Source organism: Excalfactoria chinensis, chromosome 4 (genome assembly GCF_039878825.1).
Source record: "Excalfactoria chinensis isolate bCotChi1 chromosome 4, bCotChi1.hap2, whole genome shotgun sequence".
NCBI classification, from domain to species: domain Eukaryota; kingdom Metazoa; phylum Chordata; class Aves; order Galliformes; family Phasianidae; genus Excalfactoria; species Excalfactoria chinensis.
Genome location: NC_092828.1, coordinates 83388710 through 83526597, shown reverse-complemented (window position 1 = coordinate 83526597; position 137888 = coordinate 83388710). Strand labels below are relative to the sequence as shown.

The 137888-nt window shown below is 43.9% G+C and overlaps 1 protein-coding gene and 1 long non-coding RNA gene across 11 annotated transcripts in view; both read left to right on the top strand.

Annotated features, from left to right (window-relative positions):
* Positions 1–16681: 16681 nt before the first annotated feature.
* Positions 16682–82157, top strand: KLHL13 (kelch like family member 13). Of its 10 annotated transcripts, none has more exons than XM_072334383.1 (9): positions 16718–16790; positions 25064–25128; positions 31706–31764; positions 65385–65526; positions 66644–66776; positions 66857–67053; positions 72383–73178; positions 78832–78945; positions 80596–82157. In XM_072334383.1, the coding sequence occupies exons 3-9, from the start codon at positions 31745–31747 to the stop codon at positions 81081–81083; spliced, it is 1890 nt and encodes a 629-aa protein (XP_072190484.1). In that variant the 5' UTR covers positions 16718–16790; positions 25064–25128; positions 31706–31744; the 3' UTR covers positions 81084–82157. The 10 variants fall into 10 exon arrangements, with proteins under 10 accessions (XP_072190482.1, XP_072190487.1, XP_072190484.1 ...); XM_072334385.1 differs by lacking the exon at positions 16718–16790 and adding an exon at positions 18685–18796; XM_072334384.1 differs by lacking the exon at positions 16718–16790 and adding an exon at positions 23770–23982.
* A 50061-nt stretch (positions 82158–132218) lies between these two features.
* The window catches only part of LOC140251694 (uncharacterized), an 8059-nt gene continuing 2389 nt past the window's right edge, over positions 132219–137888 (top strand). Inside the window, exons 1-2 of the long non-coding RNA XR_011903455.1 lie at positions 132219–132363; positions 135915–136084. This is a non-coding gene — a long non-coding RNA (uncharacterized lncRNA). The remainder of the gene's footprint in view (positions 132364–135914; positions 136085–137888) is intronic.

The window sequence follows — 137888 nt, the reverse complement described above, 5'->3', positions numbered from 1 at the left end:
TCAAGAACTTGGGGTACCACAGCACATCAATGCTACACTCTGGACGTGTTCCTTCACTGGGCCAGCAGCCCACCAGTGTGAGGCATGGAATCATAGAATCATTAAGGTTGGAAAAGCCCACTAAGATCATCCAGTCTCACCCCAACCCATCTCCACCATGCCCTTCAGTGCCACATCCAAACATGGACAAACACCCTGCCCAGGAGAGCTCACAGCTCAGCTGCAAAGCAACAAGGGGCCCCCTATGGACACCAGGAGACAAAGCCAAAGCTGGGAACAATGAGCCCGTGTTCTCCGTGTGAGAGGCAGAAGTAGCAGCGTGTTGCTTATCCCATTATTTTACAGACTGCTAGGCTGAAAACCAGCACACCTGGCTCTTGGCAGCGATGCAAACAATCCCCCTTGGTTTCCTGTATTGCTGCACCAAGCCCTGGAGATGAAGAACATCTGTGAGCTCCAGGCTGGGCCCAGCGTGCCTCAGGAATGGTTTTCCCATCCACGGGAAACTTTCAATATCCTTCATCAGCAAGAAATTCCAAAGCAAGTAGAAATGGAAGTCTCAGCTATTTCAGTTTGAGAGGAGCTCCATAAATCACGCAACCTAACAGGCCGAAGAGTTTACTTTGAATGCCTTTGTTTAGAACTTGGTTCTAATTTTACAGCTTTTACCAGCTTTAAATTAAATCCTTACAGTTGCTTATGTCCAACATTTTTCCTCCTCTGTGTTTAATTTTAGACGTGTACAGCTAAATGTTAAAGATATATTACCAAGTAATTGAAATGTCATAGTCCTAGATTAAACTCCTCTAGTGGAACTAAATTAAAGGTTTCTGCTCCTGGTTGAGAAGAGCACAGTGTGAATGTTTTATAGCAGCAGCAAAGCCAGAATTACAGGTTGGGCTCCCGATGGTGTGCGTGACTAACACCAGGAATAACAAAAACACTTTGGACTTTTCAAGGCTGGAGCCAAGAAACAATGAAGTTGATGTCACTTGTCTTACAGCCAGCTTTCTGCTGGAAGGAAGCAGCTGTGGCCATAGGCTCGTGCTGCTTGGAGTTTGGGGTGTGACCCAGGGAGGGTGCCTGGACCTGATGGCTGTTATTGTGTCCCTTGCTCAGAGCCAGCCTGGAGGCAGTTTGCACCCTCAGGTATGGGGGGATATTTAAAATCCCCAAGCAGTGGGGTGCTGAGCCCCCATCACTGCCCTGCCAGCAAGGAGAGGGAAGTGGCTGGCAGGAGAGATGAAGGAAAAGCCTCTTCCAAGCCTTCCTGTACCCTTGGGAAGAACAAGACAGCCACTTTTTCTACTCCTATATTTAGTGTGAGAGGGAAATACCTTCTTCTGCATGTCACATGCTTGGCCCTCTTCTCAGTGTGACCCAGTGGAACAGCAGTGACACAACACTGCTGGCTTCTGGGGACAGAGTGGCACAGCTGAGCCATGGCTGGACAGTGGTTGGCAGCTATGGAAGGAAGCACAGCAGTGCTCCCTGCTGCTCTGGTTTGGCTTTCAACTCTCTCCCCAGGAGCGACAGGGATTTTTATGGCCTCTTCTCCTAGCACTGACCTTCCCCACCAGCAGCCAGGTGAAAGGTGCTGCCCTGGTGCAGGGACATTTGCATAGGGATGCATGTCTTGGGCCCTTCCAATGCAATGCAAATTGAAACACCCCATGGAGCTTGCTGGAAAGCACGGTTCTACACCAGCCCCTGTTTCTTCCTCAGCATCTTAGCCACACTCAAAACATGCCAGAGAGTGACATTTCCTATTTCCTTCCTCAGAGACCTGGAAGGGGCAATAAATAACAAGAGGAATCTTTTATAAGCAGTCATAAAGTATGCATATCCGTGCCGTGTTACTAAAGTTACACAGTGGTTTGTTTTGCAGTGATTTGTGCTGTTTGTACGAGCAGTGTTTGGATAAATGACAGCCATACGGCACGATGCTCTTCTGGCCCTGCGTGCTCCGTGCATGCTGTGCTTTGGCATTAAGAGCTGAGGGCTGCCAGATGCTGAGCACCAGGTCTCTGCACTGCTGCACAGCCAGCAGCTGTGTTTGGTGATGGCAGGGCTAGGTTGCAGCGTGCCGGTGCCCTGCCGGCCTGACCTGCGTCATTGTCCTCAATAGCCCTGCAGAGGGCTTGGAACAGCCCCAGCCCAGCAGAGCAAACGGGTCAGCGCCTCCCAGCAGCCCCGTAGGCACAACGATGAGCTGCTTTGTACAGGGCTGCCTCGGCGCAGAAACGAGAGGGGCCGGAGGAAGGAAGCTAAGGGCAGAGGGCGGAGAATGGGGGACGGCCGCGTCCCCAGACGGTGGCGCTGGGACCCCGCGGTGCGCTGCGGGCAGAGCTGGGGCTGCGTCCCGGCTGCACGTGTGGTGTAAGGCAGCAGGAAGGCAGGCGTCGCTGCGTCCTGCCCCTGCTTTCCCTTCTCTTTTCCCTTTCCTTTCCCTTTCCCCTTTTTTCCCTTCCCTTCCCTTCCCTTCCCTTCCCTTCCCTTCCCTTCCCTTCCCTTCCCTTCCCTTCCCTTCCCTTCCCTTCCCTTCCCTTCCCTTCCCTTCCCTTCCCTTCCCTTCCCTTCCCTTCCCTTCCCTTCCCTTCCCACAGCTCTCACTGCACAGAGATCTGTGGGGGATTCCCCAGAGCATGGAACTATCAGAGAAGCAAAAAATGAACTGGCTTGTAGTGTAAAAAAAACAACAACAAACCCCAAACCAAACCCACAACAACAGAGGATCACAGTCACAGAATAAAGAAAATAAATACAGGGAGTGTTTTGCCTGGCAGAACCAACGTTGGGTTTACTTTTAAGCAGCACAACACACGCTGATGCTGTTGACAGCAGCTGGATGTGGTGGGGCTCAGAGGCAGCTCCCAGTGGGGCTGGAATGATTCCTGAGCAAATGGGCACACATCCATACTGATGGGACTCCAGTTTTAAGCTCTGCTGGTAGCTTTGAGGCCACTGGTCCCCATAGGGATATCAAACTAGTATTGAATAATATCAGATAGCTCAGCCCCTCCTTAAGGGAAAAGCATACCTCCCTCAGGGGCTGGAAAAAGCAACCAACTTGGAGCCTCTGCATGAGAACTGAGCTTGGATGCACTCTCTTCTTTGGGACCCATCCACTTGCTCACTGCTGTGGCAGCTCTCAAGGGTTAATTTGATCCTCTTTTTACTGCAGAATGTAGAACCCTGGTGGCTCTTTTTTTTTCCCCAGCCCATTTTGAGCAGTTTGATGCTTGGGTACCAAGTGAAATAACACATTCAAGTGTGCTTGTGGTAAGGCAAGCTCCGATCCCCACTACCCCATGCACAGCTTGCCTTGGCTGTGCTTTCCTAACTCAGAAATGCAGGCTCTTCTGCACAGGAGTTTCAGAAAGGCTGAAAGACAAAATCAAGTTAACTCTTATGAGGTTAGCCCTGTAAATCTGGTTTCCTGAGGTCTCTGGGAAGGACACTGCATCATGGCACCAAGGGCTTAGCACAGGGCAGGGTGTGTTGGAAGCAGCTCACTGCAGCCTGCTGGCTGTGCTGATCTCCTCTTAGGATTTCCCATTTTACACACCTGCGCTGAGTTTCAGTCTGAGAAGCCAGTCTGGATGGCAGCTTGCAGAGCCCTGGAGAGCTGCTCCTGCCTGGTGCAGCACGCTGAGGACAGTGCTGGGTCTGGAGAATGGGCACTGTTACAGTGCAGTAAATCCTGGGAGGACTTCCAGGGATAAGGGAAGTGGGCTGAGCTGCGGGAATGCTCTGTGACATCCTCCAGATGCCTTCATTTAACAACTGCATTTTTAGCAACTGTTGTCATTAATGGCAGTGAGAGCACAGTTAAATCCCCAGCAAACAGCCCTGCAATCATCCCAGCCTCCAGATCCCCAGATAACACTGTAGCAGTAGGAGGTGTCCTTCATCGTGCTTCTCCCTTTGCCCATCGTGCCTGCGTTGCCTCCAGTCCTGTGCAGGATGTGCGTGGCTCATGTGGTGCTTGGAAACACAGGGTAGGATCCTGATGCCCTGCTGATTTTACCTCCCCGTTTGTTTTTACAACAGCAAAATGAGCGTCTCACTCTGTTGAGCCCATAGATAGAGACCTGCCCTTTCTGGGACAGCATACACATCCCCAGGCAGATGTGCTCTGTGTATGCAGCACAAAGAAACACATCACAGAGCAGAAGAAAACGCTTTAAGAGATGGCATCTGTGTGTGAGAAGCCCAGTGAGTGACTATGGATGTGAACCTTGAAATAAGGGAGCCAGACCCTGCAGCTGATGTGGGGCAGCCTCCTCGCAGTGAAAGCAAATACCGACACTTGGGTGAGAAGGGAGAAAAAACTTGCAAATAGCACCAGGGATACAACTTTCTTTTAGCAGATAGAACCTTTATGCTCACAAGCAAGGCTAAATCCAGCCAAAAACAAATGTCAGAATGCAGCCTTTAAAGGACAAGACAAATGGCCACAGCAAAGGACACATTACAATAAATAAAGCTGAAAGCAGCAGCAGCCTGAGGAGTACTTGGAGGAACGCACAGTCCCTGAGTGCTGGTGGAAGGAAGAGAAGCATGGCTGAGTGCAGCTGCATGGCAGCACTGAGGCTTGTGGCACCCTTTGCAGTGCAGATCCCAGCTAGATGCACTGGCAAGGCAGGGAAACGTGCTGAGTGTCGTGCCAGCCATTTGCTTGTGCCTCCAGCTAGCACTAAAAATAGTCCACTTTCATCAGCCTCAAGCTCACCACCAAAAGGGAGCAAGCAGATTTAATTCATTTGGGCTCAGCTTCAGCTAGAAGGAAGGAAATCAGGCCTGAGTTGTTCTTGTGTTTTTTATTTTTACAGGGTGGGTAGCACTGATGGTGGAAGCCGTAGTGTGCAGCAGTTGGTGAGCACTGAGTGTGGACCCCTCTGTGCCAGCTCAGGTGTGGCGGAGCAGCAGCAGAAAGGAGCTGCACACCTCCCTGCCCCTTGGCACTGAATTCAGGTCCCACTTCAATGAAGCTGTTTGAGTAAGTGTTCAGTTAACAGCCTGGCAGGCTGCGGTATGGGTGATGGCCATGAAAGAGTTTCATGGGGGCTGGATATCAACAGTTCTAATCAAAGGGAACATTGGGCTCTGGTTTCAGGGACTCAGTGCTGCTCTGACGCAGATAACACCACAGCCCTGGCTCTCAAGGAGACTATTGTGGGAAAATGCTAATGAGACTTTTGCTGCTTATTCGCTGTGGGCCAATACCAGCAATAAGGAACCACAGAATGTACCTGGCTGGGGAAAAGACAAAGTCAACTCTGCAGAGTGACTTCAGGAATCCAGGCAGAAAGAAGAAGAGGAGCATGATCCATTGACTTCCTGTAACTCTGTAGTGTAGGAAAGTACCCATGTCCTGTTCCTGAAGTCTTGGGGAGCTGTTACCATTCAGTCCCTGCTGCAGCCACACCTTGGGCTGCTCTGCCCAGCAGCAGAACTGCAAGCCCTGTTTGCACCTTCTGCCTTGTGCCAGCCAGCCACTGTCAGGGACGTGGTGTTCAGGCAACACTGTTCAGCAAATGTCACCAGGGTAGGGAGAAGGCTGGGGAGCAGCCAGCAGCTTGTGTTCTGCTGCAGAATGGATCAAGATGCTGTGTGCATGTACCAAGTCTTTGTTATATGAAAAGGAAGGGAGGGAGGAAGCGAAGGAAGGAGGGAGGGAGGGAGGGAGGGAGGGAGGAAGGAAGGAAGGAAGGAAGGAAGGAAGGAAGGAAGGAAGGAAGGAAGGAAGGAAGGAAGGAAGGAAGGAAGGAAGGAAGGAAGGAAGGAAGGAAGGAAGGAAGGAAGGAAGGAAGGAAGGAAGGAAGGAAGGAAGGAAGGAAGGAAGGAAGGAAGGAAGGAAGGAAGGAAGGAAGGAAGGAAGGAAGGAAGGAAGGAAGGAAGGAAGGAAGGAAGGAAGGAAGGAAGGAAGGAGAAGAAAAGGAGAGAGAGAGAAAGAGAGAAGACTGATGACTCAGCTCCAAACTTGTCCCAGGCTGACAGGCACCTCTCCAGCCATCAGGCACCCTGCTCCATGGATAGGGCTGGGTGTTTGCACTGTGTATAGTGTGGCAGCCTGGAGGTTCCTACCTGCATCCTCTACACAGGACACAGCCCCTGGCAGCTCTGGGGACACTGCTCTGGACACAATGGCTCAGCCAGAAAGGCTGGGAAAGGTTTCAATTGGATTCTGCAGAAATGAAGATGTCCAGCCTCAAACAACTGGCACAAAACAAAGCATTTTGTTTCTTGGTGAGAAAGAAGAGCTTCAGCAAAGCCACAGTGTTCCAATTCCAATAGAAAATACAGTCTGTGAATGCTACATTATGTCCTAAAAAAGTTCAGTTAGAAGTTGGTGAGCAGAGTCCTGCAGGCAATGTGCAGATGCAGCGGCTGCTCAGGGATGGCTAAGGATGGAGCTGCACCATCTGGTCACACACGTGTAGTTTTGTTTTGTGCTCTCTCAATTTTCCAGATCAAGCAAAATAAAATATCAACATTATTGAAGAAAAATCTGCCTTCCTGGTAGCGTGGAGCTGCTGCTGGGAGGGGAATGACTCACCCTTATCTCCATGCTGCCCTGGGGACTGCGGATGTCCCAGCGATGCTGGATGTGAGTTACCTGCCCTTGAGGGTGGCCATCTTCCAGAGCCAGCTGTGAGGCTCCAGGAGACTTTCAGGCAACACTAACACCCTTTACACCTTTTTTTCCACCCCCCTGTTCTCCAACCCCTCCCACGGTGGGCAGCAGGGCTGCAAGGAAGATCTGGCACACTGCTGGAGCCCTCCCATTCCCAGGGGTAACACTGATGCTGATATGAGATGATTTCCTGTACATCCCACAGTTTACCTAACGATTAGCATCTATGTTAATCCCTGTGGGGGGAGGGAGAGGGGGGGAGATGAATTATAACTGTGTCTATGACATATAAAGGGTGTAACAACTCCTCAGAAGCCTTTTCTTTTTGCTGCAGCAGCAGCAGATGGGTATCTGAATTATGCCATCTATGTATCTAGGCAAATGTTTGCTGAAGAAGTGATGTTTGTTATCTAAGTGCACGCTTTTCCCACTGCTGGTGCTGACAAAGCAGCTCTGAGGTGACAGGAGAAACCAAATCCTGTAGCAACTCTGGGAGTGGATCACCTGCCCTGGGCACGCTCCTTGCAGACACAGGGCAATGCACAGCAATTCTGCACTCATTGCTTCTCGGCCACAAAGGCTGGGGTTTGGAATATTGCTTTTATTTGAAAGTGCTTTTCTAAAAGCCTTACACAATAAAAAACTGATGTTGTTGTGTTTGTTTGTTTTTTTTTCTGATACTCTTAGCAAATCATTGAAGTTTTTTCAGAAGCCGTGTAAGAAATTCCATCAATAAGAATGTGGGGAAAGGAGAAGGGCTCGATCCGTGGCCCACAGCTCTGCAGCCAATGGGTCCCCAGTGCTGTTCTCAAGGGATGGCATGCACTGACAGTAAGGCAACACTGGGGCCACACCAAAATGAGAGTGGGCTGGAAATGTCCCATAGCTCCCCTGGCCTCAGCTGGCTTCCTTTAGGCCTGAGGAAACCTGGAAAGATGTATCTGTCTTTTCGGAGAGTTGGAGAGCACCATAAGGTCCCCCCTGTGTGTCCTCTTCAATCTGAACCATCCCATCTCCCCCACTTGCTCCAGATGCTCCAGACCCTTCCCAACTTCATTGCTCTTTGCTGGATACACTCCAACACCACAAAGTCTTTCTTGTAGTGATGGAACACTGTGCTGTGGTGCAGGGCTCAGCAGCAGTTACGTGATAACAGCTTTACTCAATGAGGAAAGCAGTGAGGGATAAACATATCCCCGGGTGCAAGCAGCATGCTACGCTACATCTGGTTCCATGAGTCACTTTAAAGAATTTCTTTGAAGGAGTTGGAGCCTCTGATGTTATGTCTGTGACAATACAGCAGATGGGTTAAGGGAGAGAGGGAACCTACTGGAAAATCATTAGATACAATTAGGCGCAAAGTATATGCAATGAAATAGGATGAGAGGCAATGGCGTTAGGTTGCACCACAGGAGGTTGAGGGAGGATAGTAGGAAAAATTTATTCTCAGGAAGAGTAGTGGAAGCCCATTGCTGGATGTGGGACTGCTCTCCCCAAAGACATGGGCTCCTTTTGGTTTGAATTAAGCTTAAAGAGGCAGAAATAAAGAGCTTCTACCATAGGAATTGGAAGGAGCAACCCAGCAGAGAAAGCAAAAGCGAGGTGGTAGTGTTTGTGACAGCTTTGGAGCAGAACGGCCCTGGGTTTTTTTTCTTTGTCCTAATTTTACAATATTGGTTTCATATCTTTCCTTGTTTCCCGAGGAGCTTTCTTACAAGATATAAATAGCTGTGACTGAGAGCAGAGCAATAGCTTTGTCTCTTCTGCAGCAGATACAATAACTACAGAGCATTAAGAAAGCAAAACCCCCTGGAAATAACAAGCCAAACTGCGGAGGTGCATTCATGCTTGTAAATACAATTCCATTCTGTGGCAGTCTGTGTACATTCAGATGGACCTCAGCAGGAGGCTGATGGGAGAAGGCAAAGGGCTGGCTTCTCTCAGTGCTGCCTGGGAGTGTTTTCTGAAAAGCTGAAGCTCTGGTGTAGAAAGTCAGATGCTTTCTGTCCCTGCATGTGTATGGTCAGCCTGCATTTCCCCCCTGCATTGAAATGTCTCTTCCTGGGCCATCACTGCTATGTCTTGCAGGCTCAGCTGCCTCCAGGAGCTGTGACAGGACAGCTGCTGTCCTCTGCCTTCCGCATTCTGTGCATCTCTCCCTGCATATTTCCTTTTCACAGGTGGTCGTGTTCTCTCCCATCAGGACACCCGGTCTCTCTTCATTTCTTACTTTCCCAGTAGATACTGCATTGCAAGAGAGCAGCTTTCTGCAGCTTCTTCACCCGTATGCAAGCAATACCCCCTCTGTTGTGTGGCTGCTTGTCTTGGCTGCATTTCAGTGTCAGCTGTCCCTGCTGTGGTTTGCCAATTCATACAACATGCAGGATGTTGCCGGGTGTCCCCAGGAGCACATGGTGCTGCTGCAGTGACTGGCACGTGCCCAGGCCAGGAACACATGAGCAGCATGCAGGCAGCAAGCACAGCTCATTGCTGGGGCAGAAAGCAGAGCAGAAAAGGGAGCAGGTGGCCTCATCCTCACAGACAGCACCCAAACACCCCATTGGTGGCAGAGTAGCTGGAACACCCCTGTTGGGCACCCCAATGCTGGCAGTGGCAGAAGGGTTTCATGCCCCCTCTCATTGCCCCAGCCCACTGCTCCCTGGGTGCCTTCCATCTCTTTGGAATATCACTTCTTCCTTTTCCATAAATAATATTGAAGTTCCAAAGCACAACATCTCAGAGCATTGGCATGCGTCCTCCTGGTTGTGCCACTTGTGGCAAGTACGTTAACTGAGTGATAAAGTATGCAAAACTGAATGATGTCGTGTATTAATGGAGGTTACTGGATGGGATCCGCAGAGCTGGGCAGGGAGAACAGTTGCTCTGCCATAGGTGGAGTGGGAATTACCATGGGAGTTTTGTTCTTTAATACCATTTCTTATCACCCCTAACTTCAAACCTCCCATTCTATGGACCAGAAAAGATTTCCACCCCTCTCCTTTCTTCTCCCAAATGCTGGAGGACTCTTCTGGCAGCACAACACTTTCCTATTGAAAACAAAAGCTATGGGTTCTTTTGATCCCTTTGATCCCAGAGGCATGGGCAGGAGCACTCATAGTGTTCCTAATACTTTTCTTCTTATTTCTGTTGCCCACTTTTGGGTTTTTATCACCCAGCTGCAAAACCCAGGTGTGGTAAATGAACTGGGCCAACATGCATCCAAACCAAATCGCAACTGCAGCCACCACTGAATCATGTTCAAAGAGTGATTGATTTGGGATAACTACAACACAACATGGTGACTCACGCATTTTTGAAGTGGTCTGTGCTATGTATTTATTATGCTATTTAATATATATATATATATATATATATATATATATATCTGCTTGGTTTCCTTAGAAGCTTTCTGCAACCGCAGTGTGTGTGCTCTGTGCTCCGTGTTTCATGCAGATTCAAGTTCCACAGCCACAAACCCTGTTCATAGCCAGATCATCTATAATACTCTGTCCTTACAGCAGCCTCCACTAAAGCATGATCTACATGGGAAATACGTGCAGCCCAGCCCTGTTGGCATCAGATGGAGGTTTGGCACAGTGCACGTTATATGGTTTACCTGGGAGGACACAGTGAGCTGCTGGAAGGGGTTTGCAGAGCCTCAGTGAAGAAAGAGAGTGTGCTGGCATCAATACGGTGCCCAGATGTGCAGTCCTCTCCCTGCCTGTCTTCACAGGTGATTATAAAAGGAAGTGTAATTGTACCTGAGTTGACGAGGTAACAAATAGAGGGGATGCTTGTGCTCCCACCACTGTGCAGTGAGAGAGAAAGCAAAGAGACAGAGCAGTCCTGGTGTACAGAAAGTCAACTGTGTCAGAGGTGCAGTGGAACACTGGCGATGCAGTGGAATCCCGAGGTTTGATCTTAATGTCTTTCTGCTCAGATGTAGGATACGATGCAGCTAACATCCAGATGTGCTGTATTGAAGTATGATTCCTTATAGCTCCTCAGGAGCTCCAGAACAAAAAGCATGAAAGCATCCAGGGCATCACCTGCCTTTGTGAGCACCACATAGGGATGCAGTGAGGCAGGGGCAGTGATTTCGCCTTTCAGGCCTTCTTGACAGGAGAAGTTTCCACTGTCAGAAATGTGTCCTTTGGAATCTGAACCTGTTTATGAAAACAAAGGACCCGAAGTGGCTCAAAGACTCAGTGTCTCCCTTCTTTTAATCCTGAAAAGGATCTCAGAGTACAGGCTCAGCCCGGTGCTTTTGGGAGCTGCCTCTGGGGAACTGCATCCAAACTGCACAAAGGAGACCCAGAATCAGCAGCTCTGATGATGGATGCAGTCATTCTCATTTGGAGGAAATTCTCATTTCATTTTCCAAATTGCCCACCGGGATGCATGGGCTGGACAGGCAACAAAGATGGGAAAGAATAACTGTTAAAAATGATGAATCTCTTTACTATGAGAGCAGTGAGCTGCTGCAACAGGCTGCCCAGAGAGGTTGTGGATGCCCCATCCCTGGAGGTATTCAAGGCCACGTTGGATGGGGCCCTGGGCAGACTGGTGTGGTATTAAATGTGAAGGTTGGTGGCTCTACAGCATGATCCTGAGCATTCAAGCAGGATGCAAACCATGCACAACAGAAGCTGATGTCCCCTGGGTGCACATCTGGCCATAGGTGGAGAGGAGCGGTGACTTCTGCAGCAAGAGCCCTGGTCTGAATGAGGTGATGTTATACCCCCAAGCAGGACAGGGCGTAATGAGAGGGACTGCATGTTGCAACCTGTGCTCCGGAGGGGAAATGTGAAGAACAATTTCCTTTCCCCCCCTCTCCCCCTGACCACCTGCATTAGGACTTCCTGTGGGGATTGCTGGAGAGCAGCCGTGCGGGATGCCTGGAAGGAAAGGGGAATCTGTCACATCATTGCCAGCTGCAGGCTCCAATCACACAAAATACACTGTCAGAGCCCAGACAACTGAACTCTGCACAAAGACAATCAGGGCTTGCTTCTGCCCTCTGATTGCAGCAGCATGAAGATGGGTGCTGGCTGTGCACTTGCAGCTGTCTTCGGGAGCTTTCCAGAGATGTTTTTTTTTGCTCTATAATTTAATGGAAATGTTTTTCAGCAAAATGCTGAACCGAATGAAGAACAGCTTCAACTGAGCCACTCATCCATTGCTTTTGTTTCACTTCTGATGATAATTTCACGGGGCTTGCCCCTGTGCACTGTAAGCAGACTTTATGGATAGACTTCTGTGAGATACACATCCCAACAGTAAGAAGCACTATTTACAGCCCTGCAGCTGTGACCGGTGTTGTAAATAATGAGTTTCTAAAGCAATTGACTGCATTCACCTCTGGTATTTATTGTGCTGCTGAGGACCTATGATTTCCCTGCCAATACTGATGACCTGTAATTTACAGCCCCCATTTCACGCTAATTCATTTTGTCTCACTGAAGGGAAAATTATGTGCTGCTGAGAACTTCAGCCAAAACACAGAGAATCAAATCCTTTAAACTATAAGAATTTCCCCCTGGCAGTAAAGCAAATAAGTGATCTGTGCCCCAGGACACAGAGAATAGGGCCAGAGCGTCGGGATTCCTCCAAGTGTTGGCAGCCTTTGCTGTTCTTTCTCTTTCCCATAGATAAAACTTAGCTTTGACATAGCTTTGAGGAGGGCAGGAGTTGAACACGTGTGTAAATAAGGGGCACATTCAGTGGGCAAGAGGTGTACCTGCCAAGCAGCTTTCCAGGGATCCTCTGCCCTGTTTTGTCTAGGAAGATGACCCAACATTGGGTACTGGGCTTGTATACATTGGAGTTTTGCTCTTGCTTTCTCTACATCCCGCACACACTATGGGATATTGAACTCAGTGTATCTGTGATGCTATGGGCTGAGTGCTGTTCTTTATTGTCAAATGCACCCCACGGGTGAAACTTTCCCCTGTTGCTAACACATCAAGCTGAACAGCTGCTTTGTTTTCCCTCCACAGTCAACACCCTTTTTGCGGGCCAGCAAGGCAAAGGCGCAGACTTTGAGTGCAATGAAGGATTTTTATCTGCACAACTTCTGCAGTAAAGCACCTTGCGATGAGCTGTGCCCATTCCATGAGGTTCTGCTCATCCTGCGTACACTCCGTGATGTCCCAGTGGAGTCAGCACATTTTGTGATGATTCCTTCATCTCTAAAGAAATAATTCTGCAAATGCACCCTTTGCTGCAGCTCCTGCAGCCCAGCTTTGTGCTGGGAGCTGCACCCAAATCCATCACTCCTTTGTGCCTCGGGGTGGGAGAGCAGGTAAGTTTAACATGTGCTGTGTTTATTGTTATTGGGAAAATCACTGTGAGATGCTTCATTTTGCCCTGTGGCAGCCTGAAGCTTCTTTCTAAAGCAGTCCCTTTGGAAACAGGCACTGTACCATCCCATTTTGTCCCCCTGACCTGGTTCAGGGGCAGCTCACTGCGCGCTAAGTTCCTTTCCTACTGGGTCAGCTCAGCTGATTACTGAGGACTTCCCCATCATTGAAAGTTAATAAATGTGCTCCACTCGGAACCAACGAGCTTGAGACAGATTTGTTAATGCATTTCCTGGCAGCAATCAATAATTTCTTTAATATCCATTGTGATCTTTGTTGGAAATTAGCCGGAAGATGGATTGCTTGGGTCTAAGAGCTATCGATTGCTGCAGAAAGTCTGAGCTTCCATTCTGGAGAGCAGGGACACACAGTGGTAAACTTGTGCTGTTTCTGTGAAAGGTAACAGGAGGTCCTCTGCCTGAACACGTGTCATAACCAGCTTTGATCAGATGCTGTGCAAAGGAGCAAGGCTTCAGAAATCAGCACGAGCGTTTCCAACAGACAGGCAAAAACTTGCTTTTAATCCTTTCCTTGTGATACAACAAATGGTATATGACAGAAGTCTGTATCTTTGCTTTGATAGCAGAATTACGTATACAGATACTTGGCTCAGGTCACTCCTCCTCCATTGTGTTGAGCTGTGTTGGGTGGAGCAGAGCTTCTTCTCCGTCCATCCCCACCTGTGGGTGCAGGAAGGGTTCATCCCTTCCTGCAAGAGGAGACGTGGATGGAAATGGTATTAAAAGACAAAATGCATGCTTTAGAGATGCGTATTTGAAGTTGAGTTTTGTATTTTGCTCTTTCATGGATGCTTTTTTTTTGGAGCATTTCCTCACTTCTATGGCTTCAATTCTGATGTAGCAACAGAAAACAAAATATTGTGTTTGGCTATTTTTTTTCTTTATCAAGGGCACTAAAATCCAGACAGAGAGCAAAGTGTTGGAAAAGAGAGGATGAAGGTCCAAATTGGCCTTAAAAAAATCAGACAACTGAGACTTCAGACTTGCTGAAAATCTGTGATCCAAACTTCACGTTGCCACCCCTTTCCCTACGGCCTCAAAAATGAAGAAAAAGAGCCATGCAGAGAAATAATACAACTAATTCAGGAGCCCCACTACTCTTCATTAACAATACATCTCAAAGACAGACAGCACAGAAAGACAAAAACCAGCAGGAGGGGGGAATTAGGATTGATATTCATGTCTGGATGTCTTCTGTGAATGAAATCCTGGGAGGTGAAGGGCATGGGCTGGGACTGCAGGCTGGAGCTGGAAAGGGCTGGCTGTGCATCAGTGCCTAAAGATGAGGAGGTCCTCATTGCAAATGTAGATATCACAGTCCTGCAAGAATTTGCAAGATGAAGTCTAAAACGTGTTGTGTGTTCACCATGGCAATTTATTCTCTGGGCAATGGGCCTCTGCTGATGAAAGGAAATGGTAGACCCCGTTAATATAAGGATGTAAGTGGTGTATTTAGGTCAGATATTGCCTCTGTAGCTGCTATGTTAAATTTTGCAAGCACTCCAAATGCCCGAGGCACTTAAACCTCTAACTACACAGGATGTCTTCCTCTGCTGCATGTCACCGACTCTGCTTCCTGCAGCACGCTTCTCTGCTTCTCCCTTCCTTCTTTCATTCCTTTCACATCTCATTTATCCTCCTAAACTCCTCAGGTCTGTAATGCTTTCCTTTTCCTTTTCCTTTTCCTTTTCCTTTTCCTTTTCCTTTTCCTTTTCCTTTTCCTTTTCCTTTTCCTTTTCCTTTTCCTTTTCCTTTTCCTTTTCCTTTCCCTTTCCCTTTCCCTTTCCCTTTCCCTTTCCCTTTCCCTTTCCCTTTTCCTTTTCCTTTCCCTTTCCCTTTCCCTTTCCCTTTTCCTTTCCCTTTTCCTTTTCCTTTCCCTTTTCCTTTCCCTTTCCCTTTCCTTTCCCTTTCCCTTTCCTTTCCCTTTCCCTTCCCTTTTCTTTCCCTTCCCTTTCCCTTTCCCTTCCCTTTCCCTTTCCCTTTCCCTTTCCCTTTCCCTTTCCCTTTCCCTTTCCCTTTCCCTTTCCCTTTCCTTTCCCTTTCCCTTTCCCTTCCCTTTCCCTTTCCCTTCCCTTTCCCTTTCCCTTCCCTTCCCTTCCCTTCCCTTCCCTTCCCTTCCCTTCCCTTCCCTTCCCTTCCCTTCCCTTCCCTTCCCTTCCCTTCCCTTCCCTTCCCTTCCCTTCCCTTCCCTTCCCTTCCCTTCCCTTCCCTTCCCTTCCCTTCCCTTCCCTTCCCTTCCCTTCCCTTCCCTTCCCTTCCCTTCCCTTCCCTTCCCTTCCCTTCCCTTCCCTCCCCTCCCCTCCCCTCCCCTCCCCTCCCCTCCCCTCCCCTCCCCTCCCCTCCCCTCCCCTCCCCTCCCCTCCCCTCCCCTCCCCTTCTCCTTCCCCTTCCCCTTCCCCTTCCCCTTCCCCTTCCCCTTCCCCTTCCCCTTCCCCTTCCCCTTCCCCTTCCCCTTCCCCTTCCCCTTCCCCTTCCCCTTCCCCTTCCCCTTCCCCTTCCCCTTCCCCTTCCCCTTCCCCTTCCCCTTCCTGCTGATGGAAGTGGGGATGGAGCACAGGACACTATGTGTCTGCTCTGACAGCTCCTTGGAACAGGAGCAGGTCATAGAATCATAGGACTGTGAAGGTTGGAAAAGTCCACTAAGATCTCCAAGCCCAACCCCAGCTCACCCCACCGTGCCCATCCCCCAGTATCACATCCCCGTGGCTCTGGAACACGGATCCTGAAAGCGATTGCTTTCCATACTACAGCACACAGAAAAGCCAAGAGGAACAGGGAGGCAGAAGCAATGCTTGCACCGTCCCTGAGCTCACTCCAAGAGCCAGCAGCAAGTGGATGCCTCTTGCATTGCTCTGGGAGCACTCATAGAAGGAGTCCTAGGTTGCAGGGTTCCCTTTGCAGGCAAAGCAAGTCGGAGCAGCTGGGGAATGCTGCTGGGAGCACACATCTGTGGGTGCTGCAGTTGGAGCTACTGAGATGCTTAAGGGAAATTCAGCAGAGAATATCTGCAGAACTGCTAGTACTGGATGCACTTGGTCACGGGGCCTAGTTCCTCTTCTGCCCAAGTTCTGCATTCGGTTTTGTAATAGGTCCTGTTATAACCTATGGAAAACGTTCAGAATGAGTTGGTGAGAGCTCACATGGCACGTAGAAACCACTTTTTTTTTTCACTTTTAGATAAAATCAGGTACAGCTTTTGAATGGGAAATTCTCTTAGCGGGCGTTGTGCTCTTTGCATGACCTGGCGATGCAGACAAAACAGCATTTTGCAGCTGAGAACCTGCTCTGTCAACTAGGGTCGTCGTGCTCTTTGTGTCCGCGCCACCTCCCATGGAAACAAATAGGAGGCATTACTTTCAGAGCATGCTGCATGGAGTCTGACACACCTGCGCCACTGCCTTTCATGGGGAAGTCCGGAAACTTTTTAATGAGCAAGCAGCCCCATGGGATGGCCTCAATTAACCTTTCCTATCAACGCCGCTCCCTAATTACCAGCCCTGCTCCCTTCCTTTAGCCCCGCCCCCAGCCCGTAGGCCCCGCCCCCAACAGCAAGACCACGCCCACTCCGGCTATTAGACCACGCCCCTTTCCGTCTTACGCCCCACCCTCCACGCTTTCCCCTGGGCGCCGCCACGTGCGCATGCGCGAGCCCGCCATGTTGGCGCGGTGACGCGCGCTGCCGGGGAGGCGTGGCCAGGCGGCGGGCGCGGGGCCGCGCTCGGTACTTAGGGAGCGCTCCGGAGCGGGGCCCGCGGCCGGGGCTTGCAGGTGAGTGAGGGGCCGGGGGGGGATGCTGCGCGTTTCGGCTCCGTTCGGAGTGGGGGACCGGGGGTCACGGGGCCTGCGCGCCTCGGACGGGGCTGGGGGGCTGCGTGTGCCCCCGGCTCCCTTCTTCCTGGCGTTGTTGTACGGCCTCGGGGTCCTCGGTGCCTCCCCTCGGCCCTTAGAGCCCATCGCTGTTGGTTGTGCTGTGGTCTGTACGCGGGGCAGCGGAGTCCTGGGGTTGTTTGTGAGGTGCGTTAGCAGTAGGGCTGTAGCTGTGGGTCGTGGGTACCTCGCTCATCTCCCTCTTAGCTAAAATTCAGGCCGAGCTCTGCTGTTGTTAAACCTCACTAAGGACTTTTCGCCTCCGTGTAAGAAGTGCGGTGTGAACTTGGGCTGCTTGGCACCCTGCGTTCCGTGTGTAATTCTGCACATCGGCTCTGCCTGGCGAGGGTCTCGTTAGCCTGAATGCTCCGAGCGTTAATGAGGCTGATGCTGACTTGGACCTGCCAAGAAGTCTGCGCCAGGAATGCCTCCTAGCTCATGTAAATGCAGCCCGGGGACTGAGGTAGTGTGGCACCGAGCAGCTTTCCTTCTTCTCTTGCCAATGAGCTGCACGCACAGGGAACGCTGGTGGGAACTTTCAGGGCTTTGCTGGTTGCACGGTGCAGCCTGTTCTGCAGTGCCACTTAGCACTGACATACTCTGCCGTGCTGGTAGTAAAAGTTTGGGCAGCAACTCGGGCTAAATGAGAGGCTGGGTGCGCTGCTTCTCATCTCTTTGATTTGCTGTATTTCAAAATCGTGCTTCTAAACATTTCCCTTTGCTTCTGATGTTCAAAGCTGCCGGCACAGATCAGCGTGCTGCTGGGCTTCAAAGGAGCAGCTCCGTTTCTGGGGAGCATTGGCTTGACACCACGTGTCAAATGTGAATTGGAGTGGCTTTTCACCAGGCAGTGTTTGGTTTTATTCTGCTTGTTCTGTTAAAGGTTCTCCGATAGTGAATTGTGTGAGGCTGTGGTTCTGTTGTATCCAGCAGGACTCTGGTGCTGGCATGTGGACTGGCTATAGGGAACCATCCCTGTGGGCACAGAGTACAGCATTGCTTTCCCTGCCCCTGGATTCTGGTAACCTTAAGGATGTTTTCTGTTTTGCATCGAGCTTAGTGCCTCGAGAAAATAGAAACAAACCTGCAGCAAACTGTCTCACGTTCAGTGCATCTCAGTTTAATGTATTGGTAGCTGTTCCTTTGATAGTGGAGATCAAGCTGCCTTGATCTAAGGCATAACCTCTGCATTTGGAATTGGCAGTTCCAGCACCATTACACTGAGGGCTCTTAGCATGGTCCAGCTATTAGAAATTAATCAGTGCTACAAATGCCACTTGCTGCTGGGGACTCTGAATGAATCTGCCACGTGTTCTGCCAGAAGTGCTTCTACTAGAGTTACTGTACCACCTACACAGACACTGCAAGCAAAAAGTACCAGAAATGCTCTTTTTTCATTGTCGTGCTGGAGTTGCTGTGGTTCTTAGCATCTGGCTTTTCTTCTTTAACTCTCTCACATCAGAGCTGGCAAAACTTAGAGGTACTGCAGCACGGAGTGATTGAACAAATGGAGCCATTTGTTTTAGGAGCCAGCTGCTTCTGAGAGAGGCTTCAGTGTGTGCCTGGTGCCCTGTATCGATAGCACAGAACTTTTCTAATGACTTCTAATAGCTTAGGAAAGCTGACTTCGATGGCCTCGGGCTAAGTTCACATGGGTAGATGCCTTTATCACAACTTTGGCACAGTGTATATAGTTGTCAGTGCGAGTGGGAGGTAGGTAAGAGCTGAAATAGATGGGGCAACGTGTTCTGCTTTCCTTTCAGAGTTATACGCTTTGTGCTTTAAATTCCCACAGCTCTATTTCCATCAGTTCTATCCAGCAGCTTGTGAGCTGGGACAGAGCTTGGCAGATCCCCTTGACTTATTTCAGAAGACACGTTAAAAGAAAACCCAAGAGATATCCCATGGTCAGTATCTTCCAATTTGATATCTCCATGCCTATTTTGAGAAGCACTTTTAAAACAGCATGTGTTGTTGTTATTATTATTATTATTACTATTACTATTATTATTATGGGGAGTGCAGCAGTGATGGATTTGTGTTGTTAATCAACCGTTTTGCTTTAAACTCCCTGCAGGGAATGTCTTTTTTTTGTTTCCCTTTGTGGAAAACAGTGCTTTGTTGTAAATACTAATGATGCTGGTCATATGATTTCTTGGGGCTTTTGTTTTTAAGATGTTTGTAATTGATGCAGCTGCTTGGTGGTGTATTCCATCATTGTGAAATACATGAGATCTACTTGGCAATGCCAACGTGCTTACCATTTTAGAGCTATTCTGCTCGGTTTTAGTAGGAGATATTTACAGTGTAAGGGTATTTATGTATAGGTGAATGTAGACGTGGCAACAGATGTAAGCAGGAGTTCAGCTGTCAAAGTCCTCAGCTTTTGCCCTGTCTTGTAGTTGCTTAAATTTTGCAAACCCTAGAGTTTTTTCCACTTCCATGCTTAAGACTATCAGCCCTACCAGGTGCTCTACACCTACTTTGTATGGATCATATTCTCTGCTTATGATCCATACATACGCTTATGATCCGTTGCTCTTTGAGGGACCCCACTGCCTGGGTTTGATGCACACTGGAGGCTCTTGGCAGGACACACATGCTGAGGTTTTTCTGCACTGTGGATGGGCCAGAAGCAGAACTAGCTCCCAGTCATCAAAGTAGCGAGGCTATTTACCCATAGGATCGGACTCCTTTGTTTGGCTCCTTCTTCCCACTGGTGCGTGTGCCTGTTTGTCCTGCCTGTCTGAAGTCTCTTTACTTGGATGAAGGTAGAAGTTCAGAAACCGCTTTAGGGTAGAGACCTTCTCCATGTCCAAGACATCCCACCTTGCTTATAGACCAGCTGTATTGCACGTATCTCATGGTTGAACATAGGGATGAGGTGATTTAAATACCTCCAGCTCTGAGGCTTTAGAGGTGTTTTAAGTTACTGTGTTGCTCAGTGTCTCAATCTGCTGATCCCTTTGAATGTACGTTTCTGTCTTTGCAGCGAAGGAATTCTGTTCCGTTGTTCCTGGTGAGAAAAACAAACAGAAGGCCAATTTTATCGGTCTGTACCATTGGGAAACTGCAGACCTTGCTTTAGCAAGATGACAAATGAAAGCTGTGGTTATGCTGTAAACAAGCTTGACTTCACCTCCATCTGGTCAAGAGCAAGCTGTTGTTACAAGGAGGGTCGGTTTCACATCACAATAACCAAAAAACAGAATTTTTAAGGTATACAATGACTAGGTCTTAAAGAGAACCCTGAGAAAGCAAGGATAAGCAAGTGGATTTCAATCTAATTCCCTTATCCTGATTGCTTGCTAAGGTCTGGTATGAGTGGTCTGTTCTCTCTTCAAGCTGAGTGTATTCCACATGCTCTTCATTTAGCATCGTGGGAACTTTGGTTCTTTAGAGAAAGTGACCTTATCTGATAATGCTGATCTGAGATACCCAACACTATGGCAAGGTGAAGATCTGAGCTGACCAGCAGGCTTCTGCTCTGCTGGCACAACATCCAATGCTCTGAAGTCAAAGCCCTGTTTCTGTTGAATTCCATATGTTGACATAATTCCATGAAGAACCACCAAATCTTATTTCAGTTCTTTAAAATGTTAAACTTGATCCACGAATCCGTCCAAAGCCAATCAGTGGAGTTACCTTTTTGTGCTGCTTATCTCCTGGGAAGTGAACCCACTCAGTGGTGCTTTGCTCAGGTTCTCACCCTGTGGCTACACCTTGCTGCTGCTCCCACAAGTTGAGGCAGGAATGATGTGAGGGGAGGCAGCCCGCTCCTCCTGGCTCACACAGAGGGACGTGATCCTTATGCTTCAAATGTCTCATGCTTTCAGCTGCCTTTTAGATCTTTTCCAGCTACTTGTTTGCCTGCACAGGAGCTGGGTGAGCCACGCAAATATCTTACCGGGGGCTTGAGTTGGTATGAGAGTGTGAATTCCACACTAAAATAAAGCGGAGGGAAAGCTTTTGTCTTGGAACACAAGTGCTGGGCTGTGTCCTGCTCACTGACACTGGCTGTCTCCTGGAGGAAGCCATGGGGAGGTGGGTTGCTCTGTGCCTTCTCGACTCGAGCATCTCAGTGCCCAGCTTTCAAGTAGCTGCTGTTATGAAACTGGCACGGTTCTGGGCAAGCTTATGGCTGCCTGCAGATTTTGAATAGAGCAGAGGAAGTAAGTGGCACATCTGTTATTTAAAGAAAGCCACGAGTGGCACTGGAGTCCTACACTCTTTGGCACATGGTCTGTGTATTTTTATAGCCAGTTATCTACTGAGGGGGCCAGAGTTGTAGAAGTCATTAATAGTTCATTCCTCCCATGTTCCCTCCCCTGTCATCTTTCTGTTCGTTGCTTGTGAATAACTTCTGTAGTAGCAAGTGGAAGTTACAAAACACCATCACATGTTAATAATGCTATTTCATGCTTATATTGGAAGGTTTTTTGTTCAGAAAACAACGTAACCAGCTTTGCTTTCCTCAGTATTGAATTTGTAATTTACCAGTGATATAAAAATCTGAAATGACAATTGAGCTGGGCTGTTGTGCCCAACGTTCTAAGTTTATTTGCACACAGTATTAAGTAGAGCTCATTTCCATCTGGGCCCATGTGGGATGTTTTGCATAAACTGAAGACTTGGAGAGCTTCTACCTTCAAATGGGAAACTTTGGGTTAAGCAGTTGAGCTATAAGAGGACTGAAGGCTAAATGTAGACAAGTCAACAATATTTGGTTTGTTGGACTGCCCCAGCTGCCTTGCCTTTGCTCCCTCAGTGGCTATGCAAATCACAGCAGTCTCTGGTGGGTACTTGCTTTGTTGTGGGGGAGTAATGGTAAGTGTGTAGGTGTTTATTGACTCTGTGTTGTGTGGGCAGTGTAAACCATGGGCATCTCTAATGATAGGAGGGCTACTTTGGGGTGTTTGGTAATCCAAGTGGGTCTTTCCTCCATATCTTGCCTAGAGATTGTCCTTCATAGCCAAACCAGGAGTTTCATCGTTTTAAGAAGAGCTGTAATGAGATAAAGGTGGTGTCTGCTATCTTAGAGTTGAAGTGATGTCAACTCAACCAGTTATTGTAGTGATATCATAGTGTTGGTGAGTGATTCTGTCCTGAATCTTTGCAGTTAGGCTAATGTTGGCCAGGAGTGGTTTAATAACATAAAATAAGGCTCAATTCATGGAGGAGTTTGCAGTGAGGTTCTAACTGGACCTTGGTACAACTCCCCAGCCTCTCCTTTTGCAAATGACAGCAACCCCAAGGTGTTCAGGCTTCCCACTGTAACACCTTGCTCGTTATTAATTAATGGCTCTTGCTGACCTGTGTATCTCTGATAGCTGACTTTCTAGAAGTTGATACTGTTTTTGGTTGGTGTTGAATTCCAGGCTTTAACACGCTTTCCTAAGATAATATTTTAACTACTAATGAAAGGCTATGCTTTGTGGCTTTTGAGGAGTACCTCTATCTTAGGATGCTACTCTCCTTCCCCCCAACCCCTGTAAAATCAGTGGTACTGTTTAAGAGACAAATGGACCAACGCCTTGAAATCTCTGCTTTGCATACACAGAACAAAGGCAGTTTCTGTTCTTAAATCTTACTGTGCTTACTATAGTCTTTCACCTGTTATTTTTGTAAGCCTTGTGTGTGGGGTGGACATGGGGAAATAACGAAGCAGTCAGCATCACGGGCAATATCTTACTAAGCATGTAGTCTAACTTTAGCATAGGGTGGTATCGTTTTTGTACCTGTAGCCCGAAGGCAACCTGATGGCTGTCTGTCTTCAAGGACAGAGGCTTGCGTGCAGTGTTAATACGCAGTGCACGTGGCTGTCCCTGCAGGCAGGGCTCTGGGAGTTGGGTGAGTTCCTTGTTAAGAGCTGAGCTGATAGAAGCAAGACTTGCCTTCCTTTTAAAATGAAATCCTTGGATAGTGATGAGTGTGCCGAGAACTGTAGTTTCTTTTGGGGTGCCATTAGGGATATTGTGTCTTGGTTTGCTTTTGGATGTCATTCCCAGGTTTGGAAGAGGTGAATGTTTGGTTAAGGGGACTGTTAACCTTACCTCTAGCAGCTGAGACGATTGTGTGAGCTCTTCTGTGGCATGACAGCCAAAATAAGCTGGGGTGGTTTGAATAGCACAAATAATCAGCCTTTGTATCAGTTGATCCTGAGTAAATAGGTTAGAAAGTACTTAAGGGCAGCTCAGCTGGTGGCCTTCTGGCAGAGCAGTGACAAGCAGCTGAGGGTGATGAGCTCCTCCAGGGCACAGCTGTGTCCAGGAGGAGATCCAAATCCAGGGCAGAGGTTCATGAGACTGCTGGACAGGCAGAAACATGGATAGCAAGTGAGATGTGGGCATGGCTTATTGGGGTGCAGGGTGATAACTAAGGTGCTGTTATTGTGCTGCCAGGCTGGGGATGCTGCTAGCTATGTTGCTGAGTTCTGTGCTGCTCTGTGCTGTCTTTCCTGCACGCCCCCAAAAGAATCAACGCTATGGTTCTAATCAGCTCTCTTTAGTAGTTTAGATTGTCTATTCATTAGTAAAATTAATAGTAGGAGGGAGTTAGCCCAGCAAATGACTGCAAGAGAAGAGTTTGCATGGCAGCACTTCATGTTCCTGAGTCAAGAATGAATAATGGTGGAGAAAGGAACGGGGAGGAGGAAAAAAAGGAGTGGGCTGGAGGAAAAAATGCTATCTTTGTATTGACTTCATTGTCTCAGTGCCATCCCAGATGTGTCTAACAAGTCTGATGTTGTTCTAGTTTTTTTTTCATCGCTGAAGGCCTTTCATAAAGACCTCCACTGTAATGCTTGTGTGTGTGTCATTGGGGCAGCCTGACACTGCTTTGCATAGATGGAGATTTATATGGCATACTCAGGCGGGGTGGTGGGAAGCCTGGGTTGCATGCCCAGTTCCTAGAGGGCTTCTTGCCAGCAGAAACCTTCTTGCATATGAATATTTATTCAGTTCTGGAACATGAGTCTTTCCGACTGCTGTACATAAAGGGGTATCTATAAAAGTAGCGATGCATTTAAAGGAGGAATATCAATGGAGAAGGGCACTTGGTGAAATAAGACTGCAATAATGCATCTGATCTTCAGGTAACACCTCTGTTTTGGTTATGTTTGGTTAAACTGCTGTCTAACGAAGCATTCGCTATCATTTTTTGTTAGTTTTATTGTTTAGGTAGATGTATAACTTCATCTCATATTGGGAAGGGCTTGTAGTTGGAGAAAATGTCTCTAACCTTTCACTGAACTGTGGAAGTGCCAGTAATGTATTGGTGCTTGCTGAATATGAGCGTGCAGGTTGCCTTGTGCAATGCTTTAATTTTGTTTTCTGAGAGGAAACCCCGTGGAAGCAGAAGCAGGCGGCCCTTTTGCCAGCGTTTCCACACTTTGCATTGGAAAGAATGAAAGAAAAGACTGCCATTGCAAATGACAGTGCTACGGAGTGCTCCTTGCATGTAGAGGTGGCTGGCTGCTTTCCCTTGGCAGTTGCCGCACTGGCTTTACAAAGAAAAGCAGTGTCTCCTCTCCTCTTCTGCTCTCCAGTTGTTCCTTCCGCACAGAAAGATGGCTTTCAAACGGCTGTGAAACCTTTCACTGTAACTTTATCCTATTTCAGCTCAGTTGTAACTTGTAGTGTTGTTGTAAGCCCAGCCAGATAGCTTCCTGCTGCGACAGCAGCTGTGAGCTGAATTCATAAAAGCAGGCTTGGTTTAGTGGTGTGATGCAAGGCATTACTTCTGCTAGGGCTTCCGTACCTCCTGGGGCTTCTTTGCATTCAGCGGTTTATATAAAATGGTGGCTCTGCTTCTGATCTGGAGATTGACGAGCTTAAGTGAAAATTGGCTCTGATGTTTGTCTTCAACAATGCTATTGGAATTGATTTTTACTAGGAGCTGTTGTCTTGCAGAATTGCATATGAGAGTTTCTGTGTATACATGGAAGAAGAGCAGGGCACGACAGTAACAAGTTAGATCAGCTTTCCCTGCAGGCAAGAACAGGGGCTGTCCAATTTTCCACTCACAGTGGAGACAGCTCAAAACGCTGCAGAAACCAATAGTTAGCTCTGCTGGAGATGCTGTACCCTGCAGTTCTTTAAAATAACATCTACAGTGAATAATAGTGTGCAAACGTGTGTGACAATTCTTTTTTCTCTTCCTGAACCTTGTTCTAGATGTCAAAATTAACCTGGACTACTTGGGAATGGCGAAACATAGCCCTGGGATCCTGCCATGAACAGTAAGAAAGTTGAGATGCTTTGTCTATGCAACTAATTTGATTTGTATGGCTAAACCCTGGCATAAGCATTCCTGTTCCATTAATATAACCAGGCAATGTATTGTGTAGCCTAGGGAAAAGGTGTGCTTCCAGCTTCTTGTGCAGTGAAAGAGCACTACAGTGAATCAAGGATGGGGTTGGAAAAGGGAGGGTCCTGGAGCTGGGAGGGCTGCTATGGGTGCTGCTCCATGAGGTGGGAGGTGCTGGCTGTAATGCTTTACTGTCACGCAATATCATAAAGACAAACAAGTTTGAAATGTGATTAGACTTATTAACAGAGGGGAAAGGTGAATTATGGAGTGGTGAAAACTGCATTCTGGATGCAGTTGGGGTGAGAGAGACCCTAAAATACCAGCTCATGAATGGGGTCAGCAGTGCAGCGCTGTGTTAGTTGTTACCTGCACTGCTTGGGAGCTGCCCGCTATTGAGCGAGTAGAAGGTTCAGCAGGTTTTTGGTCTGGCCCTTCATATCTAACTTCTGCAAGGTGTTTTCCTTGCGTGAAGCATATAATAGGAGTTGGTTACCAAGCTTCTGTATCTGAGAAAGCAAGTGCCTTTAAAGATCATCTTGAGTGCTGATCAAAATATTCAGATATTTTTGTGACGTTGGCAGTCTGAAACTTTCCATTTTGAAGGAAGCGTAAGTAAATATTTGTGTGTACACGCTCCATATTCTTTAAGTAGTCGTCCTCCTCTGTTGCGAAAGGCATCCTTAAATTGATGCATAGGAAATATATTGTGCTGGATTTTTCCCAGTGCAAAACAGATGATTTACGAGGGACTGTGTGGGTGAGAATCATGCTTGTGAAGTGTAAATTTCAGCTGAGTTTGGTGCTGTTGACACTATCAGCCAGCCTTGACGGGGACAGAAATTAGAAAGCTTTTGATATTGTTGAATGTCATGAATTGGTTGTAATCAGTTGGAAATGAGCAGCCCCTTGTATCTTAACTCTTCACAGCAGTTTAAATGCCAAACATGCTAATGTTCAAATGAGAGATATTTCACTTGTTCTTATGGAGCTCTGCAACCGCATCGCTTCTAATTCTTTCCTGAGAGCAGTCCTTATGTAAAGCTTTCAAAAGCTGGTTAATATACTAGAAATGCTAGCCAGTTTCAATATCTTGAAAAGACCAGAAATGTCCTGCAGTAAAATTCTGCAATTGCTAAATTGTAATTCTGGATCAAATTATGTAGATTAGATCATCTGTCAGAACAATTGATAGATGGAAAGCTGTTTGGCTCTTTGTATGTGCAAAGCTGCATCTGCGGCACAAGGAAGCATTGTTAGAGCTGACTGCCCTCAGCCTTTGCAGAAGCTTGTCCTGTGTAGCTGAAAAGGGGCAAATAGTGGTCTGTGTATTGGGGCTGAGAGGAGTTCTAAGGATGGAAGTGATTCTCGTACCTCTGGCTCTTCCCTTGGGATGGTCACAGGGGCTTCAAGAGCTGGATTGGTGTTGTGCTGGTGTTCAAGGTCCTTGTATTTGGGAGGTGATGAACGTTCTGTTTCTAGGACAAGTAGTATTAGGAATCCACATCTCCTCTCCAGTGTTAATCCTGCAGTGTTAGAAGGTATCTGTATGGTACTTAATAAGTAACATTTTAATCTCAATTCTCATGTCATTGGTTTATGATAAGCCAGTGAGTGTGCTGTGGGTATCCTCATGTCATGGTGTTGCCTGAGTTATGTCACTTCAGTGGTTCTCTTCTTGAGGCAGGCTCAAAATACTGTTAATAGGCATCAGTTTCCCTTGGCTTCTGAGTTGATCTGCAACTTGATGTTCTGTCCTGGAATGGCTTGGGTTGGAAGGGACTTCAAAGGCCATCTCATTCCAGTGCCAATTAGTCCTTACTTTCTGCTTCACCCATTAACAGCACTCCAGAATTAATAAGCTTCCAGGCAGCGATTGAAATCGTACTGACTAATGTCATCCCAAAACATTCTTCCCAGGCCTTTATTTGCATATGTAGATAACTTCACGGATGTGGATTAGATGAAGCCTGCAGGTAAAGGATGTGGCTGAATAAAGCAACAGCAGGTGGGAAGGTTGGGTTGGGTGAGAAGTGATTCCAAGGTGCCTTGTTGCAAGGGGACTTGAGTGGCAGCTCAAGGATTTAATTTCTCATTGAAGCGAGTGGCTGTGATGCTCTGGTATGTAATGTAGCAGAGGAGATTTAATGTGGCAGAGGAAGCTTTTACAGCAGGAAAATGGGGGAATAGGTTCTGATGTTCTGAGCCTTCTGTCGTCAGATGAGATGTACTGGCTACTTGAAAAGCTTCTTGAGAACTGTATGATTTCAGGATACTGAAGTGTGCATTGTGTTACTTTGGAGGGTCTGAATTCCTCTTACAACCACTTGTTTTCAGTCTATAGTGAAAATGCCTTTCGGCTTAACCCTTCCTGAGCAGTAAATCTGTGGCAAACTGTAGAGAATGGAACTGTTGTAGAAAGAGGAGCAATCCATGTAGGTTACAAGCTGGTAGCTGTGCCTTCAGGGCTTTTTGGAGGGTTAACAACCTCTCTGTGGTCGTAATCATCATGAGCTTTTCAAAATGGTGCACCTTGGTCAACTGTGATAAATGACTTCAGTTGGATGCTCTGTAGATGTAGGGGCTCTTTCTGTGAGGGGACTAAATTCTTTTTTCTTTGAAAATGTTTATCTATACATGCTATTTATAGATGGAAAGCACTAATGATCTACTTAATTATTGATTATCAGCTGGTATGTGATATATGTTAATGCCACTCGAGTAATGGAACTCTGATACCTGTTACTGTGAAAATTCCCTAATGAAACTGTTCTACATCCTACCTTAAAATAACATAAATACATGCTGAAAAGGACACTACGTGATTTAGGGGGAGTCTCTTAAATCATCTATAACTTAAAGATTAAAGTTGTTCTATGTTTAAGGTCACAGCTCAATCTCAGATGGAGTCAGCTGATGCTAAAAGGGGCAGTGCTGCTTTCTTCCTCTGCTCCTTACCCAGCTGCTGAGTGTGTGCATGGGAGGTGTAGCTGGTGCCAGGTGAGTGGGACCAGCCTGCTCATCTGATGGAAGGCAGTTATTTGTATTGGGCTGTGGTTTTCTGTCAGCTGTTGGTTGATGTGTTGCATTTGGTGTAAATTGAGTGAGTAGTTAAGTCAGACTAAGTTTAAGGATGTAGTTCCACGTTAATTAACGTTCCCAAGCTAGAGTTCAGCCACTTGTTCACTGTTAGTTTAATTGTCCTGTGTTTTTTTTTCAGCAGTTCTGTTCTGTTGTTCTATGGGCTGCAGTTCTGCTGTAGGTCAGGCTAAATCAGAGCATCTCCTGGCTTTACAACTTCTGAACTAAGTCAACTTAGATGGAAACCTCAGGACAGAAGACAGACCTTAAGAAACATGTCAAGCATATTTTTCATGTTCGTTCTGTGCTTTGTATGCTCATGTATGTCCATCGTGAATGTGTGGCCTTTACCCATGCCATGGCTTCTTACTGTGTGCCTTTGGTGCATTCTTTGACATGCCTTGCGTAACTCATTCTGCCTCTAAAGAGCTGGCTGCTGAAGCAAGTGACCCACAGAAGCCTCACTGATCAGTTTGGTAAAACTTCAGAGCCTTTGAGCAGATGATGGAATACGTGCATGAAAATGGAACCATTTCACAGGGTGTCTGCCATGCGTGCACTGGTGTGTGAGCAGCACGTGGTGTGGTTTTATTGTGTGGTCTGCATTAGAAGTAGTTGAACATGGCTGTGTAGTGCTCATCAGTTTTACATGGGTCTTAACCACACCACTCCTAAAAGTTGTATCCCTAAGCTCACACTGAAGGTTGTTAACAACAAATGTAATGGGTTATGTAGGAAGTAATGGTTCATAAATATGTACACGTGTGTATCTGAAAGAATGATGGCAAAACGTGTGGTTTTTGCTCAAGGAGCACTTATGGAGAAGCAGCACAATGAGCAGCAGCAGCACCAGCAAAGCAGCACAGAGCAGAGACATGAGGCAGTTGTGCAGCAGGGAGGGCTCCAGCTGACAGCTCTTGCTGTGGAGCAGTTAATGACACTGATCATTTTTCCTTTCTGTGCTCATAGAGAGCAGCTGTCAGGCTGTGAGCAGAGGTGTGAATTCCTCCTGTTTAGGTGAGGTGAGGCGGATCAGTGGTGGGGATGTAAAGGTGATGGCAGCTCTGTTGTTGAAGTTGAAAGCAAGCCTTGCCAAGTGTGGTGGAAAAAGGTTCATGCATAGCTTGAACCATCCGAATTTCTGTGATAATGAGGTTGGCAATTAAGAGGCAGGTTTCAGTTATCAGTTTCAGCAGCTGTGTATATCAGCTGTTCCACCCCGCACTGTGCTGTTCTCTTCTGTAATCTTGAGCTTTCTACAGTGTCCAGGTAGACAATGTGTGACATTCAGTCTGACTTTCTGTTGTGTGCCAGCCAAGCAGCTCCAACCAAGGAGCTGCTTCTGTTCTCTCAGCAGTTCATTAAGAAAAAGCCTCACATTCAAGAGCAAGATTTCAGCTTAAACCTCATGATGTAGCTGGCTTGGCATCCTTTCACCAGCAGAGCAGGAGGAGCAGATCACAGAGAAGCCACTTTGCTTAGATCTCACCCCAAAGAAACCTGTGGGTGAGGGGGGGAGATTTGCAGGGGTGTCACTGGCAAAGCCTTGGTTTGAAGCCAGGTGACAGGTCTGGGGCCAGTTGGATGGATGACTGAGTGGTTTGGTACTCTGTAGTATTTAGCTCCTTCTGGAGGAAGGGAGAACCTGTCTATTCAGGAACTTGGGTTAAGTTTCATCAGGCACACTGCAAGATTGCTGTGTGCTGTTATTGCATTTTGCTCCAAAACCAACTTTAACGGACTTGCAGCTTAGCAGACTTGGAGTAACCTATTTAGGGAAAGATGTGGAAAGGAAGGATGGAAACGGTTATTATTCATTTTCAATTTGTAATGGAAAGGTCAGGTTTTTTTTCTTAGTCTTCCATCCAGCTAGAATGAGTGTGGCAGTTAATTCATATAGATCAGCAGTCCTGTTGAAGACCACATTAAGAGGATGCTGCTTTGACCTCGCAGAGGTGGTGTATGGAAACTTGTATAGCTCTATATACAAAACCACCTGTATGTTTGCCCAGGATGAGGCCAGCTGTGTTTACTCAGAGTTAATTTAGTCCTAAAGTGTCTTATGATGGAGAGGTGGAATCATCCTATTTACTGAGTAGACATGTTTAGTAGAGGGAAACCTATATTTGGCTGGGACCATGGATGTCCCTGGTTGCAGTAACACCAGGAGTTTAGAGGCACCTTGTTCTACCAGCTGCTTTCTTTTTGGTGCATGGGAGCAGCTGAGCTCAATGCTTGCAAGCCATTCTGTTGGGTGCTCTCTCTTATGGCACACACTGAATTTATAATTCATGCTTACAAGTATTACGTGCAAATGCCCGCTGCTAAATGTCTCTGATTTGCTTTAGCAAAATCCACTTTTTAGATGAATTTCTATTCTGGCATCTTCTGTGGCTTGCTCTTTGGACTCCGAGTTTTGGTTGCGATGGCACAGAGCACTTGTGGGAGAGGATGACCTGAAGAAATTTGGGTTTTGTTATCAGGTGTCCTGCTTCAAATCTTGGTTTAGGTTTACTATTCTGTGAATGTGTCTGCCAATGCTCGTTTACTTTTGAGTGCTAAAAGTGGCAAGAAATTTCTCCTTGGGGCTGTTGAAGGAGTTTCAAAGAAGTACGTGATTCCTATAGCTTCTCTTATTGCTCACTTGTGCCTCACAATGTGAAATATACAGAAGACTGAAAATCAAATTGTGGCTTTCTTTTTTGTGGGCGCTGCGTAGCTTAGATTTTGTAATGCTTTACTGCTAAAGGATGTCAGCAAGTTTAAATATTACAGCTTTATCTCTGTATCCTCAATTAGGAACGAGTTCACAGACTTAGAGATAGGCTACAGCCTTTCATTCTGATTAATGGCTGTAAGATATCGTACCCATGAGACATTACAAAACCAACTAACGAGGCTGTCACTCTTTGATCAACTGTATTAGATCTCAAAAGTGGAACTCATTAAATTTGCACAGAAGAGGCCAACGTTTTGAAGCGATTGTCTTGTACATAACTTATTTGAGCAGTATCTCACCCTTAAAATAGTGACTTTAATGCGTTGCAGCTTCCATTTTAGCACGGGTTCATGGGGATAGGCAGGCTCAGGAACAACTGGGTTAAACCAGGAGATTATTTAAAAAATCTAGGGCATGTGCTCTCTCAGTTCACTTGATTAGTTTTCATAATTCACCCTTATTTTTTTTCCTGCAGCAAGGAACAGTCTCATACACTCAAGCAGGAATAAGCAGGAATCTGTTTTCTTGCTCCTTTCTGTTTGTCATTTTACTGTAGGAAGTTAAACGGGGAAGAAGTCATATGGTGTGTGATTGTTTAGTATTGAACCTTGGTTTGCTTTGTGAAAACGCGTGGGATCCGAGTGACAAAAACGCTCTTTGTGGATGTTTGTCTGCGACTCTGCTTTAACGCTGTTCTGTTTGACTGCAGGTGCATGAAGAACTGAGGAGGTAGTTCTGCTCGTCAGAGATGATGTGGAGAGACACTTTGTGAGTAAAAAAAACGGGGTTCCTAAAAAGCCCTAAATGTAAATATGGGAGTATTTCCTTCCTGCTTTAGAGTAACTGCTGCCTGTGTGGAGTTTTCGTTTGGTTCTGGAAAATGTGACTATAGAGCCCTACATGGGAAGTGTAGGCAAAAGCTCAAGGTCCAAATAAAGAGCTGGAGGACTGAGCAGTAGAATCTGTATGGTTTCATAAATGATTAACTGCCATACTGAACTTCTCTATAATATCAGCCTACCAAAGGCTTTCTCTGTCGGCCGTTCTGTAGGTGTTGGTGAGAATCTCTAATGTGTGTTCCATGTGTAGCCTTTAGCAGGGTTAACAGAGTGCTTGGGGAAGTGCTTCTACTGTGCTTAGGGCACTATTTGTTTAATATATCTTAGTTATTAATGCTTTATTGTCCTTGTCTAATTTTGATTGACAGTCTGATATGCTTCACCCAAAGAAGATGGAGCAGAAGCAGTCTATAAAAGCTTTACTGGAAGCATTCAGTTTGCTACAGTATACCAGCGTTCTGATAGCAAGCAGCTCAACTGTGTTCCCAATGCATGATAGGAAAAGGAAGAACCTCTGCTAAGACATAACTACACCTGAATTACCTGGCTTTTCTGCCAGATTTCCAGTGACAGTTGAGAATGAAAAAGTATTTCAGGGTTTTCTATGATAGTCCTCAGGCTTTAAGTATAACATGAGTAATGTGGTCTTGAGTGGTGAACCGTAAGTTCTTTTATACTCTGGGTCTACTGCTTTGTTCAGGTGATAATTATATAGGGGAATGGTGCATCTGTGGACAACTTCAAGTGCTTTTCTTGACACTGAATAGTTAAAACTCAACTTAGAAGGTAGCTGTTACTTACAAATACCTTGAATTCTTGATTATTTTTTTTACAATTATATTATTGCTACACAACAAGAGATTTTAATTGGGGAAAAAGGTCTCCTTTTATTATAATGGAGTAGTAGTAAATTAAACTCCTAGGCAGAAATCAGTCTGCATTCTTACATAGACCTTCTTTTAATTAGATCTAAGAAAGGTTTCTGTGCTTCCTTCTTGCTGCAGCACTTTGCATACTTTCATAGATAAGGTTTAGTAGTTTAATGAGATGGTGGTGGCAAGGAATTAATGGTTAATTTCCTTGTTCTGGGATGTGAGGTGAATCGAATACAAATAGTAGCTGGTACTGTGTCTTACTTTCAGTCAAGAGGAATTGTAACTCCAGATAGTACTGGCTGCTTGTCATCTGCCTCTTGGTTTCTTCCAGGCTGTGCTTCCCACTTCAGGAAGGTTGTTGGAGCATTTGGAAGGCTGTAGGAGGATTTGTTGCCAGACCTAACTAGGTGCTGGCTCTTTTATGTAGCAGCAGGAGAAATCCTTGTGCTGATCCACCTGACTTACCCGGGAGGCGGTGTGACTTCTGGCCAAAGTCCTTGAAGGCTGTGTCAGTGTTGGCTGCATGCAGTAATAATGTGGGATCATAGAATTAGAGAATGGTTTGGGTTGGAAGGGACCTTTAAGATCATGTAATTCCAGCCCCCTGCTATAGCAGGGACATCTCCCTCTAGCCCAGGTTGCTCACAGCCCCATCCATCCAGCCTGGCCTTGAGCACTGCTATAGAGAGGGGACATTCACAGCCTCTCTGTTCAACCTGTGCCAGTGTATCCCCACTCTCATAGTAAGGAATTCCTTCCTAATATCTAGTCTGAATCTACCCCCTTCCACTTTAAACTTTTCCCCCCTTGTCCTGGTATATCTCTTGTTCATGTTACCTCTAACAGTAATAATATTTTTGATCTGTATTACTTTCTGTGGTGCCTTTTGCTGGTACTAGAGCAGCAGATTTTAGCAGCAATGGCACATGTTCTTAGCGTTCTCCCCTTCAGGTGAGGGCTCATAAGGTTCCTTGGTTAGGTACGCTGTGCAGAGCTTGTTCCTGCGCCTCTTTGACTGCTCTGTTCAGCCTCAGTGATCTCGTGGCAGCCCTGCACGTGACCTGGTAAGGGAGGCAGCAGCTGGTTGGGCTCTGCTGCTTCCTTAGGCTTGTGTAATCCTGTGGTGGGTGATGCTGTTCTTAAAGCTGCCTGTGCTTATGTTCTCCAAACCTCACCGCAGCTATCCCTGCTGCTTAGCTTTGGACTTAGTTTTATTTGCTCTCCTGCTGGGTGTTGCTGTAAAGAGCTCTGAAAACTCTGCTTTTAAGAAGTAAATCCAGTACTTGATATTTTCCTTGTTATCAGGTTGATCGGTGTAAGTATAGCGTAGGTTCCAAATATCAGCCTTCATAACTAAAATGCAGTATTTCCTTAGTGATGCCATTATTACTGATTGAACAGCAGTTTTCTTTTTGTTAGGACATTGGTTGTATTTCAGAGCGGTGATTTTTCAGAGAAGGCTCTAGACAAATGCACAGCAGTTACCTTGTAGGGCTAGTAGTTAGTTTGTTCAGCTGGTTGTGGAGAAGGACCTTTTAGCTGCAAAGCAGTCAGCTTTTCACACTCTTCAGCACATGGATGGGTCAGGTGATATTTAAGATATTTAACTCTGATATCTAAGAGTGGATGAGGCTTACAGCCAGTGACATCCACTGTGTACAGTGGTTCCGGATCTGCTGACATTAAGACTCTATGTCAGCATTAGCAGCTGCAGTTAGAGGTGACAAATAGCTGGTTAGTTTCATTAGTTCTTACTTGGCTGCTGCTAGGTTGAATTTAGTAAGGTTTATTGAGATAACTTGAATAGTTGAGACCTTGTTGCAGGCTGGAGGTGCAGGCACTGGGTTCTTTTCTCAGTTCTGTTCATTCATAACCTAGGCTTCAGCTTCTGAGCAACAGTGAGTGTGATGCTTACAGCTTCAGAAAGTTTGTGGGCTGTGTAAGGGGAATTGCTATTTCCTTGTTATCAGCGTTTGCATTGTAAATATTACCATTCAGTTTTCAATGTGTAGGATTTCTGGTTAAAAGTGGAAAACGTTTCACCTTTGAATGCTGAAGCAGCAAGCTTTCAAGGGCTTAAAGAGCATACTGCAACTTCAGTTCAAATGTCAACTTGATAATCAAGTGTACGACAAGCTTTTCAATTTAGCAGTATTGAGTCCTATGTTAACCACAAAAATTAATTCATATATATATATATTGGCTAACATTTAACTTGAGATTGTATTAAAAAGCATCTTTGACCAAAATCCAGGGATGCACGCCCCTTTGCTGTGTTGATTTTGCTCTTTGAGCCTGGCAGGCTGAAGGAGGGTGCCTTGTTCTACTTGACATCTCCCTGTGGTCAAGGAAGTCTAATTTGTACCATGGTAATAGGAACTTGAGCTGTGCCCTTGGTAATCAGTAGCTCAGGGCTGTATGTGACAAGCTGGATCCAAATGTTGTTCTGTTGTCTTAGTGGAAAAAATACAGATTCTTCTTTTACTTGTATCATATTTGCTAGATAATCTGTTATATGCTTTCATTTGCTTTGTTTTGAATGTGGTGCTCACCTAATCAAACTCTGGGGGACTCTGTTTCACCAGCAGTGATTTAAGTATAGGTGCTGAGTGAGCTGGGATGTGCTGAAATAATGAATGACAGAGGACTTGTACTGGAGAAGGGTGAGATGTGAGTCCTTTACAGGACACTGAGAATGTTCAATCTGTAAGGATTTGAACGTTTTACTGACGCTTCTAAATCACTTTACTATGATGTGGCCAGCTTGATAACATTTTGAGTCATGTTGCTGTAAATGAGAATTAAAGTTTGTTTCATTATGCAAATCCAGGCATGAAACAGATGTCTGTCTGACTTGTAAGTCAAGAGAGTATTTCATTTAGAGCAATGCTTTGACACACCTCGCTTGGGAAAACTTCTTTCTGCTACTTCCATCTCAGTGCATTGGGTTGAGTTGTCCTTGTGCTGTGCCCTGATGTGGTGTCACACAGCTGCTGGTAGGAACAGGTGAGCATCAGGTCCCCATCCTGTCTGTGATGAGCACAGGATGTGAAGTGCTCATGAGGAGCTCTTTGCCTTTTCTCTGGCTCAGGCTGTCAGCTGTGCAGTCGTAGCAGCCAGGCCTGAGATGATGGGTTAAATGCAAGGGCGCCAGTCTGAAGTTTGGTTGTCTTCAGTTCATCAGCTCAAGTTCTGAAGCCTGAGACTTCCCAGTGTGGGTTGTCTGAAGCAGAGATCTGTTAGGGCACAGCTGACGAGTGCTTAGCACCAAAATAATCCTGCTTTAGCTCAGGAGCACAGAAGCGTGATTGTGCTCCTGTAAGTGCTGCGCACAGGCTGAAATTGCTGAATGGTTTTGAGATTAGTCTTAATGCTGTCAAACCTATATGAAGGCTCTTCTTTTTGCCTGTAACAGCTCTAGGAGCTGCTTTTGCTGTCTGTACAGCATCGTTAATGGTTGCTGTTGCTATGTTGTGCACTAGCTTGTGTGTAGATGTCCTCCTGGGGCATTTTAGGTTGCATTTCAGGGTGATACAGGGAGAAGGCAGTAGGTCTTCTGGAGCTTTGTAATATACGCGCTGGTACTATTTCATTCTCTGTTCCTCTGCATACTGGAATGTATTTTTACAAGCTAAATGTTTATAGGTTGCTTTAGTAATATTCTTGTCTGCTATAGAAGCAAATTTCTCAGTAGAATGGTTTACATAAAACAAGAATTACCTGCACTGACTTTAAATACGGTGTTTTATGGAGTTCAGTGCAGTGGATCCTGTTCTGTTAAACAGCTTCACTTCCTTCTTAGTATATGCAGCATACCTGAAATGATGCTGTCTGTGAATGATATTTCAGGGAGTCTGAGCTGACCCAGTGTGTGTTTCTGAGTTGTAATGAACTCCCCTATGCGCTAGGAGCTGTTTTTCTATTCATTTTTTTCCCCCAGAACTAGTATCTTCCTTTTATTTTGGACTTTGGACAATTTCACACAACTTGGTTTAAAAAGTAATCACTTTTGCTTCAAGGAGCCTAAACTGGATAGCCTTGGAGAGAATGCATTGGCTTTTCTAATGTAGCAGCAGCTTTGTAATATCTTTGCAGCGGGAAGTGCAGCTCAATCTCTTGTGTTGCAGAAGCCCTCTGTAGGCAATATATTGTTTGCATACTCATCTGACCAGCGCTGCTGGTGTACAAATGTAAGTCCAAACATCTTTCATCTTAAACTCTTACAACTCAGAGCAAAATAAAAGGGAATGGAGGTGGGGGATCGATAGCAAATCAAGCTGAATGGCTCAGAACAAGTATTAATTGCTGATGTCTGGTGCCATGTGTCACATTTACGGTTGTTTTGAAGGAGGAATTATCACTGCTTTTTTTTAAGGCACCTTTGTGTATAATGATCACATGAAAGAAACCAGAGTTGCTTGTTGGACAGTTTGCCTATGGTTGATCTAATTAAGGGGAACAAATGTTGCAAATACAGCAAAGCTGAGCCCTTAAGGTCATTAAAAAGCAGCTTTTCAAGCTTGATGTGGTGAGAGAAGCAGGAGTATTGGGTGAATGCATTGCAGTAAATAATGTGGTTGAAGGGATGAGGCAGGAAGATGTTTCAGTAGAGTCTCAAAGGCTTCAGAGAATTGGAGTTTGCCTGAAACTAGAAATATTTCTGTGAAAGTTGATTTATTTTTTTTTGTTTGTTTTACTGGGATAAATAATGAGGGGATATAGGTTACATCTTGAAGAGGCAGTTTTGAAACGCTTCTGACAAGTTACCCATTGGACAGCAGCTCCTTGTGCAGACACACTAGTGGAAGATGGCTTCTTCTGCCCGTCCTGATGGATCTGATGGTGTGAACTGATAAGTCACTTAATACATAGAATGCATTGAAGAGTCTTACTTGTATGAATCAGTTCATTCTGAGAAACAGCACCTCTTCATGTTTCCTGTAAGTTCACTCCCTTGCCAAGGGAGAAGTTCCTGCAAACAAATGCTTTTCCCTATCCCCCATCTTGCAAACAGATTGCCAAAACTGCTCATCCCTAATGATACAGTACTGCAGGCAAGATGAGAAGCATAAATGCAGACTGTCCAAAGACTCCCAAGTAATATATGGATAGAGAAGAACATCCAAAATGCTTAATTTAATTCAAGTGTTGTCACATTCACCTGAGGCTTTATAATATTAAAAGTCTGAGGATCCAGTTCAGCTTTGACTTTCATCTTCATCTTTGATGCTTCCAGGCAAAGAGAACTATTGAACTTTACTGTCTTGGTTTCTTTATACAAGAGTGTTTTTGTTGTCTGGGATGCTTTGAGGTGACAAAAGTGACTTAATGTTGATTTTCATTGGAAACATCTCTTCACAATCTCTTTAGGAAGGACTTTAATGAAGTAAAAGAAAACCAAATGCGTCCTTGTTAAGGGGGTACCTCCATCTTCTCTACAACTATATTTTAGATGTTGGAAATCTTGACTACCTCCTACATGTTCTCCCTGTGTTTATAATGTACTCATGAATATGAGACCTGTCATTCAGAAAGAAGCACTCTAGGTCAGATCCTGACTTTGCAAATGGAAGAGGGTTAGTGGAACCTTAAGGTGGTGAAGGGAGTAGTAGAAATACACATCCCAGCTGAGCAGTAAATTATTTGCATGCATACGGTTGGGTTAAAGGCTTTTCATTGAGGTTGGCAAAATCCTTGTTATCTTTGTTCTTTAGCTTCAGACTTTTCAGCTGATGTTTATTTTTACATTGTTTACTTGCTGTTGGTCTTGATAGCCTTTACCAGCTGCTTTAGAAAGCTCAGCAGAGAGCGCTGGGAAGGACTGCACGCAGTTGGTGTGTCTGAATATAAGTTTCAAGATGTCTCATTTGTTCTGTAACTTCTTGCAACCTATTTTCCTTTCATCAAAGAAAAATGCAGTTTCTCATCAGAATGTCAGGTGGATTCCACAGAATTTTGGCAGTATTGGCTGCAACTTAGTTTGTTCTACCATGTGAAGCACACCTCAGTGTATGGGCTCTCATCTAAAAGGTGATGCAAGTTATTGCTGTCAGCCACCTCAGTGGCATGGATCATTCTGTTTATGAGGGTGGGTATGATGGGGGGGGAATGATTTTAAACTGAGACAGGACAGGTTTGCGTTAGATATTAGGAGGAAGCTTTTTAACACAGAGGGTGGTGAGACACTGGAACAAGTTGCTCAGGGAGGTTGTGGATGCCCCATCCCTGCAGGCATTCAAGGCCAGGCTGGATGTGGCTCTGGGCAGCCTGGGCTGCTGGTTGGTGACCCTGCACATAGCAGGGGGTTGGAACTGGATGGTCACTGTGGTCCTCTTCAACCCAGGCCATTCTATGATTGTACGATTCTCTGCTTGGAGATGAGGTGACAGGTTAGCTGCTTGGGAAAGCAGGCTGCTCTGTGCTCTTCTCAGTACTTTATGAACTGTTTTTGCTGAAAATACAAGATGGGGAACTTCTCCAACTGGTGACTTTGTTGGCAGTGTAACATAATGGCATGCTGATTGCCATTTTCCCTTTTGTTTTCATGTCTCTTGTCTTCTGTTGCTTGGCTGGTGATGTATTTGTTCAGACTCATCTTTTGATGGCAACTGTTGGGTGGGTGTAGGATGAATAATTGTTTTCCTGCACATTTTAGTGTTTGTTGGAATGCATCAAATTTCAAGAGGCTTTATCCAAAGCATCTTCGTGCTTTGTGATAAGGTGGTTCACAGCCTGAAATCTCAAGCAGTCTGCTCAAATCGCAGCTGTAACATTTTTCCCTTTGGGGAAGAATGGAACTTTTCCGCACTCTTTCTCCCCTGTGACCTTGTATTTAAACTGCACGTCACTTCTGGGTACACACTGGCATGGTTATTAAACTGATAATGCACAGAAACTTGGAAAACTTGAGGAGCTGTTTTGGAAGTGAGTCATTTTACTGCACAGTTCAATCTGCTGTAGCTAGCAGCCGATCATCTGAATAAATGCTTCAAAATAAAGGTTGTCATCTAAAGTAACAATGCTGTCTTTAAGTTCCTCTCGTAGTCTGTTCAAGGATGCCATCTGTTGATAAATAAACATGTGTTCCTTACTGCGAAGAAATGTTGTTTGTTGATAACTTTCACCTGTAATCTCTCATGTAGCCAAGTATGGAAGAATTAAAAGTTACTGATTCATAAATGGAAGGAGAAGAAAATGCCAAATGTTCCTCTTGGTGGATTGAATCTGTTTAGTTCATTTGACTGATAAGTAAAGCAGCTTAGTTTTGAAAGGGGAAGTGCACCTTTCCCGGTGGGTGCTGAATACCTTGCTAGTACTTTCTACCTTAAAAACAGCCCACATCCAAACACCAAAAACACACTATTAAAACAGAATAACAAGCCAAACAAAACCCCACAGTGCTGTTATTCTCTTCCCATGCGTGCAGCTTGATAATTTTTCTGCCTATTGCATTTGGACATCAAGGATGTGTCACAGATTCGGGTTTTAGTTGAAAATCAAGCACTTTTTATGGAATGGTCATGCAGTGGAAGGGGCTGAGCTGGGAAATAAAGATACCCAGTCTTGCTTGGGTGTTCATCTTGTACAGCAAGCTGTTGGCTTTGAATCTCTGGTTTGTTTTATTGAGCTGCGCTTTAGGCTTGGTAACGTTACTGAATGTGCTAAATAAATGCATACTGAAATCTGAAGAGCAGGTAACAGTATAATTTCTGCAGGTAACAGCAAATTTAACAGCTGAAAAATCCTGCATTGTTTGAAGCTAGTCAGGAGTGCATCCGTCACAGAGAACTTTCTATTGCAGTAGAAATACTTGTTCTTCCTCATTACAATGTTGTGTGTGTGTATTCGTGCCTACCTATGACGTCTCTGAAATCTGAGCATCTTGCTAGTATCCTTCCATCTTCCCAAGTGATGTTATCGCATCAGCTCCATTTTTGGATTCCAAAAGTTTCCAGCTTGTAACTGCCCTGTTCCAAGTTCCAGGCTTAGTTTCATTTTTCTGCACTGATGCACCTGCTTCAGGCTATTGGAATCATACCTGACAGCCAGGTGGGTGGAGGTGTATCAGCCAAGGATCTGGAAGGGAAGGTTCACTTAGTGTAAATGTGTTAAATCTTTAGATGCTCTCAAAGAGCACGGATGTCAAGTATCAACAAGTCGGCAAGTTCCTCAGTACCCCAGCTGGATGAGGATAGCAAAACTGCCTTTGTAGTTGCTTAGACATGGATTGACATGACTTGGGTGAGTCAGAGTCATGTGGGAGTAAAGCAGAACATGGGATCAGGAGCAGAGAAGCTTGCATGCTTTGTAAAGCTGTTCTCTCTTGGCTGGCACAGCATTGCTGGCTGTTGTTTGGGTTTCTATCAGCACTTATAGTTAGGTCTTCTGCCCCTTCAGTGATGAGAGAACCAGTATGATTGTTTAATTCTGTTTTCAGGTAATTAAAACTGGGCCTGTGTAGTAAATTATGTAGTTGTCTTGCTTGTGTTTTGCTCGCAGGCTTTGCTGGGGCATTACTAGTCTGTCATTGTGAACAGGATATCCCTTTCATTGTGACATGACGGAGAGAGACACTGGGTGGTAATTACATGATGCATGCTGCCTATATCTGTTAGGCTGGCCAACTCTGCTATGCATAACTTGGGAGTGATGAGGAGAGTTCTTTGAGAACAGGATTTGCCTCGTTCTCTAGACAGTTAAAAAGCATTGGGTTGTAGGAGTTGCAGCCCAGAAACTGGAGGCACTGGAAGTAAATGAGTGAATGGACTGAACCACACTACTGGATTTTGTGTTAGAGAGAATGTGTATGACACATGAAAGCCAAGGTTCAATAATTACGCTTTGCTTTTTTTCCCTCTTTCTTTTTAATGGTGTATGTGGCTTATAGATTGTATAGCCTTTCCTCCCAGCAGCTGCTTTGCATGCAGTGAGAGGTGTTGGTAACTTGCTTACGTTTCTACATCAGTTAAGAAATCAAACAGAAAAAGGTATGTTCATGCGTGTTGTTGCTTGATTCAGGACATAAGCCAGAACACAAGTTAGCAGAAATTTGATGTGAAGCACTAAAAGGATGCTGCTCTGTAATGTTGCTTATGTAAAACTCCTGTGGCCCAGTAATTGCTGTAACTCTTGGTTTCCCCATAGAGGCCTATTATTTGATAGCCAGTTCTTAATTCAGTGTTTACAGTGACTTCTGTGGCCAATGCTCATCTTATCTTAAGCTCCTGACTGCATTTTGCTTTGAGTTCAGTGCTGACCCTATTGAATAAATACCTGGCGTGTTGCCCTGCCTTCATCCCTTCCTAACCTGACTGCTGTATCCTGTCCTTTGAGTTCTGGGGTAGTGTACAGCTGGCTCAGCAGAGATTTCCCAGGTGCCCCCAGAATTAATTTTGCCTTCTTTTGATGCTTGCAGTATGCAGTATGCACTATTCAAAGGCCTCAAAAGCTTCAGCTTTCAAGGATTTAAAGTCATGAAAGCACTGAGTTCATTTGAAATTGCCTTTGAATTACCAAGTGTGCTTTTAGTCCAAGAGATTCGGAGCCAGCGTTCCATGTAAGTGAAGAAACACTCTGCTAAACTACGAAAATGCATTTAGTTGGTAGTAGTTCTGGGTGTCTGTAAATACATGGGCAGGGAGGGACAACTCAGGCATGACTGATGGTGCCTGCTTTTTAAAAAGCTGCCTTAACACTTCATTATGTGGAATGATTGCATTGCATTTCCAGGTAGTGCTTGAGGCGGTACCCAGCAATGCTCTGTTCAGGTAGCTGCAGTTCCCCAATCTCAGTTCTTCCAAGGGTTTATGTGCATTCATGGTGTTCTGCTATCTCCTGGGATGTCCTTCAGGTGGACAAACTGCTGTCACAGCACAATCTGGTGGTGTTTGTGAGGAAAGTTGTGCTTTGTGCCCTTCATGCTGTGTGCATCTGGTGGTGTGAAGGCAAAATAATTACTGCGTCTCCAGAACCAAAGTGAAAGGCCTCAATTGTGAGAGCATGTTAGAGCAAAGTTCTAATATATGTTTTGTTTGGAGATACGGAAATCATCAGTAAGATATATGTATATCCAGCTCTTCAAAGTGTATATATAATCTTAGAGAATGTGTGCAGGGTTTTGGGAGGGCGTGTGGGCAAGTGGGGATGCTCATCTGTGTCCTGTGCATAGTAAGTACCTGAACATGGGCTTGGGCTTATCTGATGCTGGCACCAACAAGCTTTCTATTTACTCTTGAAATCTGTGTAATTGAATTTGTATAGTACAGACCTACACTGGACAGTTATCACCAGGAGTAATTAACTTGTGGGTCAGACAGCCAGATTGCAGAAGTGCTGGGTGTGCATCTGGTGAGCACCATCAGAGTCAGTTGTGTAGGTTATTAGTGTTATCTCGTACTTATTGCCATACCCTTTTCCTTCCTCTACCAAGGCTGCGCTGCTTTTTGTCTGTGTGTGGAACTTCATAGTCTAGAAGCAGTTCTACACCAAAGGTTCAGGAGTTTCTTGAAAGGGTACGTGGCTGAAATTCATTCTTTATGTGTTCTTAACAGTATAAATTGTTGGGCAGTCACAGGTAAGCTGCAGAAAGAGGGATTTTGAAGGCTGATCGCGCAGCTCTATGCCTTGGTCCTGCTGCAGTGTTGGTGTGTATCTGGGTGTCTTTAGTATCTCATCACAGTCTGTGCTCAGGGGCCTTCCAGGCTGAAGCAGAATGTCCTGCTTTGTAGCTCTGATTGTGTTACTTTTCACGTTTGCTTTGGATTTTTGTGCAGTAAGAAGAAACAGTTACTGAAAAGCTGGTAGTGTCACAACTGGAGCACGTGTTGTGTGGTGCTTCCTCTTTCTTTCACCAGACATCTGCTAGTTTCATAGGAAGCTTCCTATTTCTGCCAGAGCTGGTGAGTAATTACTCCCTGGTCACCTTTGTGGTGCGCATTGTGACTCTTCAGACTGTTACTGTGTCTTTGCTGCTGTTACACCCAGCCCTGCTCCTTTTTTGCTCTGCTTCTTCCAGTTCTCTTGCTCTCGAGATAGGGACAGAATAGGTTGTGCCTCAAACCACAGCATGTGGATGGATACTGTTGGAAAGGAAGGGATGACAGGCCTGGGGACACTGAGACTGAACCTAAGCTGGTCCAAACAGGTGGCAATGTACAACTTAACTAAATAAAAAATCATTCTGTATCAGTATCTTACCAAGAGTTTTCTGGGTGTTCTGCTTTTCCCATTTAAAAAATGGGGGTTTATGAAAATCACTCTTGTCTTGTAGAGCAGTTCTTATGAATACCAGACGGTGGCATCATTGATTTTCCTAAAGCTGTTTTAAGCCCGAGGAAAGCGCAGGATGCTACTAAGCTCATGTTAAAGCTGTTGGTCAAATGTTGATCTAAGGACGGTTGGCCTTCAAAGTTTAAGGGATCTATTTAAAGCTCTATACATCCTGTTTTTTTTTCCTCTAGATGAGAGAACTGGTGAGATTAATGCTGGCTTCAGATATAGAACTTAGTGGAGCTGGAAGCACTTTAAAGTGCGGGCTGGAAAGTATTTGTCCATAATGTATAGGGGAATTCTTTCCCAAGATGTGTTTCTGAATCTTGTCTAAAAATATCCTGCCTTGCATTGATGGGAATGCATTTTGCCTTACTATTTGGCAAGAAGAAGCCAATTCCTGCCGGTTTTAAGCTCTTTTGGTGAACTGCTGCTTTGCAGGAACAAATTAATGATAAGGTAATTCAGTTGTATGCAGTAGCACTTCTAGGGTTCTAGGAGCACTAGGGGAAAGTGTTTTGGGGAGGAAAAAAAAAAGGACGTAAGCATTTCAGCATCAAACTGGAAACACATTTTTGTCTGTCAAACTGGATACTTGGTCTTTGCACAGTACTACTGTGCATGAAGTGAGAAGAACTTGATGTTAGGCATTAGATAACATGGGACCTGGTGCTTGCACTGTTAGTCAGGGAAACTTATCTCTGGAGCAGCTATGCTGTGGATCTTAAGCAGCAGTTGAACATATCCTAAAGGTAGGTGATGGAATTCAGGGTTTGAAGGGACCTGCTGACAGAGGGAGATGTGGGTGGTGGTAGTTTCACAGCAGGACGTGCTTTGTCTGAATAGCGAAAGGATTTCGTGTTGTGCTGAACTAGCCCAGAACTTCGGAAGGTATTGCATTACATCGTGTTTTTTCTCTTGGCTTCAGCTCCCTCTGGCAGACAAACACCTGAATTACAGCTGCTTGGAGTTAAAACTTCAGAGGCAGGCCAGGCCTGGTTCAAAGCTCATGCAAGTTGCTTGGTGCTGTATGTGTGTGTATTAAAAGACACTTTTGCTGTCAGAAAGCACCTGCTTTGGATTTTTAAAGCTATGAAGTGTTCAAACAAGATTAACATTATGAATCTTTCTAAAACCAGCTTCTGCTGTGCGTGGTTTCCTATGCAGTATGCCCTGTCTTGGTCCTAAATTATCTGAATAGTTATGTTTATGTTGTCACTAAATTGGGATGTTATGACTGCGGAGTTGTTCACTCTAAGTGAATATCCTAAAACTGTCATCTTAGATTTGCTTCTGGAAGCAAATTCACAGTTTGTGCATCTGTAACAAACTTGAGTGAGATAAATAATTGGCACCTTTTGAAACTTGGCCTAGGAGAAGTTCAGCTTGCTTTTAATTTATAGTCTCATCAGTTCCAATGTGAAATGCAATTGGTACTTTCCTTTCTATAGTTATAAAGCAGGGATTTTGGCATTTGATGGTGAACTCGATATGAGTGTATTTCTAAAGCAACTTTGCAGTCATTTTTGTGCTCGGTCTTTTATCTTTTGGAGTCCTGTGTTATTTTATCAGTTTTAACTGTGAAGTCTGTGCTTGCTTCTGAATAGAAGAGCATCAAGCCGGGTTGTTTGGATTGGCTTTCCATTTCAAACAGGTAGCATACAGGTTATCACTGGCCTAACCCCTGAGGAAGGGAGGGTCCTGAACAAATAGCCCCATATATATTCTGAGAAGTCTTTGGACTCCACCTGCCTTGGACAAATGGGAGGAGTTGATTCCTGGTCACCTATGGCTTATATGAAGGAAAAAAGATCTTGTATGAAGGGCTTTTCATACCGTACTGCATCTGACGCAGCTGGTCCAGCTTCAGTCCTGGTCCCACCTGTTCCTCATTCCATTTAGATGGAACAATCTTGAAGGCTCTATGATAGAGAAACTGTTTTTTATGCTGGTGGGGGGAAGTGCTGATGATAATGAGCAGCCTCTCAGCTTTTTGCTGTGTAGCCTTTCATGTGCCTTTGTGTAGAGATGAGCTGAATTTTGAAGCTTGAGTTACTTCATTACAATTTATATCTAAGGTAAGACAGACTGATGGTGCAATTGATCAAATCTCTTAATTATCATTTCTTTTGTGACTTAAAGTAAACCAGTGAGCAGCAGTGAAATAACAGTGAGCAGCATGGCATAGTTGCTTCAAGTCTTGCCTAGAATGAGTGCTCCCACTGTTTTCTTGATGTTTTTCTCTTGGCTCACAGGTTATTACTTGTAATGGCCTGAAGCATCAACATCTTTCTCTGAACCTTTTCAACGTCTGTGTCAGTCTTCCCTGAGGGACTTTGGCCTCAGGTTAAGGCCTTCAGCTTGCCCACATTGGCTGTGTGGGATCGTGGATCAGCAGACTGGATCCATCTATGTTGACAACACAGCAGGAGTTGCTGTGCTCGGAAAGTTGATCTTTTTGTCTCTTAAAGAAATTGATCACTGCACTTACTGTGTGTTTCTATAGTGACTCAGTCTGCTTTATTCTTGCTTCCCCATGCCTTGCCTTCTAAATAGGGACTGCCTTACATGCGTGCAGGAGGACAAAAACCACTCCTGATTAATGACAATAAGGTTTAGGGAATGCAAAATGACTAATAGCTTCTGTGTAAAGAAAATAAAAAGCCTGCATTCTTCTTTTTTTACACTATTTCTTAAAGACATCAGTAGGCACATCACTAATGTTACTTGCAGCTTGGTGTCTGGTGCAGCGGATATGTTGTTAATGATTGGTCCTCTGTCCTATCCTCCTTTTAATTACAGAACTGTTTCATATGTTGGTATCATATCATCCAGTGTGTAAATGTGTTTGTGCATACTTTGCTAAAACAAATTGCTCCGCCAACAAACCCTAGCAGCTGTGTGAAATTTGCTTAGAAATCAATTCCTTACAGCCTACAGGTTGGCCTAATAAAAATCTGTTGCTTTGGACCAGTTGTTTTGAGGAGGGTCAGTCTGGCTAAAGTGACAGTGCATCCAGATCTTTGTAGTGATTTACTAAATATAATCACCTGGGGAAGATGAGCACAGTGCTGGCTAAATTGGTGTTAATTCAAACCCATTTCATTAGGGCTGTGAGTTGTCAGCAGAGTACGTGGGCTGAGAGCAAAACTTGGAAACCTCCATTAACTCTGCTTGGTTTTAACTCCTACTGAAGTGATTTAATGCTTATTTTCCTAATAGTTTTATGTGGTTTGTCCAATATAAGCTGAGATTTTGGGTTGTGTCTCGCCATGACCTGTAGCTTGACATCGAGTTAAAGTCTTGGAATTTACTCTTGGAAATGATTTCCACTGCAAATCTTACCTCTGTTTTTAGAGCAGAGCATTCTTCAAGGATCCACGCATAGAAGTGAAGTGAGATAAAAGCTACTTTCATGGCCAGGAAAGCGCACTTAGCATTGTGTTTGCTATTTTTGAGCACTCCACACCATCACAAAGTATACCTGAAACTGAAGTACCATTTCTTGGTCCTTCTTGAGCAGTCATCTCAAGAATAAAATTAGGGAATTCAAAACAAGTGTTTTCTGTGATATTTTATAAGGAACTCGTTTCTATTCTTGAGGCTGTGTGTATCTTCTATGGTGCAATTGCTTCTGGGTGATGCTGTAACTTATATTGGATATCTGTGGACTTTTTGCCATCGTCTATATATCAGAAGCAAAGCACCTAACCAACAGTAAGATGATGGGAACAACCCCAAAACCTATCCAATCTGCAATATGATGGATAGTAAGTCAGAACTGTCCGTGGCTCTTTATAGGTTATTTCTTAATGTATTTTAGACAATCTAATCGGAATGTTATTTAATTATAAAGTAGATTTCTGAGGTTTCTAGAAAAACTGTAGTTTCAAGAGAAATAGTCACCAATGCACATGACCAGCTGTTTTCTTGTACTTCAGTATATGGGGAATGCCATGGTGTCACCTGGAGGGGACACTGTGCCAATGCTTTTCTTACAGATCCTGAGGAGAGAGAGGAGCTGTGTGTTATTTGCTCCTATTCATTTTCTGGGATTGTGCCTTGAGCAGCATTTAGAATGCTGAGACGTGATTTGATTGGGAAATGATTGTGTTTGAGTTTTATGGCGTTATGGGTGTCTTATTGGAGCTCTGGAGTTGTATTTTAATTTACTTCTGTGTTAAAATGGCCTCATGCAGCAGCTTGCGTCAGTTTAACATGTTAGTAGTTGTAAGATGGACAAAGGACCAGAGCAGTTTCTTCCAATCTGAAATGGAGTTTCTGCCTTCAGCCTGAAGCAAACTATACTGGGGTTATAAAGTCATTTAAAAGAGGCATTAACCTTTCTCATTAACCTTAATTTTTGTAACACCAGGCATGGGGATGAAGCATCAAAAGTTCAAAGATGTTTTGAAAGACTTTGAACATCAGCATTGGAATCTCTTTTTTGACCGTTACCGAGTTACCTTAAACTCTGCCAGTAAAAAGTAATCTAAATGTTAGCAAACATTGTTTGTGATGCAATGAAATATTTCAACCTTCCTGTCTGTGTTTCTAAATGTAAATAGGTGATGTGCGTTGCTTTGTAGCTTTGAACGTTGTTCTTCATGGTTAAAATGAACACAGGGTTCGGAGAGCAGTGATGATTTCTCAGGTTGTGCCAGAAAGGGTTTGCAAGGCTGAGAAAGCTCCTGTACAGCAGAGCCCTATTTCCACCTAGTGGTTTCAGCTCTCGGATATACAGCAGATGAATGAAAGGAGTGATGGTAAGCAGCTGGCTGGAGCAGAGCAGCGAATCGCTTAACCCACAGCAAATCATTTGGCTGAGCAAATGCTTTCAGCTTTTCTTTATGCTTTGAAGATAGAAAAAATAAGTTTGTCTTAAAGCTGATGAAAATTTAGTGGCACATCTAGGAAGAAGCTAAGCTAAGGCTGCTTGGTTTTCCTATAGGAGTCACACGGTGGTCCCAAGACTCAAACAAGTGTTTCCAAATGAGTGTGTTTTAATGATGCCACTGCATTTGGTCACATCTTTCTGTTTGTGACTGTTTCTTCTTTGAAAAACCTCAAAGGGAAGGAAGTCTGATAGGGACTTCAAAGGTGATTTAAAAGTTTGTTGGGAAATGCACCTGCTCCAGGAATGCAAGCATGCTGTGCTAGGAGAGAATCTGTAGTTCATAATATGGTGCATTTTTGCAAAAGGGAGGACAAGCAGTTGTAGCAACAGCATGCATGTGGTAACATGGGAATAGCTTGGTGTCCAAGGAGCACAAAGGAAAGAGGAGGTTGGAATGAAGAGAAGGGAGAGAATCGCAAAGGGAGAAGTCCTTGCTATGATGGGAAGTAGCCCTGACCCCAGTGGTGATCAGCACTCATGCAAGTGTTGTTTGCAGGGTTTCCTGCATGGCCTCAATCATTTCCCACCACGTCAGCAGCTCAAGGCTGTGAAGTGGCTTGTTGGGAACTTGACCTGTGATTTTTTTTTTCCTTCTTGTGCCACCTATTCAGTTACTTCATGGAGGAGTTTCCAGCAGCCATGCTTGGTGCTGTGCCACTCGCTTCCTTTGCTGTCTGTCTGTGCAGTGTGGGTTTGGAAAGAGCAGCATGGAAATAATTGCTTAAAAAGCAGAGGCTTCTTTCTTGTCTTTCATATACGGCATAAAAGATCATTGAGGCACTTGAAGTTATATTCTATTTATTATCCAAGTTTGAAAGAATCTAATGTAAAAGCAGACTTGTTTGAAGTTACACCCCTTAAATGAGAAAATGGTCCCAAGGAGATGCTCAGTCTGAGCAGTTACCTGACTCCTTAAGTTTAGAATTCTTTTAAATGCTGAAGCAAAGCTCTGGTTTGCTACTCTAATGTTGTGCCTTCATAGCACTCATCCAGGAATAACCACTTCTTCAGCAAGTGGGAACCTGCACAAGGTCGTAGTGCTGCTTTTAGCCATCAGGACTGTTGAGTTTGCGGATGAAGGGAAAAGCAATATAATGTGAGGACAGAAAATGTGGTGTTTTCAGCACTGTGCACACTAAAGTCTGGAGGCTTGATTAAAGTAACAGCATAACATGCTGAGATCTTTCGCTAGGACTCGTTCACATCAAGCATATTAAGGTGATGTTTTTTATCAGGGCGTACTGAACTGATTTGGGGCCATTGGGAAGACATTTGATTTGCAGTGATGTGCAGACAGGATTTGTTTCTCATGTGGTTCCTTTCTGAAGTGAAAGGCGTTTCTCTGGTTTTGGGGTACCTGGCACAGCTACTATAGCTCTGTGCTCTTTTTGCATTGACGGTTAGATCAGTGATGTGTGGTGTTGGAAGCAGATTAAGTTGGGTGGTGCTCAGGTTTTTATACACTTTTAAAAGTGTTGTTTACTGTTATTGATTTCTTTTTTTTTCTTTCCTCTAAGGGTTCTAATTAGATTGGTTATCAACTAGATGGAAAAACAAACATGGGGAGATGCATACAGGGGAGAGGAGGTATTTGAGCACATATATTGCATGCTATACACAAGTGATCTTGTTGGCCTCAGAACTGAGGAGCACATCTGGTTTCTGGATGCGTGTTGGTTGGCTTAGTACTTGTCAGTGTGTGGCAATGACTGTACTGCTAAGGTGGACTTTTTCTTCATTAAGAACAGGTACAGATAGCATTAATACAGCTACTTCTGAGCAGGTGGTGCACAGGTTGTCCTTGCATCATTCTCACATGTTAGCAGTGCTGCAGTTGATAAACAAAATCATAGATTTGAATTGTTTGAGTTGGAAGGGACCCTTCAAGGCCATCTGGTCCAACTCCCTGCACTAAGCAGGGTTACCCACAGCTCCATCAGCGCTCAGAGCCCATGCAGCCTGACCTTGGGTGTCTGCAGCGGTGGTGCACCACCACCCCTCTGGGCAACCTGTAACAAACTCCTTGTGTTGGGTAGGGCAGGTGGGTGCAGGCTTCAGATGGCTCGTAGGTGGTGTCACTAGCTCGAAAGAAAGCAGCACCATTTGCTTGTTATGAGACAGTTTGTATGTGATGGTAAATGCGAAAGCAAATTTGCACAGAAATTCAAAATCTTGAGGCTTTCTGTGTGGTTACGGGACCTGTTATCTGATGCCTTTCGAATGAAGCTTAGGCCTTCAGTGTAGAAATGCAGGGCAGGATGATCTAGCAGCCTGCTACACAGGATGGGCATATGGAATTTATGAATGCACAAGTGTGGTTGTTGACATGAGAATGTATACATTCTACTGAAAGTGTAAGGCTCCTTGATGCTGAAAATGCGGATTTGCTATTTGTGGGGCTGCTGTTTCTTAATATTTATAGCATATGAATGATCTCTCCTATACAACTCATGTCTGTGCTGCACTCTTTCTTAAGCTCCTGTCTTAATGCTGCTAATATGTAATTATGAATCCCAAAGAGCTGGGTTTGCTCAGTAAGTGTATCTAGCTTTGAATTCATCCTGGATGTGATCTTCCTGGATTATTTTAGTTCAGTGCTTGTGGCTATGGTAACAGTTTTAAATGCACAAAACTATTTTTGGGAAACACTTTCAATAATAACAATCAGAAGCAGCAATTATCGCACGGTGACTTCACCCCTCAAATAAACTTAACAATGTAGGCTTCACCCCTGGAAAAACCCATCAGAGTGTTACTAAGCGCTATTAAATTGCTTTAAAAATTAGTAGGAATCCTGCTCTTTGTTCCGCTCTTTATTGCTGAGCGGTGTGGCGGGGTGTTGGCTTTTTTTGTGATGGGATTAAGCTGTCCTGATGAACAGAAACACTGTCACGCTGCACAAAGGCTGTTCTGAAATCCGTAGAATAAATGTCTCCAATAGCGTCGATCCTGTCTACGGTTGGCCATAAGCGGGATCTGATTTCTCTTTTTTCCTTAAGGGAGGTAATCAATATGGTCAGAGCTTTCCCTTTTCTTCCTAGAAACCCAATCTGCTTATGCACAACGCGCTGTTAAATTCTCCATTCCGTTTTTAATAGCTCGCCTTCTAAACTCCCCGCTGTCGTCAGCCCCGGGAGGTCATGGAGCGGAGCGCGGAGTTGCAGAGTGGTCCCTGATGGACACCTGCGTGCCCGGCTGCCTCCCCACTTCTCCAGGCAATGCGTGAGCTGCGGGGTTGGGGGGGCCGGGGGACGTTCAGGATTAGGTTGTTGATAGCGTCCCTACGAGGACTGCTATTAACAGCACACTGCTCTCCGCTTCTGTGCTGCGGAAAGCAGAGTGATATTTCTGTTCCCATAGCGTGTTGTAAAATGCATGAGATTTTGCTCGTCCTCCCTGGAAATGAGAATAGGAAAATGAGAGCGTCCTGAAGCAGAAGCTATTAGAAGAGCGTGCAGAAACCTGCAGCGATTTATGCTTTATTTTGTCTTCCTAGCTATGGATTAGAAGGACTGATTTCTGCAATGGGCTTTTTCCATAATGGCTTTCTTGTATTGTTTGGTCAGAGCTTGCACAGGAGGAAAACAGGCTGCTGAATTTAGTCACTGATCTCTATTAGCCGTGGCCTAAGGCTATGCTGAGATTTATATCCCATTTGTATTGTTGCAGCTCAAAAGAAGAATGTTCAGAGGATGACAAGTGTATTCTGAGTAGGTACGTTGTTTCATTTTTATGTGAAACCCATTTTTCTGCTTTCATTGGTCAGAAAGGAGGTTAATAGGGAGAGAATACAGTGCAGTGCTGCAGTGTCCCTGTTAAGGTAGAACAATAGCGTCAGGAATAGTTCTTGAAAAGAATTAGTTGCTTTTATTAAATAAGGCTGCATTGTGCTGGTGTGCACGGTGCAGTCTTTCTCTTTTTTTATCCATATACTGCAGTCAGTGCTGCCCTAACGAGGTGGCACTATTGTTGAGTTAGAGCCATAGAATCATCGTATTGCTTTAGGAGACAGCAGGATTTAAAAGGAGATGCCTTGCAGCCCCGTCTTACAGATTGGAAGCATCGGTTTGAGGGCATTGGCAGAATCATTTCCTTGTTCTTAGCAGCAGCCACTGCTGTGTCAGTAGTGTGTGGAATGGAAGTCCTAGTTGGTAGTCTGTTATGGAAACGCTGTTTACTGTTATTGTAGTACCGTGGTGACAACATGCCATTGAAATGGAAAACGAGCTCTCCTGCTATCTGGAAATTCCCAGTTCCTGTGCTTAAAACATCCAGGTCATCGCCACTTTCTCCAGCATACATGTAAGTGAGAGAAATGAGGATATTAAGGTGGGAATTCTTTCGTGAGACTACCCTGTGGCAAAATACCTTGTTATGTATTGAATGACGTTGGCACCCAGAATTTTACCTTGTTTTGTATGTAGACCCTGAGATTTTTTATCCTGGATGTCTCATGATGGATGTCGTGTCGAGTCTTTCCCTCTTTGTTGAAACGTAGAGAAATTGTGCAGATTGAGCCGATGTTTGTAATAACGTAAATGTTCTTTTGAGAAGTTCATGTTGATTTGTAGAGCTGAATGGAGAAGTTTAAGGTGTGAGGCAGGCTTAATTTGTGGTATATATGCTAACGTTTCCTCCCGATTAAAAACCGAACGTGGAATCACCTGCTCTGTTGTAGTGCACTTGCCTTGGTCTTTTATCCTTGCAAGCCGTGGCTTTAATACAAATTGAATGCCTTTAATAATTTTTAAAAGTTCAAATAAATGCTTAATAGAGAAATAGAAATCATTGGTATCTGAATGCTTGTGCAGTCACTCAGTTTGCCCGTGTAAAGTAGCTTTACATAAAGGAGTATTTCAATAGCCATGAAAGCAGCGTGCTTTGTTTGCCTTGCCTGATCTTGGCAGAGCTTTTGTTCACCTTTTGCTGCTGCGAGTTCTGTGTTAGATTATCCAGGTAGCTTTGTTTCCTTCTGTGAAACAAAGCTGAACGTCGGGCAGAAAACTGCTCGTGCCTTTAAGGGAGCAGCTCTCTCATCATGAGTTGCTTCAAGATGCAGAAGTAACTGTGTAGGTGACTTCTGCATCTGGGAAATCCCTGTGAAAACTGACTTTCTGATAGCGTTGCAGCCTGTTAGCTACAGGATTAGTGCTTCCCAGCTTTTATTTCTTTGCTGCAGCTGCCGTAGGGACGTGCTGTAAGAAATGGGAGTTTAGAGCTTCTCTAAATGGTTTATGCTTGTTGCTGAGCAGCGTGGTGGTCGGCAGCGGACCCAAAGCGGTGTGAGAGGTGTGAGGTTTCCATTGCTGTGGCTGGGAAGGCGAGGGGCTGCAGAACCAACATGCCTGCATGGAACCTGAGCAGGGAATGCTTCTGTTTTAGGATGAAATTTCACAGAAAGGCTTAAAGCATTGGTGTCACAGAGTACATCCAATATGCTTAAGGCTGCCAGAAAATAAGCTATTTCCAATTAAATTGTTGCTTACCATAGGTGTTTTTTGATGACTAAATACAAAATACCCTCAGAGTTGTGAGGCTTTGGAACTCATTTCAAGGTAGTGACATCTTTGGTCCCATCTGATGTGCTTTTAAAACTACAGTACTTGCTAAATGCAAGCAGCATCGGGAACAGCCAGGTCTGATCTGTCTGCAGCTCAAACAGAACGCTTTTGTGTGTTGCCTTTAAGTTGTTAATCTAGCTCTGTGCGTGCTTCAGCTTTTATGATGGGGATCATATAGCTGATTACCTCAATGTGTTGAAAGTATGTGAACAGATTTAGTGATCAGACGTAACTATATGATGCTGAGCGCAAGAAATATGTGAGCAGCAGCCTTAATCATTTTTGTGGTGATTCCATGTATCCAAATGCTTATGGAGACGTTTATTCATTGCCCTGATACCAGTAGGGCTTTCAAATGCAGCCCCCAAATTATTCATGTACTTTATAAGGGGAAAAAAAAAAGAAATGTGTACAAAATGGCACCAATTTGATTAGGTAGTAGGTGTGGACTGGCACAGCCAACCTTGTGGTTTAGTCTTGTCAGTAACATCAGAGTCATCCTTTTCATTGCAGAGACGATGCTAAATTTACTGAGTGCTTTGCAACATGTTTTTCACCTTCACAGCTGTAGGTTTTCTCCCCCAAGTAATGCTCTGCATGCTGGCAAAGGGCTTCTTCCAAGTACGTACTCAAAAGTGACATGTAAAACAGTGCATCTGTTGGTGTAAAATGACTGTGAAACTACTGAATGTGCAGATGAACACTTCTGCATTTGTTATTTTGGATCCGGAGTACACAGATCTAAACTGGAACTTTAGTCCCTTTAATATTTGGTAACTTAACGTTGTGGCTTTGTAGTGTGAATTTTGTAATGTAAAACAGGGAGACCTTAAAGGCTTGGGTTTTGTCATCCTTACAATGAAATTCCAATTCTTTAGGATTTTTCTTGAATTCAAGTTAGCTTTAACTTCAGAAGCTTCATCCTGCTTCTGATTTATAAGTAACTTATCTAAAGAGTAAATCCTTTGTTGGGACTCACAGGTTTTTATGAGGTCTGTGCACCTGATACCTGAACTCTGCCTTAGTTTCCCTGTACTGGAATGTTGAGCTGTGGCTCTTGAGCGTGTTTGGTGCTCAGATGAAGCAGGCATCTCTGTACAAAGTACCCCTGTAAAACAGTTAATTGTCCTGTGAGCTGCTCAGCTGAAGTCTAACTGCAATTTCTGCTTTAAAAGTTTGTTCCCAAGCTGCAGAATGCGTGCAAAGAGCTTACCGGAGAGAGTCCTCTGCTGCAGGAAACTTGTGTCCAGGTAGTATTTGAAATAAGGGACCTGCTGAAGTTGAGCTAATGGATTTGTAGGCAAGTACGTGTATCTGGTGTGGGGAAATCTGCTGTTTGCACTGGGGCTGGGACGAAAGGAGAAGCAATGAATCACAGCTGCATGGTTTCCCGTAGATACAGGTATAATTGCAGTTTTAAGGACCCTTCCAGAAAGCCCTCATATTATTCAGAGGGAGAAGGATCTCTCTGAAGAGAAACACAGACAACCTGTCTCTTGGTGGGACTGATTGCTAATAGCTTGAGATTGCCCCAAGTCCACCAAGAGATCCGGGGACGTTTCATAGGGAAAGTCTGTATTAGAAATGGACCGCTGGCATATGACCAGCATGCATAGGTATAATGTGACTTGTGATTTGGTGTGAATGTTCACAACGTGCAGATATATGTGCAGGTGTGTGTTCTCATGGAGTCCTCTTGTATTTTCTTCTGCAGGGCTTAGAATACACTCCGTTGACTGAAATGAATGCAAAAGCTCTTACAGCAAATGTGTGCATTGCTGGTGAAAGTGTTTGTGTTTGCTGTTGTGTTGGCTGTGTGCGGATGGGCACAGGTAGCTCGGTGTTGGAGGCAAGTGAGCAATTCCACCAAGTAAACCAGAGGGAAGAAAGTAATGAGTGATGCTAAATAGGAAATGTAGGATTTCTCAGAATTACAGGTATTTATTGATGGCTGTGGTTTTAAAAACAGGTAATTTAAAGACAAAAACCAACAACAAAATGTAGATTGAAATAAGCAGAAGTTAAGAGCGAAAGCTCTAAATGAGAGACGGCAGTGTGGTTATGTATAGCAGCTTTAAGGTGTAATGAAATACGCTCATGAAACAAGATGGTTCACGATGTTATCTCCTAATGTCGTCTCATACATGAGGGACTTTTGGAGAATGCTCTTATTCACAGTAGGGATGTCATTTAGGATTGATCTCCGGGTTTCTTCCATTCCTACAAGAGGAAAATGTGGGCAACTCTGAAAAACAAAGCGCTGTGATACGCGCCTACTAATTCAATAGCAACATTTCAATGGCAAAAATAGTAAAAGAAAGATAATTCAATACTGGAAACAAGGACAATGAGAGCCTCTCTAATCCTATTTTGAGCCAAAACATTTTCTGCAAAGCTAGATGATGATTTGAGTGTTCTTTGTCCTCAACATGCCGTGTTTAAAAATAAGTAAAATTGAATTAAAAGAATCTCCCTGTGGAATAATCTGTGTCTAAAATTAGTGCCATCTCTCCTTTCTTGTTGAGCAGTGTTTTGATATTTTTAAATGGGAGCTGTTCTTTGGATGCATTTCCATCAATGACTAATGGTGGGAGAGTTAAACAAGCGCGGTGGTCCAAGGATATCTTTATCAGAGGGTTTGTGACAGTGTATATCCATCCCGAGCCGCCTGGTTTTGAAGTGTCTGACTGGATATGCAGTGCAGTAATGGAAGTCGGTGTGCAGAAAAGTAGAATGAGTTCTTAATACTCCAGAGTAATCAGCGTTGGTTTTAGCTGCTTATGTAGGTTAATGCTTTTTGTTTGTTTGTTTGTTTCTAAATCTCTACAGTGAGCTCTTTGAATTTGTGCTATACAACGATAAACTTAAACAGGGCAAGGTGCGTGTGCGTAGTTCAGAGACCAGCTGTATTGACGGGTGGCTTTTGTGACCACGTTGTATATCGACTGCCTCAACTGGGCATCTGTAGCAAACCTTTCTGCTGGGATCTTGCCTACGTTTGACAGCCAGTGCTCCATTCACACCAAAAAGCACAGGCTCACCTTTGGCAAGGGTTCCACTGGAAGTAATTGTTTCCAGGCTGTCATGCCAGTCACCCCAAATACTACTTTAAGATGATCTGACAATGCCTGTCTGCAATTGAAGAGAGGAGGTAGGGTCTGGGAGAGGTTTGTTTCCTAAATAGAAGGCTACATTTAGTTCCATGATGCGAACTTCTTGCTTATACCTGTTAATCTTATTTTTGCCCTTTAAATAGATATTTCTGTAACTTATTCTAAGTTTAAAGTGTAAAACGTCATTGGAATAATAAACTGGCAAAACAAAAGAGAAAATGGCTGTCAGGAGATGTCTTAATGCTACTGATGTTTTCCTGGCCAGACCTTCAGAGGTGATTCCATGGCTTAAATGTTCCCAGTCGCCTTCTCCTTCCATGTAATCTTGCAATAATGGCATCATGCTGTGCTGATGAATTCCAGGGAAGTGATTTGTCTTGAATGTATTACTTGACCTATTCAGCCAGAAGACCACATCTGCCACTTTGTTCTTTTTGCCCTCATTTCAGTTGTTGTTGCAGGGAAAACCTTGTTGTGCAGTCGCTTTATATTTGCTGTAGCGTTGTGCAGTAGTTTCTGTTGAGTTTGGGTGGGGGTAACTGTGTGTTTCTGTAGAGAGCACATGGGGAATGCTGGAGTCTTAAAAGTAATAGAGGTGTTCTGGTTGAGAATAGTGGGGAATTGCAGAGTGATCGTGTGTAGTCAGAGCACTAAAATGGAAGTGCATATTCATAGTGTGTCTGCGTTTAGTCCAGCAGCGATTGAGATTGTTGCAGTATCAGCTGCAAAGATGAGTTTCTGTCCTTTATCCTGGAAGTGACAAGTACCCCACAGCTGTTGTCTGATGTGCTTTAAACTCTTAAACAATATGGGGGGGGGAACAATGTACAATTCAAACACTAAAACAAAGCGAACAAAACACCAAGCCAACCAAACACAAAAAGCTCCAGTCTTCCCAAGGGGACGTAGTCAAGGAATACTAAACAGCTGTGAGAAGTGACAGCAAGAGGAATGATGGAAGGTCCTAGGCAGAAAGAGCAAGGGTTAATTACCAAGCCATGATGTTGGAATATTGGATATTAATTTGCTGGCCTTTAAGCACTCAGATTTATCCTCTGTAGCATATAGGAGAACAACCATTCTGCGACAAAGAATGAGGATGGGAGTAAGTTGATGCAGGGATACAACGGAGTATGTTTATTTTTTAATCACCAAAGCTTGAGTGTGCAGGTGCCACTGTAAATATAAATGGGTTTTAGTCCATTAGCTTTGCTTTCATTCTAAGGAACCATTCTGCTAAGTTAATAATTTCTGTATATATGAAAACTAAATTTAATGACATCAGGCAGAACGGCGCATGCAAAATATATTCAGTGTTTCCTGTAATGTGCAGGAAGCATTAAGCTGTGCAGACAGAATTAGGGCTTACGTTTCTGATACTTAAGACCAAACATGAAGGGCAGAGAGCAGGATGTGTCGGTGCAGCATAAAATAGGAAGGCTCTGAGTGATGACTGCATTCTGCGGTTTTGAACATCAAGGACATAAAATAGTTCTTTAGACAAACTACAAAGCGTGTGCATGTGCTTTGCTTTCTGTTCTTTAATGATAGGAATCGATGCACTAAGACCAACTTTGGCAAAATGTCATTAGAGAACCACTTGTAATTTAGCATCGTTAAACAGTGTCTGCGAATTTAAGCTATAAATGGCTCAATGAACGCAAACCCTTTGTCAAATAGATAAATGTGGATGTGGTACTAAGGCTCCCGGAGAGACTGCATACTGTGAGGAACAAAAGCTTTATAGCAATGAGTGAGCCAAATATTGCTTTGTTTCTGTGGAAAACATATTTGATTTAACCAGTGGGCTGTAATTATTCAACAAACAGCTTGAGAGCTTGCTTAGTTTTTAGTTGTTGAAGAAATGATTTTGTGGAAAAGGTTTTCAGTGCTTGTGCGCGTCTTGGGAGATGAGATCTAAGCAGTGGATGTTGCTCAGTCCTTTGCTGCTGACTTTGTGGGACCTAATTTAGTGCTGGCCTTTGGTCCCAACATGGCTTCATGTCAAGTAACACAAAAACGTTCAAAGTGATGTTCGGATTACCCTGATGTTGGGTTATCCCCTGTTCTGCTTGGTTCCATTGGCACTTGGTACAGCAACGGCAGCTTTCATTGACTGAATGCTCCCAGTCCTCCTCTTGATGTCTGCTGACATTGCATGCTTGTGCCAGAGCGCCATGTCAGGGTGATGGTGAGATGTGTTGGGACCCAAATGGCACTGTTTGACATGCACTTGGTTTTTAAGAAACAAATACTGGGAATGGCTCGGTTTCTATGCTTTTGTCTCAAAGCTCATTAAAAACTTTGTTGCTCGAATAGCTTAAGTGGGTTCTCTTGAGCCTGGTGTGCAGAAGGAGCAAGGACCACTGCAGATTGAAGCAATGTTCTCTTGCTTTGTGGCAAAGCAGGGAGCAGGAGCTGCTCACTGCTATCAGTATTTTATGTGTAACTGTGCCCAAGCTGCAATTAGAGCCAGAAATCCACCCACCTCTGCTTACTGCCCTTCAGCGTGCATCCATGAGCTCTCCCTGTCATTCTTTGCTGGGATTGGTGAGTTTGGAGTCCTTTATCCACCTCTTCCAGCACCCTTAGAACCTACTGAGAGTAATATGCAATTTCTCATGGCTTGTTTTGCTACACAGAGGCTGTCTTTCTGCTCTCGTTGGGCAATATTCTACTGTTATAACGATAAAGAGCAACCTGATTTTAAAAGGAGGGTGGAGAATTGAATGCAGGAGCATCTATTTGTCTAATTCAAGAAACAGTAAGCTTTGTACCTTTGCTCCTTGAATGTAGATTTCAAAGAACTCAGGACAGCACTAAACAAATATTGAAGAGTTCAGCTCTTAACGCCCTTCTAACCTATAAAGGTCAGGTATAAAACCGGAGATATTGGAACATACAAGGTGTGAGTGGTGCTGCACTAACTGCTGTACCTCCTATTGCAAATGGCAGCCCTAGCAGTGACAGTGTGTTGTTAATACATTGGGGTGAAGGTTTGCATGTTCTGATTGCAGCAGCCCCTTTCAGCTGAGCAACCTGAAAATGGAGCTTTAAGAAATTACGGCAACTGAATAAGTTGTTCCTTGTTATGTTAGCCTCTATTTCATCCATTACAATTATGGCCTTTAAACATGGATGGCAGATCATTTTTTGGATCCTTCCAATGCTGTTCCTGTGTTTCTCATACTTCAGGCATTCAGCAGAGGGTGCAGAATACGGCACCAATTGCCCTGTGCCTTTATGCCCTTAAAGCAATAACAAATTTGGACGTTCTGGTTGGTTTGCTAACCTGTCCAAAAATAAAGTGTGCCTTTTGTCCTTCTCTTCTGTCTGAGCTCATGATAAATGCAAGCTTGCGTTGCTTGTGCTATCCTTTGTGATATTTTCTGTTAAAGATAATTAGCAGCTGGTGAAACGGGCTAGTTTTACTGGGTTATGGGTAGTGCCAAGGAATGCAATTAGAAACTCTTATTTAGAAACAAGAAAAAAAGAGGTGTTGCTGTAGTGGGGGACGAGTGTGAAAGCGTTATTTACCAGAATAAAGCATGTCCCGAGGTTGTGTCATTAGAAGAAGTGGAAGAAATGTAGCGACTGTGTAATCTGTTCCTCTTTGTACACTATACCGATTTTAGGATTTCTTAGTCAAAGTGCTGGAATGTCTTTTCATAATGGGAAATCAGTAAGGCAGAGGTGATACGTAAGCTTCTTTGGTGGACTGTGCACACAGAGCAAATAATTACTATATCTGATAGCATAGAAGAGTTTCATTGTATTTCTTAGGCTTCTCGTTAATAGATTCATTACCAAAATACACGTGCAGCTGCATGCAGAGCAGCCCTGTACCACTCTGTATCTTTGCCAGATCATGAAAAAGATCTCTGTTGTTATAAGAATGTCCTAGTATGAAGCAGAACGAAGTTTGGTTGCTGAATGCCGTGGTATTGGCACATGCCAGAAGTGATGCTGGGGATGTGCTCAGCCCTCATCGCTTTGATCCTGTGATTAAGTAGTATTATGGGATTTGAACTTCTTCTGCACTGAGGTGGTGATTAGCAGTGATTGCAGAGGCAGCATACTGCACTATGAAGAAGTCATTGTGGCTTCGTGTCTGTTTGCAGTAGTTCAAGGGTTTTAATAGTTATTTTTTTCATTGCTTAAAATTTGGCTTGGTCATCTATCTGGTTGCTGATTGCACAACTGGAGTATTCACATATCTTGTTCATCTAGTAAAAAGGTGAGGAATTGTACCTTTATAGGGAATAAATGGAGTTAGTGGGCAGCCTAGATCTTATTTCTTTAAAATGGTGAAAAGCAAAGTAATTGTCATTCAGATTGACAGGGGCAGTGAAATTAGGCTGTGTAACATCCATACAGTGCATGCTGCTTTGCATATTTGGTTGCTACAGAATTATCAGTTGCGGGAGGATTAACTTGGAGTCATGAGAAAGCAAAGCAGGCCTGGTTACACTGGCCTAGGAAAAGACTTGAAAGAGTTGGCATGAGGTTAAAAAGAAACTCCTGAATGACAGCTTCTTCTGTGATAGCAACTAATTAACCTCCTGTGGCTCTCCCTGAACTGCTGAGAGGCTGCAGCAAGTCAGGAAGCTGCTCTGCTTTGCTATTGCAGTGCTTGATGCTGTGTGCTGAACTCCAGCATCCCCTTGTTCTTAACGCTTAAGACTGAAAAGCCCATCCAGAGCAATTGTATGCATTGAAAGTGATGTAATATCCACACTTACAGCTACTGGTGGATTATCAGTAGGTCTTGTTGTAGTGGTAGCTGCCTCCTCCAACTTTTTTAACCCCAATTAAGAATGCTACAGCTGTTCTTCTTGTTTAATGACTTCTATTGATCAGGACAATAGAATTAATTGGAAAATGAATTAGCTTTCTTTTTTGGTAGTATGCTTTATTGTGATATACTGTGCTTGCAATAAAGTTCCAATCAATATATTTACATTCATTATGACCTAATTAATTATAGTGCTTAGCAGACTTATGTTAATGAATATAAATAATGCCTGTGGTGGCAGCATCCAAATGTGACAGATGTACATGCAGTGTTTTAATTGGGAATTCAGTCAGATACGAACGATGTTACCTGTGTGTTCTGGGTGTGGGAGATGTTTCTAAGGATTCACTTTGCAGCCCTAAAGCTAAAGTTATATCCTGAATAGTTTGAATTTTCTTTGAAGGGAAGTTTTAAATCCATCTTGTATGTGAGGCAGGACTTGTTTCTGTTGTTTTCTGTGTTCTTATCACACGGTATGGAAGAGCTCATGCATTTTTACTTCGTCTTACGAAGGTGGATTTCTGGCCTTATATGCAGATAAATGTTAATGCTGGTGCAATGCTAATGACAGGCTCCTAATTTCTGGTTGCTCTGGGAGGGCTCTTTCCTCCCCATGGATGTCACAGCATTTGGATTCAGTGGATCAGGTATTGGATGGGTGTCTTGGAGTGTTCCTAGTACCTCAGTGTAGATTGCATCCCCTCTGTTGGCTATGCAGCAGTAACAAGAGGTCGCATGCTATAAAGGACCTCATTAGGACAAAGCAGTGGAAGTTTTGTCATAGAATCATAGAACGGCCTGGGTTGCAAAGGATCACAGTGATCATCCAGTTCCAACCCCCTGCTAAGTGCAGGGTCGCCAACCACCATACCAGGCTGCTCAGAGCCACATCCAGCCTGGCCTTGAATGCCTGCAGGGATGGGGCATCCACAGCCTCCCTGGGCAACCTGTTCCAGTGTGTCCCACCCTCTGGGTGAAACAATTCCTCCTCATATCCAGCCTAAACCTCCCCTGTCGTAGCTTAAAACCATTCCACCTTGTCCTGTCACTATCCACCCATTATTTCACATGAAATGGAAGAAAAGAAAATGTACACAAGTTTAGAATAGGGCTTTTAAAGCACCTTCATAGAACAGCTATTGGATGTGACATTTCTGGGAGGTCTTTCAAGAGCAAATACAGTGACATTCATGCCAGGTGACTCTGTGGTCCCTCTCCACCCACGCTCAGATGTCTCCCAGTGTGACTTTCTATTCCTTCTCTTAGAAAGACATCCACATTTAAAGGCTAGATGTCCCTTGGAGTTGTTAGCATTTCCTTGATGAGGCTGTAGTCAAGCTTAAAAAAAACAACCAACAAAACACTGTAGAACAGAGTGAATGTAGGTCATGAGCAACTGCTTTGCTGCTGTGTTATGTTGTATGTGTTCATTGTATGGCAAGGAGCTTGGAGAGCACTTCCAACTAAGACACACCTTGTAATATTTCACATCACACTCTGGATTTATGTTACAAATGCGACGATTCTGTTTCAGACAGGACTGAATTGCTTACTGCGGTGCATCTGCACTGATTCATTTTCTTAGGTGTCTCACTACTGGGTTGCTACACTGCAAGTCAAAGCTCTCTCGATGTGCCCTTGTTCCTACAATCTGTTTTGTCTGCATGCATAAAATCTCCTTGTTTCAAACCCGTGTGTGCTGTTGAATGGTGAGTTTGCATGGATATGTTTTTGCTTCTGATGTAACCATGGGTTTGAACAGAGCACAGTGGTGCTACCTGAACAACTCTTAAAGTTTCAGAAACTGCTTTCTATAGGCAACGTACCGAAACAAGTTAGGGGGGGAGGAGTGGAATAGCTGTTCAAAAAGAAACCAAACACTTTCAGAAACCAAGCACTTTCAATTGCAGACTCTCGTGTCATCCTTACATAGAAATCTCAATCAGAACTGGGGAAAAAACCCAAATAATTCAAACTTTTTCTTGCCACTTACAGTAATTTCTGAAACTAGCTTGGAGGCCAGTGTGTTTACCTGCATGTTTAAAAGCTGGGAAATGTTTTGTATCTGAGGTTTGCAGCATTTATTTTAAGTAAGTTGCTATGAATGTGTGTTGAAACATGGAGTCTTTATTAATAATTAAGCCGCTAATCCACAGACAGGAGAATTTTCTTTGCTAATTAATATTGTGTGTGTATATGCATTAGACTGGTATGCATGCTAATAGGCAATGTATTAGCTTACAGAATTCATGGGAACTAGTCACATTTTTAGAGAGGAAATTTATTTATGTTTTATAATAATTACAGGTTAGGGTAATTAGAATCTCATATGCATATCTCTATGTAAATCCAATTTACATCTCAAGATGCAAGTGGAAGGCTGATAATGGAGTGGTAATCCTGAAGAGTTCTACCTAAATGAGCCTTTCCATCTGAATTTGGGCAATAATTGCTTGGAATCGGAGCGTGTGACAACTTCACGCAAGCAAATCTTAAACTAAGGTTATGAGGAGGTTGCCTCTAGTAGCAAAACTGAGTCTAGTGTCCTGAAGGATTTCTTGTTGTGCTTCTGAAAGTAGCTTACAGCTGAGACTCTTACCAGTTCTTTGCTATTATTCATGTGTGAGTGAGATGATGTATGCCACAAGAAGCAATTCGCTGAACTTTAAGGTTACGTTTAATGTTAGAGTCTTCTAGCTCTTCTCTCTGTGATCTGATGCTGTAGTTGCTTTTGAGAACTGAATGGGATTCCTGCAAGCATCCTAAACTACTGGGAGGACACATGGAAATAAGTGTGCAAGGCTCTTAATGTGGGGGAGGGGACCAGGATTTGTTGCCTGTAAATAAGGTTATTGAAATGATGCTATGTAGGTATTTCACTTCCTTAGATTAGCTGCCGAGGACTGAAAAAGAATCGATTCTGTTGCCTGCTGTTTTTTTTTGACCTATAGCTTCAGTTCTGTTACTTGCCATCCCAGAAGATTGCACTTAATGAAAATAAGAGTTTGATCGTAAGATTTCTCTGTTCTCATCTTCTTAGATCTCTGGTGGAAGAGGAGGATCCTCATATGAAAGTATCTCTTGGTAGCAGCGATATGGGCGTCTCTGCCCATCTGCAGTCTTCAAAGACAGGGACCACAAGATTTTTCACCAGCAATACTCACAGTTCCGTGGTGTTACAGGTAATTGAGTATTTGTGTCAGTACAGATATGTACTGGGGATTTTGGATGCTCTAAAGAATACCTGTACTCAACAACCTTCCCTGTACCTGTAATTCCTAAGAAGTCTCAATACGTGTTGGTGTGCTGTACTGGCAGTACATGGCTTGGGATTTCTTTTCCTGCAAGTTAAAGGTTCCAGTTTTTAGAAATCTTTAGTGTCTCCTCTATTTTCATAGTCTTGAAGTATATGCTACTAGCAGACTTCTTAAGCAGACTATGGACCCATGTAATTTTAAAGATGCAGGCTTTTCTTAAGCTATCTTAACTCTTAAATTATGTGAGGTGAAGACTCCTTTAACCTTAAGTCTAAAGAGACAGTTTTTTCCTTCCTGTTAATATGAGAAAAGCATCTGATGACAAGTCTGGTTGAAGGGAATCATTTTGTCAAAGCTTCTGTTCTGTAACATGTGAAAGAGGCCGGTGTTTCATACATCTTCCAGCGTGCCCAGCTGGGTATGTCTTTAGAGCAAAATCCCACTTCAAGGTGCTGCTGCAGACAAGTTCCTTTTGTGTTACAGTTAGCTGTTATGAGTAATGTGGAACAGACCAGCTCACTTCATAGTTTTTGCCTTGTAAACTTTGCTAATAAATTTGATAAGCAATGAACCAGATAGCAGCTTTCCTTTCAAGCCTTGGTATTTTATAACCTCTTAATTTGTGGGACACTTGAAGTGGCGTAGAACAGATTTGTATCTGGAGTGCTCATGTGTCTGAACTGCAGAGGTCAGAAAAATAAGAGTGCCTGTCTTCTAGTATTTGCTGGAATGTATGTTTTCAAAACAAATTCCTTCCTGGAAATAACTTAATTAAAGTGAATAAAGTGATTTTCTGTGGCACAGGGTACTTTGTATTCTTCAGCCTCTTAAAGAAAAGGTTCTGGTTAAGCTTTCAGTGAATAATTCTCATTGAATGTATTAGATATAATTACTGTAAAATGACACCTCAGTGCTTTTGGTTGTTTTAGTACTACAATACTAATAAATACTAGTTTTATTTCATTTACATAAGGAAAGGAGAAATTAATTCCAGCTCTCCTCTCCAATCAAACAGCTGCTCTGCATTGTGCTCTCCTTGCAGGGTTTTGACCAGCTGCGAGTGGAAGGTTTGCTATGCGATGTGACCCTTGTTCCAGGAGATGGTGATGAGGTGTTTCCTGTCCACAGAGCGATGATGGCTTCTGCAAGTGACTACTTCAAGGCGATGTTCACAGGTGATTTGATTCTGACATTTGTGAAATCATTCAAATCCTGTCGAAACGATCCTATAAACTGAACTGCGTGTCTTTCTCAGGAGGAATGAAGGAACAGGACTTGATGTGCATCAAGCTTCACGGTGTCAACAAAATAGGCCTGAAGAAGATCATTGATTTCATTTACACAGCAAAGCTTTCCCTTAACATGGACAACCTTCAGGATACTCTGGAAGCTGCCAGTTTTTTGCAGATTTTACCTGTTTTGGACTTCTGTAAGGTGTTTCTTATCTCTGGGGTAAGGCTCGCTATTTGTTGTTCACACTTATAACAACCTGTTTACGTTTGAAATCAAAAACAGTGTCATTGTAACAGCTGAATTCTGTTTCACCATTGTTTATACATTGAATTCACTGGATAATTTTTAAATCTTATTGCAGCTTTGTGTGTTGTATTTAGTGCGAGTGTGATATAAATATTTATCACATTGATTTTGAAATCCTTCTATTAGTTGCAGTAATGGTAGTAGTGATATTTATTATAGTTTTCGGATTCCTTACTTTATTTCTTAGTTCTTGCCCTCAAATTCTGTATCCTTCCATTAGAAAAGCTACTTGCTGAGTTAAACTTGAACAAAAAAATAGAGCTGGCTGTTGTAGTCAGTTAATATACGTTCTCAAGGCCTTTATGTTGTGGAGTGATGCTTATTGTAGTAGCAACTGTCATGGAGATCTTTACATCATTATTCTTGTAAACCACTGGACTTGGTGCCCGTCCTTTTAGTAGCCTGTTTAGAGAATATATTTTAGTACAAAGATGCTACAGAGATGTTGGTTATATGAAAGAGAGCTACCAGTATTTTATGTTGATTTCCATGTTTTGTTAGAACTGAAACTGGCCTTGAATGGCTACTGAGGCACTTAATGAACAAATGAAGTGCTTTGGTAAGCAGAGGGCAGCCCCCCAGCATAGCAACTGTTTCCTCTTTTACTGTCAGTACTCCTCAATAAGAGGAATATTTTGGGGCTTGTAGCACAGATACTTTGCTGCAGTTGGAACAGTTTGCCCTTCAGACTGGCATGCTGTAGTTGCAATGCAGTGTGATCTTTACAGTTTGGTATTGTTTTATTTATTGCAGAGATTAAAATCTTAGGGCATGCCCCCAGTGTGGGAGAGAGACGCTGGTAACAACTTGTCAGGAGCAGCATCCTCTATTTCATATCTGTGCTTTGAGGAGTGCTGTGCTCCATTCAGGCTGAACGTCTGAGCAGTTCTTGCAGTTTTCTCTATATTATAAAAAACAAAATCTCTTTTCCTACAAGATGACAGCTGTTAAAGATTCATCTCCTGAAGTGCTTGCCTTCTCATGCAATTTTTGTCTGGAGTTGTGTCTTTATGGGCAAGAAAAGATGCAACAAGAAAATACCCCTTTCTTTTATCTGCATGATAACATGGTGTGTTCTACATGAATTAAAATACTAATTGAATCTCTTGTAATCCATAATAAGAAATTAAGAAGCATTGGTTTTCAATGTACAGATTCAAAAATGTGTTCTCTCTCCTGAGAGCATGGAAACAGGAGGACTGAGAAATGCCACTAAGAGAAATCAGTTCCATGAGAGAAGTGTAAGATCCATCTAGGCTCTGTAACGCTATTTTGTGTTTAATCTTCCTATCCTTTCTAGTTACCCAGTTCTCAGAGTTGCCATCATGTTTAATTAATACTCTTCAATGCCATACAATCTATTCCGCATTGCTCAGGTTGTTTTACCTTCCTAAATGAGGCAGTGTGCCTCTGTAGGGCTTATATTTCTATAAAGCACCAAGTTGAATTAAGGGCTTGGTGTTTGTAGATCCAAATCAATAATTTGGAGCAGCCTCCCTTTAATGGGAGCTGTGCCATAACTAATTCTTGGCTTCCAGGGCTTCTTTGCTTCTTTCTGCTCTCCTCTGTTTCTACTTTGCTCTTTGTGCTGTTGGGGCAGGGCAGCTACTGTGAGTTTGCTTTCTTAGGGTAAGAGCTACTTTGATCCTAAATCACATTATTTGAGACATTTTTCTTTCTTTGAATGCTCTTTTTCTGAAGGTTCCTTCATATACAACGTTGGTATATGAATCTTGCAGTATTTTCTTACATGCTTTGATTTGTACTGATATCTAAGGGGATTTCAGCTCTTTTGGCCCTGTATAAATGTTTCTATATTGATCTGTTTCCAAACTTGTCTTTTAATTTGTGATGATGTAGTGCCATAGGGCCCTTCAACACCTTTCCTTGTTTGTCTGCTTGCAGGATGGTCTCAGCTCTGTGGGAGGGACCTGACGCTGGGGCTGGTTCTGCCAGCCACCAGAAATCAGCCTTTTTCTAACGTTGCTCTCTGGGCTGCACGTACTTCTAATCACTTTGCTCCATATCCAGTTCTGTAGTATTTTACCATCAAGTTTTTACGAGTGCTTGAGAAGTGACTGTTTTAGAGCTCAGAGGAATTAAGTCAGCTGCTTTCTAAAGAAAGCACTTCAGTGTTAGTTCTTTTTTCTTTCCAGTCTATAGCAATATAGTGCTGGGTTGGCATTTTAAAAGTATTTTCTGGAACTTCTGCTCTGCAATGGGCACTTAACAGTGACTAATGTGACCAAGTGGCTCTGCACAGTAACCAATGTCCAGGTAAAACAGCATCTATGGGGGTTCCTCAGCACCATATGAAGCCATTTTGGTGTTTGCTCACTTATGGCTTTTAGCTGTTTCTGTGTATGCTTTTGCTGTTTAACTGGGTAGACTGTATAAACCGTTGCATTCTTTGTCTGATGTTTTCCTTCCTCCCATTCACTTCAGTACGATGGCCAGAAGTAGCAGTCCCTTCTGTTTCTTGATGAGCTCCTGATTGACTGGCTCCTGCAGAGAACAATTTCTGCACCTCTCATAAGTATCATAGCTTAAGTCACACTTTTTTGTCTTTGAAAACAAACAAGTAATTTATTCAGATACCTTTATTGTAACCTATCCTGTCCAGTTTTGTATGTATGTGTGAGTAGCTATTGCATTTTGTACTGAAGTTTTCAACTCGGGCCCTTTGGAGTCTCTAGTGTATGTATTTTTGGCTGTATGATTTCTTTGCAATATACCACTGTGGTATGTTATCGTAGACCAGGGTGAAGCTCATAATAGTACTTCTGGTCAGGAAAATAAACTTGAAGGAAATACTAAATGTGGTATCCAGGTTTGAGTGGTAGGTTTAGTGATAATAAGCCAAAAAAAGAACATAATTTCACAAATGTAATGGGGAGAATTTCCAAATGCAATGCAAAAAAACATCCCCAATTCCTATCCGGTGCCATTAAGTTAATTAAAGCAGAATAGCATAGATTTTTGAGAAGTCAGGGGGCACTGGAAACTGCTGATGTGATGTTCCTGTCATTAACAGCGTGTGATATGTCAATAAATTTCTCAAGTGCAGGCATTCCAGGAATATAATCAATCATGTAGATGTCCCATTAACTTAGCTGTGGTACTTCAACTAGGATGCAACACTGGAACTAGCCTAGGATAGTCTTGTATGTTGAGCACTTGATAACTGACATGCATTCTGCAGTGTATGTAAATACTTCATTGTTACCTTAATGCCTGATACCAATGCTATGCAATTCTGTCCCCTTTTTTGCTTGATCTTCCTCTGTCAAGCATGTCATTTATGTATACACAATAATGTTTCTACTTACCTTGACATGGACAAAATGCTGTCTCGTTAGTTGGATGCCAGTAGGTGTTTTGTGAAGTGTTTAAATGCCATAATGTTACAGGAGGAGTTAAAAGTTGTGCTATAGTTTGTAATCGGTTTGCTAAGGGCTCATTTGTCTATTGTTTTATTTTTATTACTGATCTCGAATGGAATTTTGGGAGTGTGTCCAGTTTCATTTGCTTAATTTACAGTATGCTGTTACTTCTATTAAACTTAAGTATATTATGAAACCCTTAAAGGAAATGCATAGAGATTTGGTAGTATCTCAGTAACAGTTGGAAGGCAGACCAAAATGTTCCTTGAGTAGCAGAATGTTTTATAAGTATTGCTAGCTGATAAGATGATGTTTTGGTATAAATAGTGTGGTCTTCTAATTCGATAATGATTTGTGTATGTACTGTATGGATGTTGTATAATAAAAATGCTGACAGTCTGCCACACGTTCGTCTCGTAGACAGGGCTTGATTGATTTGTATGTGAGATAAGAATGAGATAGGAATAAGATATTGAAACCCTTGATTCTAGGGAGGTGTTTCAGGGTTGTGAATAAGTCTTAGTGACTTCACATCTCAATTCTAGGATAAGTTAGGTGAGTTTCTAGTGAATAAAGAAATTTGCTTTTCCTATACTCATTAAGTTTTTTGAATTGCCGGTTATTAAAGGTTAATGATAGGTTGAAGTAATATAGTGCTGAAATGTAATCTGTCATGACCAGAACATGCTTGAATGTTTTTGGGTCATAGTCTTCAACCTTACAACCTTTTTTTTCCTAATAACTGCAAGATTTGGAAGTTTAAATTCTTCTGGAGTTATAGATGTGACAATCCTAAAGCTGTGGTAAGTGTCAGTGTGGAGTGGGCTTGGATATGCTGTTGCCTTGGTCTGTAAGTTTGGGGTAGCATATTGAATGCAAAAAGGTGCAGTTCTCAGCAAGAAGAGTATGGAGATGGACTTGCTTGCCACATGCAATGTAGGTCATGCAGAACTGAAATGAGTGGTATTGCTGCAGTCTTGCTTGGTTCTGTCCCATCCCTCCTGTCTTCTCTCTTTGTCTTGGATCCTGAAATGTAAGAAGGATGTAAGAAAGGCAGATGCAGCAGCAATGGAAAAGATGTGGATACCAAGATATGGTCGCTTGAGTATTGAATGTGGTCAGGATATGATCCAAACTAAAGAATTTTATGTGTTGGTTATTTCTAGGGGAAATCCTATGTTGATTATTTAAGACTTCTAACTTTGTGTTATTTTTGAGTATGCCATGTCTGTAATTGAAATGTAGTATGTAAGACCCAATCTCATTTACCAGAGATGCAAAGATGTAGTTTTATTTATTTCTAAGGAATATATGTATGGGATTGAACCCTGTAAATAAGCTGTCTGAAATACACAGCATTGGAGAGGTAACTGTGCCATTCTGCTTGGCTGCATCATGGAATCAGAGTACTTTGTAGGTTGGAAGGGACCGTGAAAGATCATCAGGTCCCAACCTTTCATGGAGAAGAGGGATTATGACAATAGAAGTTTAATAAGGTTGAAAATGCCTAATGGCAAGCCCCTACTCTTACATAGTTCTCTGTAACCTTAGGCTAATCAACTTTGCTTTAACTATATTTTCCACGTTTCTTCCTTATGAAGACACTTGCACAGCATTTTAAAGGTGAAGAGCTGCATAATTGCTATGTATCATCATTGTGTAATGCATCTGACATTGGCTCTCCCCTTGTCATGAATATATACATCAATTGAATATTTTGGCTCATGTGAAAATCACCCCGAGCGTTGTGAAATGATGAAAATACTGCAGATTCCGTAGTATTAATTAAAGCCAACATCATCATTTAGACACCAAATTATAAGAACGTGTTTTGATTCCTTTTTCTGTTCACTCAATAGGTTTCTTTGGAAAACTGTGTTGAGGTTGGGCGAATTGCCAACACATACAATCTCACAGAAGTGGATAAATACGTTAATAATTTCATCCTAAAGAACTTCCCTGCGTTATTAAGTACTGGTGAATTTGTGAAACTCCCCTTTGAACGTCTTGCCTTTGTGCTTTCAAGTAATAGCCTTAAGCACTGCACTGAACTTGAACTCTTCAAGGCGGCTTGTCGCTGGCTGCGGTTTGAAGAGCCTCGAATGGAATATGCTGCAAAGCTAATGAAGAACATCAGATTTCCTTTGATGACACCCCAGGATCTTATTAACTACGTTCAAACAGTGGACTTCATGAGGACTGACAACACCTGTGTAAACTTGCTTTTGGAAGCCAGCAACTACCAAATGATGCCATACATGCAACCAGTTATGCAGTCGGAGAGAACTGCCATTCGATCAGACAGCACTCACTTGGTAACGTTGGGGGGAGTGCTGAGGCAGCAGCTGGTTGTCAGCAAAGAGCTACGGATGTATGACGAAAAAGCCCATGAATGGAAATCATTAGCTCCCATGGATGCACCGAGGTACCAGCATGGCATTGCTGTCATTGGAAACTTCCTTTACGTAGTAGGCGGCCAGAGCAATTACGACACAAAAGGAAAGACAGCAGTTGACACGGTCTTCAGATTCGATCCCCGCTATAACAAGTGGATGCAAGTCGCGTCTTTAAATGAGAAGCGCACCTTCTTCCACCTAAGTGCCCTCAAAGGACATCTGTATGCAGTTGGTGGTCGAAATGCAGCGGGTGAGCTAGGTAAGCACTTGAAGTATATGACCCCTTGCCTTCCTTTTTAGGCCTTGAAGTACTGTGCTGCCCCATGAATGATTTGTATGTCCTGACGTTCTGTGTGCTTTAAACCACATAAAATGCTAATTTTTTTCTGCCTCTGATCTTGTGGATACACAGGTAACGCACCATTAGCACAAATGACTTTCTTGTTGCTTCCATCTCTCTCCTTGCCAGAAAATTCTTAATGTTACTACTCTAAGCTTATCAATAGTGGATGGCCCCCATGAACCCACTGGCTCTTCCAAAGCAATAGTGTTAAAGTTTATACCCGAGTCTGGGACTCACTCAATTGTACATTTGTCTCAGTCCTTTGAAATTGGGATGTTGCAGTGATTATGCTTGGCATTTTAGCACAGTAATATATCCAATATTTCAGAATGCTTCCTAAAAAACATTCATTGGAAAATAGTTGGCAAAAAAATTGTTTTTTTTTACCAATATTCCTATGTAAATCGGGAGGTTCTCATAGCTTTTCTTACATGTCCCTTTATCTTACCCTGTAAGAGTTGTATAAGCTCATGTGTATTTATCCTTGCCTTGAATGTCAGAAAACCGGACATTCATTGAACTGTTTTCTGCTGATATTAATTAATAGCTGTCAGATGACTTAAGTATTTTATAACCCAGTTGGTACAAATGTCTGTGAAAATATTGGTTAACCGTTACTGAGCCATTGCAAGCAGCGTTTAAAGCAAGCTTCTAGTGCGGTGTTTTTCTTAGATCTGATCATGCAGTATCATTCTGCTGACCTCAACTCTTCTGCAACTTTGAAACACAAAAATCTGTCGCTCGTTTAAAACTGTTCTGTAAAGGTATCATTAAAATACTGCAGCGATTTCCTCACAGAGCTGGAAAATGTCATTGGATCATTGTGGGAAGAGCACTCCATAAATGCTAACCATTGTAGCTGCCTCGTGCTTTGATTCAGGGCTTCGGTTTCTTTTCTTGCTAATTGTGAGGCAAGTCACTTTTCATTTTCATGTTTCTTTCATAAACCTTGACAGCTGAAAGATGAAATCCAGCTTAGACTTCCCATTCTCATCAGAGGAGGAAAAACTTGAAGCTTTCATACAAGAGAAGGTCAGGTGTGTGTTGGACAGGTATTAAGGAACTTGCCCTTGGGTTCAAACTAATTTCAATCTGTTGTAAGAGGAGAAATTACAGAAACCTCAATTCAGCTTTCCAGAAGATCACCTCTTATGGAAAAGGGCCGAAGGATTCAAGTTACCAAAATGAATTTCTCCTTTCTTTTTTTTTAAACTTACTGACGTAGTCGTGGAATAAAGATTTTATTTTGATTTGAGGCTCTACAACAGATCTTCCCCCAAGTGGTTTTCGAATGGTCAATCTTCTGAGGACAGCGTTGTAAATATCACTTCCTACCTCAGCGGTATGTGCTTTAGCAGTAATAAATTGCTTGCTGTCCAACAACGCACGGCGCTTTGAGAAAAGCTGGGTTCAGTGATAAGGGATGAGTAAACTGGTGTGGATGGTGGAAATGGGCTGAATTCAAAAGTCGTAATGCAAACTTCCAAGTATGCACCAGTCCTAGGAGGGCTGTGGGTTGTTCTGCTTTGTCCTTTGCAAGTGTCAAAGCAGGGCAGGAGGCACAGAGAGTGGAGTGGCTTGGAGAAACCAGGCATGCAAGAGGAAAGGCTTCTTGTGGAAGGGGACAGAGGCTGTGTATGGTCACAAAGATGCTCAGAAGCAGTGCTTGTATGGTGCTGCCAGTTGTGTAGAACACTGGATTCTAGTTTCCTCTCAAAGAAAAAGTATGTTTTTCTTTCTGAGAGAGCTCAGTTCTTCCTGATGCTGGCAGAAGCTGCCCCTTGCATAGGGGACTTTGCAGTTGTTGTTCTCCTGATGTTTCAGGCTGTGCTGTTGCTGGACTTCACTGAAGTTTGGCATTGTGTGTGAGATTCTCCTAAGCACTTTGGAGGATGTTGGGCTGTGTTTGAACTATGGATTCATCGTGCTGCAGTAAGGGCAGAAGGCTACTAATAGTTTAAGGAAAGGCAGCTATGCTTTGTACTGACCCCTTGCCCAGTGGAAGGCATTTATATTCCAGGTAGCCACTGTGATGCTTAATTCTGACTTCAAGCAACATCTTGACTTTTATAATAATAAAAAATGCAGCATAAATGTACAAATAATGCATATTTTTATGCGTGTTGTTGAGCAAGAAGAAAAATCTGCCTTGTTTTACTCTGCTGGGCTATTTGCTGCCTGTGTAGTCCTGTGAATATCAAACCAAAGCGAGAACCAAAGGATCATAGAATGGCCTGGGTTGAAAAGGACCGCAATGATCATCTCATTTCAACCCCCCTGCTGTGTGCAGGGTTGCAAACCACCAGACCAGGTTGCCCAGAGCCACATCCAGCCTGGCCTTGATCTCATGTCGAAGCTTATTTTGTAGCGACTTCTCACCATGCCTTGGAACCAAATTACTTAGGGCTCTGTTCAGCTTAACAAAGTAAGCTTTGAGTTCTACAGAAGCAAGCTGTGTTGTAGGAAATGTGGTAACATGAAAATTCCAGGCTTTTGGGCACTGTTCACAGTTGAAGTGTGCTGCTGTAATAAAGCTCAGGACTCTTTAGCAGCTACTGACAGCGTTTGGTGTCTGTACATCCTCAAATATCATCACAGATGGCAATACAAAGCAAGGGCAGACTGTGCAACCCCTGGGACTGCCAAAGCTTTGTGTCCTTTAAGATGAGGCCTGTCTTCCCTATGTTATTGGTAATGACCAGAGCAGGGGTTTTGCCATTAAAACATAAATAAAGCCCGATTTGAATAATTCACGCTCTTGGGAAATGAAACCATCTGTTTCGTCCTATAAAAATATATGGGCTTTGGTACAATAACATAGTTCTTTTTGAGTGAACCGTTCTGTGTACTGTGTTCAATCCAGAGAAGATATACAGAATTCTTTCTTAAAACAACAGCACCTTTAAGTAATAGCTGGAGGGTTTTTTTTTTCCCCCTTCCAGTGCAGTGGGAAGTTGCATTAAAGCAAAGATGGAATGACCTTGCTGAGAAGCAGGGCCACAACTATGCAGAAAACGCAAGCAGAACAGTAGGCTTTTCTCAGCTCAGAGGTAATTAATTAGTGTGGTTTTAGAGCATGGTGGATGTGAGGTTTGAGTTTGGATGGTTTGTCTGAAATTTTATCAAGCAGATCTTTATGTGTGCGGGTGGTAATCAGAAGAGCTTTGAAGTCTCACTGGAGGGGAACATCTTGAACTCAACAGCATCTTTCCTCAGAGAGCTGATGTCTTCACTGTGTAGCAGTGGTGATGCCAGCAGTGTGATGTGTACCCCTTTGTTTTTTTTGCATCTTTAATTCTCTCTTTGTGTCTCAAAGTGGCCTTTTGACTAAAGGTTCTCTCAAATAGAACCTGCGGTGCCAGTTGAGAGGAACAGCTGCCCACTGCAGAATGCCTTGTTGAGCTGCCATTTTCTGGTTGCTGATGGCTTCATGATTTTCATTACATACTCAGCTTTTCCTACTTCTATAACTGTATTAGTAAGCATGTCACCTCAGCACGAAGTGTAAGCACTGTGGGGAGGAGGATGCCTTTATTTCTGTGAAAGCAAGTGATAGTTTTGGTGTACCATGGCAGCTAGCAGGAGGTTGGAGGGGTCTGCTCTCAGGGTGGAACTGGGGCACCTACAATTACTTGCATGTCTGATCTTTTTCTGTTCTTGAAATTTCTGCGTATCTTTGCTTTTCTGATTGTGAGTAGGAGCTTTCCTCTTCAGAAAAGACTATTGAGATGGATGAATACATTTACACAAGAAAGAGCTCGGAAATGTTGGAGAGTTGGGCAGATACTGCATGCCTTACCAGGATCCCACAGCTTAAATGTGATTTGGATTGAGATATTGGGCTTGCACCCAGTTTGTAGAGTAGTGGGTTTTTTATATGTACTTTCAACTGGGTAAGGTTCTGTCTTCTGCCCTACTGACATTATGGCAGTGTAAATCCCTGATGGATGTAACAAGTCTTCAGGAGCTTAAGTGGGGAAAAAAAACCCACAAGCTTTGTAAGGAGAGATATTGGGCTTCAAGTAAAAGTAAAATGACTTGAGGCTTTTATTTGCAGAAAAATGCTTGAATGCCTTTTCTTCCCTTCGCTCGCACATGTATTTAACAATCTGTGTGTATGTAATGTGAGAGATGCATTCCCAATGGCTGAGATGGAGCTGTTGTGTGAAGAGGGCTGGCTGGTGAGGAAGTGCTCAGTGAGGGAGAGAGCCCTCAGAGTGAACTTGGAGACGTGACCACCACCTGGGCAGGTCTTATCAGCCACAGAGCTGACTCATCAGCAGTAGCATTCAGGGACACTTCAGTTACTTTACATCAGTTTTGTATTTTCTTTTTTTGGTCCATCTTGAAGACTTAAATTTCAGCTCTTATGGGAGGGAAAGCTGAAAAAACCCGGAGTGCTGGAACAACTCAACAGTTCTCTTGTGCTATGTCATAGCTTTTCATCTTGCATGGTGCCCAAGCAGTTCTCAGATGGTGTTCCTGACACTTGAACTGGAAGCTTCTAATTGGAACGTGCGTCTCCTTGGGATGCTAACTGTATGGGATTGCAAAATACCCTGTTCTGCAGCTATGAAGAGGTTATACTTGTTAAAGGGATTAAAAGATGATTCTGAAGACCACTGTAATGCATGCTTTACTTAATTTTCCTTGACCAGGGTTCTTTTGGAGTTAATCTGAGGCTGTGGTTTAGTTTCTCTCTTCCAAAGTACTCTGAAGGGTTTCTTAAAGACAGATCAGCAGTTTGGGGTGAGGTATCTTATAGTCATCATATCAACGTTATTGACCTGATGGGTGTGCTTCACTAGCATATTGGTGTGCAGCCTTATAGTGACACTGTAATGAGTTTCTGCCTTTATAATGTCAAGAATATCAGCTTCCATGTTCTTTGATGGGAAACCCCACACTGTCAGTCACCATTGCTTATTCTATATAGCTGCCTGAAATTTTCTACACTTGATTGAATGAAGGCTTGTTCTGGAACATGTAAAACACCACAGAAAGCTTTCTGTATGTGTTGTCCACAATCATCCCTCTTAAGTGCTATCTGATAAGCATGGGATTCTGATTCTTAATTATTTAAAAAGAGATTGAATAATTCTAAGACAACACGATTGTTGGTAATTGCTTTGTACTTGAAAGGTCACTGTATTACAGGTCTTTCAGGATCTCTTACCCCTCTGGTTATATGGTGCTGTTCAAGCTGCCCATCTCTACAGCTTGCTTGGCTTCTCTGTCACTCTCCAGCAGACACTGGAGGAAACTCTATAAGAGGCAGGAGCAGAACAGCTGGAGGCACCCAGCTGTTGTATCAAATAGGAATGGAAAAGGGATGAATGGAAGGCAAGAATGCAAGATATTCTTCCTTTTTGTTCCTTTGGGACGGTGCTTGAGGCTTTTCTGTATTGTCTCTATACATAATGTTCAGTAATTCCCTTAACTCTTGGCTATACAATGCTTCCTATTAATACTTCCTGCATTTATGAATATATTAATGCCACTGCTGCTATATCAAAAGCCAAATTACCGTGTTAGATTCAACATTTGTGTTCTCATTTGTTTTAAACAGCCACTGTGGAATGCTACAATCCCAGAATGAACGAATGGAGCTACGTTGCAAAAATGAACGAACCCCACTATGGTCATGCTGGAACTGTGTATGGAGGTTTAATGTACATTTCAGGTAATTTCATGGAGTTGTGTTATTTCTATGAAGCAGTGACTTATCGGACTTTTCCTATTTCATGGGAAATATGATGGGTTAGTCTTTTTTGTTTTCCTTGCAGTATGTTTGACATGATACGAACTGGTGACACACATCTGTATGTAGCCAAATAAATGGCATATATATTGTGGAGTCCCAGAAAGTGATTTCCGATAATGTTACACATTTAGATAATAACAGCTTCAAGTTGCAAAGCAATTATTCACTTAAGCTATCAGAACACCTCTCTTGTGGCACTAATGTGGCAATAACCATTAAACAAATGACCATTAAACACATTCTTATTGATGTATTTTTGGAAAGCATTGGAAATTTGGGTGTTTTGAAGGCAGACATCTGCCTTCATTGAGCTGACACAAAGGGATAAGTTCTGACATTGATCACAGTTCACAGACAATGTTTATGCTTTCAGTAGTCGTTCAGTGTCATATACCTAGTCTTACATCACCCAGGTTATGGTTTCATTTCATTTTTTCCCTGAACTGGGGAAATAGGTTTTCTATGTGCTCACTTCCTAAAGAAGGTTCGGTCTCAGTCTTAGTGATCAAGTTCTGTGATCACAGAAGGTGAAAGAAAGATGTAGTCCTCTATATGTTCTGCTACTGTTTTAAGGGGTACCCCTTAAAAGGTTGGGGCACTTTAGGGATGAGAATCTGAAGGTTTGATTCTCTGTCAGTTCTTTATCACTACATTAAGGCTTCTGCTGTCTGACAGGCCACCAAGCCCTGTCATTGCTATGGCTGTCAGGAAGTGTCAGGGCTTTGCATTCCCTCTGTTTTTCCTGTAGTTACTTTTTTGCTCTCCAGATACTTTCTTACATGATGCCTGTAGATGCCGTGCAATCTGTCAGTTAATCCAAGGATCACAACTCAGTGTTGAATGGTTAGCACAGCAGGAGGTTGTTTGGTGGCAGCGTTCTCTGTGTATTTTCCAGCACCTCAGATAGTTGTATTGCAGTCTGAAACGAACCATAGCCTGTAAGCCTACTGAGCCTGATTGCATGATCAATAGGCAGGTCAAGATGCAGGATGACGTGGACACTACATGCACTGGTGGGAAATCATCCCACCATTTCCTTTGAAGCTTCTCCAGCAGCCTTTGCAGGGAGCCACTAAGAAGGAAAAGAAGAAATAACCATAGGCACTTATTTCTGTGAGGATATCTGAAATGTCTTCTCCTCAGTTTAAGTTACTGAAAGGTAATTACTACAGAAAACCTGTGGTATGGACCACTTAAAATGTGACATCATTGAATCAGAACTTGGAAGAGAAATGGTCTTCTGTTTTCATGGTGTGAAGCAATGCCAGCAAGCTGAACAAAGAGTTAAAAAACAAGTATCTGTTCTTTTAATCTGCCATAATCTTCTTATTTAATGAAGTACTACATTGGATATGGCTCCCATATTCAGATTTAAAGGAACGTTGAACATTGAAAGGAACATTACATTGAAATGTAATTTGAAATGGAGTGTGTATGTGATGCTAATCTAAACCAATGGGGAGAAATGTTAAGTAAGATGGGATTAATTCACTAAAAGAGATGCTCTTGCTGTGTAATTATTACTTATTAGGGTAAGCACGATTCTAACACGTGTCTTGTTTTTTTTAGGGGGAATTACCCATGATACTTTCCAGAAGGAACTTATGTGTTTTGACCCTGACACAGACAAATGGACTCAGAAAGCTCCGATGACAACCGTCAGAGGTCTGCATTGCATGTGTACTGTAGGAGACAAGCTCTATGTAATTGGTGGAAACCACTTTAGAGGAACGAGTGATTATGATGATGTTCTAAGCTGTGAATATTACTCAACAACTCTAGACCAGTGGACTCCAATTGCTGCCATGTTACGTGGGCAAAGTGATGTTGGGGTTGCTGTCTTTGAAAATAAAATCTATGTAGTTGGAGGATATTCTTGGAATAACCGCTGTATGGTGGAAATAGTTCAGAAGTACGATCCAGAAAAAGATGAGTGGCATAAAGTATTTGACCTTCCAGAATCGCTGGGTGGCATTCGAGCCTGCACTCTTACTGTTTTCCCACCAGAGGACAATACGGGGTCACCGTCCAGAGAATCTCCTCTTTCAGCACCTTAGAAACATCCCTTGACTTACGATGTTGTAGTAACACCTTTGCACTGCATCACGGAGTCTATTACTTTCCTTCAGTAGTTTCTGTTAGGCTTAGCCTACAGCGTTTGGTACAATTACTGGAAAAAGAAACAAACGATTTTGACATTACTTGTGCTGTTTGTTTGGCCTAGAATGTTTGTCGAGTGGTTAACAAAGAAAACCCTGTACTCACCCGAGCCAAGCGTTTAACAGATGAGAAGATACTGTCTGTGAAATGTATGAACTAGGTACATCCTTCATGTTGTGTATTGGGTGTGAGGTGCCTCGCAACTCCACTTGGTAACCCAATGAGTTAAATTTGAAGACTTTGTATGGAACGTGTTTTTTTCACTAGATTTTCTTAATTGAAATCCTTTTTCCATTCATTTTCAACTGCAGATTATGAAGGGAGGTAGGCTACGTCAATGTAAACTGTCCCAAGGTGGTAAAAGGGGCCTGAGCTACCTCCCTCCTTTCTGAGTATATCTCACATATCTGTTGACCCACCCGATTCCATGGGTTCTTTCAGAGCATATGAAGTTCCTTAGGCAGAGGGAAGAAATAATCTGAATAATCAGTGCTATAAAGGAAGTGGACCTTGTAGAGGTCAGGAGGTGTTTTTTTTTTATAACACACGGAGTGTTTTTTTTCATGAGAAAGTCAAGTGATGCTTCAAGCAACACCTTTAAAGTGTTTGGGTATTTTTGAGTCTTTTCAGGAATTGGCTTCCGCTTACATGGGAGCACATGCTACAACAAATGGCAATTCAGTGCAGCTGTATATTCTGTTGTACATTTGTACTGAAAATAGGTGGATAAGGGCTAGAAACGTTCACTTAAGCCACTGAATTTGACCAAATTGTTCCATCAGTTGAAAGTTAATCTACCTTTTCTCCTTTGCTGTTGAGCCAACTTGCATAACGTGTCCTCTGTTCTAGTCTCTGTTAATAGGGTTATTCAGCACAAAGCGCAGCTTCAGCAGGAGAGCTGCTTTTGCTCAGTGAACTTGGACTACCACGTTTTACCTTCTTTGGTTCAATAAAACTTTTAACTGCAGTTATTCAGTCTAAGCTACCTCATGAATGTATTTGGTTTTCTTCCTCTGCCTCACCGTCTCCAGGATACGCATGACGTATATCTGTGTGGGTAGATTAATTTGCTAGGAAACCAATGCAGAAGCGATCATGACTGGGTATTTTTGACCTACTTTTAAGAACCTATTTTGGCCTGACGTGTCCATTTTATTGTTAAGGACTGGGGGGAAGGGGAAAAGAAACCCCACAAAAACTGTCCTAACTCTTTCCTTGGACAACTGCTTGCGTGCAGCGAATTGTACAGAGGTCTTTTATCTGCTCCAAAATACAGCGCACTGCTGACAAATGGTAGCTGAGTGCTTCTCTAAGGCTAATAACACCACGATTTTCCTGAACTTCCCATCGTGTTACAAGTGTTTTTTTTCCTAATGAAACACGGTCGTAGGGGCATCATCTGGAGAAAGTTGTTTTAATCGGCTTATTTTATTGTGCTACGTATTACTGATAACCATGTAAAGCTTAATAGACTTGTTGGGAGTATGCTGTTTGTATTTTGTCCTTTGCTTGATGAATCAAGCAGCAGTATTATGGTGTCACTTTTGGAAACATTGATATTTATTCTTAATGCAGCTGACCAGTTACGATCACTACCAAAATGTATGTGTAAGCTTTAGGTTTTAATAATTGTTTTGGTTAAAATCAAAAGCAGTTCTTCCTCTTAATAAAAAAAAAAAAAAAAAGAAGAAAAATAAACTTAATTCTGTGTAGCTGTGCAAGATTCTTACAGGTGGAAGCGTAATGCTGGTGGAACTGGGCTGCAACCAGGCAGTGCTTGTTGCCTTGAGGATGCTCTTCTAGTGCTGTGCAAAGCACAGATAGCAGAATGTTGCTCTGTTGTTCAAGTGTTACGTGCCACTCATCCTTTTCCTCATTCATTCACTTACAGGATTTTTAGAGGCTGCATTTGAAAACCTTGAAATCCGTGTTCCGTTTGTGTTTTTATTAAACTGAAAAGCACTCGTGGTGGTTGAAACTCCTTTTGGATAACGTGTGCGTATCCTCTCGTCTGCGTGCTGGAGGTGAGGAGATGCACTCCTTACAAGTGGGCTTCTTTGCTGCTGCTCTCCATTCTGACGATGCTTATGGTGCAGTCTGACCCTTATGAGGCAGCTGCAAATCAAGACAGTGGTTTTGTCTGAACCTTGAGAATAACCCAGGAGCTGGAACACTGCCACAGCGTAGAGGTTAATTTTAGGGGTGCATTATCCCTATTAAAGTGGAAAAATTCTTTGTCGTCAGCGTTGGACAGAGCATGGTGGGTTAAGCATAGCACTCAATGAGATTAATCTTCAAGGTTTCTTTCTCCCTCTGCGTTTACATGTTCATAATTGCATTAATATCTGCTCACTTGGTTTGAGAAGCAAACACCAAAGGTTCACCCAAGTCTGTTGTTTTCTTCTGTAATGCAGTATAAAATGATGTTGCTTATCTTTTCTTTGAGCATACTGTAATGAAGCTTTTCTGTCTGAGTCCAGAGCTGTAGATAATAGGGGTGTATGGTGGTGTCTCCTAGTAAGGCTGTTTGGATGAAGAGTAATGGCTAACCCCAGGCTTTTACTTACCATGGAACATAAAGAGCACCAGAACTCAAGGGCCAGCCTGGATGGGGCCCTGGGCAGCCTCATCTGATGGGGGGGAGAAACCTGCCCATTGTGGGGTTGGGGCTGGGTGGGCTTTGAGATTCCATCCATCAAAGTCATTGTATGAAATACTCTCAGTTGTGCCTCCAAGAGACAGGCTGCTCCTGGTGATATGCTGCGGTTGGCTGTGTATGTGATAGCTCATGTGCTCATATATAACACGTGCCACCTTTCTCTGCTGTCATTGCATGAATGAAGTTCTGTTCCTATGAGTCAGAGCAGGTTTTTTTTGTAGTCAGTTCTGAGTAATGGTTTAAAATTATGTGGAATATCAGAGGTTGTGTGTTGGGGGACTTTTTGGTAAGCAGCGCTGAAAGCCAGTTTGGATATCAAACTGCTAACGTTATTGCAGCTGGCAAAGACAGTATGAAAGGTCAGGCCTTGGCTCTTTGTTCAGCATCTCTGGCAGTGCTGCGTTTTGATTTTGCTGTGGAGAGTTTTGGGGGAGGTTGGTGGTGAATATTTCATCCTCCAGCAAGAAAGCAAAGGGAAGGAAACATCAGCAACCAGCTGGGTTATATGCGATCTACTCCAAAAGTAATGGCTCCTGTTTTATTGTGCTGGTCAAGGGTGGATGTTGTTAGTGGTGTGGCAGCAGAGGCCAAACCTTCCCACCAGTGTTCCATTCTGTTTTGCTGCCGTGTGGTGGAAGGCAGCAGAGGGGACGGCTGACACAATGGCATTTGACATGGAAGTGATAGTGAAGTAAAAGGGCCTCAGCCCTGCAGAACTGGAATTGGTGGAGGAAATGTAGGAAGCCCCAGTGGCAGCTTTGCCTCTGCCCTGTGTGAGCAGGAATGAGTGGGGCTCAGTTCTGGAAATGGCTTCATCTCCCAGGGGGAGAAAGGTTTCGTTTCTTTCAATCCTTGTTTATTGATGGGAATCATTTGGATCTTGGCTCTCCAAAATGTAGGCTGGACTTCAGCTGCAGTGATTCCACGTGAGAAGATTTCCAGTCAAAACCATGCTGGGTTTGCACATTTCAGCCACTTGTTTTGGAGCGGGTCAGGTTCTCTCTTCAGTTTCTGCTCAGTTACTAAGTATTTTCCATGCGCTTTGTCTTACTCCGAGCAGGCTGGAGCACACAGAGGCCAAGCAGTTGAGAAGATGACTGACGTCCTTGTGTCACCAAGCATATGTCCTCTGTAGTGATGCTGATGAGGATAAAAAGATGCAGCCCTGTTTGCTCCTCGCTTCCTCTCTGAAGAAAACCCATCCTGTTTGTAAACATGTTCATTGGGTTAGGCATTAGATCCGGGAGCTTTACAGAGATCTGTTCTCTCCCTCACTCCTCATTTTTGCTGTCTATTCCCAATCAAGATGAATTTTTTAGTGAATGCCATATGGTGTGAGGAACCTTGCATCTTGCAGCTTAGGATTACTCCAGAAAAAGCACTTCTTAAGGAATCACATTTCACTTTCCTATCCATATTTGTATCTATGTAAATATGGATGTTCTGGAATCTAGCAAACTTGATCGAGATGATGTGTGCCATATGGTCACTGGGACAAATTCCAGCTTCAGGATCACTGGCTGAAGCAACATGAAATAGTTACTATTTTGGGCAGTATAAAATGAGTCTGTCAGTTGGTAAACAAGTTAAAAATTACAGAATTTGCCTTTTATAGGGACTCGTGGTCTCGAGTTTTCCACTCCATGCTCCACACAACATTGGCTTTGTGCTAAAGTTATACCCTGTGTTCATCTTGCTCCCATCCCCTGGGAATGGGTTTATGTGGAGCAGAGCCCATGAGCTGAGTTGAGGGGCTGTCCCAGCAGGAGCTGCGGTTATGGGGGTGGTAGGGGTGGGTTTGTACTTGGACTAGATGATCTCGTAAGAGTGCAACACATCCAGGTTTCCTTAACTCTTCCATTTGCTAAAGATCTTTCCAACCAAGTGGCTTAGAATAGGTACAGGAAAAGTAAAGTCTGTGATTCCATTTTGAGTTCTGTGGGAGCCAATAGTTTAGCATGGTTGCTTTTTTTTGTTTGTTTTTGAGGTGTGTTATCAGCTGAAGTTTTTAGAACTTGACTTTGGCTTTGCTTGATTGTTCCCAACAGTCCCTTCACTTCCTGTGCTCTGTCTGAAGGGAGAAGGGTGGGTTGGGTTCAGCCCTTTTGAGTCCCAACAGCAGAGGCTGCACTGTCGAGGAGCTGTATCGCCTGCATGTAGAAAGGACAGCAGAGCCACAGTGGGAAGCACCAGTGGTTTGATGAAAGGCGTTGCTGAATTGGTGCCAGTAACTGAGTTCATTGCAGGAGTATGAAGTGAAGGGCAGGCAATGATGCAGTGCAGGTTCTGAGCCAGGAGCTGCTCATTGCCCTCAGGTAGCAGCTCTGCCACAGTGCTGTGGGATGCAATCTACTGGGCAGCTCCCGAACCTATCTGCACTGCTGTTGCACAAGGTGCAATGTGTTTTGCTCACACATCGGTTTCTACTTGCTAACTACACTCTTTACATGTTTGATTTGACAGGTTCTGTTAAATCTGCTCCACCAGAATAGCAAGTGATGCAGCGTGAGCAGCCTGCAACTGCATCTCAGCTCCTGGGCAGCATAGCATCATAGAATTGCTCAGGTTGGGAAAGATCAAGTCCAACTGCAACCTAACCATGCTACCCTAGCTCTTAACAACCCTCTGCTAAATCATGGCCCTGAGCATCACATCCCAACATGTTCCCATGTGGAGGATACTGGGTACGTGTGGGGACTGCAGCAAGGAAGACCCTGTGTTTGTGGGCTTTCTAACACTTGAGAGGCTCATTTGGGTTACAACCACATCAGCACGGGTTGTAAAACTCTACACTGTGTTGGGCAAATATATGGCATAGTGAGCACTGCTCCTCCTTGTGAGTGCTAAAGTAGTTCCTGCAGGCAGTCTCCTATCACTGCTTTCCATCATGTGGAAAAAACATTTGCTGAATGTTTATGGAGCCCAACCTGTGGATGTAGCATAGTGAGGCAGTAGGTGATGCAATTCAGTGGTTGCATGGTGACAGTGGTCAACTCAGCTGGTGCAGGTGCTGACAAGTGCAGCTTGCAGCCTGTGTTCGTTGCTGGCAAAAATGCATAACTAATGGCAGTAACTGCTGAAAAAAATGGTGTCTTGTTTCCTAGTATCCACTCTATTGACCAGTGTTATTGTGCACTTTGTGTCTGTTGTTGTTTCCTTGGAAATTAATAGCAGGCATTACTTTCAGAGCAACCGACCTGCAATTTGAGATGTTGCATAGATAACAAATCAGTTGTATGTGACACAGAAAGCCATTTTAGGCAGCACAGGGCTCAAAAATAATTCTGGACTGCATTCCTAGGGGTGTGAATTCTGTTTGGGGCCAGGTGGAGAGGTTGGTTGTTTTTGTTTACAAACCAAAACAATATGATGAAATGATGGGTAAAAGGAGAGTTTTCATCATCATAGTATCATAGTATCGTGCAAGTTGGAAGGGACCTTAGAGATCATCGAGTCCAACTCCCGGGATTCGAGCCCTCTAGTGTAGCAGAGCAGCAGAGTTTTACCCCTTGCGCCACAAGGGGGATTCGAACCCGGGCCCTCTGGTGTTGCAAGCAGCGGTTCTAACACCGTGCGCCACCGGTGTTATGTAAGTTGCAGTGATTTCTAAGCAACATCAGTAGAAATACTGCTTACCTTCAATCTGCTTGATGGGTTCCTAGGGCTTCTGCTTGGTGGTGGGCTGCGTGTAGCTCACATCCCAGCATTGATCTGCCTTGCATGCTGCTTGAATGGGTGATTTCCAGCCTGGTTGCCCTCCAGGAGCTGCGAGAGTTACGGCGGTCGCTTCATCTTCTCACTGCAGAAGCTCAACAAAGCAGAGAAGTCAAATGAGCTCATGCATGCCAAGTAGTGTTTGTTGTCCAACCACGTCCCTGGTGGCAGACACAGCCTGTAAGTCTGAGCCTTTTGCATTTCTTCTCCTTTAATTGTTTTAATCCCCAAAGCCTTGCTGTGCGTTTCAAGAAGCGCCAAGGCATCTCTTTGCTGATGGGTACTCTTTGTTAGGGCAGCAAAAACAAACCCCATGTCTGTGATTGGTTTTGTCCTTCTGACACAGCTTTGAAAGGGCTGCACAGGGCTTGTGCTGCTTCCCCAAACTGGAGCGTGTCTGCAGGGATGATGAGAAAGGAACACGTTCTTTGGGGAACTCAACCAGCAGCTCCTTGTTGTTCAGAGACAAGATCTGCTATTGGAGAAACATTAGAAAGATGCAAAGGAAGAACCTGAAATGAGCTTGGTGTAGAAGTGGATCACTTTGCGTTGTGGGTAACCCTGCCAGGTCCGTGTGGTTGGAGGACCTCCAAGAGCTGCCATGCAGGTAATGGAAGGATGCAGCTGCTGGTATGACACAAGGTTTGAGCACTGGGAGGGGCACAGTATAACCTGCACCTGCGTGAAATTGTTGATGGCTTATGTGTTGTGGTGTGGGTATTTCAGCTATTATATTCTACACAGGAAATCACAGCAGTGTTTGAGTTAGAGGGGATCCTTAAGGGCCAGCGAGCCCAACTGCCCTGCGTTGAATGGGGTTACCTACAGCTCTGTCAGGTGCTCAGAGCCAAAATAATGGATGACATTGACTGTTTTTGCCACTTAGTGTAAAGCCATTACTCAATTTCTTTGATGCCTCTTCCGTGTGTTAGTCTGTGCTGTTCTGCTAGATAAGGCCAAGCATGATTTGCTAATGAGAATAACTGTCTTCCCAAAGATGAACCAAGAGTATTTTTAGCAAAGAGGTCGGCTAACTGGACCAAGAGATGTGGCTGTATTAAATATCCCTATATAACATACAGACGTAATGCACAGGATTAGGCATTGTAAATCCAGTAGCCTTTCCAAGGAGGATAAGGATCACTTTGAAATTATATTTAATTGTCCACTCCAGGCTTTTTATGTCGTTTAGTTTGTCTGGCTGTGCTATTAGCGCCTTATGTCATGGAAGGAAAGCCTGCTGTGACCTTACAATGCACAAACCTCCAGGCAGAGCCTCTCCATCCTCCTCTCAGGACAATCTATTGTGCAGGAACAAAGGCTCAACATAAAGGAAAATTAACTTAGGAGGTTAAAAACGCTCTTACAATGTGCAAAGAGCCCCTCAGGCTGGTGGTCTTGGTGTGCCTGGATGCTCTGGTGGTGATGGGCACTTGAGCTCTGCCTCTGACCTACTTTGGAGGAGGTTCTGAAGTTGCCAGTATGGAAACAGACCTGCTTTAGAGGCTGGGAGGTCTCTGAAAAAAAAGAGAGACTTTAAAAATCATTCCTTTAAAATAATTAAACCCAGGGGTTTAGCAGTAACTGTAAAACGGGTTCATTTCCGACTGGAGATGCCTCTCTGTTGCCTGACCTCGTGAGAGCTGACATGCAAAGTTCCCCCAGACCACACTAAATGAACTCCTGATGGCTTTGCTCCTCGAGTAGGTTTAAAGCTGCCTTCCCCAATTCATGGCTGCCTTTTTCATGTACTAAGTGCGGGAGCAAGACTCACTTGTGCAGTAAGCTTGCTGATCAGAGCGTTCATCAGCTTGTTTCTGGCAATGGCCCCAATGGGCTGGTTACAGATGTACCCGTCTGAAGCAAAATGACCACAGCAGCACATTGCCCAGCACACTTTAGGGTGAGGCCTTGGGGTCACAGCTTGCTGATGGCCAACACTGTAACAGCAGCATTTGCTCAGTGAAGATTTGCAGCGCTCACATCTCCAACAGCAGCACTGTGCTGCTGAGCTCATTTGTGCAGTGAGCTCTGTGTGCACATTAATGCCCCCCGTGTGTTTGTGTCAGCTTTCCCTGACAGTGACAGGGCAGTGAGCAGAATCCTCTTGCATGATGTAGAAGAGCCTGAGCTGTGGGGATATTGCTGTAGAGATTCCAGCTGTTTAAAATGGGATGTCAATCAGATAAAGGCAGTAATCTCTCAAGGAAAACATTTGGTTTATGTAGTTACTGGTAACTGGCAGCACTGTGTTATTTCTTCATGACTCACCAGAAACCATGAGGGGAACAGACCAGAGAGGTGGTGGTGCCCCATCCCTGCAAACACACAGTCAGGCTGGATGGGCTCTGAGCACTGATGGAGCTGTGGGTGTCCCTGCTCAGTGCAGCGAGTTGGATCATATGGCCTTGAAGGGTCCCTTCCATCTCCAACAGGTCCATGGTTCTATGACCTGGCCGTGGGTCTCAGCACAGCTTGGGAAGCTTGGGTGTTTTGGCTGGGAAGGAAATTATAGGATGTCCTAGAGAGATTGAATGTATGAGGAATAAAGGAACACAAGGACGGGAATAAGGGAGCACAAAGAGAAAGGAGAAGGGTGGGATTGTGAGCGGAGCTCCCTGGTTCCCCTCGTGTCTCTGCTTTTGCTGAGGTGGTGACTTTCTGAATCCGCGCCGTAATGAGACGGTCACACAGAACAAAAGGAAGTATTACATGAAATTAATAAGTGTCAAAATCTATGACCAAAAAAGAAAAGAAAAAGAAGTAAAAGAAGAAAAAAAAGATTTCTAATTACTCATGTGCTGCCTGGCACCCCTGGAACTGTAATTTCCAATTTCATCTTCTCTGGATGGCCATGGATATGAATCTGTTCAAAGAGTGTAGGAAGAATTAAGATTTAATTTAACCAAAAGAAAAATAAAGGAAGGGTGGGGGTGGGAAGAAAGAAAGAAGAAAGCCATGAAGGAATTAGATTGGATTCTTAAATTAAATATAAACCTGTAAAAGGGCTGAGCGCTCCCAGCCTTCCTCCTCAACAGTTCTCTGCAGTAATAATACAACCAAGAGCCTTGCAAGATGATGAGGCGCTGTCCCCACGCAGCGGGATGGAAGTGAGCTGATTTTCACACTGTTTTTGTTTTCAGAATGGAGCTGAATATGTGGGTTTACCTCCTCACTGTGCTGCTGGTAGACCCAGAGTGGCCCAAATGGGGACAGCTGATGCTGTTGGCACTGGGAGGTGGGCTCAGGGCATGGCCTGCACTGGATGTCATCCCTCATCAGCCGCAAAGCTGTACTTAGCAGCAAGGTGTGTATATTATAAATAGCACTCTGGTTTTAATGGTTCTTTCTATCCGATGGCACTCTGTAATTAAAGCTCGTGGTCTGACCTGTGCTTGCGGAGGGGAAAGCAGCCCTTGTGCCCACCCCTCACTTATCCTCCTGCTGCACAGACCTGTCACCACGGAGATAAGGACTGAAGCAAATTAAGATGTAGGGATTTCTTCTGAGACTTTCCTAGGCAAAAAGAGGCTTTTAATTGGTTTTCAATTCTGCGCCAGCCAAAGGTCATTAATTAGGTTTTACGTCTTTCTCCGTATCGCTCTCCTCTTCTGTGTTGAGCCCGCTGTGATTTGGGCTTCTTAAAGCAGATAAAGATTCAACGTTTCTCTTTGTTTTAAAGGAAACAAGGTGCTGATTGAGTCCATGCGGGCACCAAAAATAGCAAATAATTGTCTGGGACATAAACCTGCTAAAGGCAATGCTTTAATGGATTTAGCTATTATATTTAGATTACCTGACAAATGTAGCATTAAAAACCTCCTAGCTTTATTCTCACTTTTCTTATTTCTTGTTTTCCTTATGTTCTCCAGCTTGGCAAACTGTCTTTAACGTTCCCAATTTGAGCTCTTAGTTTCTGTTCACTTCTCCAATTTGTTTTTAAACAAGTTTGCCTGCAGCCTGCATTGCAGAGCTCTGCTGTGGCTGTGTCACCCCTACAACTTAACTCTGGCATGTGTCAATCCACAGCTGCCATCCAGCCTCATTGTTGACCTCCTGGCCTTTTCTTTTGGTCAGTGGAAGAGCAGCATCCCACCCGAGTGGCCAGGAGAAGTTTGAGAAGGGACTTAAAACAATCATCCAAACATCTGTTATTATCATCATTAATAGTAATGCAAAGGGATAAATCAGTCTGGAGGATGCCACCTTCGTGCAGCTGGTTGCCAAAGCCTATTCCCATTTTTTTCTGTGGACTTTGGGAGGCGGGAGGTGAGCCATGACACCGAAGTCAACATAAGTGGTCCTTCTGTCCCAGGCAGATTTGGCACCAAAATTGGTTGAATGTTCCTATAATGTTCACTGTGGCAGATTGTTATTCAAGTGGATTTGTTAAAAACCAGCCACACAAGTGTGGAGCCATGCTGTCATTCATCTTATCTGCATGAATATGAACTCACTCTTGGGACAATGTCATTTCCTGGGTATTTCCACTAATTTCACTAGTGTTCCTAAGACCGAATGTTACTGTGAACATCTTTTTCTTCCCAGCAAGTAGCAGTGCCATTTTGGTAACGTTTCCAGTGCCCATGGTTTGGCTAAACTCATTGGGACCTTCAGACATGGGTCCTCTGTGCTGCACCCATATCCTTTCCTCGTGTGTTGCTCTCAGCAGTGCAAGGCGGGAGGTTAATCCTAAATACAATGAGGACTTGTGTTAATAAGTAACTGATAATATAACAGCTTTACCCCAGGGAGGGGACAACCCAAACATATGGCCAAATCACATCAGTTCCTCTATTTAAAATTATTGTTATTATTTATAGGACAAAAGGAATGTTGTGCCAGAGGGGGTCCAGGTTGGATGTTAGGAAACATTTCTCCTCTGAATGTGTGATGATGCATTGGAACAGGCTGCCCAGGGAGGTGATGGGGTTGCCATCCCCGGAGGTGTTCCAGAGCTGTGGAGATGTGGCACTGAGGAACATGGGCTAGAGCAGTCCACAGCTATGGGTTGATGGTTGGACCAAATGACCTTAGCGGTTTTTCCAAGCTTAATGATTCTATGATTCTATCTTCATGGGGAGAGTTTGCTGTGTCCTTGCCATACTGCCCCAAGCCTCTTCCATGGGATTGCTCTGAAGTGCAAAGGGATCTGCTGGAGGGGAGTGTAGATTTCTGCAGGCCAAGTTAGTAAATTCAGCGTGCAGAGAAGTTGGGGAGTTTTGCTTTCTATCCTGGGGAGAATTTCTAGAGGAGTGGATGCTCAGCAAAAATCTGCTGCTTGATGCTGACTCTACAGCTGATCCAAAATAACAGTAATTTTTCTCCATAGATATTTATAAAAACTTCTTTGTGCTTAAGGTCCCAGTAAAAAAAATACTTCAGTTAATTTCTGTTTATGCGCTGTTGTATTTTTCTCTTTTTGGCCTCCTTTGAAAATCACGTTATTTTCAGTTTAAAATATTCTTTTTCTTTTTTTAATTGAAAAAGTCCACCTGTTTGTTGTTTTGGGCTGTTCTGTCTGCTCCCAGCAGGGCTGGTTGTACCCCATTGGTACCAGTGATGCCGTGGCTGAGCCAAGGGAATCCGTTAGCCTTCTTGCAGAACCCTTGCAGACAGCTGGAGTGATAAAACCCTTCTTTTCCTCCACTGCATGATTATTTAGACACCAAATTTTTCTTGGAGGCAAATGGGAGCAGCTCACGCTCCATGTCTTGCATATCTCCTTGCATGGAGGAGCTCAGATGAGATCTGGGCCTCCAGGCTCAGCACGACACAATGAGCCAGCACTACTCTGAGCATGCTGGGCTGGTTAGCACAGCATCAATGTGGATAATAAATGCTGAGCTGTGTGTGTTGGAAACACTTCAGCAGCGATACCAATGGCACTTCGGGGTGGATGATATTGGCGGAGTGGTTTTCAATTTGTTCCTGGCCCATATGTCTCTCCTCTTCAGTGCGGTGGTAAGAAATTGCTTCATTATGAACTATCTTGCAGCAGCAGACCTCCAAAGTTTCTGAATTAGAAACAAATTGCATCGTTGATTACATTTTCTTTCAGATCTTCATTCTTCAGGAGATGAAACACGTTTTTTATTGCTTCCTTTCCCAGGGGCATCAGGCAGTAATTACCAAATTACCAACCCAACGTGGGGCCATGTGTCCTTGCAGCACAGTCTTCAGCCCTGTCACTCCCTCCAATATCACCCCCTTTCCTTTGGCCCACAGTTTGACAGTTTTGAGGTTAAAAAAATCCACAAAAACAAATTCTAATTGTTCAGTGCAGTTCTACACTTCATCCCAAGGAGGCTGTGAATGCTCCATCCCTGCAGACATTCATAACCAGGCTGGATATGGCTCTGGGCAGCCTGGTCTGCTGGTTGGCGACCCTGCATGTAGTAGGGGGGTTGAAACTAGATGATCATTGTGGTCCTTTTTCTCAACCCAGGCCATTCTGTGATCTTGCTTTGTATGACAGCAATTGCCTTGAGCACGGGCCTGACGTGTTCCTCAAACATCACAGCTCCTTCTTGGGCCAGCAGACCTTAATGGGCACCGTGAGTGGGATTGCCAAGCTGTTCCCACTATCCGTTCCCAACTGCTGTGAATCCAGCAGGGAGATTTCACTGACTGCCACGCTCCAGATAGATGAGAGCAGGTATGTATATTCCCTGGTCCACTTCTCTTACAAGAGAAGCTATATTGTTCTGGCCTGATTGCTGTAGATGAAAACATATGGCATTTGATTCCTCTTTCCACTTTTCTTCCCCATCTTGTTGTGTTGCAGATGATTATTATGTTCAGGTAGAGCAACAGAGATGCTGCCCTCTTAATTAGATTTATCACAAATGCCCTGCCTCACACATATTGACAATTAGAAAGCGTTCTTTGGATGGAGATAATTGTCCAATATGGGAACATCGATAAAGCAATAGAGTGATTAACAAAATACTGAAAGCATAAGGGTAAATCTCAAGCTGTCCAATCCGGGTGTTCTCACAGCAAGCGGGTAAGGAATAAGGTTAGTCAGAGGACAGATCCATCACCACTGTGAAACCAAATTGTTTTTTATGGGATTGTGTGATTGAAGAGCTTCTTGTAGGCTGATCTGGCTGGAGGCCAATGAGCTACGACTGGAGGCACTCAGGGGACGGCAGCACCTTCACTGCACCCTGCAGTAATTGCTGTGAGCAGAAAGGTTAGTCAATACCCAAGTTCATATCACCCTTAATTCATCTCATCTCACGTGTACGTCTTCTCTAATATTTTTTGTTCTCTGCACTGGAGTGGAGAAATGGCAGAAAATATATGCTCTAATAGAATTTGGCATTGACTCTTGTACTGGAGAATGGCTGAGATGATGGAGGTTGTGCTCTGCAGCCACTGCCGGCCACGGGTGAGCAGCTGGGGCTGTTTGGGTGGGGTGGCACGGAGCAGCATTAGGAAATGGAAAGAGATAGCAAGAAGTTCGTTTTCTCACTCAGGAGGAATGGGAGGAGATTTGGGTACCAGCTAATTCTTGCTGTTGTCTCTGCCTTATTCTGTTCCTTGCCAAATGACTGAAAGGGAGTCGCTATTGTTTTAGGCTGCTGTTTGGAAGTATCAGTTCCATAGCTAATTATGTATGAAATCAGGCTGTTTTTTGAAACTCTTTGAAGTTTTTACAAGCGTGACTTAAAGTAAGAATAATAAGGAAATAGACCAATATTTCCCCTTACTTTGAAGTTACTAAAACCAAATCTAATTGCAAAGTGATTAAGACTGAGTCACCACAATTGTGTCTCCTCTGAACAGTTTTCAAGCAATATTAATACTCTTAAGTAGAAGGCATTTCATAAATAGGAGCACAGAAGCAGTGAGGTTGGGCTCTGAGCAGTCTGAATTTTGTGTGAACTTCAAGTTGCCTTTCAGTGAGTGACAGCATTACATAAAACATCAAAGCCACTCTCTGTACTGCATGGAAAAGAGACCTACCTGCTTAAAAAAGCAAAATCAATGATGGAAGACCTTGCTTAGTTGTCTGTTTCTACAACTTTTCCGAGTCTTTTTTTAATAATCATTTATTTATAAGCCACAGAATTAGTGCCTGAGCTGCTTTAAAATGAGGGCCTGGGGGATACTCCAAGGTTAACAATTGTATTTTTATTTTCATAGCGTGCTATTTCAGTTATTAAAAGCTATTGGAGCCGGTGGTAACAGTCACCCATAACAGCAGATAATTGAATAGATTTAATGGAGCCTTGATTTTAAAATACTTTCTTTGAATGACAATATGCAAAGTCAAACAGATGATGGATGAGTAAGATTAAATGGAATGGAACTCTGCCTCACCTAATATCAAAGACATTAATATCATTCTAAAATATAGTTGAAAGGCCATGAATATCACGGTCAAGGAGAACACCAATGCCACTTGCAAATGATAGAGTCGTTAAGGTTGGCAAAGACCTCTAAGATCTTTTAGTCCAACCATTCACCTGTCACCATCATTGCCCATTAGACCATGTCCCCAGGTACTGCATCTATGTCTTCCTTAAACACCTCTGGGGACAGTAACCCTGCCACCTCCATGGCATCACCGTTCCTTCTGAGAATGTTATGCTAGCCAAAATTGAAAGATGAGTGCCAAGATGAGTGTCTGAATGCATCCATAGGAAAGAGCACACTTGTTCTGACTCAGCAGCATTGGCAGCTCGTGGAGGTTTGTGTTCGTTTGGGTTTGCACCCAGGCCCTGTTCTCCTGCCACTGGGCACTCAGTAGTGCTGCAGTTGCATGTTTTGCGGTAGCTGGGTTAGGAGGATGGAGGAGTGCTTTGTAGGAGCAAATTAAAGCAGTTTGCAGAGTGACACGGGCTTAGGTAGTTGTTATCTAAGAGTCCAGAAGAAAATAGTATCAAAATGATAATACGGTTAATTAATGTCACGAATCCGTCCTGATCTGTTTGTGCACTGTTAAAGGAAAAGGGAAGGTGACCCCCTGAGCTGCTTCCTGAGACGGCACAGAATCGCCCACTGGGGGATAAATTTGGGTCTTTTTTATTCAGGGCACCTTATTAAGGATTCAGTTCAGATCCATAGCGCTTCTGCACTGAGTCATCTGGATCAAGAATAGGACTGTTTTCAGCCTCCAGACCAGGGTGATAAACAGGTCTCATTAGACATCTTTCAGGGTCATGGGTTAATAAGACTATAAATCTAAGGGTAATTTCTCTGAAAGCCACAATGAAGTCATAGTCTTGGGCGTAAAATGTCAGCTTTATTGTTCCGACATGATTTATCCAAGAAAAAGCAGCTATAGGTAATTTGTGATTTGTGCGAAAACACGAACTCGTGCATAATAATTTTAATGGAGCTTGTTTACATCTTCTTGTGCATAATTAGTGAAACATATGATCCAAGTTGTTCTCATTTAGAGCCCTGTTTTGGCTGGGCGACGCGGTGGAGTTGGCATTGCCAAGAGCTATACTGCGTAATGCTTTCTGATGGATTTAGTGCCATATCTGCACGCAGCAGTGGGATCTGCAAATGTATGACAAAAAGATCAGGGCTATCATAAACAGCAGTAGCTGCTGGAAATGAAAGCTCTGATTCCAGCACTGGCAATGCCTTGGTGCCATATACAAGCAAGTGCCATCATCTGTGTTTCATATAGAAGCCTGCTATGCAGTGACTGACAACACCAGTGGACACTAATGGACAGCTGTTAGCATTACTAAGTATTCTGATTAAATACTTCCATGTTCTTGGTTACTTGTCCGTGGTTACTGGAAATCAGTGTTTTGGGGTGGTCTTTTGCACTCTCTGGTTAAACTAAAGACAGAGGAGGATGCTATTTCACCTTTTTCTACCTAATCCATAGGAAAGCCAGCATTGTTAGGGACACTGTAGTTATGACACTAGATCTGTGAGCCTGATCAAATATTTGCTGCCAATTAGGATTTGGTGAACTTTTACCTTTTTGCAGCTTTCAAGTCCATTCTGACTCATACGGATGTAATGGGTTTCTGAGAAATGGTTTATGTGGCCTGTTCCAACAGGAGACATGTCTGCAGATAGATCATCTCGCTGAGTTACCTCTCACCTATTCACTCTTCATCAGGTTGCAAGGTGTAATTTGCTTGCTAATTACGTTCTTTGCTCCTGTGTTGGATTTATGAAGGTCTTTTAACAGCAGAAATCAGCAGGATTCAATGACCCAGGTAGAAGATAGCCTCAGTGAGTAACCTACCCTCTGCACAGCCATTGCTCATGCAGTACCCAGCTCCTGTGCAGCCCCTATGTGGTCTCCCAGCCCTTCTGCTGCCCCAGGGCAGGGCTCTCCTGCTGCAGCCTTCCCTTCCTTGCTTTGCTCAGCAGGAGCTGGAGGCAATCCCTACAAGCACCTGTTGTAGAGCCTGTGCTTCCCACCTGTGATTCGTCTTGCTGGAGGTGGAATTTCTCCTTATTACCCCAGCCCCTGGCATAAAGGGCAGGACAGAAGAGGAGGTTTGGGTAACAGATATCTGCCTGTTGTTGAAAGTGCCTGCATGAACTAGGTAAGGAGAAAGTAGTGCTGGAAGGAGGGAGAAGATCAAACTTTATGGACAGCAGTTCCCATCAAATCCCTGTGCTCAGTCCAGCTGGCTCCTGTTCCTGGAGTTGATGAACATCATCTTTGCACAAGGCAGAGCTGTGCCACAGAGTCAGAAACTCAGGGTTGTAGCTCCATCCCCAACTCAGCAGCTCCATCATTACTTTGTTTGATCACCTCTTTCATTTCAGCTGCTTTCCAGGGCACAGCACAGCAGCCTTTGAGTGCCAGCTCTCTCCTTCCACAGGAAAAGCCATTGTGCCTCTCCCCGATACCTCTCTGTGCTTTCACCCTGCTGCAGGATCTCTCCCTTGGCTTTGATGCTGGAATCTTCAAGTAATGACTGATCATTAGCACGCTGCAGCCAAGCTTTAATTTTCCCAAATCAAAAGCCTTTTACTGCTCTGCAGTGTGTATGATCTGTGCAGAAGGTGTTTCGGCTCCAGCTGGAGATAACAGGTATGTCTTACACACAGCCATGTCCCATGTGCATAGGCAGAAATTGCTTTTCATGTCTTTCCTATAAATGATGTTCTTGGAAGTAGTTACTGAGCTCAGTATGGAGCTCTTTCTGAAACAGAGTCTCATCTGAAGCCTTTTACTTCTGGCGCTTTCTGGTCCTGCTAAGCCACAGAGTGCTCCCACCATGCAGAATGGGAACTGGGATCCAAGCATCCTTGCTGGGCTCTGTGGCATTATTGCATCATCAGATCTGTTGGTACCTCAATAATTCCTAAAAAAGAAGGAAAGAAAAAAAAAAAAAAAGGCTTTTCTAGTTATTGCAGATGCGAGGCTGAACTTAGGCAGTTAGAGATAGTCTGACATCAATGAATTATTACTATTCCAGGGGTGGAATTTTGCTGCTTTGGTTTCTGATGCTGCAGTGCGGTGGCACAGAGTCTTTGCTGGGTCATCTCCCAGCACGTGGCTTGGTGGGGGGGGATTGGAGATTCATGATCCTTGAAGTCCCTTCCTGCCTGTGCCCCTCTGTGATTCTGTGACTTGCAGCACGTGGGGCTGCCCCCCAGCATGCACTCCTCATCCATTTCCCCAGGCACCATTGTGTTCCCTATTGACCATGGGGAGCTGCGGGCAAGCATAGTGGGATCAGAACGGTGACAAAGGGTAAATGGTGTTTGATTTTCACCCAGAGGGATGCCACAGGGCTGGCCAAGCACTGTCCTATGGATTCTGTTCCATCACGTCAGCACCTTGCTCCTTCCTCAAAGTGCATGGGTCCCACCCCTGCAGTATTTCAGAAGATGCCAGGCTATTTCTCTGTGGCTGTTTTATTGCCCCAAATGTTTCTCTTTTTATTGCACACTTCAGATGCAATAAAATCAAAATAAAGGGGCCAATAAAAGAAAATGCTCTTTCCTGGCATTTACCCTCTCTGTGGATGTTTCCAGAATTGCTCCTGCCTGAACGCTGCCTGTTCCCCAGCACCACTTACCCTGTTACCTCCCCAGAGGCATTTCCCTTAATTGCCAATAGCATTTTCCTGGGGTTGCTTTCCTGACACTCCAGCCCTGCTGTCTGACATGCTGGAGATTGCCAGCAGATGGGACATGGTTGCAAATGCAAAGATGAAGGAGTCTCTGCTTGCACAGCAGCCAAACACGTCTCCAGGTCTCTCTTCATTTATTTCAAGCCAGGTCTGTGGGTCCCAGCCCTGCTGACAAGTTTGGCAAGGTGCTGCTCGGTGCCTTCTCTCTCCATGTTGCTTCTATGGCATCAATAAATCAGGGAGAAGACCTGGAAGATACAGGGCTGATCCTTATGGTTTAGGAATGCACCTCCTCCTTCTCCCTTGGCATCAGTCCTGGAAACAACAGAGTAGACTGGAGGATTCCAAAACCACTGCAGTGGGATGTGACCATCCTGCACAGAGGCCTCTCATGCAGGAGCAGGACTCCATCAGCTTTGTCAGTCCAGAAAATGGGTTCCCTCTCCATCCCTTACAGGTACCTCTCTTACTTTCCAACACTGATGTGGGAGGCAGTCAATTATGAGTTTGGTATCAAATTCTTCAATTACAGCCCTTGCTTTGCAATTCCTGCCATTGGCTAGAGTTGAAGGTACCTTGAAGGCACGTATTTTAAATCCTACTTCATAACCAGTAAAATATTAAAAGAGGGCGAGATAACCTTGTTGGACAGATTAGATGCCAGTTTTCCGTTTGTTTGCTTTATAATGTGTTTACAAGCTTGGTTGATTAAGGTAAAAAGATTATAGGAGAGGACTCCCACCGTGAGAAAGTTTCCTACTTTGAAAATAACATGAAGAATTTATGATCATCAGCAGCATGATTTATAATTTATAATCATCAGCACCGGACTAGCGTAAGATAAGCTGATTTTAGAATAGCTAAATGAATGCTGAAGCACAAAGCAAAATAAGCGTAGGCTACATTGGAAAGATGAAAGGTGAAATCTTTGCATTGCAGATGAGAATTTAAGGTTTAGTGACACCACCTGTTTTAGTGTGTGTGATGGCCCTGGGTATTCAACTCAGGGCTGGCGGCTGATGTCAGCTCTGTTAGGGCTCAAAAGCTGAGCTTGTTTCTCTTCTCCTTGCTGCGGAAATGAGAGGCCTTCAGCCCCAACCTGCACCTCCTCGGGCTGTAGCAGGCACAGAAAGAAGTTGTCCTTGGCTCTTCCTTTGCCCAAAGGTCATACGTGCCGCATGTTGTTTTTCCATTCAATCTAGCAGCTTCTCACAAAGCCTTGCACTGAGAGGAAAAGCTCTCCTTGTGCTGGTGCTTGCCACTGTCAGCGGAGACTTAATTTGTCTTTTACAGTGTTGCCTGGCTGCTCCAGGCATGACCCCATCCAAGCAGCGGTCAATACTTTCTGTGGATGGAATTAGATGTGATCTTGTGTAGACAAGGAAAAATCTCTCTCTGATCTTGTCGGTGGGAGGCTGCTTTAGTACTGCTATGGGTAAGCTAATAAACAGGAGAGAAAGGGCTGGCAAGGTATGAAAATCCTGCCATGGGTTTCACTGGGAAAGTCCCTCCCTCCCACTGTTTACCTCTCTGTTTAACCTTGGTTTGAGCTGGCTTTGGAATACAGCAGTGACAGTAAACCTGAAATTTCCTGCAACAGCCCCAGGCAACAGTAGTTCAACCCATCAGCTCTTGATGCACAGCCCCACGTGGCTTTTGGGATATGTAAGTTTAGTTTTGCGTTGAGAAAATACATATTTATGAGCATTTTGGCATATTTCTCTCTATTATTTAAGGATAAATTAACTAAGAGAGGATTTCTGCTTCCTTCCCTCCCTCCTCTCTTCCTTCCCTCCCTCCTCTCTTCCTTCCCTCCCTCCTCTCTTCCTTCCCTCCCTCCTCTCTTCCTTCCCTCCCTCCTCTCTTCCTTCCCTCCCTCCTCTCTTCCTTCCCTCCCTCCTCTCTTCCTTCCCTCCCTCCTCTCTTCCTTCCCTCCCTCCTCTCTTCCTTCCCTCCCTCCTCTCTTCCTTCCCTCCCTCCTCTCTTCCTTCCCTCCCTCCTCTCTTCCTTCCCTCCCTCCTCTCTTCCTTCCCTCCCTCCTCTCTTCCTTCCCTCCCTCCTCTCTTCCTTCCCTCCCTCCTCTCTTCCTTCTCTTTTCTGATTGCTTGACACAGCTCTCCTAAGAGAAAGAAGACATTCATGTGTGAGTAAAGGTGAATACTGATACTTGTTCTTTTGTTTTCTTGCTTCTTTGTATTAATTCTGAGGTCTGAGCATCTCCCAAGGAATTGTTGGTATTTATCAGTGCACGATGGGTTGATGGTTGGACTTGATGAGATATTTCCCAACCTTAACTTTATGATTGTGTGACTTATGGAAACTACACTGACGATAACGTGATTTATCTCATGGGATATTTCAGAGAATCAGGCAAAGCACCCTGAGCACCTTTAAAAACAATAATAGTTTATTTCACAGGGGCTCCTTTTGTCTCTTTGGGATGCACTGCAGACACCAACAGAGGAATTCAAAGGTATGAAGAAGTATTAAGTGGCAGAATTGATGAGGAGTTCAGGTGGCTTTGTGCAATGCTTGCTCCAAGGCAGGAACCGCACATATGAATGTCTGCCTGCCTTGGTCCCATCCCAGGAACATAGGTGGATCAATTTCCAACATTTACAATCATGCAATCCTCTCCTGGTCCCACTACCCTCTTACAGGAACAGACATCAAAAAGCATTCTTTCTGGTCCACTTCCATGTCTTTTTGGCATGTAATTGGTGTTTCTTTGCTTTATTTTGGGGGAAGCTTGCCCAGAGTTAAATTTCACCCCAATGGCTCTTCCAGGGCTACTCCAAACACATTACAGTCAAGTTGGGGATGAACTTGGATTCATGAGTACAAAACCACCATTATGTCTGTTCCTTGCTCTTCTCTTTTCTGCCCTGACGTGGCTAAGTTTCAAGCTGAAGCTCCTTTGGGATGACTGAAAAGAATGACATTTTCCTTCATACACAGGAGGCTGAGCTTTGTTTCCTTCCTCCTCATCTCTTTCATCACATCTTAAAAGCCACTATGACCGCTGTGCTGCTGCTCCGGGCGATGTTTGTGAATGTGACCGTGTCACCCATACACTTCACAAGGCCAAAGTGAGAAAAGTCACTGAGCAATAACAAACCTCATGCTGTCTGCAGCTTCAGCGAGACAAGGAAACCAAGGCGCTAATGGCTTTGGGCAACAGGCATTCCAACAGCAGCTTCATGGTAGAGACGGTTACATGGCAGGATAAATTTAGGCTCTGGCCTTGAAACTTTATCTGTGGCAGAGCAGGAGCTGTAGCCTTGAAGCCATCCACATCTCATGTAATTCTCCAGAAATTACGTGTATTGAAAATGCCTGCCTTTCATTTCGACAGGCTGAAATCTTTTCTCATGGCACAAAGTGCTTTCTCTTCCAGACTTTGTCTCCTTCTCTCTCTCCACCATGCGTTGTGTTTAGAATGTTTTCTCCTAGCTCATCCTCACTGTAAAAGATCCTTTTTATCATGCATACAGCAGTATGAAGCAGAGGGATGCGCAGATTGTCGGCTCTTCTCAGTAGTTACTGCAGTCTGTGTGTTTATCTCCCCATCTCAGCTCCCCCCGGCAGTCCATTCACGGGCAGAAAAACAATACAACAGCAAGCATGGATTGTAAATAATACTGCCTCTCCACAAAGTCTACGTGCTTAAAAAGCGAGAGAGCAAAGAGAAGTGCGCACAATATAAGCCTGTATCGGCTTTTGTCCTCTGAATTCAGGCTTGCTGATCTTGGTGTGAGAGTATAAATGAGCAAACTGTAATATAATCAGAACGCTTAGAGATAATGAATGTTTTGGTACCTCTATGTAGTGACAATGTCAACTGGCCCTCCGTTAATAATAGGTATGTTTTCAGTGCAGAGCAGGTGTAATAAATCCATATTAAGGCTGGGGAGATACCACTGATTTCCACTTCAATAGAAGCAGATAGCAAAGTCAGGTCTTTTGTGGAGCCTAATCGATGTCAGACCAACCAATAACGCGTGTATACAAAAGTGCTAGAAATTCCAGCAGCACCTGTGGGCCCCACACACTGCAAACGGGCCTCATTCGGTCCACCAGGAGTTGCTACCAGGGGTAATCGATTACCGCATCTATTTCATTTCAATTTTATGCAAATTCTAACGCAAATTCTAAAGACGTCATGGCAATTTCCAACACGTTTCCCTGAAGATTTTATTAAGGTGGATATTGAAACAGCTTAGGCCTATCGTTTGGTCAATGTATGAACCTACACAAAAATAAAGCCCCACACATTACAGACAAGACAGATTTATTTCAAATCCTGAAAGCTAAAAGACATTTTATTTTATTTTTTATCTGAAAAAGGAAGTTTTTAAAGCTCAAGGTGCTAATAACAAAGTCTGCTTGCTTTAAAAGGGATAATTTAGTGCTGACTGAGACCTTGATTGTTTTTCCCTGGAGAGCTGTGTGCTTGCAAGCGTTGGGCCGCTCCACTGACTGCAACGCTGACTGTAAAACAATGTGAGTAAACCGACGCTGCGGTCTCAGAGTGTGAATCCATTTCTCTGCTCCTCCCTCACTGAATACCACATTGTTAACGAGCACTCAGAGCAATATCAGCTGCTTTTGCTGTTGCCAGAGATGAGAACTTTGTCTTAATCATAAACTGCTGGATAAGGGTGGGTAAGGGCAAAGCAGGGACTTGGATGAGGCAGAGAAATGTTTGCTCTTGCAGTGACAGGATTAAAAGAATCTCCCCATCCATAATACATAACGAGGGGCCAGGAAAGCGTGGTGTCCTCCTGAGACAGCCCAGGAGCCCTTTAATAATGGAACATTCACCTCTGGCAACAGCGGGTCTTTGGAATTGCTGGGTCTTAGAAGAGCTAATTTCTAGTTAGATTGAAAAAGTCTGACTTATGCCATAAAAACCCCAGGTTGGACTGAAACTGTCTTTGCTCCCATGTATATTTGTGCTGTGCTGGGGCTGTGCTTAGTGGTACCTCGAGTGCTGCTTGTCAGGCACAGGAGAGGCTTTCAAAAGTTCACTAGAGGATAGATTTACATTCCCACTTTCTCTCTCTTGGTCTCATGATCTTGTCTATTCTCCTTTCTTTCATTAGCACTTTATATCATTTGACACTTCATCAGCGTGACGGTCTGTTTGCTGTATGCAAATAATTCCTGAATTATGCATGAATAATTATGAATTTGTGTATTGGTTTCCTGAAGTGGCGCGGTGCCATGTAAAATTAGCTTCACTCAAAATGTGAGCACAAAAAACATGCCGACACAGTCAAATTAAAACTGAAGGAAGAACTCACCTTGAAGTGAGCACAAACTATTGAGCGCTGCTGGAAAGGAGCAAAGAACAGCTGGAGCCTGGCAGATGCTGCCGTGATCTGAGGGCTTGGAAAGGGCAATTCTGTGTGGTGGAATCATCTACATTGGAGCACCTCTTCCAGGCGTCATCCTCATGGCATGGCTCATCCAGCCTTGTTGGCTGCCCGTAAGACCCTAGCACAACTGGCTAATTGCAAATCACTTGATTAAATTGTAACGAGGTATAGACGTTTAATTTCTCTGCCATGACGATTTCCTACAAGGTCTACTTCCAAGCACCAGCCTGCCTCTGAGCAGATGATATGACCTGCTCAAAAGAAGATTTCTAAAGCTGAAGGAACCTGCTGCTCACTGTGCACCATCGTTATCCTATGAAATTCTGCTCTGAAAAACCCTTCAGCAGATTCACCTCGTGCTGCAGATCTAAGGGAGCTGGAGAAGACAGCAGCCCTTTCAATGGAAAGAGAGCAAGAACCAGAGTGTCTCATTCCTTTCTAATATTTCTGCCGAGAAAGCCTGAAATGAGTTTCAGGAAGGGTCAAAGACAGATGCTGCATCTTCCTAGCTTAGGTACAGAGAAACCATTGGAAAAGCCGTTGTCAGATGGCATAAATGCTCATTCTTAAGATCTTAACCAGTGGATCCATCAGCTGCTGTTCATCAGAAGCAGTTTACTGCTGTCACTTTTCTCTGTGAAGAAAGAAAATCAAAAGAAATCATGGTAGTTTTCTCATTTTGTTAGTGCAAATCTGGTTTCTTAGCAAATGGAGATGTTCTCTTTGCTTCGTTTTCCTTGCCATGGTTTCGTATGGCCATGAAGTCAGTGACATCTATACAAAGGTAAGCTGTTGATTCATGCTTTATCCAGCAAGCAGCACAGATGACTAAATGCATCTCAGCATCTCTTCACCTGAGGCCAAAGGTGAAGGAGAATTAAATGGCAAATTCTCAAGAATCAGAACAGTTAAGGCTGCTTTATGAATTTTAACTTGGTCAGTATCATGTCTCCTTCCAATTCAAAGAGTAACTCCACAGTTCTTCCTCTTGTCTCCCTCCTATTCCAGCTGGGCTCCTGCCCTTGATTAAGGACAGGAACTCTTTTATCTGTAGGCTCGTGGATTGTCCTGCATGAACAAGCTGTGAATGACACTGGGCTGCTCCAGTCTTGTAAAGTTTCACTTCAGCTGCCTCATGCTGCAGTGAGTGCTGGAGTCCTCCTGACTGGGCTCCAGAGGGCTGTGGGCACCCACGTGGTCCCAGCTCACCCATACCACTGGTCACCTCCATCCTCACTCATTCCTGATTTCCCTCTGCCAGATGCTCTGGCTGTGTTGGGCCCAATGCTATCTCGTGTCTTGATGTTTGTGATGGTTTCATTAGCAGAAATTCAAGTTGACCCTCTCAGTGCAGAAGCGTGATCTCATGGCTGGGAATGTGAGCTGGCAAAACACAAACATTTGGCTCCAAGCCACAAAACCTGGCTGGATCTGAGAGGGAGAGAGAAGGGAGAGAAGTTGGAATTTCTGAGTCCCACCATCTCAGGATGCAGGAGATGGGCAGGCTGTGAGGCTGCTCCTCCATAGGTGCCAATGGGCACAGCTTGCTGGAGCGCTGTGTATGTACCCACTGACAGCCTCTTCTGAGCCAAATGGGTGTTTAATTGGGATGGAAACGAGCCAGTAACATCCTACATCTTCTTTTCACTTCTTGGAATCTCGCAGAGAGGGAGAGTGGGGATTTGAGCTTCACAGAGATCTGAGATGCTTTTTTCCCCAAACACAAATCAAATATTCAGCCTACTTTGCTTATGCTCCGTCTTTTTATATTTTCTCTGTTTTTCATCTGCTTTCCATGTTTTTCTTATCATGACAATGGCACTAAAAGATAAAAACAGCAGCCAGCGATGCTATTCTAATGAAGCTGCAGTTAAAATAGCAAAGAGAATGCAAATTAAATACCATAATCATTTAGAAGCTGTAGTTTCTATTAAATATAAGTACTTCCAATCCCAGCCTTAGAACGTAGGTGGATTCTATTAAATGTAATTATTTTTCTAGTGGATTGAAGGGTAAAGGTGTTTCACAATTGCACAGCCGGAAAATGAAGGTGATCTCTTTTAAAAACTGCAGGGAAAGGTGCAGTTGTTTAATACATGGATGATAAAGATACTCTGCTATTGACTCAGACTCTCTTTTCTCTTTTCAAGTCTGCTTTCTTCTGAAGTTGTTCTCCAAGAGCTCCCAAAATGAATCCTTCAGAAATATTAATTATGTATTTATAACTATAAACATCAGTAAAGTTTGATCCGTAGTGCATAGGAATGAACTTTCTTTTTGGCTTCAGTCAGGGCTGGACTGTGAACCCAAGAGCTGAGATTTTGGGCTTCAGTGCTGAAATTCAGCTCTCTTGGCTCTTTGTGAACCATGAACACCAGCCCAGAGAGTGCTAGGGTCACTGTCTCTGGAGGGGCTCCAGAGCTGTGGGGATGTGGCACTGAGGGACATGGTGATGGGCATGGTGGGGTGGGTTGGGGCTGGACTTGGGGATCTTAGTGGTCTTTTCCAGCCTTGATGATTCTATCATTCTATGAAAGATGCAATTAAATAATGGGTGATGGGGAGAAAAAAAAAAAAAAAAAAAGAAAAAAAATAACGATTCTGCCAAATTTCTGCTCCACATGCTGAAAATGTTGGGAGCTTTACTCTCCTGGTGTCTTTTAGGGCATAGAGAGCTCAAAACCTGTGCCAGTTGTCTGACCGGAGATACTCTGAGTCTGGGATGGTCTCAGTTCCATTAGGTGTGTTGAATTAGCTTTTCTAAATCTCTTCATTACCACATGGAGAAATCACCTCCCTGTGTGCTTTCTCTCCATGTTTACTTGCATTACAGCAGCTTTGCTGCAGTTGAGAAAGTCGAGCCTGAGATAAACACGGCCATGTGAGAAGAAAATTAGCTCCCAGATTGTTTCATTCCATGTAAGCAAAACATTGAAAAGGCCTGAGGATATTTTTTCACTGCTTTATGGTGAAAATAGAGTGAAGAAACAGATTCTGGGAACGGTTGGTGCTAAACTTCATCATCTGTCCGTGAAACTTGGAGAGGAGCTATTAGTAGATCTTTCAAGGTTAATGTGACTGATCTTATTTTGTTGATTGAATAAATGATTATTTCCAGAGGGATTAATTATAATCCAGAAGTTAACACTTCGTTTCGGCTTTGATGCTGTTTGTACAAATCTTTCATACAACCTTCCAGGCAAACAGCCCTGCTGGCTCAGCATTTTGTGTTGGAGGATTTGCTGCAAATCAAGCTATTGTTGTGCATCTTCCTGTTAGAGCTGAGGGGCACTATTCTGATAAAACACGTCCTCCTTTGATAGCGCTAATTTACTGAAAATGAGATGTTTCACAGAACTTCTGCCAAGATGCGTGAGCCTTGCCTGTTGCTTTGCCAGTTGGATGGATGGAGTCCTGGGTTTCCACACCCACTCACCTCTAAGCATCTTGCCTTCCCATATCTCCTTTTATCCATGGGTTCAGTGGGACCCAGCTGTTCTTTGGGGCTGCTAAGGGCTGGCTGGACACTCAAGAAATGGACTGAGGGAAATAGCAGAGCTCTGAGCTGGCTTGCTCAGTTCCTTTAAGACACAGCTCCCAGTGTTTGGGTACAGCGATGATTTCAGTGTTCTGGATGAAGATTAAATGAGCCAAGACCCTGCAAGCTGCACTCCTTAGACTGGCACACCTAATATTTCACAAGATGTAAAGCTTTCCCTGGCTCTATTTGCTAATTTGTGTGCATAAGTAAGAAATTATGTTTAATCTGTTGTGTCTGTCAAGGCGTAGCCCTTGTGGGGAAGAACCCTGCGTACGTGTGTGGGTGGGCTGAAGGAAAGTGAGTCATTCCCGACTGCTATAATCTCCTTTTATATTTTTATATTCACTCTTCTCTTCACTGTTCTGGGATGCCTACCTAAAAAAATTCTGTAATGCAGAGGAAAGAAGTGTGGAAGCCATCTATGCTCGGTCCTACATTTAGTGCTCTGTTCTGCAGGATTTCCTGCAATCTTCCTTCAGCTGCCATCCAACCGATGTAAAGCTCTCCCGACATCACTGCACCTTAATGGACTTCTAGCACGAGTGGTACAAAATCAGATCCGTAGCTGCGTATAAATCCACTTCTACTGTGCGCTCATTTTTGTTACACAGCTTTGAATTCACGCGTGAAAAAATAGGCTGCAGATCACTTCTGTAGCTGAATGTATGCAGTATGTCATCAGCGTGCACTCCACCTTTCTTAGCACATTCATGGACAGTTTTGTTCAAATATGTGTTCCTCATCACTCACCTGAGAGGTGATTTTCAAAGCCTGCTGGTTTAAAATCAGCCTTCTCAGCATTTTGCTGTCAGCTTTCCAAAAGGTGGCAATTCTAGGAAAATGGAAGGAACCAGCCAAATGTTTAAAAATTCCACCTGGGAGATGATCAATCTTTCTCAAATAGAATTGTGACCACCAGCGTACTTAAATTACTATTGATTTCTTGGAGAAAAACATACATTTTTATTAGTTTTTCTTTTATTTGGCCTTTGCTCTCGGATCCCTCAATAACAAAACTGGTTATACCAAAAATTTATGATCGTATAATAAATAGTCTTCCCAATTTAATTAAAAAGTCGAGTAGAAGAGCTGTTTATCAAGCCAAATGAAGAAAAAGCCTGCCATTTTTATGTGATAAATCAGAATATGGACTGTCAGTTTAATCTTCCCTTCTCTCAGCAGATGCACCGCTACGTGACCTTGTGTTGTTACATTCACATGAGCGTTCTCTGAAATACTTCAGTGTTACAACCCAGTGCTGCACTTCTGCAGACTGCACTCTTGTTTCTTACTGTCCTCACCAGTGCATTAGCTCTACCTTTTGCTGGGCTTTTCCCAGGCTAAAGCATGTTTGGCAGCAGGTAACGTTGCCCATGACAATGTGTGGTTGTGTGTCCCTAAACCAACCATGCTTTGGAACGCCCATCAGCTCTTGCCACAGGATGCTGACATTTTCTGGATGTGAACATGTTGCTTAGTCATATGGAAAGCCATCAGGACCTATTGGCACGTTGACATTTTGCTGCTGTAAAGACTCGTAATTTAATGCATTCTATCATCTGTTCTGGGTAAGTTGATGGGTCCATTCACCTGTTGTCCACTGAAAGGTCAGTAATGGCTGCTTACCTGGGACAGGCTGTGAGTGGTGAGGAGAGTTGGCACTCACCTCCTTGCTGACAGTGAAAATTTAGTGAAAGATCAGCAGTCAAAGGTAGAGTTAAGTCAGAGAGAAACTGGATATGACCAAGCTAAAAGTCTAAGCCAGTTGTTCCTGTTGTCAGCTCATTGATCCTCTGATTTGATTAAATTTTCTGCAGTGTGGAGAACAAAATACCTGTGGGCACAAATCCTTTGCGAAAGTTTAATGGATCTACCCGCTTTAGTCACTGAATTAAGTGGAGATAAAAAAAAACTGCTACTCACATGGTAATACTCTTCGTTATGTCTACACAATTAGTTTGCTGTATGTGCATTTGATCTTCTGCTGGCACAGAGCAGGGCCCACTTATCAGTGTTTCAGCCTGCAATGTGTTTATTGGTGGCAAAACACAAAGACAAAAATGAAGTATCAAATACATGACAGTGTCTTGCACCACTTGCAGATGTGTCCTGTTTGAGTGCAGGTATTAACATAACAATCTTTGAATAGTTCTGGCTCTTGTTAACAGTATAAGCAAGCTGTTTGGATACTTAAGGCAAATTTGATCCTTCTTTCATCTTTTCCAGCCGTGGCAGAGCACTTGCATGGGAGCTGTGGAAATATCAATAAATGAACGCTGGAATGACCTCAAAGCAAACTGGGATTTACAAAGCATGAAGTTGGTGTTTGAATCTCAAGCACAGTAATGAAAGAATCCTGCATTGCATAAAGTGGGTGTAGTGATTTTGATTCTTATCCCTGGCTCCAATTAGCGCTGCCCCATCTCAAAGCCTCCCAGATTCAGTGTGGTCGTTAAGGAGCTTGATTAGAACAAATCCAAACTCTTTCCTCCACTAACTGTTGTTCGGTTTCAGTTCAAAATGAACGTGTAATTTCTTCTAAGAAAACAAAATCAAAGCTTCTAACTCTTCTGTGACAGGAACTTACTTAAGAAAAGGCTTCTTTTCCCACTGATATTGCTGAGACCCCTCAGCTGTGGGATGTTTGAGGAAAGAACCTGGGGTAATTTGACATCAAGAAGGTGGTACAAATAGGGCTGAGTTCCCAAAGCATCCCTACCAGAAGACCTTCCAAGCCCTGGATGCCTCACTGTGATTCTGCTCACTCCCATCTCCTTTTTCCTCTCATAAAAGTGAGCTTAGTTTTCTCTCTCCACATACTTACATTTTCATGAATTTCTAAGTGGTCAGGAAAAAAACAATAGGAAAAAAAAAAGGAAAGAAACAAAAGCAAACAATCAGCACTGTGCTGTGGGCAGATGGAAATGATGATCAATCAGCACAACGGGGTGAGTGCAGACATCAGCCCCAGGTGTGAGAGTCCTATGCACCCTCAGCTGAGATGTGTTGCCCTGGTTTGAGCATGGAGCTGAGTGTGCTGCTGAGATGCACTGGTTTTGCTGGCTTCCTGCTTCTGCCTGCTCTTGCTGTATGTCTGAAAATGGAATTTCTGGCTCTTTCAGCCCGCTGAATACAGGTATTCATAATGGTGTCACGGGGGGATTTTGCAGTGCCTCTAAGAGAAATAGCTGCTGTGCCCTGCCATTGTGTTGTACATGTATTAATGTAGTTTTAGGCTGCCCTGGATTTTATACTGGGAGAGAAATAAATTGCCTAAATGAGAACATAAAGTGTGGTATGAGCTAATTGTATGGGCTGGGCTAGGCCAAAGAAACCTGTGCTGGTTCTCCTGGGAGTAATGCAACAAATTGTAAATTGGGTGTGAAAGGGTATGAGATGCTGCCTAGCACCTGCCAGGCTTGGAAAATGTGTAGGTAAAGCACTGAACGTGTGAAGAATTGAAATTCAGTTCAAGCAAGGCCAAGCATGTGTTTGTTCAGCAGATTGTTTGGTCTTTAATCACGGTTAAATCTTTTAGTCAGATAATTGTTCTACCAGATGATCATTTAAATTGCATCGAAGAATTTTTCAGTAAGAAGCTCCAAAAGGGAGGGTTCTGAATTCCTTTTTGTTCATTTCTTGTACTTCATCATGTCGGTTTTTATGTTTTCTAATTAATTTGGCTGCACTGCATGCATTCTTCCCTGCAAACGTTGACTCCAAATACACACTGACTGCCTCTGACAGTGCGCCTTGGGAAGCTGGGGCTCATTAGCCAAGGTTGAGCCTCTATGCAGGGTCAGGAGATGGTTCCCCTTCTAGCTGTGCTGTGGGAATTGGGGCAGATCACCTAGAGAGGATATGCCTGAGTTATTCTCTTGTGCAGTTTTACCATTCGGGGTCTGAATTTCTCAGGTAAAATAAGGTTTACCAAGTCCTTCATGTCGGCAAAGAATCCAGTTTTAGACACAGCCCTAAATATGATTCATCTAATTTTGTTTGTTTAATTAACTTTATTAATTTGCAACACAGCAAACCTGAAAACAGTAAAATCATCCATGATTGTCTTGAAATTTACTCGTTGCCACCTCCCTGTTGGGCTGCAAGTCTGGTTGCTGTTGGAGGGAGCTGGGAGTGCTAATGTTCTGAGAGGGGAATCTGATATTGACGACATTGGCAAAGAAGAAAGAATGGGAAACAAATAAAAAGTACCTCAACTGCAACTCTGCCCTCAGAGAGACTAAATAAGAGAGGGAAGGTTGGACTGAACTGGATGATTCTGTGCCAAGCTGGTGAAGGACCAGTGGTGAAGTGAGCTTATGTGTGGTACTGACCTTTGTCCCCATGGGCTCTGCCTGCTTTGAGTGCAGCTTTGGAGCCCGGTGCACAGGGCTGTTCCATGGCACCCAACCCATGGCACAGCCCATTCTACAAGATGGAAACGAGCCTCATGTTGAGCTGGGAATTGGGTCCTGCTGTCAACTATGCCAATGGCAAGGTGCCGACTGACTTCAGGACTAGACAGACTGAGCCAAAACTTGCTGTTGTTATGTCTCATTTGCATGGAAATTAATTACCTATGCCTTCAGGTTCATTTATCTTTTTGGAGATGGGCGTTAGGTCTGGCCCCCATCAGTACCTGAGGTTTTTTTGGGCTGTTTTGGAAATGCTTTTGTGCAAGACCCATTTTTAGCAGTTCTCATTGTGGGTTTTTTTTTAACTCTTCTTTGCAACAAGCGTCTCAGTTGATATAAGTTGTGTATTTCTCCCTGCTCTGTTGTATGGAAACTGACTAAGAACAAAGTAGAGAATTTGCTTGAACTTCCAGTTCATCTACTAGATCTGAAATTTGTAAGTAGTTGCCTGAATGCTGCTCAAAATGGGGTTTCCAATGGAAATGTTCTGTATGAGCACGCAGCTCAGAGAGACCAAGTCCAGTGCTGAAACTGACCCTGCTTTGAGCAGAGGTTGCATTATAGGACTCCAGAAGTACTTACACTCTCTGTTATTCTTCTCTATTGACTTTATATTATTCTAGCCCCCAGTGGTACTTTTTTCCTAGCTTTTTATCCACACTCAAATCCACTAATAAGGAGAGAAAGGAAAAAAGAAAGAAAGAAAAAGCATGTGACAAATCATGAACCTGGTAATGAATGTAAGATTACTAATTGCCTATGGCTGTGGAAGCTCACTTCAAGCTGTCAGCAGTTGTCATTCTGCAATGGAAATTTTCCTGATCTGGCTAATAAAATGTAAAGCTGAATGTGTGCCTTTAAGAAACCTTAAACCTTAAGGGGAACCTTAAAATGGGGAAAAGTGATACCAGCTATCTTGGCATCATTACAGGCTGCTATGGGATGTCAGTGGAGCTTGAGGAGGCAGCAGGGCAATAATTAAGCTGAGACAGCTTCCCTGTACGCAGCATCTCTGAAAGCAGCCCAGAGCCAGGGGGTATTTTATGTCTTTTTGTATTGCAGCTGAAAATGCAGTTGTTGTTTGTTTGTTTTTTCTCCTGTTATCTCTACTTTCCCTCCCCCACCTATTGCTTGACTTACTTTATTGATTTAATGATTATTATTTACCATTAAGAATCAAATGAGGTTTGCCTGAAAGATGATGAAAATGAAGTATTCTGCACTACGCAATCAGATTGGCCATCTATTTTCAGGCTCTTTGCTGTCATGATCTTTTAAGAGCGGTGGGTTTTTTGCTTGCCCTTCTTTACTTGGTGAAGAAACAGCAGTAAGAAGGCAGATAGGAAAATAGTAGAAAATGGAAAATACACAAAGAAAGCCAGGTGAGAGGAGTAAAAAGGGTAGGGAAGCAGCTCCATTGCTTATAAAAGAAAATATCTGGCGTGGTACAGTGCAGTGTTCCCTGGGTTGCTGTTAGACAGGGACTGTGGCAGTGGCTGCTGTTTAGCTCTGTTTGCAAAGGAATGCTCGAGAGATGAAGAGCCCACAAGGTGAAAGAGGAGCATCAGAAATTCAAGAGGAAATAGCAGTCTAAAGGTGGAGGTGAAATAGATGCTGTTTTTTTCATGGCAAAGGTTGGCAGCCAGGACTTGGCATTCCTGCCCCGGGTGCCAAGCTGTTCAACACCTGTTTTAATGATCTGGAGAGGGAATAACATAACCATCCTGTACACAACACAGAATCAGGAAGGACTGCGGGGATCTTCAGGTTTTAAATGAGTGAAAACATTGGGCAGTATTAGGGGGAATGCTCTTAAACCTGCTCTGGATTACCCTAGGCTGTGCTTAGCTCTGAATGCTCTTTTTTTTTCTCCTCTCTTTGTGATACTTCCTAGCTTCTTTCTACTTTAAGGTTTTAAAAATGTATATCAGTTTCTTTCCTAAACACAGGAATTTGAAGAGCAGAATTTTTAGCTATTAAGCTAAAGCAGCCTAAATAGATGATGGCTGCTACATCAGGCAGCAAGTGTGCGCCCATCCATGCGGCCCCGAGAGGCAAAATTACTTCTGTTTCACATGATGACTGAGTTGATTAAAATGTTTAGTAGTATTTTTTTTGGTCATGCTTTGTCATGAATATTTACATCCTGCTCTGGTAAGAAGACAGCACAGATTTCCTTCTTGGTGTGAAGTCTAAAATTGGCCCCATTTGTCTCAGCGTGTGTTTGATGTGCTCATGGTGGAGGTTCATGCAGTGCCTGTCCAGCAGGTCAATGCTGGAACACACCTATGTAATCAGTTCTCTTGATTTCTTGGCATACTTGGACATAGTATACTACATGCTGCCCTGTTGTGTGGATAGGGGTGTGGGAACAGCAGGACAGCACAGGAAGGGGCAAGAGTATGCCAAGAGTCCTTTGTGGGCATGCTATGGGTGGCCCAAACTGTAACTGCACTGCAGGAATCTCACCTTTGTTTTGTTAGGGAGGATGCTTCAGCTCCAAACCAAATGCTTGGCCCTTTGCATGTGTCTGAGGCATAGAATCATGGAATCCTTAGGGCTGGAAAAGACCTATAGGATCTAAGGGGCAGTTCAGGAGAACCAACTGTGGTTTAACTATGATTAAATTTACCTGGTCAAAAATTCCTTGGAGACAGCATTGCCTTTTAATCCGGGCAGAGCTACAGCTAAACAGCCTTAACATTCCTACATTCATAGCACCTGAATGATCGCAGTATTCGAACACTATAAAGAGTCCCATAAGTCAGTGTCACCTCATTACTGTTCAAATGAATGTAACGCTAATGGTGACAACTGCACAACTCCGGTTGCTGATGGTATAAATTGCGTTCAGCTGAAGCTTTGTGCTTCAGAAAACAAGGAGGAACCAAAAGATGGTTTAATATATTTAGATGTTTGGAGTGGTTTATACGGTAAATGGTATTTCATGCTCATTAATCAAGGGTTAGGGGAAAAACTCAACTGCTCAACATTGATTAAAACTCTCCTTGCTGGAAAAACTAAAATCCTTTTTCACTGTGAAGCCCTCTGTAAAAAGATAATGTGTTTTAGATTGTGTTAACACAGAGATTCATGTTTGCATTTGCCGGGTAATATTTTTGCTCTTGAAAGAGCAAGAAGGAAAGGGCAGCCTTTTGCTGGAGCCAACAGCTGGATGAAATATACCATGCAAAGAATCATTTCTCAAAGGGACACACTGGAGGTCAGCTCCCTCCATTGGTGGGAATAGGGACACTGGGGGACAGAGGGGCCGTGGGAGAGGCAGGATCAGATCCACATCAGAGCAGAGCTGAGAGCTTTGTCTGTGCTGGAAGGTTGGGCTACCATGGCAAAACACAAATGCAGCATCAAAGATGGTTTAGTGAGCAGAATGAGATCAGCTGGCAAATGCAGTTATGCTGGCACTACATGTCATTGACGTGCGTTTTGCCAGCTGAAGAGGTATATTTTGTCAAAAAATTGCAGCACCAGTAGAGCTTGGTAGAGCTTAATGCAAAGCTGGCAGGAAGAGTCAATTCCCCTGACCCATGGACATGCTTATGGATGTAAATGAGAGCACGAAGCATAGACAAAGCCCCTCAAACTCTCTACCAAAACACCGCATGAGACCATAGACACATGGGAAAAGAAACACTGTCCGAACTCCAAGTTCCAATGTGGTTCTAGGGGTACATCTGCTAAACACAGGAGCCAGGTCTGCACAACCTGCGTGAGTGCAGAGCCCGGTGGTGGCTGCAGCCTGGGCCAGTGTTTCCATCAGCTTTACTAACCACCACGCAACCTCTGCTATGGCGGGATGGACCATACAGCCTTCGATCCCCAGAGCCATGCATTTCAAGGAGAAAGATCTTCACAATCAGGCTTTTTCTTCCCCCCAGCTTTTCTGCTGGGTGCAATCTCCAAATACCTTCAGAATGGGAAACTCCAAACTGCACTTCATTGTTGGGTTTGGTGAGCCCGGTGGTTTTGTCTGATGCTCTTTGAGCTATTAGCCTTGAAAACATGGGCACTTGAGGCAGTGATTTAAGCAGTTTTAGTGCTTTTCTGGGAACTTATAAATTTCTGTCGCAAATGCGTTGCTACAAAACTGTATTTATCCTGCTGTTGGCTGAGCTCTCATTCAGAATAGCACAGATCGGAGTTGCACCTGGTGCACTGGGGTTTATTTTCACAGCTCTTTATGTGGGTTTTTAGAAGCCAGGCTTCTTGGCAAGGGAAGGGAGGATGAGTCTTTTTTAACTCGCTGAAATTAGCAACATCCACAAACTACCAAGAGATGAAGGCATAGCGGCAATTTTCCTTTCCTGCCCTGCCCCTTCCCGGGTGGATACGTTGATCAAAGATCTCTTTGCATGATAAATCTCTCTCCAGAAGCTGCAGTGCTGACTGCTGCTCTGTGGGGCCCCATGGAGGAGCTTGTTGGGCTCCACCTTCCTCTTCCATGCTCCTGTCTCATGAATCCTGTACAAAATTCTTCCTGCATCTTCATCTGTTTTTCTCTGCTTTTCATTGCCTTTCAACACGTGTGTTGGTATTGGCTTAAAATAACAGGAAAAGATGAGAAAGCTGAATGTATATGTATGTTTCCTCCTAGTGCTCGAAGGCTTGTTTCATCTAAAATCCAGCTTATTTGCTGCACGCAGACTTTTTTCCACCAACAACCTGCTCATGGTGATGGTGGGCTGATGGCTGGACAAGGTGATCTTGGTGATTTTTTTCCATCCTCAGTTATCCAAAGATTCTATGCTGGACTGTCAGCCAGCTGCATGTTGCAAATAGAGGGGAGGGGTGGGAAATGGGGAGCAGCTTGTTCACCTCGGAGCAGGAAAGTGCTTCTATGGAGCAGAAATGGGGCTGTATCACCTGGTGCAATTCTTGTTTCTGACAGGAGAGCTTTGGAGAGGGCTTGGGGGCTATGCAGCCCAGCTGTTCCTGAGGGTGTCTGAGCAATAAGTGATTGGAAATGATCCTCTGTGCAAGGAGTAAAACACTCTGATCTGCACTGCTGGTGCCTGGCTGTGATGGTTTTATTTCCATGCTGAGGAAGGAAAGGCAGAAAAATGTGGTGATGAAGAAAAAAGAGAGGAAATAAAGGTAAATATCAGCTTTCTTCCTGAGAGAGGATGGATGTGCAGTGGGGTTTATTGGATGAGATGCCTCCTCCATGGGGCACAGTGCTGCTGCAGCCTCTGCTCTCCTCACCCCTCCTAGCAGGCAGAAGATTCTTTTCCCAGTTATTGTGCCACTCCCATCAGCAGCATTTGTCCAGGCAGAAACTGCCTTGACAAGAATTACATCCCTTTTCCCAAATTGCCTCAGCTGCTGATTGCTTAAAAAGAAATCAAATGGCTGCCATGTCCGGCTCTTAAATGTGTGCTGCTCAAAAGAGAGATTGAAGGGCTCTCTAGAGGAGTAGGAAGTAGAAGTCTCTTCTGTTTCTAGGTCCCTAATCTGCTCTGAAGGAGGAAGACAAGTTAGCCAGGATGGCAGGATCCTCATTTCCCTTGGTGCTGTGCTGAGGAGCAGGCAGTCTGGCTATGCTGTGTGGGTTGCTTGTCCTCCTTCCATGCCTTGGCTTTACTTTTTGCTTTAAATAGCCATGCTCAGAGCCAAGGTGGGAGATGGGAGACCGGTTATGTGTAGGCTCTGTGGGGAGAGATGTGGACCAGTGTAAGGTATGTGAGCTGGAAAGCATCTTGTAGAGTCACAGCTTGAGAAGGGGTGGGAGGGAACAGATGCTTTTAGGGTGGGAATGAGGTTATTCTTTCCTGCCTCTGGCTTACCAGAGGGATGCTGGGGGTTGAGAGCTACTGAAAAGAGAAGAGTTTTTCTGGCAGAGGGATGTGAGCCTCCTGGCTACACCCTGCTGCAACGAGGATTTGGCACCCAAACAAAGTGTTTCTGTGCTCCGGTGCTCTCTCCCAATGGTCTGTTTGAGGGGAGAAAAATAAAGAGAAGGAGAAGGAAAACAGCCAGCAGAAATCCCTTAGAAAGAGCAGCTCCTGGTTAACGCTGTGCTCTAAGCTTTGAAAATCAGTGTTGACAATTGCAAGGCGCTGCACGAGGAGAGAAATGATTAGCATCGCAGACACAGAGCCCCGTGTTGTTTGTGGACACCTGAGCTGTGCAGCAGCTGGGAGAAAACCATGGCTTTAAGGGCAAAAGCAGAATTATTGTAGTGCGATTCAAGGGGGCAGGTGATGAAAATGTTAAACGGCCTCAAAATCTGGCCATGACACCATTGGATAGAGTGCTTGAAGCTTGGGGGTACCCTGGGAGAGGTCTCCACTCTCATCATTTGGAACACATCCTCAAAGCAAGCAGTGTGTTGTAGACCACAGGCAATGCTCCCTGAATGACAATAAGAATGCACCTCTGTGAGGACTTCTCCTCCCCCCAGGAGCCCATGGTGATGCTGCATGGGGTCCAAACACAGAAATGCTTTGAGAAACCTCATTCCCAGGGAGTGCTGGGGAAGGTGCTCAACCCTGTATATTCATGTTGCAGTGCAATACATTGGGCAATGAGCACTTACCACTTGACTGTGCATCTGGAATCAGAGGGAAGACCTATGCAGGCTCCTATGCTGTGTTTTTCTCCTCTCCCCAACTATGTCTGTTAGGTGAAGATTTCTGGCTTGGTGGTATGTGTCTCTCTGCTTTCCCTGTCTTTGTCCAGCACTCAGCAATGGCTCAGGCTCATTCCTACTATCTACATGGGGATTTCTGAGCTTCTTCAGACTGTAGAGATCCTTTCTCTATGTCAGCCTGGTCATGTTGTGGGAACTGTGTTTAAGTACTGGTTTGTGTTCAAGTAGCATTAGTGGGCAGGATAGACCCTTTGTGTCCCATTATCCTCAGTTTTGCTATTGGAAGCTTCTCCATTAAAATCTCAGCTCTGTCTTCCACCGCAGACAGGAATCACCCCTGATTTCTGAGCTATGTCCTCTAGGTTTAGACTGCAACTGCTGTCAGGCTGTGGAAAAGTTTGGCTGCCCCCCCCATTAGTTTGGTTTTGATGGGGGTGTGGGCAGCAGAAGTTATAAAGAGCCTGTTTGTCAGGTGTGTCTGCAGTGATGCATGTGACTGTATTCCTTTTCTCGCCAGTGCAGAGTGAAATATGTTTTCAGGAAGGGTTGGAATTTGCAAATTGAATTTGTAGCTTTGGATCCACCAGATTATAGGAAACGGAGGCAAAAATGAAGTGAAAAGTCACAACTAAAACCAGCGTTTGCAAACTCAGTGTTTATCATACATTATTTTCTATTATCAGGAAGCAGCACGCCAGTTTTAGTATCATCCAAACAGAATATGTAGTCTGTATGTTTGAATAATGGCATTTGCACCTCATTGCTCGTCTCCCAACCATTTCTAATTTCAGCTGAGAAAAAGATGCTTGCTATTCAGCACCAGGCTTTCAGAGAGCACTGATTTTTTTCAGTAGAACATTATGAAGTGTTGAAGACTGAGTGGGTGCCACCAGTCTAAGACTGATGCTATTTATATTCTGTGTGTCTGGTACAAGCGATAAATCTGCACAGGCAGTGAGGATCATATCCTGCAACCCATCCTGGTGAGGGTATTCCTTACCCATAAATTGAAAAGTAATGTTTATTTCTCTTTAATTAAATAGTCCATTAGCCAAAGACTCTTAAAATATTTAAAAAGAAGTAATGTCATCAGAGCGCCAACTGTGCCGTTACAGAAATAGCTCGTGCTCACTAAGTGCCAGGTTTCCCCTCTTTGCTGAATTATGAGACCTTCAGAATGGATGAGGGAACTCTGAGGGTTGAGATTGCCCAGAAATGTAGAAAGTCTATAATTTTTTTTCTTGATTTTCATGAAAGCACGTCTTAGAATCATAGAATCTTTTGAACTGGGACTCTTAAAGGACACCCACAGCTCCATCAGTGCTCAGAGCCCATCCAGCTTGACCTTGGGTGTCTGCAGGGATTGGGAACCACCGCCTCTCTGGGCAACCTGTGCCATCACCTTACCATCCTTCTTGTAACAAAACCACCTTCCTTATATCCAGCCTAAGTCTCCCCTCTTTTATTTAGAAACCATTTCCCCTTGCCCTGTCATAACAGACTCTACTACAGATTCTGTCCCCTTCCCTCTTACAGCCCCTTTAGAAATTGAAAGGCAGCTACAGACTCTCCCTGGAGCCTTCCCTTCTCCAGGCTGCACGGCCCCAGCTCTCATCCTTTCCTATAAGATTCCAGCCCTAGGATCTTTCCTGGGATCAAGCTGGTGTCTTGATTTAACTTCTTCCCCGAAGTATTAAGTGAATACATTGTATATATGTATGTGTGCAGGAAGTTACTGTCAAAATGAGTTGACTGTAAGAAGCAGTGTGTTTTGTGCTACAAAATAGCTTATTCTTCACGCTGATAGACTATATACTTTTTGCTTTGTTGCTGCTGGGTCAGTCGCACCCAAGCGAGGAGCTGATGGGAGCATTGTGTGGTGCTGTGGCGATGACTTTTCCTTTCCCATTGAGCCCTGGGTGGGATGGCATTTTCTCCCTGCTTCCTTCCTGCAGTGCTCATAGCAAAGATGTGCTCATGCTCCCACGTGGCCACCAATTTCCATCCAGATGAGGCTTCACATCTCAGAGGCACCTGGTCTTTCCCAACACGTGCCAAAAAAGAGGAGAGAGAATCATTAAGGCTGGAAAAGTCCACAAAGACCATCCAGTTCAACTACCAACCCATCCGTCCCATGTCCACTAGCCACATCAGGAAGGAGGAACATGGAAATAACTGGCCAAAGCTCCTCACCTCCTGCTTCCTCTTTGATCCCATGGGGAGCCAGCCTAAAAGCAGGTTTTAAGGCACTTTAGGAAATAAACACGTTATTTCCAGTAAAATAAATATTCTGCAGTCACTCCACTCCCTCACTGGTACCCGGAGGAGCTAAACCAGAAACACAGTGTCTGATTGAGTGTCTGTGTGCTCTCAGCAGGTGCTTCCTCCTGCCCTGTTATTGCCTTGCATGGTGTCAGCCTGACTGAGGTAATCGAGGTGAACTTTTGCAGCCGTTTTCTCTTACAAGAAAAATATTCCTAGCGGCACGATAAAAACAAAATGAAATAGTCTTTGCGAAGATAGTCTATCAGTTGGATTAGTTTACATGTACTTCTAATGCCAAGAGTCCCAGACTGCTTAAAAATAATAAAAGCGAAATGTCAAGCAAATAAAAGTTAATTAAATGCACAGTGAAGGAGGCTTAATTTTAGTCCTAAAAGGAGCCAAGGATTTCTCAGAACAGATCTACAAAGGTGGTGAAATCCCTGACTGCAAGGTGTAAAACACGGCAAGAAATGAGACGACACCTGAGGTGTATCTGTTCCCCAGGCACCAGCAGGTGAGAAGAGATTATTTACTGGGGGTTTGGGGAAATAAGGAGGCAGTGAACAAACACCCAGACTGTGTGCATTGTTGTATGTGATTAATATCCTTGGAAATCTTTGTACGAACGGAGCTCTGAGTTATTCCAAGCTGAATGCAATGTGAGATTTAAAGGTCAGCTTCTTCTTCTTAGGAAGTAGATGGAGATTTGTGTTTTGTAGGAAGCCGGAGCAAGTTCCAGGCTTTTCTCTGCCTTCTTGCTCCAGCATTTTGGAATTGATGAGGTGATGAGGAGAGCTGGAAGAGCAAGTGGGACATGACAGCAAGTTGGCACCTCAGTCTTGGAGGGGGCAGAATGAACAGACATCAGGGGTCTGGTGCTACAAGCATCTTCCTTGTCTTGGCACAGCAGGTGGGCTTTTCGTACCAGTGCTTGTTTCTTGTTTCCTCTATTGAGACTCTTAACAAGCACAACAAAAGAGTAAAATCGGGGAGGAAAAAAAGGCCCAAAGCCCATAGAGCAGTGACTGCCAAACCAAGGGAAAGTGATGCCAAAGCAGAATTACAGCAGGTTGCAGCAGTGAGAGGGTCTGCCCAAAGACCTTCAGCTAGTGCTCTTGTACTTGATGCATTGTGCTTCATGGCCAAAGGAAAGGTGCAGGGACCCATTTGGAAACACCTAAACCCACCCTGAGGTATCCTCAGCTGTGACCACAGCACAGCTACCAGGAAGAGAGGGAGAGAGAAAAATGTTTTGTTTTCAATTTTATTTATGTTAAAGGGCTCCGTGCTACATTTTCTGGTTAATGATAAAGAAAAGAACTTAGCGACAGAAAATAGGAGGCCTGATGTATTGAATCTTGGAGTCTTGAAAGACTTTCCTTACCTCTGACACGTCATTTGCAGTGGGATGTGTGCACTGTGAGTGTGCTGAATGTCTTAGTGGATGGGATAACAATGCTTCAGATCCCAAGGAGTGATAGGATGCCCAGAATGTCAAGGCTTCTGTCAGGCTCTTTTCTTTATTCTTCCCCTGTATCTTGGCTGTTTTTTCTTGGCACTGCCTAAGAACCATTTTCACCAAGGAGCTGATATTTCTGTAAACATTTCATATTTAGTCTTTAACAATAAAACAGTTTTGTTAATCGCTGTAACAGATTAAATTAAATGCTCCTTCTCCGAGCTGACCTACTTTGGAGGTTAAAATTATGCAGCCTAACTGGAAAAAGAGAAATCTGAAAAAAGCTCTCCCTCATCCTAACTGTGTTATTTTGCAATATAAAAGGAAGAGGAAATCAGCATCATCAGGAAAGTAGACTTGATCTTGACAGGCAACTTTGTTTGGAGATGTAATTATAGGCCCAGAATAGCAGCCTGGAAGACCCCTAAGGAAAATCAATCTTGGCTGTGCTGTGGTTGCAGGCAGTGTGGCCTCTGGAAGCACTGATTTCAGCTTGTGTCTCCTCACTTTCAGCTCAAAGTGGGGCAAGGGCTAGAATTACAGGCAGGGTGGGAGATGGGTTATCTTAAATGTAGGTTTGGTGCTGCTGGGCTGCTATTACAGCCCCCAACCTGTGTGCAAGATGTTCTTGTTGAACTGTATAGGCCTGCTGGTACCATCAAAGGCATACAGGTTGAAACTGCCTTGGGCTTCTCATCATGGCTGTTGTGTGTGGTTGCCTTTCATATGCAGGGGAAAAAGGTGATGGATTGATAGTATAAAGAAAGATGTGAACTGCTCATGACATCCCTCTTGTGTGAACAGAGCAGCTTGGTTCTGGGATGATCGTTGGTTGGTCTGTGGTGTTGGTAGTAGGCTCCCCGTGGCACGGCTGGGAATCCATGATAAGGAAAGTTAAACCTGATTTGTGGTCTCATGTTTAAGGAGTGATTGTGACGATGCTTCTGCTGTTGAAATTTCTCTATTGATCTCTGTGCTGGTTCAAGAGCTAGGGTCCTCTTCTGGAGCACAGGAGGAGGAAGGGGGGACAAAAAAAGAGGATGATGGTACAATCACAGTTGTTGGGTTTTGGTTTATTTCTTCCAGCTTTCTTCCTTTATCAGTATTTACAAAAGGGATAGATCTTGCTACTCCATAAAGCTTGTAGTGCAGTACAAAGAAAACCAGTGGAAATGTTGCTGTTAGATGCACTATGTATTAAATAAGTGAAAACACAAGAATGACAGAAGGGCTTGGATTGGAAGGGACTTCAAAACCCATCCAGTCCCACTCCTGCCATGGGCTGGGTGCTCCCACTGGCTCAGGCTGCCCATCCATGGCCTTGGGATGGGCCATGGAATGGGGTACCCACAGCTCTGGGCAGCAGTTCCAGTGCTCCACCACCCTCTCAGAGAAAAATTTCTCCCTGACATCTTACCTAAATCTCCCCTTTATTAGTTTAAAAACCTTTCAGGCCCTTTGCTAGGTGATGGCAAACATCCAGTGAAAGCAGCGATAGATCAAACCTTGTTTTGGTTAGAGGAGCTTTGGGATTACCTGTATATCTTTATATGATCACTTTGGAGGAGAAAAAGAATAGAAAAGGGAGAGCTTTGCTAGTCTTTCCTACCAGTGATCGATGTTACGGGCTTTGGGCAAGAATAAGTGTATAGAGGGAACGTGCAGTAAGACAGAGGCAGTGCTGCAGAGAGCAGTTGTGCCCATGCTGTTCTCCACCTGCACCTCTGGCCACTCCAAGCAGGACAGCTTGCAAGGCCCTGCATGGAGGTGCCAGTCAGCCTGAGGCATGCAGGGCTTTGTACTGATTTATTAAATACCTTTCCTAATTGTATGTCATTAGAGGAATTTTAACCAATCGTGGCAAAGGGCATTTGTTTAGCTGTTAAAGTCATAAAAATTAAGTGGCATTTGAATTGCAGCTCTGCTCCTTTCATTTTTACAGAGGTCTATGGAGACATTTAGTATCCCCGCTGAAGACCTGTGTCTACCCTATGACTTGTCCTGCAAGTGTGGCATTCAGAGCCTTTCTTGATGCTTTTATTTGGTCCTAATTAGCCCAGTGACTACGCAAAGTGTTTTTTGTTGCCTGCTCCCTTCAGATTTATCAGTGCAATTTGCATATGGTTAATATTTGTACCTTGCTGACGCGAAGCTTGATTATTATTGGCCTTTATTAACTTTTTGGTTTTTTTTGTGAAGGTCATTACGTTGCTTTATGGAGGTGCTTAAAACTTGCAGAACTGGATGTAGATGCTTTGATTGCATACATAAAACTCGTAGGAGACACCGCAATAAAGCTTATTGAGCAGCTAGTGAATGTCCTCTAGTTTGGAATAACTGGATGTGCTTCGTGTTTCATAATGAGTGACTCATTGGCTCTAAGGAACAGTTTTCCATTAATCAGGGCACATCTCAGCCATGACTTGTCCTGTGTCTGTGGGCTAGTCAAGGAGCAAATGCCATCTCCTCGTGAGCCTGGGTTTGCTGGGAGCCTTTCACTATTGCCTTTTGCCAACGATGACCTCTTAATTTATACATTGTAATTCTGCCATTCTATTTCCTTTAACCTGCAAGTAGACATAAAAAGCCATGAATGCTGAGGGCTGAAGAGGAAACATTTTTGTTTTACATGCTGGCTGGATATTAAAAAGGAAAGAAAAGACCTTTTGTCTCTTTGGAGTGGCAGAACAAGTCCAAAAAACAAGAAGCAACGTGGGAAATCTTTTCTGCCAGATGTAATATGTCCATCCAAATGGGCTTTCATGTTTGGCCCTGGAACTCCTGTGATCTATTATGGCAGCTGACAGTGTTAGAAGAGGAAGTACTGAACTATACAATAACTATACAAGGTTAAATAGGCTTCCAGTCTTTCCTTGGTACTGAGCCTGAAAATCTCTTGGTACTGAGCTCAAAAATTTCTTGAATAATCCAGCACTTATTTTCCAGAATTAGTGGTTCCTACTGCCTTCTTTCCAATTTACGTGTTCTGTACTGGTGTCAGGAATGAATGCCGTGCAATTAATTCATGTATCAATCACATTTAGTAAATGGAGATTGTCTGATGTGAATTACAGAGAGAAAAATTAGGCAGATTTATGTCTTTTCTTAACTGAAGCAAAATCAGTGATTGGAGCTGGCTGAATGAGCCACAGGATGAATTGCCATCATTTCTGTAGGCATAAGTGGATCCTGTTGTGTCTGGGGTCATTTTATTCAATGTCCACAAAGCAGTCAGGCATGTTGGCAAAGCTGGGACATTTCAGAACACCAGTCTATGTGGTAATTCATGCCAGACTGCCAATACCCATTTTTTATTGGCCTTTATCCTTTCAGAGGAGGAGGAATAGCTCTGTTTCCTTCCCTCTCCCTGTCAGTGTTCAGCCATTGTGGGAGAAATTGATGATGGAGCCAAGGGGTTTAACTCACAGATCCTGCTCACACAGTGTGCAGCAGAGAAACACTCCACGGCCAGGGACCCAGTGCTCATGGGGAGCTCCTCCAACGTGCTGAGGTTCTGGCAGCAGAAACAGAATCATTCAGGTGGGGAAAGACCTCTAGGATCATCTAGTCCAGCCCCAGCCCACCCTGCCATGCTCATAACCACGTCCCTCAGTGCCACATCTCCACGGTTCTGGAGAACCTCCAGGGATGGTGACCCCAGCATTCCCTGAGCAGGGAGGGAGCTGACACTCTGATGCTGAACCCAAAGCTATGGGCTCCTCCAGGACAAGGTTTGCTGGCAAATAGAGCCAAAAAAAAAAGAGGTGTCATTGGGTGTAGTAGAGCTGCCCCTTGCAGGGCAGTGCATGGCATGGTGCAAACTGCCTCAGCTGAGATCAGAGCAAGAAGTGGGATTTGGAGCTGGAGTTTGTTCTGCTGGATACATGGGAGATGCAGGCTGAAGGGTTCAGACTGCTGACAAGCTCAGAAAATGCATTCAAATTGGCCCACGGAGTGCATGCTGCCTGTTAGTTGTCAGCTCCCTGCAGCACTTGGGATGGAAGCTGAAATCACTGGAGAGACCCAGGGCTGGTCAGACTGGGGTGATGCCATCCTGATTGCGACAGGGGAAAATAAATCCATCTTGCAGAGGAACAGCTAAACTGGGCAGCCCACAGCTTTCCTGACGTGAGTGATAGCATCTGACAGCTGCCCAAAAATCACATTACCTCTTGGGAGCGATGTGGAGGGGAAAGGAAGAGTTGAGCTGATGCACTTGGCTGTTGTCTCCTTTCTGCTTCCTGAACGGGCTCAGTGCAGTTGGGGTTTCTGAAAGCAAAAAAGCCTGCCCGGAACTGAGCAGATTGTGGGAAAGCAGCTCCCATGTCACTGCCTGCTCCCGAGGAGCTGCTGCCAGCAGAGCTGCTCCCGGTGCCGAGCTGTGCAACCAAGTTACACAGTGAGAGCACAGAGCTCTGCAGAGCTAATCTCTGTTCTTAATTTGCCATTAAAGTTTATTTTCAGCAAATTGTTCGCAAACTCCATAGCACAGCTGTTCCACATTCATCTTTTCCTTCTTGCAAATTTTTTCTTCACCAAGAGGCAGTTTCTCTCTATTTTTGTTGTTGTTGTTGCAGCAAAGCCAATTACAAGAGGCAAGTGGGTGACTTGAGCTACTGGAGCAGGGTGGAAGTCTGCGAGGGTGTTTTGTACCCAGCAAGATCTGCAGCAGAGCTGAGGGAGGGAAACCCTTCACCTGAGCCCTCTCCCTGCTGTCGGGGCACATCTTGACTCAGCTTCACCAGGTTTGAATGCTTCCTTACAATCAATTCAGTCTGCATTGGGCACTGCCCATTCTTGTTTTGCAGAATAACAGCAGAAAGGGAAGTATAATCACCCTATGCGTCTCTAGAAGCTTGTACACTTGGAGGCAGCACAAAAGCTTTCTTCGATGGAGCTGAGCAGCCTCAGTCCCTTCAAATGGGGCAAGTCTTTTGTCAAAGGATGTTTTGTAAGTGTACCCTATTCCTGTCCATTGCAAGGCTCTGACAAAGATGCAACACGATGCTGTACAGTATCATGATTGCTATTATCTGTGCAACATCTCTCTGAAAAATAGACCTCAGTATTCCAAGACTTCCCTATCTATGGACATAGGTTAGGGGTCAGTTTTCTAGCTTTAGTGCCAAGTCTTTCCTGAAAGTACTGTGATGTGACAGTAGCTCATCAGTGTATTCTTGCCAGCAAGTTACAGTGATCTCTTAAACATCAAATAGGTGATTTGAATTAACCATTAACACAAGAAAAATGGATGCCGTTGGAAGAACATAAAGCCTGATTTCTAATGCATGGTCACTTAGTCTGGGTACTTTGGGGCCTGTGGTTTACAATTGCTGTCACCTTCCTCTGTCCAGTTACTTAGAAACATGTCTGAGCTGCTGTGATCTTTTTCAAATAGTAATTTATTTTCCTGGTCAGTTCTGTTTTTCCTTGTTAACAGGCTCTGAAATAGTCCCAAACAGGAGGACGGGCATTCAGTCAAAGCAAGGACTGCAGGAAGTGTCGGATGTGTGAGCTGGTAAGTGTTGTGTATCTCAAGGTGGGGACTTTAATACAGGCAAGAACTGGAAAATACATACAGCGTTATTTTTTCCTACAAATTCAAGGCTGAACTCTTGTGACCCACGCATCCCGTGCATCGTGCTGATAGATGTAGCCCTGTATTGCAATACTGAAACTAGAAGGAGGATTGTATGCCTTGTTTGAAAATGTACCTTGCTTGAAATCATTTTCTGCGTTATGTTGTGGTTTTTTTCTAATCAACTGATCTTGAGGATTCAATTTACATTTACTCCATTCAGTAGCTCGAGAGCCATTGTGTGTTTCAAAAGGGTTATTTTCCTTTTTATTCAGTTCCCTTGTGTCTGAGACGATGTGTTTGGGGGCTGTTTGGAAACTGGACAGTCTGGCCTGGGGCTGGGAGCCACAGACAGCCAATAACACTAAATTAGGACCTGAGTGGGAAAATGCATCTCAGCAAATTTCACCTCTGTGTCCTCAGTTACCTCATAGGGCTGAAACCCTTGAAAGGTCCTTGGCTGGAGAAAGGGAGGTGTGTTTTTATTTCTCTTGAGTCCTTTGGCTGGGGAATCTCTACGTGGTAAAGGTAAATGTTTAATTTATTGATTTTCTATAGTTGCTCCGTAGGCAGAGAGGCATAAAGGAAGGGAAGCAGATAGAGGATGACTGGGACATTGTAAATAGGGGAAAGATTCAGCTTCGAGGATGTCTTGTCACCACATTCTAGCTGTGGTGTCCCTGCTTGTTGCAGGGGAGTTGGACTAGATGGCTTTCAGAGGTCCCTTCCAACTCTAAGTGTTCTACAATTCTTTTCTGTGTAGATGAAGATAAAGAGAATGGAGCAGGAAAACATCAGGGCTGGAAAGCAGAGAAGTGGGGGTGATTTGGGAGGAAATTCTGACTTCCCTCACATCTATGGGACATTTTATGTGGATTTCTGTGCAACGTTTCTGCCTGGCAGTTCACTCTATCATGTCAGCTCAGTCATGAGCAAAACTTTTCCCCACCTAAGCATAACTTGCAGCAGTTTAGTAGCACATCTCCCAGAACTAGAGGTAATAAAACAGTCTTTTAGACTTTTCTACCTACCCTTCAGTTTGAAGGTTTGATCTTTGCATCTGAAAAACCCACTGAGTATTGGATTCATGTGCTCTGTGTAGGCTTCATTACTGCCTACATAGGCCTGCACAAAGATCCACAGGAGGGAGAAGTTCACCTGCTTACCACCATCTGGCTTTGTGTTTGATATGGAGCTGGGAAGCACTACTGCTAAGTGTAACCTGGGATAAAAAGGCTTCAAATATTTTCTTCTCCTAGATCTGCTCCAAATTTTCTGAGTTTATCAGGAAAAAAAAGAAAAACAACAGATGTCAATTGTCTTAATGAAAAACTGTGCTTTTGAGGCATATGTCTCGAAAAGGGTTAGCTAAATAAAATTGCTGTAAAAGCAGCTCAGAAAAGACCAAAAGTCCAATTTGAGCCATTGCAAATGAAACTCCCAGAATGTAAAAAATAATGCCTTCCTCGTGCATCTTGAATTGTGCTGTCCCACACCAGTCACATTGCCTCACATTGCCCCCAACAGCCACACAGATGAACTGGGATGGGATGCTGCCCCTGGTTCTTCTAATTGTGCTGCAAACAGCCAGCACAGACAGATGTCTGGAGAATTGAAGAGGTATATTTTCTCTATAAAATACCAGTTTCCTAAAAGACAGTATTTTCCCCCTGAACTGCACATAGCCCAGGGCAGCCAATTGCATAAGTAGGGTCTGGGAGGACTGCTTTATGTCCCCACTGCAACTGACTTGGGCCAAGGGTTTGAGAGGAGAGTCCAATGTCCAACACGTTACTTGTCCTGATCCTGAGACTTTGGACTTCATGGCTTTTGTGCAAACAGCTCCTGAAAACAATTCTGTGTGGCCTTGGTGAGGAAGGGGAAATCTTTAAAGTCTCAGTAAATCTGTAAGTTATGACTGTACCCACTGAGGGTATAGGAGGTGCTTATAGGAGCTCACCAAACAGCACAGACCTTCCCCTTTCTTCCATCAAATCGAGTCTTACCTAAGCTGTCCTTTTCCTTAAGTCAGAGCAGAGCTGAATTTCTTTCCATAAGATGGAAGTAATTTCCTTTTGACACAAGTTTCTCCTGATGTAAGGGCTAATTGATAGCTTGCAGGGCACTTGTGTTTTCCGGGCTGTTGGTTTTGCTCTAAGCACAAATTTACTCAGTGATGAGAACATTTTGACAACTCTGCCTATCTGTGCTCAGGAGCTGCAGTTTGGTGTGAATTTTCTGGGTGTGCTGACCCAGTTTTAAAGCCTAAAATGAGCATGCTCTCCATTAATATGGAAATACCGTGGCTGGCAAAATAAAACAAAGAAACAGTAAATAAGCAGAAGTACAGTACATTCCGCACAAGAACTTTGAGGAGGGTTTTTGCTTAGCTGGCAGCAGAGTGCTTTTGTCCTCACACTTCCTCCAAGAGGCGACTGTTAAGACACGAATGGATTCAGCACACAGCAGTGTGTTGTTCTGACCCACTTGTACGTCCCCACGACCACATCTTTCCAGCAAATCCCTGCTTGGCTGTAAGAGCACCATGATGAACACGTCGCATCAAACAGGATTAGTTTAGAGGGCAAGGCACGAGTTGCTGCCTTCTTTCTTCACTTAACGAACATCTCATTTAGTGTTCTCTCCCATTCATATCTGTGGTGTTTATTTCCACGTGCTTATTTTCAGGCAACTTGTGGCGGATCATTCTTTAGGACAAAAGAATCTTGTGTGTGTGTGTGTGTTGTTGCATAAGCAGAGCTGGGAAGGCCATGCTTGTTTTCTTTTGATGATATGACAAATTAACTTCTTCCAAAATATTATGCTTCAGGGACTGTGATTGCAGGAAGCATGAGAGAACACTGGAATATGTCACCAGCTCTCTGTGTGACACATACGTGTATGTTTGTTGTGTATAGAGTAAGGATTGAAGTAGAAGTGCTCAGTTTTTGCTACAGACCCTCTTGGCAGTGCCTTTGTGCTGTCCACAGATTCCTCCAATAAATAAATACATTAATTAATGAGCAGGACAGCTGATTTTGGCTTGTGTGCTCATCTCTTTTATTTTTGTGGTCTAAAATCTGGCTGTAACTAAAAGCTCATTTGCTTAATGGGGAATTATTATCACTTTCCTTCACCATTTCTCTCTTAGGTAGAATTAGCTGGGTTGTGATGCTATGCAAACAACCATGGCGAGCCCAGCTGTATGTTTGCTGCTCCCATGGAGTTGTCCCTTGTGTTTCACTGCCTTCTGTCTATTTGGGAGGGGCACACGAGTCATGGTATTGCCATTAAATGTGAGTTCATCTTGGTCATCTTTTATTCCAGTAGCTATTGGAAGGTGACATGGAAAGCTGCTTGGAGTTGCTCCCAAGAGGCCTTTATTTTGAACAGAAAGAGGAATAATAACTGCAAGCAAAGCTACCACCCAATTGGATGGCCCTGTTGTGTGACAGCAACCTACTGCTGATTGAAGCAGGTAATTACGATGCTGAACATGGCTCAGAAAGTTACCCATGCAGGCATCTAGTGTAATTTTAAAATGAAGCCTCATCCACGGTGTGTTCTGTATGCAGAGGACGGATGCTATTTGCATTTGCTCAAGCCAAAATATCAAATTTGGATCAGACTTCCCTTGCATTGAGGGAACGAATGTGGGATTGCGCATCTGTCCTTTCAGGCTGGGTTCTGTTTCGATGCAGCACCAGCAGCAGTTGTATATTTTGAGTAAAGCCATCAGAAATCGCTTAGCAGAGTTTTACAGCGTGGTGAATAGCATCCTATGGCTCCTAACGTTGGCTTGATGGGTTTCCTGTTCCTCTTGTTACCTTTCATAATGGAGGGAGAGTCTAAACTGCAGGGAAAAGGGAAAAAAAGGCCCTGTTGGCAACTGCAAACTGTGAGCATTCAGACCGCCCCAAATGTGGGTGTCTGCAGAGTTACTGCAGAGTACGGCAATGTTCATAAGCAGATTACTGAGTCATGAACATGTTTTGAATGTGATTACAAGCAGAGAGACAGAATTAGTCTTTGCTTTCCATAAAAAATTAATGAGGGAGACAGAGAGGGACAGAGAAATTGAAGAGTTCACTTGGTTAATTTTCTAGCCAGCAGCTATCGTAAATGTTCCTCTTATTTAGCAAAGAGAGATAATAAATCTATATTGGTTATGTTGGCCAAGAAAAACTATTAGTGTGCTGGAGGTTTACCTGCAGGCAAACTGTCAGCAAATTGAAAAAGCAACAATGTGCTCATTTTGGGACATTTTGATGCATCTTCCGCAAGTGCAGTCAATTATGAGATCCTCTGGAAATTATGTTTTGCTGATGTGCCCCTACGAAGCAGCTTTGTCTTTGTGTGAGCTCTGGGGGGGCCCATTCCCTCTCTGAAAAGCCAAGTCTAGCTGTGTTGCAAAAGAAGGTTATTCTTTAGGTGATGCCCTGTTACAGATGGGATGAGGCCACTGCTTAATACTACAGATGCAGCAAGCACAGCACCTTGAGGCTATCATTTCACTTCTTTTATTACCAGCTGCAGGGCAGCTTATAATTGAAATAATACAATCCTAGCAGTGGGACTCTGAAGCAGCGTAGCATGGTTCACATCCTTTTCCATGGATTCTGTTCTGAATCTACCAAGGTCTATTTATTGATTTGAACCAGTCTTTCACTGCACCTCGCATGAGCCGTGATCCTTAAACTCTTGCTTGAGGCAGCCAAATGGCCACTGTTTAACAGACATATCTGCAGCTCCAAATCATTTCCAAGGAGCAGAGAGCTCAGATACGATCATATACAAAATGGAGCTAGCTCTGATTTACACAAAACACCAATGAATATTTTCTGCAGATATTTCTGGTCTAAACCTAAGGTCCTGCTGCATTTATATTGTTTACAGATGCTTTTTGTTGGTTTTTTTTCCCCCCTCATCTTGCAAGATGTTTCCTTTTGATGGAAGGCATTAAATAATTGATCTTTTGGTGGATATGGGCAAGTCTGGCTGGGTGTTTCCAAGAGACACATTCTCCACATGATAACATTAACGAAGATCTCATTCTAGGATAAATTTATTCAGTATGACCGTATTGATGTACTCTAATTGACTGCACACACACAGTATAGGAAAACTCTTGCCCACTATATGTATGAAGCCTCCTATAGCAAACCAAGTGCTATTTCTGCAGGCATGTTATGGAATCATTGGCAGTTAAGTCACATATTTAGCTTTTGCTTTTATATTCTCTGTTATGATAGTGTTTGCATCAGCATCTTTGTGCTACAGAAATTCTATAAATAATTCATGCCTTTATTTAAATAACTGTGGATTTATTTCCAATTGGCATGGAAAAAGCCTTTATTTTCTGTATCATTGTGCACAGTTGTCATACTAGCCTCTTATTTCAAAATGTTTGTGATTCACTCAGAGCACATCAGTAAATCAAATTACAGCAAACTTAGTCTGAAATTTAATTAGATGATCAACAATCACAGTTCTCTGCTTTCCTAATATAAAGTATCTTATTGCAGGGGGTTTACAAGGCCTTGTCTCTGTACCCGAATCCATTATTCTTGAAACAACATGACAAAACATTATAAAGTTCTATTGATTGGCCTCTGTTGAATAACAATGGGCCCTAAGAGTCATTCTGGATTACTTAATGATGTGTAACTCATCTTAGCAAAGCTGCATGGAACATAACTGTTCTTATGGCTCTTCAACCTTTGTTCTTGCAGTGTTGGCCAGCCTCTGGCCTCAGAGTCCCCAATGGTGGATGGTGGTGAGGTACACTATTTATTATGGTTCTCTGAGCTCATTTAAGTCCTTAAGTCCACACTGTCCCCTTGCTCCTAGAAGGATGTTTTAAAGTACCCAGAGAGGCTTGGGGCAGGTACAGGCTACATCCACCTCCTTCCTGTTTCCCTGAGGTTGAAAAGAACAGGAGAAAAGGCATTAGAAGGAAAGAACAGTGGCATCCCTTGGCTTCTTCCCTGTAAATAGTATCTGCTGTCCTTGAGCATGCAATAGAACTAGTCATTTGAAGATACTGGGTCACCCCTTTCAGCAGCCCCTCTATTTTCCAGGGGTTTCTCATTTCCCACTTTCAGAGCATTGGGGCACCCAGCTTAAAGCAGCACTTCTCAATTGCAAAACGCATAGCAAAAGAATGTCTTCTAGCATACCTCGAGAAAATATGGAACTAATTTAGCAGAACTAGAAGCGTTCTATAAGGAACCACACAATAAAATGATCTCCCAGGTCAGCCAGCGTGGCCTGAGGACACAAAAAATTCACTTAGCCATGTGAAGAGAAATAAAATGGGTAAATTAAAGCAATCAAGTGTGGGTGGCAACCACAAGCAGCACGTTACAGCTGGAACTTGGACTGCTCATATTCATGTTACTGATTGCCAAACTGGAAGAATAGATGTGTGCTGCATGGGTTACAAGTTTAAGGATAAAGAGTGCAGAGACATGCAGGATAAGTTAGAGCAGAACAGAAACACAAGCAAGAAGAGTTAAGCAGCTCAGCCTGGAGAAATATGAAGAAATGCAAATACTCACAGGGGAGGAAAAGAAAAGGTTAAGATGAACATGTGCCCAGATTTCATACTGCAAAGCCCAAAAGGGGCTCAAGAAAAAGCAAGAAACCCCACTGACTGACATGTAGGAGCAAATAGTCCTCCAGTATATTTAGTTTTCCTATTTTGAGGGAAGAAACAACACAGTGGCTGGGTCTCTCCCAAACTTTCTCTTCAAGTTTTGTCCTTGTGGGTGTGTTACAGTTTTCCCCACAGGTCACTTCTGATTTTTTCTTTCAGATTCTTGGTAAGCATTAGGTTGCAAACCACTCCTCCATCTGCCAGAGGAACCACTAAGAACTCAGACCTTCTTTATTCCATACCTGTCATTTTAACAGTTCCCTTGGGTGTGGAGAAGCACATGTAGAAAAATGATGGCTAGACTGGATGGCCTTTTCCAACCTTAATGATTCTATTATTCTGTGGTTGAGATATTTTTGCCTTTCTTCAAGGTGTGCAGGTTTTGGAGCCTGCAGATGTGCATCTCGCAGTCTGCAGCTCACAGAAGGGGTATGAAGTTCTGGGAACCCCATCCTCATGATGCAAGCCAAGCTCTGTTGCTCAGAAGAGACGCAGGTGCTGCATCAAACCGACACAGCCCTGGCTGGACATACATTTCCAGGTAAAAATCATATTGAAGTAATAAGGAACGTAGTGTTTGGAAAAGTTATATCATCCATATCTTCAGCCTAAGCGGGTATATGTATTAGGAGCCTGCTAACATGCATTGACTTTGGAAACATGCATAAAGTAGACTGTGTACTTGGTAAAGCTGTAAAACCATTTCTCTTTTCCTGGAGGTATTAAAACTTCCCTTCCCCTGCTAAAGTCCTTAACCTAAAGTATGTCAAATGGTCTAAGCCTTGATTATATATGCCTTAAGCTTATCATATATAGAAAAGAATACCAGTGTCCTTTGTTTGTCTAACAAAGGCTAAATTTAATCTTCAGAGCATAGTGCAAAGAATATCTGTTTATTTAGATTTCTAGCCTGGGGGCTGAGAGGCACAGTTTGCATTTAAGACCTCTAGCTGACATTTGCTAACTTGGTTTGCATACATTTAAATGTGTTTTTGTACCCACAGGCAGTTGCTTAGAGTGTAAAGTGATAGAATATATGTGTATATATGGCCAAATCATTATTACTCTGAGTTATCCCTGCTGGAATATGAAGGAGAATGTGAGTTTTGGAGACCCTAAAATCCCCAGATGTTACCAAGGTTCCAGGAATGCAGAGCTGGATGCACTTGAATTTTGCAGTGTGTGGAGCAGACAGGGAGGGGAACCAGTAAGCCTGGCTGATTTAAGCCTTTTCTTGCTTCAGGGAGCTGCTGCTGCTGGGGAGCAGTAGAGGATGCATGGGCAGCCCTTCATGTCATTGTCTGGACTCACAGCTCAGCTCTTCCTGGCTGACACTGTATAGTCTGGGGGCTGATTGACAAGGAGCAAATAGTTTGTGACACCTCAGAGCAGGATCTTGCAGTGCTGTTTTATGTAACATAGGGGTATGATGGTCAATTAGTGTTTAGTTAAAAGTCTCTATGCAATCCTATGTTGAAGGGAGCAGGCTGTGGAAAACGTCCTTCAGAAACAGTGGTATGTTGAAAAGCAGATGCATTTCCTTCTCTGTGAGTGGTTCAGGAGGGAGCCTGTGTGCTTGGGATGAAGATGAAGAGCTGAAACTGCTGTAAACAGGGGCTCTCCTCAGGTCCAAACCTTTCCAGGATACACCTGGCCACAGCAGGCAACCATCCCAGGCTGTTCCATGAGATCCCTCTGGCCCATCCTTGCTGTCTGTGGTTCCTTGTTCACCAATGCAGTCCTGCATGAGGTCTGCAAAGAAACACGTTTGCAAGAAAAGCCTATTTCCAGTAGAAATTACACTAAAAATTCTTGGGAACGTTTTTACTGTTATGATTGTAAAGAGCTTCTCTTAATGACATCTAAATATGGGGGTAAACTTCAGCTGATGGCATCTCATTAAAACCAACAGAATAAAAATTCAAATGTGCATCTTCCCCTAAGTGTTTATCTAGCAGCAGGAGCCTATTATCTTGTGTGACGATGTTATCTGCTGGCGCTTGTGTATCTGTACCAAATTGGATACATTTAGACGCAGAGGATTCTGAGTGTTTCTGATGATGAAGATAACCAACAACCTGCTTAAAGGATGGGTGTCGTTTATTTAATGTAATTAAACATTCAAGCATGTTTCTCCATTGTGAAGGTTGTTGCACTACAGCAGTGAAATGGGGCCTTCTTATTGCCAGGTGCTGTATAGAGAAAGTTTGGATAAGAATTTATTGGTGTGTGTATCTGTGCATGGAAGTAAACACAGCCTGTACAACTTCTTTCCTAGAGCACTTCACTTTTCCATAATGGGTGAAAGGAAGGAAGCTGTTGCTGTGTCCATTGTCAAGTTTTCC

What these genes read in the sequence shown, in the direction of transcription:
- KLHL13 (XM_072334380.1), top strand. Translation starts at nt 53,080, where the DNA reads ATGCCATTGAAATGGAAAACGAGCTCTCCTGCTATCTGGAAATTCCCA. An exon ending in ACAGTTCCGTGGTGTTACAG is followed by an intron (nt 65,527 to 66,643) that starts GTAATTGAGTAT and finishes CTCTCCTTGCAG; the next exon opens with GGTTTTGACCAGCTGCGAGT. An exon ending in CTTCAAGGCGATGTTCACAG is followed by an intron (nt 66,777 to 66,856) that starts GTGATTTGATTC and finishes TGTCTTTCTCAG; the next exon opens with GAGGAATGAAGGAACAGGAC.